Genomic DNA, 144179 nt, shown 5'->3' with positions numbered 1-144179 from the left:
AAAGAAAAGCAAATACAGTATATTAACAGTTCAGTAAAAGAATAATGGGAAAGAAAGAAGTGGCAGTAAAGAGAAAAATGCAGCTATACATATCAGTATTGGTCAATACATTAACATATGGAATGGAAAGTTTACCACTTCAAGATAAACATCTGAGTAAAATACAGGCTAGTGGAATGAAATACCTGAGAAGAGCTGTTAATAAGACTAGGAGAGATAAAGTGAGGAATGAAAGAATAAAAAGAGAAGTGGAACGGGAGTCGCTAGAGAAGATAATTGAAAAGAGACAGCTAAAGTGCTGGGGACATGTATTCAGAATGAATGAAGAAAAAAGGTAAGACAAATTCTAGAAGTAAAGGTGCAAGGTAGGAGTGGTAAAGGAAGACCAAGGATAATGTTTGAAGACAGAATGGAAAAGATTGGAAAGAGAAAGGAATAAGACAATAAATATGATGGAGAGAATGATGGGAAACAGACAGGAATTGAGGAGATGGATCGAGGCAACCAACCCTACGCTATGATGGCAGAAGGGGACTAGAGGAAGTAAGTAAGTAAGTTTCCTGAAAATCATCTCTGGTTTGGTCTGTATAGAAAATAAGTTTCAAGCGAGTATTAGCTTTATAGTCGAAATGTCAGAATTAAGACGCTTTTCAGGCTCTGAAAAGCATATTGATACAACATTTTTCTGAAAATCATCTCTGGCTAGGTCTGTATAGAAAATGATATTCAAGCTAGCATTGAACGCGAATTTCTCGAAAAATCATATTTTGATCCTATAGTCGAAATGTCAGAATTAAAACGCTTTTCAGGCTCTGAAAACCATACTGATACAACATTTTTCTGATTTAAGATCAGAGGAACATAGATTAATATATGTGCAAAAAAGAAATGAGACTAAATTAACTGTAGAGGAGGCAAAGCGAAAATCATGGGAGATGTTTGGAAATGATGTTGAACAAAGTTTTGTAGAACATAGAAAGCTGTTCTGGAATATGGTTAAAAGCCTGAAAGGAAAATGGGGAAAAGCAGCAAGAGCTATAAGAAATAAGGAAAATGTACTAGTCATAGGAATGGAGAATGTGACGGAGGAATGGAAAAAAATACTACGAAGAAAAGTTCAAGGATAGGACAAATGAGCAAGAACAAGATGAGGAGCAGGAACAGGAACAGGAGGAGGATGAGAGAATAAGAAACAGAGAAGAGGAGGAGCATGTAGAAGAAGATATGATGATAACAGAGATGAAGTGAGAGAAGCAATTAAACGGATACGAGTTGGGAAAGCAGCAGGATGGGATGGAATACCACCAGAATTTATAAAATATGGTGGACCAAGAATGGCTGAAATACTACTGAATATATTAAGGGAAGTATGGAGAACTAAGACTATACCAGAAGAGTGGAAAAAGATCATAATTGTGCCAGTACACAAGAAAGGGAATGATAATTATAGAGCAATATGTGGTATATAAGATGTATACGAATATATTGGAAAGGAGGCTGAGAAAAATCATGGAGGGAAAACTTGAAGAAGAACAAGCTGGATTTAGACCTGGGAGACCGTCTCCAGATCACATTTTTATATTAAGAACAATGATGGGGAAAATGCTGGACAAAAATAAAAGAATATACTTAGCATTTCTAGACTTGAAAGCCGCATTTGACTCGGTACCTAGAAAATATCTATGGGAGGCATTAGAAAGTAAATAAGTACCTTACTTATTAAAGGAATAAGAAGTGTATATAAGGTTGTAAAAGGAATAGTAAGAATAGAAGGAAACGAGTCTAAGGAACTTCAAATATAAAAATCAATTAAAAGGGAGATAGTCTCAGTCCATTACTTTTCATTAATGTAATGGATGAAATAACTAAAATTTGCAAAAGAAGAACCCCAAGAGTAAAAATAGGATATTGGAATATGAGAGTAATACAACTGCAAGTATTGCTATATGTTGATGATATAGTCTTAATTGCTAGCAGTGAAGAGAATTTACAGAGGAGCGTAATAGAATGGGGAGAAGAACTGGAAGAAAAGGGATGAAGATTAATATTCAGAAAAGTAAAGTTATGGAGGTGGCAAAAGGAGAAAAAGATCATGAAACAGCAATTAGATATGAAAACGAGAACTTGGAAAAAGTAGATGAATATGAATATTTAGGAACCATCATAACAAGTGATGGTAGGTGTGATGAAGAAATCCTAAATAGGAAAAGAAAAGCAAATACAGTATATTAACAGTTCAGTAAAAGAATAATGGGAAAGAAAGAAGTGGCAGTAAAGAGAAAAATGCAGCTATACATATCAGTATTGGTCAATACATTAACATATGGAATGGAAAGTTTACCACTTCAAGATAAACATCTGAGTAAAATACAGGCTAGTGGAATGAAATACCTGAGAAGAGCTGTTAATAAGACTAGGAGAGATAAAGTGAGGAATGAAAGAATAAAAAGAGAAGTGGAACGGGAGTCGCTAGAGAAGATAATTGAAAAGAGACAGCTAAAGTGCTGGGGACATGTATTCAGAATGAATGAAGAAAAAAGGTAAGACAAATTCTAGAAGTAAAGGTGCAAGGTAGGAGTGGTAAAGGAAGACCAAGGATAATGTTTGAAGACAGAATGGAAAAGATTGGAAAGAGAAAGGAATAAGACAATAAATATGATGGAGAGAATGATGGGAAACAGACAGGAATTGAGGAGATGGATCGAGGCAACCAACCCTACGCTATGATGGCAGAAGGGGACTAGAGGAAGTAAGTAAGTAAGTTTCCTGAAAATCATCTCTGGTTTGGTCTGTATAGAAAATAAGTTTCAAGCGAGTATTAGCTTTATAGTCGAAATGTCAGAATTAAGACGCTTTTCAGGCTCTGAAAAGCATATTGATACAACATTTTTCTGAAAATCATCTCTGGCTAGGTCTGTATAGAAAATGATATTCAAGCTAGCATTGAACGCGAATTTCTCGAAAAATCATATTTTGATCCTATAGTCGAAATGTCAGAATTAAAACGCTTTTCAGGCTCTGAAAACCATACTGATACAACATTTTTCTGATTTAAGATCAGAGGAACATAGATTAATATATGTGCAAAAAAGAAATGAGACTAAATTAACTGTAGAGGAGGCAAAGCGAAAATCATGGGAGATGTTTGGAAATGATGTTGAACAAAGTTTTGTAGAACATAGAAAGCAGTTCTGGAATATGGTTAAAAGCCTGAAAGGAAAATGGGGAAAAGCAGCAAGAGCTATAAGAAATAAGGAAAATGTACTAGTCATAGGAATGGAGAATGTGACGGAGGAATGGAAAAAAATACTACGAAGAAAAGTTCAAGGATAGGACAAATGAGCAAGAACAAGATGAGGAGCAGGAACAGGAACAGGAGGAGGATGAGAGAATAAGAAACAGAGAAGAGGAGGAGCATGTAGAAGAAGATATGATGATAACAGAGATGAAGTGAGAGAAGCAATTAAACGGATACGAGTTGGGAAAGCAGCAGGATGGGATGGAATACCACCAGAATTTATAAAATATGGTGGACCAAGAATGGCTGAAATACTACTGAATATATTAAGGGAAGTATGGAGAACTAAGACTGTACCAGAAGAGTGGAAAAAGATCATAATTGTGCCAGTACACAAGAAAGGGAATGATAATTATAGAGCAATATGTGGTATATAAGATGTATACGAATATATTGGAAAGGAGGCTGAGAAAAATCATGGAGGGAAAACTTGAAGAAGAACAAGCTGGATTTAGACCTGGGAGACCGTCTCCAGATCACATTTTTATATTAAGAACAATGATGGGGAAAATGCTGGACAAAAATAAAAGAATATACTTAGCATTTCTAGACTTGAAAGCCGCATTTGACTCGGTACCTAGAAAATATCTATGGGAGGCATTAGAAAGTAAATAAGTACCTTACTTATTAAAGGAATAAGAAGTGTATATAAGGTTGTAAAAGGAATAGTAAGAATAGAAGGAAACGAGTCTAAGGAACTTCAAATATAAAAATCAATTAAAAGGGAGATAGTCTCAGTCCATTACTTTTCATTAATGTAATGGATGAAATAACTAAAATTTGCAAAAGAAGAACCCCAAGAGTAAAAATAGGATATTGGAATATGAGAGTAATACAACTGCAAGTACTGCTATATGTTGATGATATAGTCTTAATTGCTAGCAGTGAAGAGAATTTACAGAGGAGCGTAATAGAATGGGGAGAAGAACTGGAAGAAAAGGGATGAAGATTAATATTCAGAAAAGTAAAGTTATGGAGGTGGCAAAAGGAGAAAAAGATCATGAAACAGCAATTAGATATGAAAACGAGAACTTGGAAAAAGTAGATGAATATGAATATTTAGGAACCATCATAACATTTGATGGTAGGTGTGATGAAGAAATCCTAAATAGGAAAAGAAAAGCAAATACAGTATATTAACAGTTCAGTAAAAGAATAATGGGAAAGAAAGAAGTGGCAGTAAAGAGAAAAATGCAGCTATACATATCAGTATTGGTCAATACATTAACATATGGAATGGAAAGTTTACCACTTCAAGATAAACATCTGAGTAAAATACAGGCTAGTGGAATGAAATACCTGAGAAGAGCTGTTAATAAGACTAGGAGAGATAAAGTGAGGAATGAAAGAATAAAAAGAGAAGTGGAACGGGAGTCGCTAGAGAAGATAATTGAAAAGAGACAGCTAAAGTGCTGGGGACATGTATTCAGAATGAATGAAGACAAAAAGGTAAGACAAATTCTAGAAGTAAAGGTGCAAGGTAGGAGAGGTAAAGGAAGACCAAGGATAATGTTTGAAGACAGAATGGAAAAGATTGGAAAGAGAAAGGAATAAGACAATAAATATGATGGAGAGAATGATGGGAAACAGACAGGAATTGAGGAGATGGATCGAGGCAACCAACCCTACGCTATGATGGCAGAAGGGGACTAGAGGAAGTAAGTAAGTAAGTTTCCTGAAAATCATCTCTGGTTTGGTCTGTATAGAAAATAAGTTTCAAGCGAGTATTAGCTTTATAGTCGAAATGTCAGAATTAAGACGCTTTTCAGGCTCTGAAAAGCATATTGATACAACATTTTTCTGAAAATCATCTCTGGCTAGGTCTGTATAGAAAATGATATTCAAGCTAGCATTGAACGCGAATTTCTCGAAAAATCATATTTTGATCCTATAGTCGAAATGTCAGAATTAAAACGCTTTTCAGGCTCTGAAAACCATACTGATACAACATTTTTCTGATTTAAGATCAGAGGAACATAGATTAATATATGTGCAAAAAAGAAATGAGACTAAATTAACTGTAGAGGAGGCAAAGCGAAAATCATGGGAGATGTTTGGAAATGATGTTGAACAAAGTTTTGTAGAACATAGAAAGCAGTTCTGGAATATGGTTAAAAGCCTGAAAGGAAAATGGGGAAAAGCAGCAAGAGCTATAAGAAATAAGGAAAATGTACTAGTCATAGGAATGGAGAATGTGACGGAGAAATGGAAAAAAATACTACGAAGAAAAGTTCAAGGATAGGACAAATGAGCAAGAACAAGATGAGGAGCAGGAACAGGAACAGGAGGAGGATGAGAGAATAAGAAACAGAGAAGAGGAGGAGCATGTAGAAGAAGATATCGTCACGTATCTCTCATTTTCATTTTCGAGTTACGTGTAGCTAGGCAGCCTGACAGGAAGTATAGGAAAGTGTTAACTTCAGCACCAGCTCAGCGAAAAGCTGGGGATACAGCTTAAGTTTGCGCCCGCTCAATTCCACAATAGAATCGGGATTATTGAAAAATCACACGGCACTTTGCAACAGATTCTCAAGAGATTTGTCTCGAGCTCACACTGTAACTGGAGCGATTACTTGCAACCTGCTATTTTTTCCTGTAATATTAGCAGGAATGAGAATTTGAAGAGTTCACCATTTTTCCTACTTCACGGCTTTGAACCCCGGACTCCGGCGGAAGCGGCTCTCCACGCAACACCGTGCGACCACCCGTCCAACGAGACGAAGATACGCATTCTGGAAAAAGCACGTTTATCAGCCGCCGAATGCCTACAGAAACGATTCAAGGAGACGAAGAAATACTACGACAAACGGCATAAGTCTGTGAACTTCAATCAAGGGGACCAGGTCTTGATATTTGATCCTACAAACCGCATCGGCGGGGCGCGATGTTTCAGTAATATTTTCCGCGGACCTGCTACAATTTTAGAAAAAATAAATCCCAACACATACAAGGTGGAATTCACGAACAAGCGGGGTAAAACCGTCATCGATGAAATTGCTGTCCAACGCTTGAAGATTTATCACCCACCTTCAGATGGAGATGGCGACGAAGATCTGCCCATAACGGAAGAAGAGGAGCAAATCGAGGATTAAAAACAATGCATGTACGCGCGTTATCTAGTCATACAGGTTTTACAACATCCTTTTCACTTAAAGATAAAATACGAGTAACTTTTCTATACCTTTTCATTTGTTAATAAATTTTATGTGTGAATAATCAATTGTTACTAACCAAACGGTTGTCACTAAGTGAAATATTCAGTCATGCACACTAAATTACATCGTCAGATGAAAGCAACATTGACTTTCAACAACACCGATATATTTTCTGTAATGCGCATGGACACTAGGAGTTTATTTAGTAACTACACAATACCATAATAGTAGATTTTAATGCGCCTTTTGATTATCCTTTCTCCAGTTACCCAGGGATCCCAATTAACTGGTGAAAGTACCTTTCGTTATCGACGAAATGGCATAAGATTTAGGTCTCCAGAAGACTTTAGTTATATTTTTCAAACAAATGTGCTAAGCACATATAAATAATGAAATGTGAACATAAGATGTTCCACTGTAATTTTAGTGTTAGAGAATTTTCATGGCTGAACAACACATTCACATATTTATAGCGTCGATTTTTTTTTATTTCCAGATCATCGGATTTACATCTTCCCAACCTTTTTTTCCTTTTACCCGCCTCTAATAATAAATTTTATAGTGCAAAAACAGAATAGGATTACTTATATTTAAGAACCGAATAGGAAACGCACAGCTACGGTATCCTTTGAAATATATATATATAGAGCTCGTAGCACGCCTAATTAACGATAATTTAGTGTCCTAAGTGGTCAAGAATGGATTGCAACCATCCTACTATGAATAGTTTGGAAGTACTTATAGTATTATATATTATTTTCCCGTCAGTTCAGGCGTTATCATTTTCGGAAATATTTTTCGCAGCGTTTCAGTATCCGTATGAACTTTGCATAAGGTATTAATAATAGCGATCTTTGCCATATGTTTTCTTAATACGATTATTTTATTGTGTTCTCGTTTCCCGTGCTCCAAGCCTGTAAAAGAAAGTTTGAAATACAAGATTAAAATAGTACTGAATGACCCAGATAACGATTTCATTTCATACGGAATCATTGTTATGATCAAGTTGCATAGAACTCGAACAAGATACATTCACAAATGTGTAGTCACGTTTGTTACATAACGACACGCGCTTGGATCTTTGGCGCATGTATGTTGCGCATCCACTATTTCTTTCTGTCCAGAGCGCCGCGATGAATCCGAGCTGCAAATAAAGAATCCCCCCCTTCCCTTCCCTTCCTTTTCCACTCCAGATTTCCAGTGAAGCTTCGTCCCATACCGGCGACTCACATTTCTTGCAAGTTAATTTCCTCCATTCCCTTTTACCGGCGTCAGTTAATTCCAGCAAACTCTGACGGCTGCGATTCAGCGTTCCCATACACCCAGTAACCTTGGACAGTTCCGGCCGAAGGTGAAAATTGATACAATGACAGGATTGCAATATGACAATGCACAATGGCTAACTCCGCTCCTTTTCCAAGGAACTGACTATGAGCAGAACAATACATCTCTTGTTACCTTTTCCTGACTTCGCATAATCTGTTGCCTAGCGGCGACTGTATTGCTCTCGCAGCCGGACAAGATCGAACCATGTTCCAGCATGCTTAGCTTTTAGAATTTCCCCACCCCAGAATATTTACGAGAATTATCCTGACGCCACAATTTCTTGCAATTCAAGCCATCACTCGCATCGAAGCTGCGGTCGAAATTTTACTTACTAGTTGGCGATTAAAATTCATCATCATTTCCAACGAACTGTTTCAGTACTCATAATGATGTCTGGCCTGTTCCAATGCCTTCGTGCGTAAATTAAAAATTCGTAGAATTATACTCAAAAGTCCACAGGCAGATTTTGGTTCATATTACATTTACAAATTCAAATGACATTATTAAGAGACGACGTAACTGTAAATTTAATCAATTTCTTAAACCGTCGTGTGTTTTATTACCTTTGGCTAATTGCAACGCACATCACGACGCATATTGCGACAGTACGCGAATTGATACCGGGGGTTGACCGTGTCCCAATGACTCTCGAGTCAGGGGCGTACCGTCCGGACCGTTGTGGATTCCCCACAACAGCCCGTTTTGGCTTAATTAGCCTTGATTGAAATTTTTGATTGATTTTTTTTGTTTGTTTCATTTTTTCCACGCCTACATCTCTTGGTCATATCAAATGCAATTTACACCTAGCAACCGCATCAATTTTGCAAATTTACTGATGAGTCTCATTCTCCTTTGTTTCAGACACGAAGCGAGGATGCCTTACTTCGGTTGGATTATATTCCTTCTATCCCTCACCATTCCTCCAACCTTGCCCTTGACGACATCAGATGAGCGCGATTCGATTTTTATTCAATCACTTGGCTTGCACTATGAAAAACAAAGTCTACTGATCCATACTCACCGCAACATATATACCACGCTTAATGTGCATCTAGATGTGAACATTGACATCAAAGACCCCGCCGACTGCCCTCATGGGTCTCAAATTGCCGCTCAAGCCCACGCAAAAATTGACACTTATTTACTTGAAATTTCCAATTATTTTCCTTGCCGTTTTGTAGTCGGTGACACGAGACCCCATTGTAGTTTAACTCCAAACATTTCAACTGACGCTCAGCCTAGGAATAAACGTTCCTTAATCCTAAATTTACTGAACCTATTTAGCGCGGGTATGTCAATTTATAATACTTTCTCTATACATCACCTTCAGTCCTCGGTACAAACACTCGCCGAAAATCAACATGAGATCTCTGCAGAACTCACACGTATGAAACAAGATGAACTGCGTACCTTTGGTATAGTTAACAACATTTTATTGATCCTTAAACGTTCAATTTTGGATTTGCAGAAAAATTTAATGGCCAGGTTCTGCGATTTGTACACAGCGGAGCGTCATATTTTGTCCCTTCTCCAAACAGCTGGAATTTTTGAGCGTGTAGATTTTCTCATAGCCGAAATAGCAACGAATAAACTATCATATCATATGATATCTCCCCATTGGCTGCGCACTTTTATAAATTTACATCCTGATTTCAAAAACACTCTGTATACGACAGACGTTGGTTTGTTCTACACTTTGTCCAACGTATATCTTATTAATTACGATATGACTTCACGTTCCTTCCATTTATTAATGGAAACTCCTTATCTATCATTAAATTCAATTTCTCCAGTGTTCAGAGCAATCAATCTTGGCACCCTTCGACAGGACAAATGGTCACGAGTTAAAGTACCCGAACTGACTTATACAATCCAGCATAACGGCTCTCCTCGTGTAGTGGAAATTGTGGACAGTAGTTGTCAGTTCATTTCATTTTTATATATATGTAGACACGCCGAATTGTCAATCCAGGAAAACGTTATTTGTCTTCAGAATTTGGTTTACCATAACTCTACAACTTCCTGTGCTATGGAAATAAAATCTCATACTGGCCCCGAGCTACAACGACTTCGAACACGGAATGGTGTTCTCATCTCTGGTAAAGGACAATTTAAACTGTCTCAAATTCTTCATGGCAATGTCAATAGTCAAACCACGGTGTCTGTATTGGAAGGAAATTCTGTGTTTTTGCATTACAATGACTTCGATCAACTTATTTTTGCTGATGAAATCATTCACACTCGCCAATCGCTAGACACGACAGTCAAAATGACAGATGTTAATCTACCTTTTAATTTGTCTCTCAATTTTTCTGACATCATCCTTCCGGATTGGACAGACATGAACTTAGCTTTACTGAAATTAAATCAATCTTTGACCACAGAAATCCCGTTACATGAGATAGTTTTCTCAAAATACTCAATCGCCATATTCCTTCTGGTCGTCTGGAATTTTGCACTTACCGGCTATGCCTTATATCATTATTACAAGAAGTGTCGTTCTTCAACTAGTACATAAGAATTTAACTTTCACTTATTACGTCACTGCAATTACCCTTCCGACAACCACATTTCTAACAATCACGGCTATATTCCAAATTTTGTTCCGATTCGCATATCTATTTTGCTTTCCCAAACCTCTGTAGATTTACGGACAATCATTGCAATTTTGTTAGCCTTCTATCAATATTCTCACCACGTGTACACTCCCGTAATGGTAAAATAATGTCTCACATCGTGAACCTTCACATCTTTAGCATATCAGTTATTTAAAAATTGATTTACATTCTTTATTGCCTTTTATTATTAGTTATTATATTTTATTTGACATTAGGCCCCATTTTTAGTGATATTGTACCTTTATTTGAATGGCATACTCTGGGTTATTGTGATTTTAAAGAATGTATTTTGAAACCTTTCCCTGTTCCTTTTTAATTGGCCACCTCATTCCTATCCTCACCTAATAATGTCTCGTATCTCCATGACGTCTACATCGCATAGCAGAGATTACCTGAGACGCCTTCAACATTGGAATTCTACGCGCCGGTGATGGAAAAAAATACTACGAAGAAAAGTTCAAGGATAGGACAAATGAGCAAGAACAAGATGAGGAGCAGGAACAGGAACAGGAGGAGGATGAGAGAATAAGAAACAGAGAAGAGGAGGAGCATGTAGAAGAAGATATGATGATAACAGAGATGAAGTGAGAGAAGCAATTAAACGGATACGAGTTGGGAAAGCAGCAGGATGGGATGGAATACCACCAGAATTTATAAAATATGGTGGACCAAGAATGGCTGAAATACTACTGAATATATTAAGGGAAGTATGGAGAACTAAGACTATACCAGAAGAGTGGAAAAAGATCATAATTGTGCCAGTACACAAGAAAGGGAATGATAATTATAGAGCAATATGTGGTATATAAGATGTATACGAATATATTGGAAAGGAGGCTGAGAAAAATCATGGAGGGAAAACTTGAAGAAGAACAAGCTGGATTTAGACCTGGGAGACCGTCTCCAGATCACATTTTTATATTAAGAACAATGATGGGGAAAATGCTGGACAAAAATAAAAGAATATACTTAGCATTTCTAGACTTGAAAGCCGCATTTGACTCGGTACCTAGAAAATATCTATGGGAGGCATTAGAAAGTAAATAAGTACCTTACTTATTAAAGGAATAAGAAGTGTATATAAGGTTGTAAAAGGAATAGTAAGAATAGAAGGAAACGAGTCTAAGGAACTTCAAATATAAAAATCAATTAAAAGGGAGATAGTCTCAGTCCATTACTTTTCATTAATGTAATGGATGAAATAACTAAAATTTGCAAAAGAAGAACCCCAAGAGTAAAAATAGGATATTGGAATATGAGAGTAATACAACTGCAAGTATTGCTATATGTTGATGATATAGTCTTAATTGCTAGCAGTGAAGAGAATTTACAGAGGAGCGTAATAGAATGGGGAGAAGAACTGGAAGAAAAGGGATGAAGATTAATATTCAGAAAAGTAAAGTTATGGAGGTGGCAAAAGGAGAAAAAGATCATGAAACAGCAATTAGATATGAAAACGAGAACTTGGAAAAAGTAGATGAATATGAATATTTAGGAACCATCATAACAAGTGATGGTAGGTGTGATGAAGAAATCCTAAATAGGAAAAGAAAAGCAAATACAGTATATTAACAGTTCAGTAAAAGAATAATGGGAAAGAAAGAAGTGGCAGTAAAGAGAAAAATGCAGCTATACATATCAGTATTGGTCAATACATTAACATATGGAATGGAAAGTTTACCACTTCAAGATAAACATCTGAGTAAAATACAGGCTAGTGGAATGAAATACCTGAGAAGAGCTGTTAATAAGACTAGGAGAGATAAAGTGAGGAATGAAAGAATAAAAAGAGAAGTGGAACGGGAGTCGCTAGAGAAGATAATTGAAAAGAGACAGCTAAAGTGCTGGGGACATGTATTCAGAATGAATGAAGAAAAAAGGTAAGACAAATTCTAGAAGTAAAGGTGCAAGGTAGGAGTGGTAAAGGAAGACCAAGGATAATGTTTGAAGACAGAATGGAAAAGATTGGAAAGAGAAAGGAATAAGACAATAAATATGATGGAGAGAATGATGGGAAACAGACAGGAATTGAGGAGATGGATCGAGGCAACCAACCCTAGGCTATGATGGCAGAAGGGGACTAGAGGAAGTAAGTAAGTAAGTTTCCTGAAAATCATCTCTGGTTTGGTCTGTATAGAAAATAAGTTTCAAGCGAGTATTAGCTTTATAGTCGAAATGTCAGAATTAAAACGCTTTTCAGGTTCTGAAAAGCATAATAATACCACATTTTTCTGAAAATCATCTCTGGTTTGATTTGCATAGAAAATGAGTTTAATACGAATTTTAGCAATGAACACGAATTTCTCGGTAAGTCAAGTTTTGATCCTATAGTCGAAATGTCAGAATTGAGACGCTTTTCAGGCTCTGAAAAGCATATTGATACAACATTTTTCTGAAAATCATCTCTGGCTAGGTCTGTATAGAAAATGATATTCAAGCTAGTATTAGCATTGACGGCGAATTTCTCGAAAAATCATATTTTGATCCTATAGTCGAAATGTCAGAATTAAAACGCTTTTCAGGCTCTGAAAATCATACTGATACAACATTTTTCTGAATTAAGTTCAGAGGAACATAGGTTAATATATGTGCAAAAAAGAAATGAGACTAAATTAACTGTAGAGGAGGCAAAGCGACAATCATGGGAGAAGTTTGGAAATGATATTGAACAAAGTTTTGTAGAACATAGAAAGCAGTTCTGGAATATGGTTAAAAGCCTGAGAGGAAAATGGGGAAAATCAGCAAGAGCTATAAAAAATAAGGAAAATGTACTAGTAATAGGAATGGAGAATGTGACGGAGGAATGGAAAAAAATACTACGAAGAAAAGTTCAAGGATAGGACAAATGAGCAAGAACAAGATGAGGAGCAGGAACAGGAACAGGAGGAGGATGAGAGAATAAGAAACAGAGAAGAGGAGGAGCATGTAGAAGAAGATATGATGATAACAGAGATGAAGTGAGAGAAGCAATTAAACGGATACGAGTTGGGAAAGCAGCAGGATGGGATGGAATACCACCAGAATTTATAAAATATGGTGGACCAAGAATGGCTGAAATACTACTGAATATATTAAGGGAAGTATGGAGAACTAAGACTATACCAGAAGAGTGGAAAAAGATCATAATTGTGCCAGTACACAAGAAAGGGAATGATAATTATAGAGCAATATGTGGTATATAAGATGTATACGAATATATTGGAAAGGAGGCTGAGAAAAATCATGGAGGGAAAACTTGAAGAAGAACAAGCTGGATTTAGACCTGGGAGACCGTCTCCAGATCACATTTTTATATTAAGAACAATGATGGGGAAAATGCTGGACAAAAATAAAAGAATATACTTAGCATTTCTAGACTTGAAAGCCGCATTTGACTCGGTACCTAGAAAATATCTATGGGAGGCATTAGAAAGTAAATAAGTACCTTACTTATTAAAGGAATAAGAAGTGTATATAAGGTTGTAAAAGGAATAGTAAGAATAGAAGGAAACGAGTCTAAGGAACTTCAAATATAAAAATCAATTAAAAGGGAGATAGTCTCAGTCCATTACTTTTCATTAATGTAATGGATGAAATAACTAAAATTTGCAAAAGAAGAACCCCAAGAGTAAAAATAGGATATTGGAATATGAGAGTAATACAACTGCAAGTATTGCTATATGTTGATGATATAGTCTTAATTGCTAGCAGTGAAGAGAATTTACAGAGGAGCGTAATAGAATGGGGAGAAGAACTGGAAGAAAAGGGATGAAGATTAATATTCAGAAAAGTAAATTTATGCAGGTGGCAAAAGGAGAAAAAGATATTGAAATAGCAATTAGGTATGGAAGCGAGAATTTTGAAGAAGTAGATTAATATGAATATTTAGGAACCATCATAACAAGTGATGGTAGGTGTGATGAAGAAATCCTAAATAGGAAAAGAAAAGCAAATACAGTATATTAACAGTTCAGTAAAAGAATAATGAAAAAGAAAGAAGTGGCAGTTAAGAGAAAAATGCATCTATACAAATCAGTATTTGTCCCTACGTTAACATATGGAATGGAAAGTTTACCACTTGAAAAAAAACATCTAAGTAAAATTCAGGCTAGTGGAATGAAATACCTGAGAAGAGCTGTTAATAAGACTAGGAGAGATAAAGTGAGGAATGAAAGAATAAGAAGAGAAATGGAACAGGAGTCGCTAGAGAAAATAATTGAAAGAGACAGCTAAAGTGTATTCAGAATGAATGAAGACAAAAACGTAAAGCAAATTCTAAAATTAAATTTGTAAGGTAGGAGAGGTAAAGGAAGACCAAGGATAATGTTTGAAGATAGAATGGAAAAGATTGGAAGAGAAAGGAATAAGACAATAAATATGATGAAGAGAATGATGGGAAACAGACAGGAATGGAGGTGATGGATCGAGGCAACCAACCCTACGCTATGATGGCAGAAAAGGACTAGAGGAAGTAAGTAAGTAAGTTTCCTGAAAATCATCTCTGCTTTGGTCTGTATAGAAAATAAGTTTCAAGCGAGTATTAGCTTTATAGTCGAAATGTCAGAATTAAAACGCTTTTCATGTTCTGAAAAGCATAATAATACCACATTTTTCTGAAAATCATCTCTGGTTTGATTTGCATAGAAAATGAGTTTAATACGAAAATTAGCAATGAACACGAATTTCTCGGTAAGACAAGTTTTGATCGAAATGTCAGAATTAAAACGCTTTTCAGGTTCTGAAAGGTATATTGATACAACATTTTTCTGAAAATCGACTTTGGCTTGGTCTGTATAGAAAGTGAGTCACATGTGAGTATTAGCATTGAACGCGAATTTCTCGAAAAATCTAGTTTCCATCTTATAGTCGATATATAATAATTAAAACTCTTTTCAGGCTCTGAAAAGCATAATAATATAACATTTTAAATAAAATCATCTTTGGCTTGGTCTGTATAGAAAATTAGTCTTAAGTGAGTATCAGCATTGAACGCGAATTTCTCGAAAAATCAAGTTTTGATCCTTTAGTCCAAAGGTCATAATTAAAAAGCTTTTCAGTGTCTGGAAAGCATAATAATTCATCATTTTAAAGATAATCATCTCTGGCTTGGTTAGTAGAGAAAATGAGTTTCAAACGAAAATTAGCATTTAACGCGAATTTCTCGAAAAATCAAGTTTTGATCCTATAGTCAAAAGCTTAATAACTCAACATGTTGATGAAAATCATCTCTGGCTAGGTCTGTTGAGAAAATGAGTCTCAAGTCAGTATTAGCATTGAACGCGAAATTCTAAAAAAATTAAGTTTTGATGTCATGTGAAGGGTATAATAAATCAACATTTTCATGAAAATCATCTCTGGTTTGGTCTGTAGAGAAAATGAGTTTCAAACTAAAATTAGCAATTAACGCGAATTACTCGATAAATCAAGTTTTAATCCTGTGCTCGAAATGTAATAATTAAAACGCTTTTCACGCTCTGAAAAGCATAATAAATTAACTTTTTAAAGAAATTCATCTCTGGGTTGGTCTGTAGAGAAAATGAGTCTCAAGTGAGTATTAGCATTGAACGCGGATTTCCCGAAAAATCACGTATGCATCCTATAATAAAATTGTCATAACTAAAAGGTTTTTCAGACTGTGAAATGTATTATAATTCAACATTTTGATGAAAATCATCTCTGGCTAGGCCTGTAGAGAAAATGTGTCTCAAATGAGTATTAGCATTAAACTCAAATTTCTCGAAAAGTCAAGTTTTGATTCTATAGTGGAAATGTCATAATTAAAACGTTTTTCATGCTCTTAAGTGCATAATAATTTAACATTTTAATGTAAATCATCTTTGGATAGGTCTGTAGAGAAAATGAGTTTCAATCGAGTACTAGCTTTGAACGCGTATTTCTCGAAAAATGAAGTATTCATCCTATAGTCCAAATGTCATAATTAAAACGTTTTTCAGTCTTTCAAAGGTATAATAATTCAACATTTTCATGAACATCCTCTCTGGCTAGGTCTGTAGAGAAAATAAGTTTCATACGAAAAATAGCAATTAAAGCAAATTACTCGAGAAATCAAGTTCTGATACTGTGAGCGAAATGTAATAATTAGAACACTTTTCAGGCTCTGAAAAGCATAATAATTCAACATTTTAAAGAAAATCATCTCTGGGTTGGTCTGTAGAGAAAGTGAGTCTCAAGTGAGTATTAGCATTGAACGCGAATTTCCCGAAAAATCAAGATTTGATCCTATATTCGAAATGTCAGAATTAAAACGCTTTTCAGGCTCTCAAAATCTTAATAATTCAACATTTTAATGAAAATCATCTCTGGCTTGGTCTGTATAGAAATTAAGTCTCAAGTGAGTATTAGCATTTAATGTGAATTTCTCGAAAAATCAAGTTTTGATCCTATAAGATAAATGTAATAATTAAAACGCTTTTCAGGATGTGAAGAGCATAATAATTCAACATTTTAAAGAAAATCTTCTCTGGTTTGGTCTTTAAAGAAAATTAGTTTCAAGCGAGTATGAACATTGTGTGCGAATTTCTTGAAAAATCAAGTTTTTATCCTATAGTCGAAATGTCAGAATTAAAACGCTTTTCAGGCAATGAAAAGGATAATCCCTAAAAATAAAAATCAGCCTGGTCATTGAGCTAATCCCCCACACCCGACTAAAACTAGCGGATTCAGAGAAATAAAGGTAGCCTCGGAAAGGATGGATTTAGTAGAAGACGACAAACAAGGAGTTGGAACAATATTAAAACAATTAATGGAAAGGAAGTGGAGATTGTAGGAGAAATGGAAAAGTATAAACTAGCAGTACTAGGACTAAGTGAAGTAAGGAAGAAAGGCAGTGGTATAATTTGCCTTGAAAGACGTTATGTGCTGAGATATGTTGAAACAGGTAGAGGAAGAAGAGCTAAGGAGGGAGTTGGAACAATAGTTAATGAGCAAATGGAAGAAATTGTGTAATCATGGGAACCAATGAATTCAAGGATTATAGTAGTTAGACTGAAAATCGAAGAAAGAATAAAAATAATACAAGATTATGCCCCGACAAATGATCAGGACATATTGGAGAATGAAGTTTTCTATACTCAATTACAAAGAGTAGTGAATAAAGACAATGTAGAGAATAGGAAGGTAATATTGATGGGATATGTTAATGGTAGAACTGGAAACAATAGGATAAAGTCACATGGTTGTATGGGACCATATGGAGTGGAAAGTGTGATAAATGAAAATGGACAAAGATTAATAGAATTCTGTGTAGAGAAACAATTGCTACAAGGAACCTCCTTTTTCCAGCATAAGAAAATTCATAAAATCACTTATGAAGCTGATGGAAGGGAGGCGAAGAGTATAATAAACTACATAATTTACACAAGAGCACTTCGATATGCCTTTATGGATGTAAAGGTAATTCGAGGTGCTGAATTGAGTACTGACCACAGACTGCTAATAGCTATAACAAGATTTAAGAGGAATAATAGAGAAAGAGATAGGAAGTTTGAAAAGATACAAAGGAAGCAGCTGGATAAGGAAGAGAAGAGAAAACAGTATAAGGAACAAGTAGATGAAAAATTGAATGAATTGGAAATAAGAGGAATGGAAATTGACAGTACGTGGGAAAAATTTAAGGAAGTGATACTGTATTCGGCAATAGAAGTATGTGGCAAAGTTAGGGTGAATACAAAAAGGAAAATAACTAATTGGTGGACGGATGAAGTAAAGAGAAAAGTGAAAGAGAAAAAGAAAGCATGGAAGAATTACCTAGAATTAATAAAATTTGCAAAAGACGAACCCCAAGAGTTCAAATGGGATATTAGAATATGAGAGTAATACAACTACAAGTACTGCTATATGCTGATGATATAGTCTTAATTGCTAGCAGTGAAGAGAATTTACAGAGGAGCGTAATAGAATGGGGAGAAGAACTTGCCAAAAAAGGGATGAAGATTAATATTAAGAAAAGTAAAGTTATGCAGGTGGCAAAAGGAGAAAAAATCATGAAATAGCAATTAGATATGGAAACGAGAACTTGGTAGAAGTAGTTGGATATGAATATTTAGGAACCATCATAACAAGTGATGGTAGGTGTGATGAAGAAATCCTAAATAGGAAAAGAAAAGCAAATACAGTATATTATCAGTTCAGTAAAAGAATAATGGGAAAGAGAGAAGTGGCAGTAAAGAGAAAAATGAAGCTATACAAATTAGTATTGGTCCCTACATTAACATATGGAATGGAAAGTTTACCACTTCAAAATAAACATCTGAGTCAAATTGAGGCTAGTGGAATGAAATACCCGAGAAGAGCTGTTAATAAGACTAGGAGAGATAAAGTGAGGAATGAACACAAATTTCTCGGTAAATATAGTTTTGATCCTATAGTCGAAATGTCAGAATTAAAACGCTTTTCAGGTTCTGAAAGCTATATTGATACAACATTTTTCTGAAAATCATCTCTGGCTAGGTCTGTATAGAAAATAAGAATCAAGCGAGTATTAGCATTGAACGAGAATTTCTCGAAAATTCAAGTTTTGATCCTATAGTCGAAATTTCAGAATTAAAACGCTATTCTGGCTCTGAAATGCATAATAATACAACATTTTTCTGAAAATCATCGCGAGTTTCTCAAAAATCAAGATTTGATCCTCATGTCGCAATGTCAGAAATAAAACGCTTTTCAGCCTCTGAAAAGCGCGATAATATTACATTTTTCTGAAAATTATCTCTGGTTTAGTTTGTATAGAAAAGGAGTTTAAAAGAATGTTAGCTTTGACCTCGAATTTATCGAAAAATCAAGTTTTGATCCTGTTGTTGAAATGTCAGAATTTAAACGACGTTCTGGCTCTGAATTGCATAATAATTCAACATTTTAAAGAAAATCATGTCTGCCTTCTTCTGTATAGAATATGAGTTTCAAACGAAAATTAGCATTAAAGGCGATTTTTTCTAAAAATCAAGTTTTGATCCTATAGTCGATATATAATAATTAATACTCTTTTCAGGCTCTGAAAAGCATAATATATCAACATTTTAAAGAGAATGATCTCTGGCTTGGTCTGTATAGAAAATTAGTCTTAAGTGAGTATTAGCATTGAACGCGAATTTCTAAGAAAATTAATTTTTGATCCTATAGTGGAAATGTCATAATTAAAACGTTTTTCAGGCTGTGAAAAGTATATTAATACAACATTTTAAAGAAAATCATCTCTGGATTGGTCTGTAGAGAAATAGAGTCTCAAGTGAGTATTAGCATTGAACGCGAATTTCCCGAAAAATCAAGATTTGATCCTCAATTCGAAATGTCAGAACTTAAACGCTTTTCAAGCTCAGAAAGTTTAATAACTCAATATCTTGATGAAAATCATCTCTGGCTAGGCCTGTAGAGAAAATGAGTCTCAAGTAAGTATTAGCATTGAACACGAATTTCTCGAAAAATAACTTTTTGATCCTATATTCGAAATGTCAGAATTAAAACGCTTTTCATGCTCTTAAAATGCATAATAATTCAACATTTTAATGAATATCATCTCTGGCTACGTCTGTAGAGAAAATGAGTTTCAAACGAGTACTAGAATTGAACGGGTATTTGTCGAAAAATCAAGTATACATCCTATAATAAAAATGTCATAACTAAAAGGTTTTTCAGACTGTGAAAGTATTATAATTCATCATTTTCATGAAAATCATCTCTGGCTTGGTCTGTAGAGAAAAAGAGTCTCAAACGAAAATTAGCATTTAACGCGAATTTCTCGAAAAATCGAGTCTTGATCCTATAGTCGAAATTTCAGAATTTAAACGCTTTTCAAGCTCTGAAGAGCATAATAACTCAACATCTTGATGAAAATCATCTCTGGCTAGGTCTGAAGAGAAAATGAGTCTCAAGTGAGTATTAGCATTGAACGCGAATTTCTAAGAAAATTAATTTTTGATCCTATAGTGGAAATGTCATAATTAAAACGTATTTGAGGCTGTGAAGAGTATAATAATTCAACATTTTAAAGAAAATCATCTCTGGGTTGGTTCTTAGAGAAAATGAGTCTCAAGTGATTATTAGCATTGAACGCCAATTTCCCGAAAAATCAAGATTTGATCCTATATTCGAAATGTCAGAACTTAAACGCTTTTGAAGCTCTGAAAGTTTAATAACTCAACATCTTAATGAAAATCATCTCTGGCTAGGCCTGTAGTGAAATTAAGTCTCAAGTGAGTATTAGCATTGAACACGAATTTCACGAAAAATTAAGTTTTGATCCTATATTCGAAATGTCAGAATTAAAACGCTCTTCAGGCTCTTAAAATGCATAATAATTCAACATTTTAATAAAAATCATCTCTGGTTACGTCTGTAGAGAAAATGAGTTTCAATCGAGTACTAGAATTGAACGGGTATTTGTCGAAGAATCGAGTATACATCCTATAATAAAAATGTCATAACAAAAAGGTTTTTCAGACTGTGAAAGTATTATAATTCATCATTTTCATGAAAATCATCTCTGGCTTGGTCTGTAGAGAAAATGAGTCTCAAACGAGTATTAGCATTTGACGCGAATTTCTCGAAAAATCAAGTTTTGATCCAATAGTCGAAATTTCAGAATTTAAACGCTTTTCAAGCTCAGAAGAGCATAATAACTCAACATCTTGATGAAAATCATCTATGGCTAGGTCTGAAGAGAAAATAAGTCTCAAGTGAGTAATAGCATTGAACACGAATTTCACGAAAAAGTAAGTTTTGATCCTATATTCGAAATGTCAGAATTAAAACGCTTTTCAGGCTCTAAAAATGCATAATAATTCAACATTTTAATGAAAATCATCTCTGGCTAAGTCTGTAGAGAAAATGAGTTTCAAACGAAAAATAGCAAATAACGCGATTTACTCGGGAAATCAAGTTTTGATACTGTGGGCGAAATTTAATAATTAAAACGCTTTTAAGGATGTGAAGAGCATAATAATTCAACATTTTAAAGAAAATCATCTCTGGTTTCGTCTGTTAAGAAAATTAGTTTGAAGCGAGTACGAACATTGAGCGCGAATTTCTCGAAAAATCAAGATTTGATCCTCGTGTCGAAATGTCAGAAATAAAACGCTTTTCAGCCTCTGAAAAGCGCGATAATATTACGTTTTTCTGAAAATTATCTCTGGTTTAGTTTGTATCGAAAAATCAAGTTTTGATCCTGTTGTTGAAATGTCAGAATTTAAACGACGTTCTGGCTCTGAAATGCATTATAATTCAACATTTTAAAGAAAATCATCTCTGCCTTCTTCTGTATAGAATATGAGTTTCAAACGAAAATTAGCATTAAAGGCGATTTTTTCTAAAAATCAAGTTTTGATCCTATAGTCAATATATAATAATTAATACTCTTTTCAGGCTCTGAAAAGCATAATATATCAACATTTTAAAGAGAATGATCTCTGGCTTGGTCTGTATAGAAAATTAGTCTTAAGTGAGTATTAGCATTGAACGCGAATTTCTAAGAAAATTAATTTTTGATCTTATAGTGGAAATGTCATAATTAAAACGTTTTTCAGGCTGTGAAAAATATAATAATTCAACATTTTAAAGAAAATCATCTCTGGATTGGTCTGTAGAGAAATAGTCTCAAATGGGTATTAGCATTGAACGCGAATTTCCCGAAAAATCAAGATTTTATCCTATATTCGAAATGTCAAAACTTAAACGTTTTCAAGCTCAGAAAGTTTAATAACTCAACATCTTGATGAAAATCATCTCTGGCTAGGCCTGTAGAGAAAATGAGTCTCAAGTATGTATTAGCATTGAACACGAATTTCTCGAAAAATCACGTTTTGAAGCTATATTCGAAATGTCGGAATTAAAACGCTTTTCATGCTCTTAAAATGCATAATAATTCAACATTTTAATGAAAATCATCTCTGGCTACGTCTGTAGAGAAAATGAGTTTCAAACGAATAATAGAATTGAACGGGTATTTGTCGAAGAATCAAGTGTACATCCTATAATAAAAATGTCATAACTAAAAGGTTTTTCAGTCTTTGAAATGTATAATTATTCAACATTTTCATGAGCTTCATCTCTGGCTTGGCCTGTAGAGAAAATGAGTTTCATACGAAAAATAGCAAATAACGCGAATTACAAGAGAAATCAAGTTTTGATAAAGTGGGCGAAATGTCATAATTAAAACACTTTTCAGGCTCTGAAAAGCATAATAATTCAACATTTTAAAGAAATTCATCTCTCGGTAGGTCTGTAGAGAAAGTGTGTCTCAAGTTAGTATTAGCATTGAACGCGAATTTCCCGAAAAATCAAGTTTTGATCCTGTATTCGAAATGTCAGAATAAAAACGCTTCTCAGGCTCTCAAAAGCTTAAAAATTGAACATTTTAATGAAAATCTTCTCTGGCTAGGTCTGTAGAGAAAATGATATTCAAGCTAGTATTAGCATTGAACGTGAATTTCTCGAAAAATCAAATTTTGATCCTATTGTCGAAATGTCAGAATTAATAAGCTTTTCAAGATCTGAAAGGCATAATAATGCATCATTTTTCTGGAAATCATCTGTTATTTGGTCTGTATAGAAAATAAGAATCAAGCGAGTATTAGCATTGAACGAGAATTTCCCGAAAAATGAAGTTTTGATCGTATAGTCGAAATTTCAGAATTAAAACGCTATTCGGGCTCTGAAAAGCATAATAATTCAACATTTTTCTGAAAATTATCTCTGGTTTAGTTTGTATAGAAAAGGAGTTTAAAAGGAATGTTAGCTTTGACCTCGAATTTATCGAAAAATCAAGTTTTGATCCTGTTGTTGAAATGTCAGAATTTAAACGACGTTCTGGCTCTGAAATGCATAGTAATTCAACATTTTAAAGAAAATCATCTCTGCCTTCTTCTGTATAAAATATGAGTTTCAAACGAAAATTAGCATTAAAGGCGATTTTTTCTAAAAATCAAGTTTTGATCCTATAGTCGATATATAATAATTAAAACCCTTTTCAGACTCTGAAAAGCATAATATATCAACATTTTAAAGAGAATGATTTTTTTCTTGGTCTGTATAGAAAATGAGTCTCAAGTGAGTATTAGCATTGAACGCGAATTTCTCAAAAATTCAAGATTAGATCCTATAGTCGATATATAATAATTAAAACTCTTTTCAGGCTCTGAAAAGCATAATGCATCAACATTTTAAAGAGAATGATCTCTGGCTTGGTCTGTATAGAAAATTAGTCTTACGTGAGTATTAGCATTGAACGCGAATTTCTAAGAAAATTAATTTTTGATCCTATAGTGGAAATGTCATAATTAAAACTTTTTTCAGGCTGTGAAAAGTATATTAATTCAACATTTTAAAGAAAATCATCTCTGGATTGGTCTGTAGAGAAAATGAGTTTCAAACGAAAATTAGCTTTTAACGTGAATTTCTCGAAAAATCAATTTTGATCCTATAAGTTAAATATTATAATTAAAACGCTTTTCAGGATGTGAAGAGCATAATAATTCAACATTTTAAAGAAAATCATCTCTGGTTTCGTCTGTTAAGAAAATTAGTTTGAAGCGAGTACGAACATTGAGCGCGAATTTCTCGAAAAATTAAGTTTTGATCCTATGGTCGAAATGTCAGAATTAAAACGCTTTTCAGGCTCTGAAAAGGATAATCCCTGAAAATAAAAATCAGCCTGGTCGTTGGGCTAATCCTTCACACTAGACTAAAACTATCGGATTGAGAGAAATAAAGGTAGCCTCCGAAAGGATGGATTTAGTAGAAGACTACAAGCAACGAGTTGGAACTTGGAATATTAAAACAATTAATGGAAACGAAGTTGAGATTGTAGGAGAAATGAAAAAATATAAACTAGCAGTACTAGGACTAAGTGAAGTAAGAAAGAAAGGCAGTGGTATAATGTGCCTTGAAAGAGGATATGTGGAGTAGGTAGAGGAAGAAGAGCTAAGGAGGAAGTTGGAATAATAGCTAATGAGCAAATGGAAGAAAGGGTAGAATCATGGGAATCAGTGAATTTAAGGATAATAGTTGTTAGACTGAAAATCGAAGAAAGGATAACAATAATACAAGTTTATGCCCCGACAAATGATCAGGACATATTGGAGAAAGACGTTTTCTATACTCAATTACAAGGAGTAGTGAATAAGGAGAATGAATAGAATAGGAATGTAATATTGATGGGAGATCTTAATGGTAGAACTGGAAACAATAGGATAAGGTCACATGGAGGGGAAAGTGTGATAAATGAAAATGGACAAAGATTAATAGAATTCTGTGTAGAGAACCAATTGCTACAAGGGAACACCTTTTTCCAGCATAAGAAAATTCATAAATTCACTTATGAAGCTGAGGGAAGGGAGGCAAAGAGTATAATAGACTACATAATTTACACAAGAGCACATCGATATGCCTTTATGGATGTAAAGGTAATTCGAGGTGCTGAATTGAGTACTGACCACAGACTGCTAATAGCTATAACAAGATGTAAGAGGAAAAAAAGAGAAAGAGATAGGAAGTTAGAAAAGATACAAGTAAAGCAGCTGGCTAAGGAAGAGAAGAGAAAACAGTATAAGGAACTAGTAGAAGAAAAATTGAATGAATTGGAAATAAGAGGAATGGAAATTGACAGGATGTGGGAAAAATTTAAGGAAGTGATACTGCATGCAGCAATGGAAGTATGTGGCAAAGATTGGGTGAATACAAAAAGGAAAAGAACTAATTGGTGGACTGATGAAGTAAAGAGCAAAGTGTAAGAGAAAAAGAAAGAATGGAAGAATTACCTTGAATTAAGATCAGAGGAACATAGGTTAATATATGTGCAAAAAAGAAATGAGAGGAGGCAAAGCGAAAATCATGGGAGAAGTTTGGAAATGATATTGAACAAAGTATTGTAGAACATAGAAAGCAGTTCTGGAATATGGTTAAAAGCCAGAAAGGAAAATGGGGAAAAGCAGCAAGAGCTATAAGAAATATGGAAAATTTACTAGTCATAGGAAGGGAGAATGTGATGGAGGAATGGAGAAAATACTATAAAGAAACTTTCAAGAATAGGACAAATGAGCAAGAACAAGATGAGGAGCAGGAACAGGAACAGGAAGAGAATGAGAGAATAAGAAACAGAGAAGAGGAGGAGCATGTAGAATATGATATGATGATAACAGAGAATGAAGTGAGAGAAGCAATTAAGCGGATACGAATTGGGAAATCAGCAGCATGGTATGGAATAGCACCAGAATTTATAAAATATGGAGGACCAAGAATGGCTGAAATACTACTGAATATATTAAGGGAAATATGGAGAACAAAGAATATACCAGAAGAGTGGAACAGGAACATAATTGTGCCATTACACAAGAAAGGCAGTAATGAGGAATGTGATAATTATAGAGCAATATGTGGTATATAAGATGTATACGAATATATTGGAAAGGAGGCTGAGAAAAATCATGGAGGGAAAACTTGAAGAGGAACAAGCTGGATTTAGATCTGGGAGCTTAGGAAAATGCTGGACAAATTAAAAATTATATATTTAGCATTTCTAGACTTGAAAGCGGCATTTGACTCGGTACCTAGAAAATATCTATGGGAGGTATTAGAAAGTAAGGAAGTACCTAAGGAACTTATTAAAGCAATAAGAAGTGTATGTAAGGATGTAAAAGGAATGGTAAGAATAGAAGGAAACGAGTCTAAGGAACTTCAAATAGAAAAAAGAATTAAACAGCGAGATAATCTCAGTCTTTTACTTTTCATTAACGTAATGGATGAAATAACTGAAATTTGCAAAAGAAGAACCCCAAGAGTACAAATGGGATATTTTAATATGAGAGTAATACAACTGCAAATAACTGCTATATGCTGATGATATAGTCTTAATTGCTAGCAGTGAAGAGAATTTACAGAGGAGCGTAATAGAATGGGGAGAAGAAATTGTGAGAAAAGGGATGAAGATTAATATTAAGAAAAGTAAAGTTATGCAGGTGGCAAAAGGAGAAAAAGATAATGAAATAGCAATTAGATATGGAAACGAGAAATTGGAAAAAGTAGATGAATATGAATATTGAGGAACCATCATAACAAGAGATGGTAGGTGTGATGAAGAAATCCTAAATAGGAAAAGAAAAGCAAATACAGTATATTATCAGTTCAGTAAAACAATAATGGGAAAGAAAGAAGTGGCAGTAAAGACAAAAATGAAGCTATACAAATCAGTATTGGTCTCTACATTAACATATGGAATGGAAAGATTACCACTTCAAAATAAACATCTGAGTAAAATTCAGGCTAGTGGAATGAAATACCTGAGAAGAGCTGTTAATAAGACTAGGAGAGATAAAGTGAGGAATGAAAGAATAAGAAGAGAAGTGGAACAGGAGTCGCTAGAGAAAATAATTGAAAAGAGACAGCTAAATTGTATTCAGAATGAATGAAGACAAAACGTAAAGCAAATTCTAAAAGTAAAGGTGCAAGGTAGGAGAGCTAAAGGAAGACCAAGGATAATGTTTGAAGACAGAATGGAAAAGATTGGAAGAGAAAGGAATAAGACAATAAATATGACGAAGAGAATGATGGGAAACAGACAGGAATGGAGGAGATGGATCGAGGAAACCAACCCTACGCTATGATGGCAGAAAAGGACTAGAGGAAGTAAGTAAGTCTCCCGAAAATCATTTCTGGTTTGGTTTGTATAGAAATAAAGTTTCAAGCGAGTATTAGCTTTATAGTCGAAATGTCAGAATTAAAACGCTTTTCATGTTCTGAAAAGCATAATAATACCACATTTTTCTGAAAATCATCTCTGGTTTGATTTGCATAGAAAATGAGTTTAATACGAATATTAGTAATGAACACGAATTTCTCGGTAAGTCAATTTCTGATCCTATAGTCGAAATGTCAGAATTAAAACGCTTTTCAGGTTCTGAAAGGTATATTGATACAACATTTTTCTGAAAATCATCTCTGGCTAGGTCTGTATAGAAAATGATATTAAAGCTAGTATTAGCATTGATATCGAATTTCTCGAAAAATCAAATTTTGTGCCTGGACCACAATATTGATAGCCTGGAATGTGTAGTTCAAATGGCAGCTTGTTTATAATGTCATTAACAAGGCCCAGACCCTCAGAAATATTCCAAAATTTGGGGGGTAGAGTATTAATTATTTTTATGAGATATCCAATCCCCTTAGTGTCATTCACTATAAAATTAGACAATTTGGTGCTTATCATGTCCATAATTCCAACCTTTTCATTGTAAAAATTGTTGTTGCCAGCATTTTCCTCCCCAGCTATCACCAATAACCTATCTACAAGTTTCCTGACATCATCAACCCACACAAATTCTTTAGGCAGGGTGTTGTATTGTTTGATTCCACTGCCAGTCTTGATTTGTGACCATATGGGCTTGATTAAATTATTGTATTTTGCCCCACTGCTAGATTTAACCCTTTTTTGTGTGGGATCATTGTTCTGGTATAGAGCATCTGATTTTATTAATATTTCTTTGTAATCCTCATAATCTTGATCTGTATAGCTGCCAGGCCTTTTCCTAGTCATCAGTTCCCATAATCCAGGTGTGCCGGGGTACTTAACAAAAGCACCTTTTTCTCCAAGTCGAGATTCTGAATATACAATTATATCATCTCCCATAAATGTTACTCTGAAATTGCCAATTCTATGTATGATGCTGCCATCAAGCTCTGTGTCAGCATATAAGCCAAAAACCTCATCTTTATTGTCTTTAGGTGTGGTTAAATATTTTTGAGCAAGAAGACCCAATTCAATAGGATCCTGACTAGCCTCAATTCTTCTAGGAGCAATAGGACTAGGTGTATGAATACTTGAAAGTGGGGTGAATGGATAATCTAATATGTTCCTTGCAGCTACAGGTACAAGCTCTGTGAGCAAATTTTGATTCTGCTCTGTAACAGTTTTGATATTCTTACCTAAATTATTAATAGCATCAATTACAGGCTGTTCTGTTTGTTTGTGTTTTTCATAAATTCCTCGGTTCTCTGATTTCCATCCCTTAAATCTTTTTACAAGATAATTTCTTAATTTAAGATCATCAATTATTGGCCTTTTCATGGTTATTTATATATGTTTCAATGTCTAGAAAATTGTTGATTTTATTTCTGTATTTGCCACTATTGGGTGTTCTTGTCATATCAATTGTGACAAACCCATAACTGTCCTGGCTCCAGCACTTGCTGCAAAACTTGGAAAAATCATTGTAGCTCAAGTCCCCACCTACATATTCATCATGTATGTATTTGAGGTTGGTATGGTCTTGATGAAACACACAAATAAAATTGCTATTGTCTCGGATCAGTTGCTTGGGTATTTTTGAAAAAGTCTGTGCCAGGTAGAAGCAATCAATATTTTTATGCCGGCCCTATGTAAAGAAATTTCTAACCTTGTTTTGATTATCCAATATAATGTCATCAAACACAACAACAGAATTATCGAGACATTCATGAAGTGGCTTAACATCTGGTTCAAAAGTGGCAATATCCAATCCATCATATAGCTTCATCAGCTGCTGATATTTTAATTGTTCCAAGCTCTTAGAAAAAACATACAAGTGCCTGTTTTTCCAGTCTAACCAGTTGGGTGCCAATAAAAAATTATCAACCATTAGTGTAGTTTTACCACAAGCAGATGGCCCAACAATAAGACACCTAATATTATCAGGTAGCAATTTTCCATTTCTCTTATTCTGCTGTTCAGGTTCTGGCAGCCTTTTTATAACATCCCAGGTGCTCATATTATTATTTTGTTTGCATTGATCCAGCTGTGTTCTGGAAGTCCTAGCCATTTGACAAGTAACTTGTTGCCTTTTCTGCGGATGATTTTTTCTATGAGATATGTGTCAGGCTGTTTAGTTTTGCTGAGCTCTTGTTCATAGAACCTGCCTTTGAGAATTTCTCCTCGGTGATCCTTTATTATATAAGTGTTAAGGGTCCCGGGTTTAACTTGAACCACTGTAAATAATTCACTGCTCCAGTTTCTTGTAAAGCCTCTCTTGAATAAGTGCTTATATTTGCTGATTCTTACTTGATCACCCACCTTGTATTTGGCCTTTCTTGTTGTTGGCTGATATTTAGGATAATAAACAGTGCTGATCAATTTTTGCTCATCAGATGAAGTTACTTCAGAGGGTTTCATGTTGATTGTGGAATGGACCGAGTTGTTATATTTTTGTAGAAGTTCTGGAAGAATATTAACCCATTTATAATTACCTTGGAGGGTAAATTGTTTATACATAAGATTTTTTAAGGTTCTGTTGAATCTCTCTACAATTGAGGCTTTGAGATCACTGTAACTCGAGTAATGTTTCATTGCCTGGCTTTTAATAAATTGTTGAAACACTGAATTATAAAATTCTTTGCCATTATCTGTTTGCAAATAGCGCGGGGATCTTCCACTCTGATTGATAATTGTTCTAAAAGCTTCTGTAACACATGCCCCAGTCTTGGATTTGAGTGGCACAGCCCAGGCAAATTTTGAAAATGTGTCTATTACAGTGAGTAGATACTTGTAGCCCTTGTTGATTTTGTCTAAGTTTTTCAACTGCCCACTTGCCATTTCAATCAAGTCCCCCTGCCATAAATCATCTATGCTTTTTGTGACTACTGGGAGTCTCTTAAAATTATGTCGGGCCTGTCTGTGTAATTCATCAACAATAATTTTTCTAGACATAATATGTAAACAAGAATATTGCAACTATGGGGTGTTCAGCAGCTGAAACTGCAGGATTTTCTAAATATAATTTGTCCCCTATCTGTATTTTAAATTCCAAAGAGCCATCATCTTCAGTATAGGCTGTTTCTAATGTATTGGGGTCTGTAAAATCCTCTAATTCTACACGGGTGATTTTCACTTTGTTATCAGCATTTGTTATTGATAAGGTGGGGTAGTGGTGTGCCTGTGGTTGAAGCCAATATTTGATCTTGATTGGTCTCAATGTGCCCCCAACAAAAAATTGGTAATAAAATTGTGCAGGGGACAGCATATATATTTTGCCACCTGGTGTAAATGGAGAATCATATTCTTTGTTGGGGATGCTGTACAATTCAAGAATTACTGAATGTTTTGGATTCTCGATTATGCCTGTTATTTCCTTTTCTGCTGTGAGCAATCTGCTTGTTACAGATTCAAGGTGCTCATTGATGGTTCTAACAACATCATCATGGCCCGGCTTGATTTTTATGTCCACAGCAAGTCTCTTGTATTGTTGCACAATTTCTTGTAGCTGGGTGGCAAAAACAGACAGGGCATTTGCTTGATTGGATTCCATGGTTCCTAGCTGTTGCTTGATATTAGCTACAATTTGTTGCAAATTTTCAACAATTGCCAATTTTGAATTTTGAGCTGTAAGATCATGGACCTGTCTTCTGATATCCTCAAATAGGGCATGTAATTCATTAATATGTTGATTTGTTGGTAGAGCGGCCACTGTCTGAGTGAGATGTTTGATCTCTGCCTGGATATTCTTGATATCTTCTGATTTCAATATCCTATTCACTGCCCTCTTAATATTTTTAAGTTCCTGTGATGTAGGAAGATTTGATACTGTATTTTGCAAAAATTCAAGTGCCAATTTCACATTGTGTAATTCAGAAGCATCAGCCACATTTTGCATAGCATTTTGGAGCAGGGCTATATCTGCCTGAGAGGGTGTTGATTGTTGTAAAATTTCAAGTTTTGTTTGGATATCATCTATCAAGTGATGAAAATGAGACAGTTCAGATTCAGTATTGAGGTTTTCAAGCTTTGTGATTTGTTGCTGGACACTGACAAGGGTATCTACAATCCCAGGCAATCGGGATTCTAGTACATTTGCCAAATCACTTTGCACTGCTGCTATTGTACCTTCAAGATGGGTTATGGAACTTTGAATTTTTCCAAAATCTTCATATGTTTCAAGTTGCAGCTTAATATTTGCCACACTCCGAGTTATTGCATTCAAAGCATCAGAAGATGGCAAATTGTTCATAAAATTTTCAAGTGTCTCAATTTTTTCTTTAACCTCGGCTATGGCATTGTTCAGAGGGTCCAGATTAGGTATTTGGAGTGATTGAATCTGTTCTTTTAGAGTGGAAATCACTAGATCAAAATCTTCTTGTGATTTTATGCTTTTGACAATTGTTTGGAGTTGTGTCTGGACATTATTTATTTGCTCTTCCAATTGTTGTTTCAATTGCTCAGAATTGGTGGCCTGGGTCTTAAATTTGGCTTGAAGAGCTGCAACAGCTTCTTCCAAACTTTGAAAATTATCCAATGTGGCCAAATCAGTATATTTCTGAAGCAACAATTTGAGTTCAGAATCAATTTTAAGAAGAGGGTCCATGCATTGTGATTGCAAATTTGTAATTTCTAATTGAAGACTGGCATTGAGTGTAGTTTGTAAAGCTTGTAAATCACTTCTTAATTTCTTGACTCTGACATCAAGCATCAGAATCTCATCACTGTGATCTTCATGTCTTGTATGGCCAAAAATATCATTAGGCATTTTGTTTAGTAGTTATTTATTATAGAGTATCTGATTCTTAATTCTATAAAAAAAAGGTATAAGCTTGTCATAGGATCCAGGGACTTCAATATATAAGCAGTCACCAGCAGAAACAGTATAAACAGTGCCAGAAATCATGTTTGAGTGCTTAATTCTGTAAATATTTCTCCCTACTGAAATTTTGACATCACCCTCAGGGGTTGTAATAAATTGCAATTGCCCACCTACAGGTAATTGGTAATGATTTAAATTATTGTTAAATATGTACAATGTTTTGCCTGTTTCATCATCAACATCTGTAAATATGCTGTTCAGATGAATAATTAAGAAACCACTCAGTTTAGACTGCATATCAGAAGAGGGTTGTGGTGTTGGCAGCTCCATAATAGCCCGTTTTTTGAACCCAAATAAGTTCATAGGCATGTTTATTTATTTCAAATCATGCTCTGTGCTTGTGCATTGTTTGCCATTTTTCAAATCACAATGACCCCATGGCAAAGTATGTATGCCACATGATAAAATGCATCTCTTATCATCATGTGGGTCCAGAGCCACTTTTCTTACAATATTGCTAGTCAATAAGTGATCCACACTCTGAATTCTGGATTCTGATGTTTTGATTAAATTCTGGGATTTGATGCAATTTTCATAATCTTCAAATTCAAGCTCTTTGTCAACAGTCACTCTGCCAATGCCCTTGGCTTTTTTGACAACAGCACTACATGTTTTAAAACTGTACATCTTGGCCCTTAACCCAGCAAATGCCACAATAACATCACCAAGTGTCTCATCTTTTAACTTGCCAGGCACCTTTTTGTTGTGGTGGTGTTGAATCTCTTTATGTTCACTGGTATCAAAATATTTAAACAATTCAGGCTGTGCCATATCTTGATAAACATTTTCTGTTTTAATATCAAGAACAAAACTATCCGTGTCCATGTACATCAATTTTACACGATCCTTATAAAAAGGTTTCAACACATCATAATACAATGTTAACATATGTGATTTGGCCAATTCCAATATTGCAGCCCCTACATAAATAGGTTTATCAAACTTAATCTTTGTTTTTTTCATGTTGAAAAGTGCCATATTTTCATCATAAATTCTTCTATAATTGAAATTAGGCTTTGCAACCAATTTTTTGCTCAGGCTGGGGTCAGTAATTATTTTAACATCGGTATGTTTTCTGACATTTTCAATAGTTTTGCCATACACAGAATTAACCATCAATTTAAACAAAGATTTATCAAATTGGCTCTTTGCAGATGTTCGAAGCTCCGTGTTTGTATTAATATATGGTTTCAACCATTCTGAGTGCCTGAACCTCAAAACTTTGCCAATTTTGGTCACTTGAACACCATGTTTCATCAGGAACTGGGGGTTTTTGTAATATATGACATAGCCTTGTTTTGGATCCAGTGTCATCATGAGCTTCTTCTGTTTAGAGCCAGGTGAGCACTGAACCTCAGGAATTGGGGGCAGATTAGAAAATTTGTTATGTAAATGATCTGGAATTATCAGATCAACCTCTAAGAAGAGGCCATATTCACGGTCATCATAGTTCTGAAGATCCTCAATATTGAAATCTTCAACCCATTCAAGCCCTGCATATGGCAGTTTTTGCATCATAGCGTGACCATAGAGGCTGTTGGCATCTACATACACTATATAATTTGATGGCCGTGCTGGATCATAATCAGGCATATATTTGTTATTTGCTCTGGCATATCTCTGAGAACATTGCACCGTGCCTCCTCTTATACCTTCCTCCATAAACAGATACATATCTTGATCTTGGATCAGATCCAATGGCATTTTAGTATTTAAAAACATTGCATCCCATGCTAGGCCCGGGGCACTGTAAAAATACACTGGGTCCAGTTTATAATTTTGCATAGAAGATTTTCTGAATGCCTGCATTATATCAGCTAAGAGGGTCACATCAAGTTTCAAATATGCCATGTGATAATCACCAAATGTCTGGCATTTTAAATTGTTCCACATTAATTGGGCATGGTGATAATCATCATCAGTGATTCCAGATCCTCTGATTTTGCTGTAAAACTCTTCTTGTGGTGGCAGGGAACACTCATCAAATTTAGAAAAATCTGTAACATAATCATATGGATATACACCCTTCCGCCTAATTAATTTCAGGTCCTGATTTGGAAACAATGCACGTGTGATTTTGAATTGATCATCAGATAATTGAGTGGCCAGTGTAGCCAGGCTAGCAGATAAAATTCTGTAAGAATCAAGAAATCTTATGTGAATAGGAGCTCCATTAACTTTAATTATTTTGCTAATGGATATATATTTCTCATCATTTTCAGCTAAAATATTTAAATTCTGCTTGTCAAACCCCTCATATCTGATCAGATGATGGAAATCATAATTGGATGCTCCATGGCAAAATATGGGGACAAATTTTGGTCTCTTGATCTTAATATTACAGCTATTACATAGGGCCATTAAGAATTTACCATCTGTATGAGAATGGTGTTTCACCTTGATTTTTGTATCTGAAAATTCAGAATCACATACCGGGCATTTTTCTGCATTGTTGAAATCTTCAATCTGTTTCTCTGTTAAAGGCAACATGGGTTTTGATTTTAATAAGATGTTAGATGCTATGTCACGGCACTCATTTTCTATTCTATGTGCAAATATTTTGATGGCATCTGCTTTACTAACAACACCATTCTGTACAATCACATAATAAAAGCTGGAAGGTTCATGTAGCTGGTATGGTGTAATTGAAGATTCTTCAGGATCTGGGCTACAAAATGCAAGAGGTTTGAGATTTGATTCAAAATCACAGACAATATATACTGGGTGTTCCAACAAGGCTTCAAACTTTTTGAATTTGCAATTTTCACTTGGATTAGGCATCACCATATGAACAGGTTTATGGTTGCCACAATATTTCAGATGCTCAATTAACTTGTTTTTTGCAATTTCTGAACTCTCTTCACGAACCCCCTTCACCATTTTTTGACCATAAAATACAGTTAAGCATCTTCTGCACAACTTAAATATTATATTAGATTTGTCTAGTTGTGTTCTCACTAAAGCTTCAAGATTATGTATCAGAGTATAATGATATTTGCCATCCCCTTCAATTAAGAGCAAATCAATCGGAATAGCAGAATCATCATCAATTGTACTGATTCTGAGAGGTTCTATCAGGCAATTGCCACGGCCAGTGGAACAAATAAATACATTAATAGATAATTGTTTGCCATTGATATTCCTGGCCCTTTTTTCAAATTTATCAATATTCTGAACAGACATTGGATATTCTAAACCCTCCATTGCATCGTCAAAATCATGTTCATGTTGTTTGTAATAATTTATTCTCTGAGGATTCCTTGAAACTGGATACAAAGCAGCTAATATACACCACAAAAAGCATTTCTGGTCGGTATTTTTTATATTAACCACGGCTCTTCTGTTTTTAATATTATCAGGTAATGGCAGATATGTAGAACCTTGTAATGGGCTGAATTCAGAAATATTAACATATAACCTGTGTGGAGAGCCGCATAGGCTCCATCCAGACTCTTTTGCTGCAAATTCAGAGTGTTTAATGTTCAATTGATCTATCAACCTGCTTATTATTGTGTCTGAATTTGCATTTGAATATACCGGTACAGTTGCTGTTATGTGGGGCTGTATAAATTTTGTGCCATTTGGTTTCTTATATTCTGTATACAATTTGAGGGACAGCTTATAAGGGCCATTTTGTGCATTTAGAATTGCCTGCACATCAGGTTTTTTACTGTTCAAAAAATTCTTAATGCCACATCTTGGCTCTGATACAAACCGATAATCCCTAAGTTGGGCATTTAAACTGCTATGGATAGGTGCATAGCATAGCTGCTTTGCAGGTCCAGCATTAACAGGTGCTTCATGCTTCCTTTTCAGACCAGATGTGGATGGTTGTGGGGGCAATATTGATGACTGTGCAGAACAAGTATTTTTATGTGTATATGTGAAGTATTGCATGTTATATTTTCTATTGCATTTGGGGCATATTTTTGTGGGAGTTCTGTATTTGTCTGGGTAACAAATCTTTTGGTGCTTGGCCCAATTGGGGCTGGATATATTCTTATTGCATTGATTACAATATTTTTGACTTGGCATTTTTGTTGTTGTTTATTATATACAATTTCCTGGGATTCAAATCAAAATTCTATGCTGGATAAAAATATCAGTTGGGTTCAGCACTGTGCTTTGTGTGTGTGTGTATATGTGTGTGTGTGTGTGTTAATATTTTTGGCTTTGGTATTTATATAAAATTTCTTGGGGTTCAAATCAAAACTCTATACTGGATAAAAAATATCAGTTGGGTTCAGTGCAGACAAAAAAACTGCATAGCTCTATGTTAATTAGTTCTTGAGATATTGTATTTATTAACCACTTTGGCAGGAATAGAACTGCCCGGGCGGGGAGTATTAATCCCACAGCTCCGCGGGGCGGGAATCTGAGGAACTTCCCCGAGTATTGATCCGGGCAGTGGAACTGGCCGTGCCGCAGCTCCTCGGTGCGGGAATTTGAGGAACTGCCCCGAGTATTGATCCGGGCAGTGGAACTGGCCGTGCCGCAGCTCCTCGGTGCGGGAATTTGAGGAACTGCCCCGAGTATTGATCCGGGCAGTGGAACTGGCCGTGCCACAGGCCCTTTTTCCCCCCTTTCCCCCTTTTTGCCAAAAATTTGGCTTTTATGGTATCAATGTATATTGTTTCTATGACCTTACTTGGGTTATTCCGCTAAATTATATGCTTCAATTCTCCTATACTTTGGTGGAGCCTGTTCAGGTTCTGCCCCCCCACTTGTGGGTTCCACTGCCGATCCAGCAATGGTGAAGAATCTGCACTGTGCCCTGGCTTATATAGATTTACAGAGCCAATACGAGCCCTGCTTATTTAAACCAATCAGAAAACACCACATCATCACATTATGTCATAACTATTTAATCAATTAATATTGCACAACATGATGCAATAGAAGTGTGCCGGGAAGTAAATATGTATGGATGTGGGTGGGTGGGGATGTGGGTAGGGGTGGATGTGGGTGGGTAGGGGTGGGGGTGGGTGGGGGTAGGGGTGGGTGTGGGTGGGGGTAGGGGTGGGTGGGGGTGCATCTTGGCTTAGTTTTAAGTACTGTGTTCAAAATAAAAATATAATAGCTGGTAGCTGTATCCAAGCCCTATTATAATTTTTGTTTCTCTATTCTGTCACTAATTTTGATCCTAGAATAATTATATTTATGGGGGTGACTCTGCATGGCCCCCAGAGCAACATACTGAAATTTTGAAAAAATCGATTATTTTATTTTTGCAATTTTCACTAATTTTGATCCTAGGCCAATTATATTTATGGGGGTGACTCTGCATGGCCCCCAGAGCAACATACTCAAATTTTGAAAAAATCTATAATTTTTTGAATTTTGATTATCTCTGGAACCATGAATGCTAGAGACATGGGGTTTGTTGCTTTGGCCTGGGCATGTCAAGATGCAACTTTTTGATCTCTATAAATTTTTCAAAATATCTTGTTGTTCTCTAGATCTTAAATAACTTGCCTATTTTTCAAGATAGGAGCATAGGAGTTGTTTATTTGAAATCTAGAGGCTGTTTAGAAGTTTTGTTAAAAAATCGATAATTTTTTTAATTTGAGATTTTTTCAAAAACTATCAGTACTAGAGACTTGAAATTTTGTAGGCATATTCTAGGCATGATTCTCTACATTTTTTGTCTCTATAATTTACCTGATATATGCAATATTTAAGCTGTAAATGCCTAATTTTTATAAATAGAATTTTCTGAAAAGTGCAATATTAACAAAATTGTTAATATTTTGAAATCTATACCTGCTAGGGCACTATATCAGTCACTATACTTTAAGATATGATAAGATATAAAAAAAACATATTTTTGACAGGATTATGGACAACAATCTCACAGAAGTGCCTTTTGTAAGTATAGGCACATCAATCTGAGGGGGGTCATACTTTCTCATGGAATCCATGAGGGCTTTTTTACAAAAATCTTGGATTAGAGGGGGTACTACACTTGAGCAAAAAGCTCATATAGGCATGTTGAGCTAGGTTTAAGTGTAGACAATTCTGCTTGAGGGGGGTTCATACTTTCTACACTTGTAAGTGGTGCTTATAATACAGTCAATACCACTACTTAAAAGTAAAGGTTCAAGGTAGTAGAGCTAAAGGAAGACCAATGATAATTTTGAAGACAGAATGGAAAAGATTGGAAGAGAAAGGAATAAGACAATAAATATGATGAAGAGAATGATGGGAAACAGACAGGAATGGAGGAGATGGATCGAGGCAACCAACCCTACGCTATGGTGGCAGAAAAGGACTAGAAGAAGTAAGTAAGTAAGTTTCCTGAAAATCATCTCTGGTTTGGTCTGTATAGAAATAAAGTTTCAAGCCAGTATTAGCTTTATAGTCGAAATGTCAGAATTAAAACGCTTTTCAGGTTCTGAAAAGCATAATAATACCACATTTTTTCTGAAAATCATCTCTGGTTTGATTTGCATAGAAAATGAGATTAATACGAATATTAGTAATGGACACGAATTTTTCGGTAAGTCAAGTTTTGATCCTATAGACGAAATGTCAGAATTAAAATGCTTTTCAGGTTCTGAAAAGTATATTGATACAACATTTTTCTGAAAATCATCTCTGGCTAGGTCTGTATAGAAAATGATATTCAAGCTAGTATTAGCATTGAACACGTATTTCTCGAAAAATCAAATTTTGATCCTATAGTCGAAATGTCAGAATTAATAAGCTTTTCAAGCTCTGAAAGGCATAATAATGCAACATTTCTCTGAAAATCATCTGTGGATTGGTCTGTATAGAAAATAAGAATCAAGCGAGTATTGGCATTGAACGAGAATTTCTCGAAAAATCAAGTTTTGATCCTATAATCGAAATTTCAGTATTAAAACGATATTCGGGCTCTGAAGAGCATAATAATACAACATGTTTCTGAAAATCATCCCTGGTTTGGTTTGTGTAGAAAATGAGTTTCAATTAAGTATTTGCATTCAACGCGAGTTTATCAAAAATCAAGATTTGATCCTCATGTCGAAATGTCAGAATTAAAACGCTTTTCAGGTTCTGAAAAGCATAATAATACCACATTTTTCTGAAAATCATCTGTGGTTTGATTTTCATAGAAAATGAGTTTAATACGAATATTAGTAATGAACACTAATTTCTCGGTAAGTAAAGTTTTGATCGTATAGTCGAAATGTCAGAATTAAAATGCTTTTCAGGTTCTGAAAGGTATATTGATACAACATTTTTCTGACAATCATCTCTGGCTAGGTCTGTATAGAAAATGATATTCAAGCTAGTATTAGCATTGAACACGAATTTCTCGAAAAATCAAATTTTGATCCTATAGTCGAAATGTCAGAATTAATAAGCTTTTCAAGCTCTGAAAGGCATAATAATGCAACATTTCTCTGAAAATCATCTGTGGTTTGGTCTGTATAGAAAATAAGAATCAAGCGAGTATTAGCATTGAACGAGAATTTCTCGAAAAATCAAGTTTTGATCCTATAATCGAAATTTCAGAATTAAAACGCTATTCGGACTCTGAAAAGCATAATAATACAACATGTTTCTGAAAATCATCCCTGGTTTGGTTTGTGTAGAAAATGAGTTTCAATTAAGTGTTTGCATTCAACGCGAGTTTATCAAAAATCAAGATTTGATCCTCATGTCGAAATGTCAGAATTAAAACGCTTTTCAGTCTCTGAAAAGAGTGATAATACTACAATTTTCTGAAAATTATCTCTGGTTTAGTTTGTATAGAAAAGGAGTTTGAAAGGAATGTTAGCTTTGAACTCGAACATATCGAAAAATCAAGTTTTCATCCTGTAGACGAAATGTCAGAATTTGAACGATGTTCAGGCTCTGAAAAGCATAATAATTTAACATTTTATAGAAAATCATCTCTGGGTTGGTCTGTAGAGAAAATGAGTCTCAAGCGAGTACGAACATTGAGCGCGAATTTCTCGAAAAAATAATTTTTTATCCTATAGTCGAAATGTCAGAATTAAAACGCTTTTCAGGCTCTGAAAAGGATAATCCCTGAAAATAAAAACAGCCTGGTCGTTGGGCTAATCCTTCACACTAGACTAAAACTAGCGGATTCAGAGAAATAAAGGTAGCCTCGTAAATTTAGTAGAAGACGAAAAGCAAGGAGTTGGAACTTGGAATATTAAAACAATTAATGGAAACGAAGTGGAGATTGTATTAGAAATGAAAAAGTATAAACTAGCAGTACTAGGACTAAGTGAAGTAAGAAAGAAAGGCAGTGGTATAATGTGCCTTGAAAGAGGATATGTGCTTGGATATGTTGGAGTAGGTAGAGGAAGAAGAGCTAAGGAGGAAGTTGGAATAATAGCTAATGAGCAATTGGAAGAAAGGGTGGAATCATGGGAATCAGTGAATTCAAGGATAATAGTTGTTAGACTGAAAATCGAAGAAAGGATAACACTAATACAAGTTTATGCCCCGACAAATGATCAAGACATATTGGAGAAAGAAGTTTTCTACAATCAATTACAAGGAGTAGTGAATAAAGAGAATGAAGAGAATAGGAAGGTAATATTGATGGGAGATCTTAATGGTAGAACTGGAAACATAGGATAAGATCACATGGTTGAATGGGACCATATGGAGGGGAAAGTGTGATAAATGAAAATGGAGAAAGATTAATAGAATTCTGTGTAGAGAACCAATTGCTACAAGGAAACACCTTTTTCCAGCATAAGAAAATTCATAAATTCACTTATGAAGCTGTAGCAAAGAGTATAATAGACTACATAATTTACACAAGAGCACATCGATATGCCTTTATGGATGTAAAGGTAATTCGAGGTGCTGAATTGAGTACTGACCACAGACTGCTAATAGCTATAACAAGATTTAAGAGGAAAAAAAGAGAAAGAGATAGGAAGTTTGAAAAGATACAAGTAAAGCAGCCGGCTAAGGAAGAGAAGAGAAAACAGCATAAGGAACTAGTAGAAGAAAAATTGAATGAATTGGAAATAAGAGGAATGGAAATTGACAGGATGTGGGAAAAATTTAAGGAAGTGATACTGTATGCAGCAATGGAAGTATGTGGCAAAGTTTGGGTGAATACAAAAAGGAAAATAACTAATTGGTGGACGGATGAAGTAAAGAGGAAAGTGTAAGAGAAAAAGAAAGCATGGAAGAATTACCTAGAATTAAGATCAGAGGAACATAGGTTAATATATGTGCAAAAAAGAAATGAGAGGAGGCAAAGCGAAAATCATGGGAGAAGTTTGGAAATGATATTGAACAAAGTATTGTAGAACATAGAAAGCAGTTCTGGAATATAGTTAAAAGCCTGAAAGGAAAATGGGGAAATGCAGCAAGAGCTATAAGAAATATGGAAAATGTACTAGTCATAGGAATGGAGAATGTGACGGAGGAATGGAAAAAAATACTACGAAGAAAAGTTCAAGGATAGGACAAATGAGCAAGAACAAGATGAGGAGCAGGAACAGGAACAGGAGGAGGATGAGAGAATAAGAAACAGAGAAGAGGAGGAGCATGTAGAAGAAGATATGATGATAACAGAGATGAAGTGAGAGAAGCAATTAAACGGATACGAGTTGGGAAAGCAGCAGGATGGGATGGAATACCACCAGAATTTATAAAATATGGTGGACCAAGAATGGCTGAAATACTACTGAATATATTAAGGGAAGTATGGAGAACTAAGACTATACCAGAAGAGTGGAAAAAGATCATAATTGTGCCAGTACACAAGAAAGGGAATGATAATTATAGAGCAATATGTGGTATATAAGATGTATACGAATATATTGGAAAGGAGGCTGAGAAAAATCATGGAGGGAAAACTTGAAGAAGAACAAGCTGGATTTAGACCTGGGAGACCGTCTCCAGATCACATTTTTATATTAGGAACAATGATGGGGAAAATGCTGGACAAAAATAAAATAATATACTTAGCATTTCTAGACTTGAAAGCCGCATTTGACTCGGTACCTAGAAAATATCTATGGGAGGCATTAGAAAGTAAATAAGTACCTTACTTATTAAAGGAATAAGAAGTGCATATAAGGTTGTAAAAGGAATAGTAAGAATAGAAGGAAACGAGTCTAAGGAACTTCAAATATAAAAATCAATTAAAAGGGAGATAGTCTCAGTCCTTTACTTTTCATTAATGTAATGGATGAAATAACTAAAATTTGCAAAAGAAGAACCCCAAGAGTAAAAATAGGATATTGGAATATGAGAGTAATACAACTGCAAGTATTGCTATATGTTGATGATATAGTCTTAATTGCTAGCAGTGAAGAGAATTTACAGAGGAGCGTAATAGAATGGGGAGAAGAACTGGAAGAAAAGGGATGAAGATTAATATTCAGAAAAGTAAAGTTATGGAGGTGGCAAAAGGAGAAAAAGATCATGAAACAGCAATTAGATATGAAAACGAGAACTTGGAAAAAGTAGATGAATATGAATATTTAGGAACCATCATAACAAGTGATGGTAGGTGTGATGAAGAAATCCTAAATAGGAAAAGAAAAGCAAATACAGTATATTAACAGTTCAGTAAAAGAATAATGGGAAAGAAAGAAGTGGCAGTAAAGAGAAAAATGAAGCTATACATATCAGTATTGGTCAATACATTAACATATGGAATGGAAAGTTTACCACTTCAAGATAAACATCTGAGTAAAATACAGGCTAGTGGAATGAAATACCTGAGAAGAGCTGTTAATAAGACTAGGAGAGATAAAGTGAGGAATGAAAGAATAAAAAGAGAAGTGGAACGGGAATCGCTAGAGAAGATAATTGAAAAGAGACAGCTAAAGTGCTGGGGACATGTATTCAGAATGAATGAAGACAAAAAGGTAAGACAAATTCTAGAAGTAAAGGTGCAAGGTAGGAGTGGTAAAGGAAGACCAAGGATAATGTTTGAAGACAGAATGGAAAAGATTGGAAAGAGAAAGGAATAAGACAATAAATATGATGGAGAGAATGATGGGAAACAGACAGGAATTGAGGAGATGGATCGAGGCAACCAACCCTAGGCTATGATGGCAGAAGGGGACTAGAGGAAGTAAGTAAGTAAGTTTCCTGAAAATCATCTCTGGTTTGGTCTGTATAGAAAATAAGTTTCAAGCGAGTATTAGCTTTATAGTCGAAATGTCAGAATTAAAACGCTTTTCAGGTTCTGATAAGCATAATAATACCACATTTTTCTGAAAATCATCTCTGGTTTGATTTGCATAGAAAATGAGTTTAATACGAATTTTAGCAATGAACACGAATTTCTCGGTAAGTCAAGTTTTGATCCTATAGTCGAAATGTCAGAATTGAGACGCTTTTCAGGCTCTGAAAAGCATATTGATACAACATTTTTCTGAAAATCATCTCTGGCTAGGTCTGTATAGAAAATGATATTCAAGCTAGTATTAGCATTGACGGCGAATTTCTCGAAAAATCATATTTTGATCCTATAGTCGAAATGTAAGAATTAAAACGCTTTTCAGGCTCTGAAAACCATACTGATACAACATTTTTCTGAATTAAGTTCAGAGGAACATAGATTAATATATGTGCAAAAAAGAAATGAGACTAAATTAACTGTAGAGGAGGCAAAGCGAAAATCATGGGAGATGTTTGGAAATGATGTTGAACAAAGTTTTGTAGAACATAGAAAGCAGTTCTGGAATATGGTTAAAAGCCTGAGAGGAAAATGGGGAAAATCAGCAAGAGCTATAAAAAATAAGGAAAATGTACTAGTAATAGGAATGGAGAATGTGACGGAGGAATGGAAAAAAATACTACGAAGAAAAGTTCAAGGATAGGACAAATGAGCAAGAACAAGATGAGGAGCAGGAACAGGAACAGGAGGAGGATGAGAGAATAAGAAACAGAGAAGAGGAGGAGCATGTAGAAGAAGATATGATGATAACAGAAATGAAGTGAGAGAAGCAATTAAACGGATACGAATTGGGAAAGCAGCAGGATGGGATGGAATAGCACCAGAATTTATAAGATATGGAGGACCAAGAATGGCTGAAATACTACTGAATATATTAAGGGAAGTATGGAGAACTAAGACTATACCAGAAGAGTGGAAAAGGAACATAATTGTGCCATTACACAAGAAAGGGACTGATAATTATAGAGCAATATGTGGTATATAAGATGTATACGAATATATTGGAAAGGAGGCTGAGAAAAATCATGGAGGGAAAACTTGAAGAAGAACAAGCTGGATTCAGTCCTGGGAGACAGTCGCAAGATCACATTTTTATATTAAGAACAATGATGGGGAAAATGCTGGACAAAAATAAAAGAATATACTTAGCATTTCTAGACTTGAAAGCCGCATTTGACTCGGTACCTAGAAAATATCTATGGGAGGCATTAGAAAGTAAATAAGTACCTTATTTATTAAAGGAATAAGAAGTGTATATAAGGTTGTAAAAGGAATAGTAAGAATAGAAGGAAACGAGTCTAAGGAACTTCAAATATAAAAATCAATTAAAAGGGACATAGTCTCAGTCCATTACTTTTCATTAATGTAATGGATGAAATAACTAAAATTTGCAAAAGAAGAACCCCAAGAGTAAAAATAGGATATTGGAATATGAGAGTAATACAACTGCAATAACTGCTATATGCTGATGATATAGTCTTAATTGCTAGCAGTGAAGAGAATTTACAGAGGAGCGTAATAGAATGGGGAGAAGAACTGGAAGAAAAGGGATGATGATTAATATTCAAAAAAGTAAAGTTATGCAGGTGGCAAAAGGAGAAAAAGATAATGAAATATCAATTAGGTATGGAAGCGAGAATTTTGAAGAAGTAGATGAATATGAATATTTAGGAACCATCATAACAAGTGATGGTAGGTGTGATGAAGAAATCCTAAATAGGAAAAGAAAAGCAAATACAGTATATTAACAGTTCAGTAAAAGAATAATGAAAAAGAAAGAAGTGGCAGTTAAGAGAAAAATGCATCTATACAAATCAGTATTTGTCCCTACGTTAACATATGGAATGGAAAGTTTACCACTTGAAAATAAACATCTAAGTAAAATTCAGGCTAGAGGAATGAAATACCTGAGAAGAGCTGTTAATAAGACTAGGAGAGATAAAGTGAGGAATGAAAGAATAAGAAGAGAAATGGAACAGGAGTCGCTAGAGAAAATAATTGAAAGAGACAGCTAAAGTGTATTCAGAATGAATGAAGACAAAAACGTAAAGCAAATTCTAGAAGTAAAGGTGTAAGGTAGGAGAGGTAAAGGAAGACCAAGGATAATGTTTGAAGATAGAATGGAAAAGATTGGAAGAGAAAGGAATAAGACAATAAATATGATGAAGAGAATGATGGGAAACAGACAGGAATGGAGGAGATGGATCGAGGCAACCAACCCTACGCTATGATGGCAGAAAAGGACTAGAGGAAGTAAGTAAGTAAGTTTCCTGAAAATCATCTCTGGTTTGGTCTGTATAGAAAATAAGTTTCAAGCGAGTATTAGCTTTATAGTCGAAATGTCAGAATTAAAACGCTTTTCATGTTCTGAAAAGCATAATAATACCACATTTTTCTGAAAATCATCTCTGGTTTGATTTGCATAGAAAATGAGTTTAATACGAAAATTAGCAATGAACACGAATTTCTCGGTAAGACAAGTTTTGATCGAAATGTCAGAATTAAAACGCTTTTCAGGTTCTGAAAGGTATATTGATACAACATTTTTCTGAAAATCGACTCTGGCTTGGTCTGTACAGAAAATGGGTCTCATGTGAGTATTAGCATTGAACGCGAATTTCTCGAAAAATCTAGTTTCCATCTTATAGTCGATATATAATAATTAAAACTCTTTTCAGGCTCTGACAAGCATACTAATAACACATTTTAAATAAAATCATCTTTGGCTTGGTCTGTATAGAAAATTAGTCTTAAGTGAGTATCAGCATTGAACGCGAATTTCTCGAAAAATCAAGTTTTGATCCTTTAGTCCAAATGTCATAATTAAAAAGCTTTTCAAGCTCTGAAAAGCTTAATAACTCAACATGTTGATGAAAATCATCTCTGGCTAGGTCTGTTGAGAAAATGAGTCTCAAGTCAGTATTAGCATTGAACGCGAATTTCTAAAAACATTAAGTTTTGATGTCATGTGAAAAGTATAATAAATCAACATTTTCATGAAAATCATCTCTGGTTTGGTCTGTAGAGAAAATGAGTTTCAAACTAAAATTAGCAATTAACGCGAATTTCTCGATAAATCAAGTTTTAATCCTGTGCTCGAAATGTAATAATTAAAACGCTTTTCACGCTCTGAAAAGCATAATAAATTAACTTTTTAAAGAAAATCATCTCTGGGTTGGTCTGTAGAGAAAATGAGTCTCAAGTGAGTATTAGCATTGAACGCGGATTTCCCGAAGAATCAAGTATGCATCCTATAATAAAATTGTCATAACTAAAAGGTTTTTCAGACTGTGAAATGTATTATAATTCAACATTTTGATGAAAATCATCTCTGGCTAGGCCTGTAGAGAAAATGTGTCTCAAGTGAGTATTAGCATTAAACTCAAATTTCTCGAAAAGTCAAGTTTTGATTCTATAGTGGAAATGTCATAATTAAAACGTTTTTCATGCTCTTAAGTGCATAATAATTTAACATTTTAATGTAAATCACCTTTGGATAGGTCTGTAGAGAAAATGAGTTTCAATCGAGTACTAGCTTTGAACGCGTATTTCTCGAAAAATGAAGTATTCATCCTATAGTCCAAATGTCATAATTAAAACGTTTTTCAGTCTTTCAAAGGTATAATAATTCTACATTTTCATGAACATCCTCTCTGGCTAGGTCTGTAGAGAAAATAAGTTTCATACGAAAAATAGCAATTAAAGCAAATTACTCGAGAAATCAAGTTCTGATACTGTGAGCGAAATGTAATAATTAGAACACTTTTCAGGCTCTGAAAAGCATAATAATTCAACATTTTAAAGAAAATCATCTCTGGGTTAGTCTGTAGAGAAAGTGAGTCTCAAGTGAGTATTAGCATTGAACGCGAATTTCCCGAAAAATCAAGATTTGATCCTATATTCGAAATGTCAGAATTAAAACGCTTTTCAGGCTCTCAAAATCTTAATAATTCAACATTATAATGAAAATCATCTCTGGCTTGGTCTGTATAGAAATTAAGTCTCAAGTGAGTATTAGCATTTAATGCGAATTTCTCGAAAAATCAAGTTTTGATCCTATAAGATAAATGTAATAATTAAAACGCTTTTCAGGATTTGAAGAGCATAATAATTCAACATTTTAAAGAAAATCTTCTCTGGTTTGGTCTTTCAAGAAAATTGGTTTCTAGCGAGTATGAACATTGTGTGCGAATTTCTTGAAAAATCAAGTTTTTATCCTATAGTCGAAATGTCAGAATTAAAACGCTTTTCAGGCAATGAAAAGGATAATCCCTAAAAATAAAAATCAGCCTGGTCATTGAGCTAATCCCCCACACCCGACTAAAACTAGCGGATTCAGAGAAATAAAGGTAGCCTCGGAAAGGATGGATTTAGTAGAAGACTACAAGCAAGGAGTTGGAACAATATTAAAACAATTAATGGAAAGGAAGTGGAGATTGTAGGAGAAATGGAAAAGTATAAACTAGCAGTACTAGGACTAAGTGAAGTAAGGAAGAAAGGCAGTGGTATAATGTGCCTTGAAAGAGGATATGTGCTGAGATATGTTGGCGTAGGTAGAGGAAGAAAAGCTAAGGAGGAAGTTGAAATAATAGTTAATAGTTATCATGGGAACCAGAGAATTCAAGGATAATAGTAGTTAGACTGAAAATCGAAGAAAGAATAACAATAATACAAGTTTATGCCCCGACTAATGATCAGGACATATTGGAGAAAGAAGTTTTCTATACTCAATTACAAAGAGTAGTGAATAAAGAAAATGAAGAGATTATTAAGGTAATATTTATGGGAGATCTTAATTGTAGAACTGGAAACAATAGGATAAGGTCACATGGTTGAATAAGACCATATGGAGGGGAAAGTGTGATAAATGAAAATGGACAAAGATTAATAGAATTCTGTGTAGAGAACCAATTGCTACAAGGAAACTCCTTTTTCCAGCATACGAAAATTCATAAAATCACTTATGAAGCTGATGGAAGGGAGGCGAAGAGTATAATAGACTACATAATTTACACAAGAGCACTTCGATATGCCTTTATGGATGTAAAGGTAATTCGAGGTGCTGAATTGAGTACTGACCACAGACTGCTAATAGCTATAACAAGATTTAAGAGGAATAATAGAGAAAGAGATAGGAAGTTTGAAAAGATACAAAGAAAGCAGCTGGAAAAGGAAGAGAAGAGAAAACAGTATAAGGAACAAATAGATGAAAAATTGAATGAATTGGAAATAAGAGGAATGGAAATTGACAGTACGTGGGAAAAATTTAAGGAAGTGATACTGTATGCGGCAATAGAAGTATGTGGCAAAGTTAGGGTGAATACAAAAAGGAAAATAACTAATTGGTGGACGGATGAAGTAAAGAGAAAAGTGAAAGAGAAAAAGAAAGCATGGAAGAATTACCTACAATTAATAAAATTTGCAAAAGAAGAACCCCAAGAGTTCAAATGGGATATTAGAATATGAGAGTAATACAACTACAAGTACTGCTATATGCTGATGATATAGTCTTAATTGCTAGCAGTGAAGAGAATTTACAGAGGAGCGTAATAGAATGGGGAGAAGAACTTGCCAAAAAAGGGATGAAGATTAATATTAAGAAAAGTAAAGTTATGCAGGTGGCAAAAGGAGAAAAAATCATGAAATAGCAATTAGATTTGGAAACGAGAACTTGGTAGAAGTAGATGGATATGAATATGGTAGGTGTGATGAAGAAATCTTAAATAGGAAAAGAAAAGCAAATACAGTATATTATCAGTTCAGTAAAAGAATAATGGGAAAGAAAGAAGTGGCAGTAAAGAGAAAAATGAAGCTATACAAATTAGTATTGGTCCCTACATTAACATATGGAATGGAAAGATTACCACTTCAAAATAAACATCTGAGTCAAATTGAGGCTAGTGGAATGAAATACCCGAGAAGAGCTGTTAATAAGACTAGGAGAGATAAAGTGAGGAATGAACACAAATTTCTCGGTAAATATAGTTTTGATCCTATAGTCGAAATGTCAGAATTAAAACGCTTTTCAGGTTCTGAAAGGTATATTGATACAACATTTTTCTGAAAATCATCTCTGGCTAGGTCTGTATAGAAAATAAGAATCAAGCGAGTATTAGCATTGAACGAGAATTTCTCGAAAAATCAAGTTTTGATCCTATAGTCGAAATTTCAGAATTAAAACGCTATTCTGGCTCTGAAATGCATAATAATACAACATTTTTCTGAAAATCATCGCGAGTTTCTCAAAAATGAAGATTTGATCCTCATGTCGCAATGTCAGAAATAAAACGCTTTTCAGCCTCTGAAAAGCGCGATAATATTACATTTTTCTGAAAATTATCTCTGGTTTAGTTTGTATAGAAAAGGAGTTTAAACGAATGTTAGCTTTGACCTCGAATTTATCGAAAAATCAAGTTTTGATCCTGTTGTTGAAATGTCAGAATTTAAACGACGTTCTGGCTCTGAATTGCATAATAATTCAACATTTTAAAGAAAATCATCTCTGCCTTCTTCTGTATAGAATATGAGTTTCAAACGAAAATTAGCATTAAAGGCGATTTTTTCTAAAAATCAAGTTTTGATCCTATAGTCGATATATAATAATTAATACTCTTTTCAGGCTCTGAAAAGCATAATATATCAACATTTTAAGGAGAATGATCTCTGGCTTGGTCTGTATAGAAAATTAGTCTTAAGTGAGTATTAGCATTGAACGCGAATTTCTAAGAAAATTAATTTTTGATCCTATAGTGGAAATGTCATAATTAAAACGTTTTTCAGGCTGTGAAAAGTATATTAATTCAACATTTTAAAGAAAATCATCTCTGGATTGGTCTGTAGAGAAATAGAGTCTCAAGTGAGTATTAGCATTGAACGCGAATTTCCCGAAAAATCAAGATTTGATCCTCAATTCGAAATGTCAGAACTTAAACGCTTTTCAAGCTCAGAAAGTTTAATAACTCAATATCTTGATGAAAATCATCTCTGGCTAGGCCTGTAGAGAAAATGAGTCTCAAGTAAGTATTAGCATTGAACTCGAATTTCTCGAAAAATTACTTTTTGATCCTATATTCGAAATGTCAGAATTAAAACGCTTTTCATGCTCTTAAAATGCATAATAATTCAACATTTTAATGAAAATCATCTCTGGCTACGTCTGTAGAGAAAATGAGTTTCAAACGAGTACTAGAATTGAACGGGTATTTGTCGAAAAATCAAGTATACATCCTATAATAAAAATGTCATAACTAAAAGGTTTTTCAGACTGTGAAAGTATTATAATTCATCATTTTCATGAAAATCATCTCTGGCTTGGTCTGTAGAGAAAAAGAGTCTCAAACGAAAATTAGCATTTAACGCGAATTTCTCGAAAAATCAAGTCTTGATCCTATAGTCGAAATTTCAGAATTTAAACGCTTTTCAAGCTCTGAAGAGCATAATAACTCAACATCTTGATGAAAATCATCTCTGGCTAGGTCTGAAGAGAAAATGAGTCTCAAGTGAGTATTAGCATTGAACACGAATTTCACGAAAAAGTAAGTTTTGATCCTATATTCGAAATGTCAGAATTAAAACGCTTTTTAGGCTCTAAAAATGCATAATAATTCAACATTTTGATGAAAATCATCTCTGGCTAAGTCTGTAGAGAAAATGAGTTTCAAACGAAAAATAGCAAATAACGCGATTTACTCGAGAAATCAAGTTTTGATACTGTGGGCGAAATTTAATAATTAAAACGCTTTTAAGGATGTGAAGAGCATAATAATTCAACATTTTAAAGAAAATCATCTCTGGTTTCGTCTGTTAAGAAAATTAGTTTGAAGCGGGTACGAACATTGAGCGCGAATTTCTCGAAAAATCAAGATTTGATCCTCGTGTCGAAATGTCAGAAATAAAACGCTTTTCAGCCTCTGAAAAGCGCGATAATATTACGTTTTTCTGAAAATTATCTCTGGTTTAGTTTGTATCGAAAAATCAAGTTTTGATCCTGTTGTTGAAATGTCAGAATTTAAACGACGTTCTGGCTCTGAAATGCATAATAATTCAACATTTTAAAGAAAATCATCTCTGCCTTCTTCTGTATAGAATATGAGTTTCAAACGAAAATTAGCATTAAAGGCGATTTTTTCTAAAAATCAAGTTTTGATCCTAAAGTCAATATATAATAATTAATACTCTTTTCAGGCTCTGAAAAGCATAATATATCTACATTTTAAAGAGAATGATCTCTGGCTTGGTCTAAATAGAAAATTAGTCTTAAGTGAGTATTAGCATTGAACGCGAATTTCTAAGAAAATTAATTTTTGATCTTATAGTGGAAATGTCATAATTAAAACGTTTTTCAGGCTGTGAAAAATATAATAATTCAACATTTTAAAGAAAATCATCTCTGGATTGGTCTGTAGAGAAATAGTCTCAAAGGGGTATTAGCATTGAACGCGAATTTCCCGAAAAATCAAGATTTTATCCTATATTCGAAATGTCAAAACTGAAACGCTTTTCAAGCTAAGAAAGTTTAATAACTCAACATCTTAATGAAAATCATCTCTGGCTAGGCCTGTAGAGAAAATGAGTCTCAAGTATGTATTAGCATTGAACACGAATTTCTCGAAAAATCACGTTTTGAAGCTATATTCGAAATGTCAGAATTTAAACGCTTTTCATGCTCTTAAAATGCATAATAATTCAACATTTTAATGAAAATCATCTCTGGCTACGTCTGTAGAGAAAATGAGTTTCAAACGAGTAATAGAATTGAACGGGTATTTGTCGAAGAATCAAGTATACATCCAATAATAAAAATGTCATAACTAAAAGGTTTTTCAGTCTTTGAAATGTATAATTATTCAACATTTTCATGAGCTTCATCTCTGGCTTGGCCTGTAGAGAAAATGAGTTTCATACGAAAAATAGCAAATAACGCGAATTACAAGAGAAATCAAGTTTTGATAAAGTGGGCGAAATGTCATAATTAAAACACTTTTCAGGCTCTGAAAAGAATAATAATTCAACATTTTAAAGAAATTCATCTCTCGGTAGGTCTGTAGAGAAAGTGTGTCTCAAGTTAGTATTAGCATTGAACGCGAATTTCCCGAAAAATCAAGTTTTGATCCTGTATTCGAAATGTCAGAATAAAAACCCTTCTCAGGCTCTCAAAAGCTTAAAAATTGAACATTTTAATGAAAATCTTCTCTGGCTAGGTCTGTAGAGAAAATGATATTCAAGCTAGTATTAGCATTGAACGTGAATTTCTCGAAAAATCAAATTTTCATCCTATAGTCGAAATGTCAAATTAATAAGCTTTTCAAGATCTGAAAGGCATAATAATGCATCATTCTTCTGGAAATCATCTGTTATTTGGTCTGTATAGAAAATAAGAATCAAGCGAGTATTAGCATTGAACGAGAATTTCCCGAAAAATCAAGTTTTGATCGTATAGTCGAAATTTCAGAATTAAAACTCTTTTCAGGCTCTGAAAAGCATAATACATCAACATTTTAAAGAGAATGATCTCTGGTTTGGTCTGTATAGAAAATTAGTCTTAAGTGAGTATTAGCATTGAACGCGAATTTCTAAGAAAATTAATTTTTGATCCTATAGTGGAAATGTCATAATTAAAACTTTTTTCAGGCTGTGAAAAGTATATTAATTCAACATTTTAAAGAAAATCATCTCTGGATTGGTCTGTAGAGAAAATGAGTTTCAAACGAAAATTAGCTTTTAACGTGAATCTCGAAAAATCAATTTTGATCCTATAAGTTAAATATTATAATTAAAACGCTTTTCAGGATGTGAAGAGCATAATAATTCAACATTTTAAAGAAAATCATCTCTGGTTTCGTCTGTTAAGAAAATTAGTTTGAAGCGAGTACGAACATTGAGCGCGAATTTCTCGAAAAATTAAGTTTTGATCCTATGGTCGAAATGTCAGAATTTTAAAGCTTTTCAGGCTCTGAAAAGGATAATCCCTGAAAATAAAAATCAGCCTGGTCGTTGGGCTAATCCTTCACACTAGACTAAAACTATCGGATTGAGAGAAATAAAGGTAGCCTCGGAAAGGATGGATTTAGTAGAAGACGACAAGCAAGGAGTTGGAACTTGGAATATTAAAACAATTAATGGAAACGAAGTGGAGATTGTAGGAGAAATGAAAAAATATAAACTAGCAGAACTAGGACTAAGTGAAGTAAGAAAGAAAGGCAGTGGTATAATGTGCCTTGAAAGAGGATATGTGGAGTAGGTAGAGGAAGAAGAGCTAAGGAGGAAGTTGGAATAATAGCTAATGAGCAAATGGAAGAAAGGGTGGAATCATGGGAATCAGTGAATTTAAGGATAATAGTTGTTAGACTGAAAATCGAAGAAAGGATAACAATAATACAAGTTTATGCCCCGACAAATGATCAGGACATATTGGAGAAAGACGTTTTCTATACTCAATTACAAGGAGTAGTGAATAAGGAGAATGAATAGAATAGGAAGGTAATATTGATGGGAGATCTTAATGGTAGAACTGGAAACAATAGGATAAGGTCACATGGAGGGGAAAGTGTGATAAATGAAAATGGACAAAGATTAATAGAATTCTGTGTAGAGAACCAATTGCTACAAGGGAACACCTTTTTCCAGCATAAGAAAATTCATAAATTCACTTATGAAGCTGACGGAAGGGAGGCAAAGAGTATAATAGACTACATAATTTACACAAGAGCACATCGATATGCCTTTATGGATGTAAAGGTAATTCGAGGTGCTGAATTGAGTACTGACCACAGACTGCTAATAGCTATAACAAGATTTAAGAGGAAAAAAAGAGAAAGAGATAGGAAGTTTGAAAAGATACAAGTAAAGCAGCTGGCTAAGGAAGAGAAGAGAAAACAGTATAAGGAACTAGTAGAAGAAAAATTGAATGAATTGGAAATAAGAGGAATGGAAATTGACAGGATGTGGGAAAAATTTAAGGAAGTGATACTGCATGCAGCAATGGAAGTATGTGGCAAAGATTGGGTGAATACAAAAAGGAAAAGAACTAATTGGTGGACTGATGAAGTAAAGAGCAAAGTGTAAGAGAAAAAGAAAGCATGGAAGAATTACCTTGAATTAAGATCAGAGGAACATAGGTTAATATATGTGCAAAAAAGAAATGAGAGGAGGCAAAGCGAAAATCATGGGAGAAGTTTGGAAATGATATTGAACAAAGTATTGTAGAACATAGAAAGCAGTTCTGGAATATGGTTAAAAGCCAGAAAGGAAAATGGGGAAAAGCAGCAAGAGCTATAAGAAATATGGAAAATTTACTAGTCATAGGAAGGGAGAATGTGATGGAGGAATGGAGAAAATACTATAAAGAAACTTTCAAGAATAGGACAAATGAGCAAGAACAAGATGAGGAGCAGGAACAGGAACAGGAAGAGAATGAGAGAATAAGAAACAGAGAAGAGGAGGAGCATGTAGAATATGATATGATGATAACAGAGAATGAAGTGAGAGAAGCAATTAAACGGATACGAATTGGGAAATCAGCAGCATGGTATGGAATAGCACCAGAATTTATAAAATATGGAGGACCAAGAATGGCTGAAATACTACTGAATATATTAAGGGAAATATGGAGAACTAAGAATATACCAGAAGAGTGGAACAGGAACATAATTGTGCCATTACACAAGAAAGGCAGTAATGAGGAATGTGATAATTATAGAGCAATATGTGGTATATAAGATGTATACGAATATATAGGAAAGGAGGCTGAAAAAAATCATGGAGGGAAAACTTGAAGAGGAACAAGCTGGATTTAGATCTGGGAGCTTAGGAAAATGCTGGACAAATTAAAAATTATATATTTAGCATTTCTAGACTTGAAAGCGGCATTTGACTCGGTACCTAGAAAATATCTATGGGAGGCATTAGAAAGTAAGGAAGTACCTAAGGAACTTATTAAAGCAATAAGAAGTGTATGTAAGGATGTAAAAGGAAAGGTAAGAATAGAAGGAAACGAGTCTAAGGAACTTCAAATAGAAAAAAGAATTAAACAGCGAGATAATCTCAGTCTTTTACTTTTCATTAACGTAATGGATGAAATAACTGAAATTTGCAAAAGAAGAACCCCAAGAGTACAAATGGGATATTTTAATATGAGAGTAATACAACTGCAATAACTGCTATATGCTGATGATATAGTCTTAATGGTTAGCAGTGAAGAGAATTTACAGAGGAGCGTAATAGAATGGGGAGAAGAAATTGTGAAAAAAGGGATGAAGATTAATATTAAGAAAAGTAAAGTTATGCAGGTGGCAAAAGGAGAAAAAGATAATGAAATAGCAATTAGATATGGAAACGAGAAATTGGAAAAAGTAGATGAATATGAATATTGAGGAACCATCATAACAAGAGATGGTAGGTGTGATGAAGAAATCCTAAATAGGAAAAGAAAAGCAAATACAGTATATTAACAGTTCAGTAAAACAATAATGGGAAAGAAAGAAGTGGCAGTAAAGACAAAAATGAAGCTATACAAATCAGTATTGGTCTCTACATTAACATATGGAATGGAAAGATTACCACTTCAAAATAAACATCTGAGTAAAATTCAGGCTAGTGGAATGAAATACCTGAGAAGAGCTGTTAATAAGACTAGGAGAGATAAAGTGAGGAATGAAAGAATAAGAAGAGAAGTGGAACAGGAGTCGCTAGAGAAAATAATTGAAAAGAGACAGCTAAAGTGTATTCAGAATGAATGAAGACAAAACGTAAAGCAAATTCTAAAAGTAAAGGTGCAAGGTAGGAGAGCTAAAGGAAGACCAAGGATAATGTTTGAAGACAGAATGGAAAAGATTGGAAGAGAAAGGAATAAGACAATAAATATGACGAAGAGAATGATGGGAAACAGACAGGAATGGAGGAGATGGATCGAGGCAACCAACCCTACGCTATGATGGCAGAAAAGGACTAGAGGAAGTAAGTAAGTAAGTCTCCCGAAAATCATTTCTGGTTTGGTTTGTATAGAAATAAAGTTTCAAGCAAGTATTAGCTTTATAGTCGAAATGTCAGAATTAAAACGCTTTTCATGTTCTGAAAAGCATAATAATACCACATTTTTCTGAAAATCATCTCTGGTTTGATTTGCATAGAAAATGAGTTTAATACGAATATTAGTAATGAACACGAATTTCTCGGTAAGTCAATTTCTGATCCTATAGTCGAAATGTCAGAATTAAAACGCTTTTCAGGTTCTGAAAGGTATATTGATACAACATTTTTCTGAAAATCATCTCTGGCTAGGTCTGTATAGAAAATGATATTAAAGCTAGTATTAGCATTGATATCGAATTTCTCGAAAAATCAAATTTTGCTCCTATAGTCGAAATGTCAAATTAATAAGCTTTTCAAGATCTGAAAGGCATAATAATGCATCATTTTTCTGGAAATCATCTGTTATTTGGTCTGTATAGAAAATAAGAATCAAGCGAGTATTAGCATTGAACGAGAATTTCCCGAAAAATCAAGTTTTGATCGTATAGTCGAAATTTCAGAATTAAAACGCTATTCGGGCTCTGAAAAGCATAATAATTCAACATTTTTCTGAAAATTATCTCTGGTTTAGTTTGTATAGAAAAGGAGTTTAAAAGGAATGTTAGGTTTGACATCGAATTTATCGAAAATTCAAGTTTTGATCCTGTTGTTGAAATGTCAGAATTTTAACGACGTTCTGGCTCTGAAATCCATAGTAATTCAACATTTTAAAGAAAATCGTCTCTGCCTTCTTCTGTATAAAATATGATTTTCAAACGAAAATTAGCATTAAAGGCGATTTTTTCTAAAAATCAAGTTTTGATCCTATAGTCGATATATAATAATTAAAACCCTTTTCAGACTCTGAAAAGCATAATATATCAACATTTTAAAGTGAATGATTTTTTTCTTGGTCTGTATAGAAAATGAGTCTCAAGTGAGTATTAGAATTGAACGCGAATTTCTCAAAATTTCAAGATTAGATCCTATAGTCGATATATAATAATTAAAACTCTTTTCAGGCTCTGAAAAGCATAATACATCAACATTTTAAAGAGAATGATCTCTGGCTTGGTCTGTATAGAGAATTAGTCTTAAGTGAGTATTAGCATTGAACGCGAATTTCTAAGAAAATTAATTTTTGATCCTATAGTGGAAATGTCATAATTAAAACTTTTTTCATTCTGTGAAAAATATATTAATTCAACATTTTAAAGGAAATCATCTCTGGATTGGTCTGTAGAGAAAATGAGTTTCAAACGAAAATTAGCTTTTAACGTGAATTTCTTGAAAAATCAATTTTGATCCTATAAGTTAAATATTATAATTAAAACGCTTTTCAGGATGTGAAGAGCATAATAATTCAACATTTTAAAGAAAATGATCTCTGGTTTCGTCTGTTAAGAAAATTAGTTTGAAGCGAGTACGAACATTGAGCGCGAATTTCTCGAAAAATTAAGTTTTGATCCTACGGTCGAAATGTCAGAATTTAAAAGCTTTTCAGGCTCTGAAAAGGATAATCCATGAAAATAAAAATCAGCCTGGTCGTTGGGCTAATCCTTCACACTAGACTAAAACTAGCGGATTGAGAGAAATAAAGGTAGCCTCGGAAAGGATGGATTTAGTAGAAGACGACAAGCAAGGAGTTGGAACTTGGAATATTAAAACAATTAATGGAAATGAAGTTGAGATTGTAGGAGAAATGAAAAAATATAAACTAGCAGTACTAGGACTAAGTGAAGTAAGAAAGAAAGGCAGTGGTATAATGTGCCTTGAAAGAGGATATGTGGAGTAGGTAGAGGAAGAAGAGCTAAGGAGGAATTTGGAATAATAGCTAATGAGCAAATGGAAGAAAGGGTGGAATCATGGGAATCAGTGAATTTAAGGATAATAGTTGTTAGACTGAAAATCGAAGAAAGGATAACAATAATACAAGTTTATGCCCCGACAAATGATCAGGACATATTGGAGAAAGACGTTTTCTATACTCAATTACAAGGAGTAGTGAATAAGGAGAATGAATAGAATAGGAAGGTAATATTGATGGGAGATCTTAATGGTAGAACTGGAAACAATAGGATAAGGTCACATGGAGGGGAAAGTGTGATAAATGAAAATGGACAAAGATTAATAGAATTCTGTGTAGAGAACCAATTGCTACAAGGGAACACCTTTTTCCAGCATAAGAAAATTCATAAATTCACTTATGAAGCTGAGGGAAGGGAGGCAAAGAGTATAATAGACTACATAATTTACACAAGAGCACATCGATATGCCTTTATGGATGTAAAGGTAATTCGAGGTGCTGAATTGAGTACTGACCACAGACTGCTAATAGCTATAACAAGATTTAAGAGGAAAAAAAGAGAAAGAGATAGGAAGTTTGAAAAGATACAAGTAAAGCAGCCGGCTAAGGAAGAGAAGAGAAAACAGTATAAGGAACTAGTAGAAGAAAAATTGAATGAATTGGAAATAAGAGGAATGGAAATTGACAGGATGTGGGAAAAATTTAAGGAAGTGATACTGCATGCAGCAATGGAAGTATGTGGCAAAGATTGGGTGAATACAAAAAGGAAAAGAACTAATTGGTGGACTGATGAAGTAAAGAGCAAAGTGTAAGAGAAAAAGAAAGCATGGAAGAATTACCTTGAATTAAGATCAGAGGAACATAGGTTAATATATGTGCAAAAAAGAAATGAGAGGAGGCAAAGCGAAAATCATGGGAGAAGTTTGGAAATGATATTGAACAAAGTATTGTAGAACATAGAAAGCAGTTCTGGAATATGGTTAAAAGCCAGAAAGGAAAATGGGGAAAAGCAGCAAGAGCTATAAGAAATATGGAAAATTTACTAGTCATAGGAAGGGAGAATGTGATGGAGGAATGGAGAAAATACTATAAAGAAACTTTCAAGAATAGGACAAATGAGCAAGAACAAGATGAGGAGCAGGAACAGGAACAGGAAGAGAATGAGAGAATAAGAAACAGAGAAGAGGAGGAGCATGTAGAATATGATATGATGATAACAGAGAATGAAGTGAGAGAAGCAATTAAACGGATACGAATTGGGAAATCAGCAGCATGGTATGGAATAGCACCAGAATTTATAAAATATGGAGGACCAAGAATGGCTGAAATACTACTGAATATATTAAGGGAAATATGGAGAACTAAGAATATACCAGAAGAGTGGAACAGGAACATAATTGTGCCATTACACAAGAAAGGCAGTAATGAGGAATGTGATAATTATAGAGCAATATATGGTATATAAGATGTATACGAATATATAGGAAAGGAGGCTGAAAAAAATCATGGAGGGAAAACTTGAAGAGGAACAAGCTGGATTTAGATCTGGGAGCATAGGAAAATGCTGGACAAATTAAAAATTATATATTTAGCATTTCTAGACTTGAAAGCGGCATTTGACTCGGTACCTAGAAAATATCTATGGGAGGCATTAGAAAGTAAGGAAGTACCTAAGGAACTTATTAAAGCAATAAGAAGTGTATGTAAGGATGTAAAAGGAATGGTAAGAATAGAAGGAAACGAGTCTAAGGAACTTCAAATAGAAAAAAGAATTAAACAGCGAGATAATCTCAGTCTTTTACTTTTCATTAACGTAATGGATGAAATAACTGAAATTTGCAAAAGAAGAACCCCAAGAGTACAAATGGGATATTTTAATATGAGAGTAATACAACTGCAATAACTGCTATATGCTGATGATATAGTCTTAATTGCTAGCAGTGAAGAGAATTTACTGAGGAGCGTAATAGAATGGGGAGAAGAAATTGTGAGAAAAGGGATGAAGATTAATATTAAGAAAAGTAAAGTTATGCAGGTGGCAAAAGGAGAAAAAGATAATGAAATAGCAATTAGATATGGAAACGAGAAATTGGAAAAAGTAGATGAATATGAATATTAAGGAACCATCATAACAAGAGATGGTAGGTGTGATGAAGAAATCCTAAATAGGAAAAGAAAAGCAAATACAGTATATTATCAGTTCAGTAAAACAATAATGGGAAAGAAAGAAGTGGTAGTAAAGACAAAAATGAAGCTATACAAATCAGTATTGGTCTCTACATTAACATATGGAATGGAAAGATTACCACTTCAAGATAAACATCTGAATAAAATTCAGGCTAGTGGAATGAAATACCTGAGAAGAGCTGTTAATAAGACTAGGAGAGATAAAGTGAGGAATGAAAGAATAAGAAGAGAAGTGGAACAGGAGTCGCTAGAGAAAATAATTGAAAAGAAACAGCTAAAGTGTATTCAGAATGAATGAAGACAAAACGTAAAGCAAATTCTAAAATTAAAGGTGCAAGGTAGGAGAGCTAAAGGAAGACCAAGGATAATGTTTGAAGACAGAATGGAAAAGATTGGAAGAGAAAGGAATAAGACAATAAATATGACGAAGAGAATGATGGGAAACAGACAGGAATGGAGGAGATGGATCGAGGCAACCAACCCTACGCTATGATGGCAGAAAAGGACTAGAGGAAGTAAGTAAGTAAGTCTCCCGAAAATCATTTCTGGTTTGGTTTGTATAGAAATAAAGTTTAAAACGAGTATTAGTTTTATAGTCGAAATGTCAGAATTAAAACGCTTTTCATGTTCTGAAAAGCATAATAATACCACATTTTTCTGAAAATCATCTCTGGTTTGATTTGCATACAAAATGAGTTTAAAACGAATATTAGCAATGAACACGACTTTCTCGGTAAGTCATGTTTTGATCCTATAGTCGAAATGTCAGAATAAAGACGCTTTTCAGGTTCTGAAAGGTATATTGATACATTTTTCTGAAAATCATCTCTGGCTAGGTCTGTATAGAAAATGATATTCAAGCTAGTATTAGCATTGAACACGAATTTCTCGAAAAATCAAATTTTGATCCTATAGTCGAATTGTCAGAATTAATAACCTTTTCATGCTCTGAAAGGCATAATAATGCAACATTTTTTTGAAAATCATCTGTGCTTTGGTCTGTATAGAAAATAAGAATCAAGCGAGTGTTAGCATTCAACACGAGTTTCTCAAAAATCAAGATTTGATCCTCATGCCGAAATGTCAGAATGAAAACGCTTTTCAGCCTCTGAAAAGAGCGATAACACTACATTTTTCCGAAAATTATCTCTGGTTTAGTTTGTATAGAAAAGAAGTTTAAAAGGAATGTTAGCTTTGAACCCGAATTTATCGAAAAATCAAGTTTTGATCCTGTAGACGAAATGTCAGAATTTAAACGATGTTCAGGCTCTGAAAAGAATAATAATTCAACATTTTAAAGAAAATCATCAATGGCTTCTTCATAGAATATGAGTTTCAAACTAAAATTAGCATTAAAGGCGAATTTTTCTAAAAATTAAGTTTTTATCCTCTAAACATAATGAAATAATTAAAACGCTTCTCAGGCACTGCAATGCATAATAATTCAACATTTTAAAGCAAATCGTCTCTGGGTTGGTCTGTAGAAAAAATGAGTTTCAAAGGAAAATTATCATTGAATGTGAATTTCTCATGTCTCATGCCTTGATCAATTAGCGGAATGTGTTAATTAATGCGCTTTTCAGGCTCAGAAGAGACATTTTGAAGAGAATGATCTTTGGCTTGGTCTGTATAAAAAATGAGTCTCAAGTAAGTATTAGTATTGAACGCGAATTTCTCGAAAAATTAAGTTTTGAATCTATTGTCGATATATTAATAATTAAAATTCTTTTCAGGCTCTGAAAAGCATAATAATATAACATTTTAAAGAAAATCATCTTTGGTCTGTATAGAAAATTAGTCTTAAGTGAGTATTGAACGCGAATTTCTCGAAAAATCAAGTTTGGATACTTTAGTAGAAATGTCATAATTAAAAAGCTTTTCAGCGTCTGGAAAGCATAATAATTCATCATTTTAAAGAAAATCATCTCTGGCTTGGTCTGTAGAGAAAGTGAGTCTTGAGTGAGTATTAGCATTGAACGCGAATTTCCCGAAAAATCAAATTTTGATACTGTCGGCGAAATGTAATAATTAAAACACTTTTCAGGCTCTGAAAAGCATATTAATTCATCATTTTAAAGAAAATTATCTCTGGCTTGGTCTGTAGAGAAAATGAGTTTCATACGAAAAATAGCAATTAACGCGAATTTCCCGAGAAATCAAGTTTTGATACTGTGGGCGAAATGTAATAATTAAAACACTATGCAGGCTCTGAAAAGCATAATAATTCATCATTTTAAAGAAAATCATCTCTGGCTTGGTCTGTAGAGAAAATGAGTTTCATACGAAAAATAGTAATTAACGCGAATTTCCCGAAAAATCAAGTTTTGATCCTATATTCGAAATGTCAGAATTAAAACGCTTTTCAGGCTCTCAAAAGCTTAATAATTTAACATTTTAATGAAAATCATCTCTGGCTAGGTCTGTAGAGAAAATGAGATCCAAACGAAAATTAGTATTTAACGCGAATTTCTCGAAAAATCAAGTTTTGATCCAACAGGCGAAATGTAATAATTAAAGCGCATTTTAGTCTCTGAAAAGCATTAAACATTTCAATGAAAATCATCTCTGGGTTGATCTGGATAGAAATTGAGTCTCAAGTGAGTATTAGCATTAGTCGCTAGGGAAAATAATTGGAATGAGACCGCTAAAGTGGAGGGGACATGTTTTCAGATTGAATGAAGTCAAAAAGGTAAAGCAAATTCTAAAAGTAAAGGTGCAAGTAAGGAGATTAAAAGGAAGACCAAGGATAAAGTTTGAAGACAGAATGGAAAAGATTGGAAGAGAAAGGAATAAGACAATAAATATGATGAAGAGAATGATGGGAACCAGACAGGAATGGAAGAGATGGTTAGAGGCAACCAACCCTACGCTATGATGGCAGAAAAGGCATAGAGGAAGTAAGTAAGCAGGTCTCCTGAAAATCATCTCTGGTTTGGTCTGTATAGAAAATAAGTTTAAAAAGAGTATTAGCTTTATAGTCGAAATGTCAGAATTAAAACGCTTTTCATGTTCTGAAAAGCATAATAATACCACATTTTTCTGAAAATCATCTCTGGTTTGATTTTCATAGAAAATGAGTTTAAAACGAATATTAGCAATGAACACGAATTTCTCGGTAAGTCAAGTTTCGATCCTATAGTCGAAATGTCAGAATTAATAAGCTTTTCATGCTCTGAAAGGCATAATAATGCAACGTTTTCCTGAAAATCATCTGTGGTTTGGTCTGTATAGAAAATAAGAATCAAGCGAGTGTTAGCATTCAGCGCGAGTTTCTCAAAAATCAAGATTTGATCCTCATGACGAAATGTCAGAATTAAAACGCTTTTCAGAATCTGAAAAGCGTGATAACACTACATTTTTCTGAAAATTATCTCTGGTTTAGTTTGTATAGAAAAGGAGTTTAAAAGGAATGTTAGCTTTGAACTCGAATTTATCGAAAAATCAAGTTTTGATCCTGTAGGCGAAATGTCAGAATTTAAACGATGTTCAGGCTCTGAAAAGAATAATTATTCAACATTTTAAAGAAAATCATCACTGGCTTTTTCAGCGTAGAATATGAGTTTCAAACTAAAATTAGAATTAAAGGCGAATTTTTCTAAAAATCAAGTTTTTATCCTCTAAACATAATGAAATAATTTATACGCTTTTCAGGCACTGCAATGCATAATAATTCAACATTTTAAAGCAAATCGTCTCTTGGTTGGTCTGTAGAGAAAATGAGTTTCAAAGGAAAATTAGCATTGAATGTGAATTTCTCGAAAAATCATGCCTTGATCAATTAGCGGAACGTAATAATTAAAACGCTTTTCAGGCTCTGAAGAGAATAATAATTCAACATTTTAAAAAGAATGACCTCTGGCTTGGTCTGTATGAAAAATGAGTCTCAAGTGAGTATTAGTATTGAACGCGAATTTCTCGAAAAATCAACTTTTGATACTGTGGGCGAAATGTAATAATTAAAACACTTTTCAGGCTCTGAAAAGCATAATAATTTAACATTTTAAAGAAAATCATCTTTGGCTTGGTCTGTAGAGAAAGTGAGTCACGAGTGAGTATTAGCATTGAACGCGAATTTCCCGAAAAATCAAATTTTGATCCTACATTCGAAATGTCACAATTAAAACGCTTTTCAGGCTCTCAAAAGCTAAATAATTCAACATTTTGATGAAAATCAACTCTGGCTAGGTCTGTAGAGAAAATGAGTTTCAAACGAGTACTACCTTTAAACAGGTATTTGTCGAAGAATCAAGTAATCATCCTATAATAAAAATGTCATAATTAAAACGTTTTTCAGGCTGTGAAAAGAATATTAATTCAACACTTTCATGAACATCATCTCTGGCTTGGTCTGTAGAGAAAATGAGTTTCATACGAAAAACAGCAATTAACGCGAATTATCCAGAGAAATCAAGTTTTTATGCTGTGGGCGAAATGTAATATTTAAAACACTTTTCAGGCTCTAAAAAGCATAATAATTCAACATTTTAATGAAAATAATCTCTGGCTTGGTCTGTAGAGAAAGAGAGTCTCGAGTGAGCATTGAACCCGAATCACCCGAAAAATCAAGTTTTGATCCTATATTCGAAATGTCAGAATTAAAACGCTTTTCAGGCACTCAAAAGCTTAATAATTCAACATTTTAATGAAAATCATCTCTGGCTAGGTATGTAGAGAAAATGAGTTTCAAACGAGTACTAGCTTTAAACGGGTATTTGTCGAAAAATCAAGTATTTTTCCTATAATAAAAATTTCATAATTAAAACGTTTTTCAGGCTGTGAAAAGCATATTAATTCAACATTTTCATGAAAATCATCTCTGGCTTGGTCTGTAGAGAAAATGAGTTTCAAACGAAAATTAGCATTTAACGCGAATTTCTCGAAAAATCAAGTTTTGATCCTGCAGCCGAAATGTAATAATTAAAGCGCATTTTTGTCTCTGAAAACCATAACAATTCAACATTTCAAAGAAAATCATCTCTGGCTTGGTCTGGATAGAAATTGAGTCTCAAGGGAGTATTAGCATTAGTCGCTAGAGAGGGGGGGGGGGACATGTATTCAGAATGAATGAAGACAAACAGGTAAAGCAAATTCTAAAAGTAAAGGTGCAAGTTAGCAGAGGTAAAGGAAGAGAAAAAGAAAGCTTGGAAGAATTACCTAGAATTAAGATCAGAGGAACATAGGTTAATATATGTGCAAAAAAGAAATGAGAGGAGGCAAAGCGAAAATCTTGTGAGAAGTTTGGAAAAGATATTGAACAATGTATTGTAGAACATAGAAAGCAGTTCTGGAATATGGTTAAAAGCCTGAAAGGAAAATGGGGAAAAGCAGCAAGAGCTATAAGAAATATGGAAAATGTACTAGTCATAGGAAGGGAGAATGTGATGGAGGAATGGAGAAAATACTATAAAGAAACGTTCAAGGATAGAACAAATGAGCAAGAACAAGATGAGGAGCAGGAACAGGAATAGGAAGAGGATGAGAGAATAAGAAACAGAGAAGAGGAGGAGCATGTAGAATATGATATGATGATAACAGAGAATGAAATGAGAAAAGCAATTAAACGGATACGAATTGGGAAAGCAGCAGCATGGGAAGGACTACCACCAGAATTTATAAAATATGGTGCACCAAGAATGGCTGAAATACTACTGAATATATTAAGGAAAATATGGAGAACTAAGATTATACCAGAAGAGTGGAAAAGGAACATAATTGTGCCATTAAACAAGAAAGGGAGTAATGAGGAATATGATAATTATAGAGCAATATGTGGTATGTAAGATGTATACGAATATATTGGAAAGGAGGCTGAGAAAAATCATGGAGGGAAAACTTGAAGAGGAACAAGCTGGTTTTAGATCTGGGAGCTGGGGAAAATGCTGGACGAATTAAAAGAATATACTTAGCATTTCTAGACTTGAAAGCGGCATTTGACTCGGTACCTAGAAAATATCTATGGGAGGCATTAGAATGTAAGGAAGTACCTAAGGAACTTATTAAAGCAATAAGAAGTGTATGTAAGGATGTAAAAGGAATAGTAAGAATAGAAGGAAACGAGTCTAAGGAACTTCAAATAGAAAAAGGAATTAAACAGGGAGATAATCTCAGTCTTGTACTTTTCATTAATGTAATGGGTGAAATAACTAAAATTTGCAAAAGAAGAACCCCAAGAGTACAAATGGGATATTGGAATATGAGAGTAATACAACTGCAAGTACTGCTATATGCTGATGATATAGTCTTAATTGCTAGCAGTGAAGAGAATTTACAGAGGAGCGTAATAGAATGGGGAGAAGAACTTGCGAGAAAAGGGATGAAGATTAATATTAAGAAAAGTAAAGTTATGCAGGTGGCAAAAGGAGAAAAAGAACATGAAATAGCAATTAGATATGGAAACGAGAAATTGGAAAAAGTAGATGAATATGAATATTTAGGAGCAATCATATCAAGTGATGGTAGGTGTGATGAAGAAATCCTAAATAGGAAAAGAAAAGCAAATACAGTATATTATCAGTTCAGTAAAACAATAATGGGAAAGAAAGAAGTGGCAGTAAAGACAAAAATGAAGCTATACAAATCAGTATTGGTCCCTACATTAACATATGGAATGGAAAGTTTACCACTTCAAAATGAACATCTGAGTAAAATTCAGGCTAGTGGAATGAAATACCTGAGAAGAGCTGTTAATAAGACTAGGAGAGATAAAGTGAGGAATGAAAGAATAAGAAGAGAAGTGGAACAGGAGTCGTTAGAGAAAATAATTGAAAACAGACAGCTAAAGTGGTGGGGACATGTTGTAATATTCACGTACTCGAGATTTCATCCGTGAATATTACACGTACCATTGAGTACGATTATAGAGTTCATTTGTGAAATAAACTCTCCAACCCAATAGACGGTAGCTCCACGTCGTCTGCTTCGTGTCTCGGTCTATTGGCCATAACAAAAAATTACTCTCTCCTTTTCTCTCCCCCCTTTTTTTTCTTCCCCGTCGATTCCGATCGGGAACACAGCAGTTCGCATTCAGACTCCACGTAGTGCCTTATGAGCCCAGCAGCAGCGGCACGGGAAAGCTCGCCTTGAACTTTTACCTCCTTCGGAAACCTATTGAGACCACGAAAATGGAACACGTTTAGCAGCAGCTGCAATTACGGTCTCAAGTGGAAATACTTAACTGCAGTTTTTGGTACCAGAACAGTTGAGTGTACTTGGTTTACGACTAGAGCTAGGAAGGAATACATATAAGGTAAATTGGACTTTACTATCGAATATTCCCGTTGTCTGCTTGCTTGTGGAACTGTTCTTTTTTTTTAAATTTTTGCACACGTGATCGACGTATGTTATCCCTCCTTTCAGTTTTTAGACTTGTTCCGTTGTTGCAATAACGAGTACTGTGAATTTGAGTGACTGCACGATTATTACTCCTAATTTTCGTCGTAACGAAAACTTACAAAATGCCTTCTAGTGTGAAGTGTTCGTTTTGAGCACGCTGCCCGTACCAAGCGACGGTAGTAGTAAAAAAAGGGCTTACTTAAATGCAACCACTTCTCTTTTATTTTGGTTGAGCGCGTGTTAAGTGACAGAGGAACCATTTGGATAGTTATTAGTGTTGTTGAAGAGCTACTGGGAGTTTATCCTGAATTGCGTTAACTACGTCCCCTTTTTTGGTAACCCGTACAACACACCCCGCATTTTCCGGTTTCAATCCAGTACCACCAAATAAAACACACCGTAGCATCAACGGCCATTCAATAAAAATTGTATTACAAAAAAAAAGGGAGAAAGAAAAAATAATTGTAGTCTATTACTGATAAGACAGGTTACCATTCTTAATGCTGTTGATATTTGTATATTTATAATGCAATTGTTACGATCGTAATTACTCCTTGGGAACAGAAATTAAATAGATTGTTAAAAGGAAGTTGAATTGTACTTGTTTGATTAGAAGTTTTTACCCCAGTTTTCTCTGAACAATCTTTTGCTCTGCTTGACTAGATTATCGCGTAATAAGCCAGGATATGTCTTGCTCCTGGTAACCTCCTTTCTTTGTTTTTTCTTTAACAGGACTAAATCTTAGAAACGCCGCATTTAACTTTATTAGCGACTTGTGAGAAAGGTGTGAGTCATTAAATTGATACGCAACTGTTCTGTTGCGGAGTATTGTCCAATTGCTTACGCTAGAGTGTTCTGGGTCTTGAATTTAAGAATATCATTGTCCCTATCTATATATGCGTATTTTTTTTTTTTTTTGATACAAGAAATAATATTCTAATTTCTTGCAGCATTATTGACAAAATAAAGTGAACGGAATCATTTGATTTCGACCGTTCCATGGAATTCCAAAGTATACTGGAACCTGACGTGACCTTTCTGTGACTTGTCTTGTGTTTGAGAATATAGGCCCAACAGAAACGTCGCGTCAGATTGTGTTTGTGACCCTTGTGTGGGTGTAGGCGTTGACAATTGTAATTTACCGCGCGCTTCCAGTATAGTTTTACCATCAATTCGGGCAAGTCAGCGTCCTCCCCAACACAAGCGTTACAAAGTTCTGGAAGCAGAGCAGGTTAAATTTTTTCCACCTACATTATATTACCATTGACGTACCTGGAAACCCCCCTTTTTTCCCCCCTCTTTTGGAAGGAGTGATTGTGATTCACCCGTGTGGGTTCCCGATTCCTTAAAATGACTTTTGATGTGCAACCTCCCTACGGACAATCACCACTACCACCCCCTTCCCCTTCCGTTTTGGATTTTCTTCAAGGGGTAATCCTCCCTCAAAATGCGTCACCTATAAGGGAGACTATACGTTACAAGCGTTACAATGTATTCAGAATGAATGAAGACAAAAAGGTAAAGCAAATTCTAAAAGTAAAGGTGCAAGGTAGGAGAGGTAAAGGAAGACCAAGGATAATGTTTGAAGACAGAATGGAAAAGATTGGAAGAGAAAGGAATAAGACAATAAATATGATGAAGAGAATGATGGGAAACAGACAGGAATGGAGGAGATGGATCGAGGCAACCAACCCTACGCTATGATGGCAGAAAAGGACTAGAGGAAGTAAGTATGTAAGTCTCCTGAAAATCATCTCTAGTTTGGTCTGTATAGAGTATAGAGTATATAATTGAGTATAGAAAACTTCTTTCTCCAATATGTCCTGATCATTTGTCGGGGCATAAACTTGTATTATTGTTATCCTTTCTTCGATTTTCAGTCTAACAACTATTATCCTTGAATTCACTGGTTCCCATGATTCCACCCTTTCTTCCATTTGCTCATTAGCTATTATTCCAACTTCCTCCTTAGCTCTTCTTCCTCTACCTACTCCAACATATCCCAGCACATATCCTCTTTCAAGGCACATTATATCACTGCCTTTCTTTCTTACTTCACTTAGTCCTAGTACTGCTAGTTTATAATTTTCCATTTCACCTACAATCTCCTCTTCGTTTCCATTAATTGTTTTAATATTCCAAGTTCCAACTCCTTGCTTGTCGTCTTCTACTAAATCCATCCTTTCTGAATCCGCTAGTTTTAATCTAGTGTGAAGGATTAGCCCAACGACCAGGCTGATTTTTATTTTCAGGGATTATTCTTTTCAGAGCCTGAAAAGCGTTTTAACTCTGACATTTCGACTATAGGATCAAAACTTAATTTTTCGAAAAATTCGCACTCAATGTTCATACTCGCTTGAAACTAATTTTCTTAACAGACGAAACCAGAGATGATTTTCTTTAAAATGTTGAATTGTTATGCTACTCACATCCTGAAAAGCGTTTTAATTATTACATTTAACTTATAGGATCAAAACCTGATTATTCGAGAAATTCGCGTTAGAAGCTAATTTTCGTTTGAAACTCATTTTCTCAATCTCCTCCATTCCTGTCTGTTTCCCATCATTCTCTTCATCATATTTATTGTCTTATTCATACATGTCCCCACCACTTTAGCTGTCTCTTTTCAATTATTTTCTCTAGCGACTAATGCTAATACTCACTTGAGACTCAATTTCTATCCAGACCAAGCCAGAGATGATTTTCTTTAAAATGTTGAATTGTTATGCTTTTCAGAGACTAAAATGCGATTTAATTATTACATTTCGCCTGTAGGATCAAAACTAGATTTTTCGAGAAATTCGCTTTAAATGCTAATTTTCGTTTGAAACTCATTTTCTCTACAGACCAAGCCAGAGATGATTTTCATGAAAATGTTGAATTAATATGCTTTTCACAGCCTGAAAAACGTTTTAATTATGAAATTTTTATTATAATTAGAATACATGATTCTTCGAGAAATACCCGTTTAAAGCTAGTACTCGTTTGAAACTCATTTTCTCTACAGACCTAGACAGTGATGATTTTCATTAAAATGTTGAATTATTAAGCTTTTGAGAGCCTGAAAAGCGTTTTAATTCTGACATTTCGAATATAGGATCAAAACTTGATTTTTCGGGAAATTCACGTTCAATGCTAACACTCACTTGATACTCATTTTCTCTACAGACCAACCTAGAGATGATTTTCGTCATGATGTTGAGTTATTAAGCTTTCAGAACTTGAAAAGCATTTAAGTTGTAGTATCAAGAAAATTCTAGTATTATCACGCTTTTCAGTCTCAGTTTTAATTCTGACATTTCGACATGAGGATCAAATCTTGATTTTTGATAAACTCGCGTTGAATGCAAACACTTAATTGAAACTCATTTTCTACACAAACCAAACCAGGGATGATTTTCAGAAAGATGTTGTATTATTATGCTTTTCAGGCCCCAATAGAATTTTAATTCTGAAATTTCGACTATAGGATCAAAATTTGATTTTTCGTGAAATTCTCGTTCAATGCTAATAACTAACTAACTAACTAACTCTCTAGCCTTCTTAAACCCGAAGGTTCGTGGCTGCAGCAACACAGGCCTTCCATCTGTCCCTATCTTGAGCAAGATCTATATACTCTTTTCCATCCCTACCGATTTCCCTTAGGTCCATCTCAACGTTGTCCCTCCATCTTCGTCTTGGCCTTCCTACTGGTCTCTTACCATCAGGTTTCCCAACAAGAATCCTGTAAACTCCTCTTTCTTCTCCCATTCGTGCCACATGGCCTGTCCACCTAAGTCTTCTTGATTTAATCATTCTAATAATATCTGGACATGAATACAAATTATGTAGTTCTAAATTATGTAACCTTCTCCACTCGCCTGTCTCCTCATCCCTTTTAGGTCCAAAGATTTTCCTAAGGATCTTATTTTCATATACTCTCAATTTATGTTCCTCTTTCAATGTAAGGGACCAAGTTTCACATCCATATAATACTACAGGCAAAATTACTGTTTTGTATATTTTAACTTTTAGTTTCTTAGATATTAAACGAGAAGATAAAAGTTTATGAAGAGAGAAGTAACATGCATTTCCTGAATTAAGTCTACTTTTTATTTCCTCTTTAATATAATTTTCATTTGTTAATATTACTCCTAAGTATTTGAATTTGGAAACTGTTTCAAACGAGTTGTTATCAATAATTAGATTTTGATTATTACCTAACACTTGGTTTCGGCCTGTAAGCATATATTTAGTTTTCTCTTTGTTAAGTTCCAAACTTATCTCTTTAGCAGTTTTGAAAAATATTTTAGCATTATTCTTAATTGTATTCACATCATCCCCCAGTAAGTCTACATCATCTGCATATGCTAACAACTGAGTCACACCATTTAATTTTAGACCTTCTTTAGTTTCTTTTACCTTCCTAACAGCATATTCTAAGGCAAAATTAAAGAGCAATGGAGATAATGCATCTCCTTGTTTTAACCCATCATGAATTGTAAATTTGTCAGACATATTAATACCCACACGAATTTTACTTTCTGTTTCACAGGTGCATATTTTTATCATACTAACAAGCTTCTTAGGTATTCCAAACTCTACTAATATATTATATAATTTATCTCTTTTGACTGAATCATATGCTTTTTTGAAATCAATGAATAGCTGATGGACATTTTGATTATATTCCCACTTTTTTTCAAGTGTCTGTCTGATGTGAAAAATTTGATCTGTAGTTGATCTGTAGCGTTTAAATCCACATTGATAATCACCTATAATTTTATTAGCATATGGGGTTAGTCTTGTTAAAAGAATGTTAGATAATATTTTATATGTTGCTGAGAGTAGAGAAATTCCACGGTAATTATTGCAGTTCATTTTATCATCTTTTTTAAACACAGGAACAATTATGGATTCTTTCCACTGTTGAGGGATTTCTTCTTTATTCCATATTAAACAAATTAGTTTATGAATTTGACAAATTAATGAATTTCCACCATATTTAATTAACTCAGCTGGTATTAAATCAATGCCAGGTGCTTTGTTATTCTTTTGCCTTTTAATAGCATCTTTAACTTCAGTCAAGTTAGGTTCTGTAACTAAAAGTTCTGATGTGTGGACTTCATTCACTTCTGATTTATCTCCTACATGGACATTTAAAAGGTCATTAAAGTAGTTCTTCCATCTATTTAGAATATCGCTTGGGTCAGCAAGAAAATCACCGTCTTTATCTTTTATCAAGTTTACTTTAGGTTGCCACCCCTTTCTAAACTCATTTACACCTTTATATAAATCTCTGATATTTTTATTTTTGCTGTTTGTTTCAATTTCGTTAATTTTGCTTTTCAAATAATCTCTTTTTTTACTTCTAAACGTGTGGTTAACTTCTCGCTTTATTCTATTATAATTGTTTAGATTTGTATCATCAGAGTTATTTAACCACATAAGTCTAGCCTGATTTCTTATTTCTATTAGATTATGACATTCATTATCAAACCATGGCTTACTTTTTCTCGGTTTATGGTATCCTATAATTTCTTTAGCTGCTGATTCTATTGCATTACGTATGTGCTCCCAATTCTTATTTACGTCTGTTTCATTTATATTTTCATCATCATTTAAATCCTGCAAAACCTCAAATCTATTTGACAGTTTAATTTGGTAATCTTTCTTAATTCCTTCATCAGTAAACTTTCCTGTATCAAATTTTAGAACTTTTAGATTTTGTTGCTTATGATTTATCACTGAGAGTCTTTCTCTTAATTTAGCAATTACTAAATAATGGTCACTGGCACAGTCAGCACCTCTATGTGTACGAACGTCAATTATACTAGTATGCCTTCTCTTATCAATGAGAATATGATCTATCTGATTATGAGTTTTACCATCTGGAGAAGACCAGGTATATTTATGGATATCTTTATGTTTAAAAGTGGTACTTTTCACAATTAAATTCTTTGAGGTTGCAAAAGTAATCAATCTTATACCATTATCATTACTTAATTCATGAAGACTTTCTTTACCAATCGTGGGTTTAAATGTCTCTTCTTTGCCGATCTGTGCATTACAGTCACCTAACAGAATTTTCATATCATACTGAGAAAATTTATCAAAGACCTGTTCTAACTCTGTATAAAAATCATCTTTAGTATTATCATCTTTATCTTCCGTTGGTGCATGTATGTTTATTAAAATAATTTTACACCATCTACCCTGTAAAACTGCATACGATATCCTATCATTAATAAATTCTACTGTTTAAAGAGCCGAGATAATTCTATTATTTATGAAAAAGCCTGTTCCAAAATTATGATTTTCAATACCACCATAGAAAAAAGTATAATTTTTAGTTTTACAATTCCCTTCTCCAGGCCACCTAACTTCCTGGACAGCTACTACATCTTATTTATACTTAACTATCTCATTAACTGTACACTGAAATGCCCCAGGCCGGTAAAGGCTCAGAACATTCCAGGTGCCTAATTTAATATCCTTATTCCTAACGTAGATCTTATCCTTAGTCCAGGCACCTCCCAAAGTAGTCCCCACCCGGAGATCCGAACGAGGGACTATTTTACCTCCGGAATATTTTACCTTGGGAACATCCATGGCCTTATATTGCTGATTCTTGACATGGCTTTTTTACAGTGCAGAGTTGTCAGCTCTACGCCTAACCCCCAATATGAATGGAGGAACTACTACAGAAGACGAACACAAACATATCACAACTATAACACAATATAAACACAAACACACCACAACTACTACACAAGACAGACACAAACAAATTAGACAGCACAACTACTACGCAAGACAAAACAAACATACTAGACAGCACAACTACTACACAAACATACTGGACAGCACAACTACAACACAAGACATATACATACACACCACCGATATGTCCTAAATGTCTACCTATACGTTTATAATATACTCATTCATTACTATATTGATTGAAACTTACTTCCTACATGTGCATGAAAAGGATGTTGTGATGCAAAATCCAATATCAAAATGGGTGCACAAAGCCTCCTTCATCTACCGGATTTCAATTTTGTATCTCCTTGCACCTATTTATAGACTCTGCAATGCATTCGATGTGTGCCAGGATTCAACTTTCGACGCTTACATAATTTTTATACCTCATTTTACCTACGAACTACTGTGTAACTGACATCTTGTAAATAAATATGTTTTACTCTTTTACTTCTGCAGTCTATAAAGGTAATACTCGCTTGATTCTTATTTTCTATACAGACCAAACCACACATGATTTTCAGAAAAATGTTGTATCAATATACCTTTCAGAACCTGAAAAGCGTTTTATTTCTGACATTTCGACTATAGGATCAAAACTTGACTTACCGAGAAATTCGTGTTCATTACTAATATTCGTATTAAACGCATTTTCTATGCAAATCAAACCAGAGATGATTTTCAGAAAAATGTGGTATTATTATGCTTTTCAGAACCTGAAAAGCGATTTCATTCTGACTTTTCGACTATAAAGCTAATACTCGCTTGAAACTTATTTTCTATACAGACCAAACCAGAGATGATTTTCAGGAGACTTACTTACTTACTTAATCTAGTCCTTTTCTGCCATCATAGCGTAGGGTTCGTTGCCTCGATCCATCTCCTCCATTCCTGTTTGTTTCCCATCATTCTCTTCATCATATTTATTGTCTTATTCCTTTCTCTTCCAATCTTTTCCATTCTGTCTTCAAACATTATTCTTGGTCTTCCTTTACCTCTCCTACCTTGCACCTTTACTTTTAGAATTTGCTTTACCTTTTTGTCTTCATTCATTCTGAATACATTGTAACGGTTGTAACGTATAGTCTCCCTTATAGGTGACGCATTTTGAAGGAGGATTACCCCTTGAAGAAAATCCAAAACGGAAGGGGAAGGGGGTGGTAGTGGTGATTGTCCGTAGGGAGGTTGCACATCAAAAGTCATTTTAAGGAATCGGGAACCCACACGGGTGAATCACAATCACTCCTTCCAAAAGAGGGGGGGAAAAAAGGGGGGGTTTCCAGGTACGTCAATGGTAATATAATGTAGGTGGAAAAAATTTAACCTGCTCTGCTTCCAGAACTTTGTAACGCTTGTGTTGGGGAGGACGCTGACTTGCCCGAATTGATGGTAAAACTATACTGGAAGCGCGCGGTAAATTACAATTGTCAACGCCTACACCCACACAAGGGTCACAAACACAATCTGACGCGACGTTTCTGTTGGGCCTATATTCTCAAACACAAGACAAGTCACAGAAAGGTCACGTCAGGTTCCAGTATACTTTGGAATCCAATGGAACGGTCGAAATCAAATGATTCCGTTCACTTTATTTTGTCAATAATGCTGCAAGAAATGAGAATATTATTGCTTGTATCAAAAAAAACAAAAAAAAAAAAAACGCATATATAGATAGGGACAATGATATGCTAAAATTCAAGACCCAGAACACTCTAGCGTAAGCAATTGGACAATACTCCGCAACAGAACAGTTGCGTATCAATTTAATGACTCACACCTTTCTCACAAGTCGCTAATAAAGTTAAATGCGGCGTTTCTAAGATTTAGTCCTGTTAAAGAAAAAACAAAGAAAGGAGCAAGACATATCCTGGCTTATTACGCGATAATCTAGTCAAGCAGAGCAAAAGATTGTTCAGAGATAACTGGGGTAAAAACTTCTAATCATCAAGTACAATTCAACTTCTTTTAACAATCTATTTAATTTCTGTTCTCAATAACTATTATAAAAGGCCCATTAGGACTCTGGTTAACAATTCAGTCTCCCAAGGAGTAATTACGATCGTAACAATTGCATTATAAATATACAAATATCAACAGCATTAAGAATGGTAACCTGTCTTATCAGTAATAGACTACAATTATTTTTTCTTTCTCCCTTTTTTTTTGTAATACAATTTTTATTGAATGGCCGTTGATGCTACGGTGTGTTTTATTTGGTGGTACTGGATTGAAACCGGAAAATGCGGGGTGTGTTGTACGGGTTACCAAAAAAGGGGACGTAGTTAATGCAATTCAGGATAAACTCCCAGTAGCTCTTCAACAACACTAATAACTATCCAAATGGTTCCTCTGTCACTTAACACGCGCTCAACCAAAATAAAAGAGAAGTGGTTGCATTTAAGTAAGCCCTTTTTTTACTACTACCGTCGCTTGGTACGGGCAGCGTGCTCAAAACGAACACTTCACACTAGAAGGTATTTTGTAAGTTTTCGTTACGACGAAAATTAGGAGTAATAATCGTGCAGTCACTCAAATTCACAGTACTCGTTATTGCAACAACGGAACAAGTCTAAAAACTGAAAGGAGGGATAACATACGTCGATCACGTGTGCAAAAATTTAAAAAAAAAGAACAGTTCCACAAGCAAGCAGACAACGGGAATATTCGATAGTAAAGTCCAATTTACCTTATATGTATTCCTTCCTAGCTCTAGTCGTAAACCAAGTACACTCAACTGTTCTGGTACCAAAAACTGCAGTTAAGTATTTCCACTTGAGACCGTAATTGCAGCTGCTGCTAAACGTGTTCCATTTTCGTGGTCTCAATAGGTTTCCGAAGGAGGTAAAAGTTCAAGGCGAGCTTTCCCGTGCCGCTGCTGCTGGGCTGATAAGGCAGTACGTGGAGTCTGAATGTGAACTGCTGTGTTCCCGATCGGAATCGACGGGGAAGAAAAAAAGGGGGCGGAGAGAAAAGGAGAGAGTAGTTTTGTGTTATGGCCAATAGACGGAGACACGAAGCAGACGACGTGGAGCTACCGTCTATTCGGTTGGAGAGTTTATTTCACAAATGAACTCTATAATCGTACTCAATGGTACGTGTAATATTCACGGATGAAATCTCGAGTACGTGAATATTACAACATGTCCCCACCACTTTAGCTGTCTCTTTTCAATTATTTTCTCTAGCGACTCCTGTTCCACTTCTCTTCTTATTCTTTCATTCCTCACTTTATCTCTCCTAGTCTTATTAACAGCTCTTCTCAGGTATTTCATTCCACTAGCCTGAATTCTACTCAGATGTTTATTTTGAAGTGGTAAACTTTCCATTCCATATGTTAATGTAGGGACCAATACTGATTTGTATAGCTTCATTTTTGTCTTTACTGCCACTTCTTTCTTTCCCATTATTGTTTTACTGAACTGATAATATACTGTATTTGCTTTTCTTTTCCTATTTAGGATTTCTTCATCACACCTACCATCACTTGATATGATTGCTCCTAAATATTCATATTCATCTACTTTTTCCAAGTTCTCAATTCCATATCTAATTCCTATTTCATGTTCTTTTTCTCCTTTTGCCACCTGCATAACTTTACTTTTCTTAATATTAATCTTCGTCCCTTTTCTCGCAATTTCTTCTCCCCATTCTATTACGCTCCTCTGTAAATTCTCTTCACTGCTAGCAATTAAGACTATATCATTAGCATATAGCAGCACTTGCAGTTGTATTACTCTCATATTCCAATATCCCATTTGTACTCTTGGGGTTCTTCTTTTGCAAATTTTAGTTATTTCATCCATTACATTAATGAAAAGTACAATACTGAGATTATCTCCCTGTTTAATTCCTTTTTCTATTTGAAGTTCCTTAGACTCGTTTCCTTCTATTCTTACTATTCCTTTTACATCCTTACATACACTTCTTATTGCTTTAATAAGTTCCTTAGGTACTTCCTTACTTTCTAATGCCTCCCATAGATATTTTCTAGGTACCGAGTCAAATGCCGCTTTCAAGTCTAGAAATGCTAAGTATATTCTTTTAATTCGTCCAGCATTTTCCCCAGCTCCCAGATCTAAATCCAGCTTGTTCCTCTTCAAGTTTTCCCTCCATGATTTTTCTCAGCCTCCTTTCCAATATATTCGTATACATCTTACATACCACATATTGCTCTATAATTATCACATTCCTCATTACTCCCTTTCTTGTGTAATGGCACAATTATGTTCCTTTTCCACTCTTCTGGTATATTCTTAGTTCTCCATATTTCCCTTAATATATTCAGTAGAATTTCAGCCATTCTTGGTCCTCCATATTTTATAAATTCTGGTGCTAGTCCTTCCCATGCTGCTGCTTTCCCAATTCGTATCCGTTTAATTGCTTCTCTCACTTCATTCTCTGTTATCATCATATCATCTTCTACATGCTCCTCGTCTTCTCTGTTTCTTATTCTCTCATCCTCTTCCTATTCCAGTTCCTGCTCCTCATCTTGTTCTTGCTCATTTGTCCTATCCTTGAACTTTTCTTTATAGTATTTTCTCCATTCCTCCATCACATTCTCCCTTCCTATGACTAGTACATTTTCCATATTTCTTATAGCTCTTGCTGCTTTTCCCCATTTTCCTTTCAGGCTTTTAACCATATTCCAGAACTGCTTTCTATGTTCTACAATACTTTGTTCAATATCATTTCCAAACTTCTCACATGATTTTCGCTTTGCCTCCTCTCATTTCTTTTTTGCACATATATTAACCTATGTTCCTCTGAACTTAATTCTAGGTAATTCTACCAAACTTTCTTTTTCTCTTACACTTTCCTCTTTACTTCATCCGTCCAACAATTAGTTCTTTTCCTTTTTGTATTCACCCAAACTTTGCCACATACTTCCATTGCTGCATACAGTATCACTTCCTTAAATTTTTCCCACATACTGTCAATTTCCATTCCTCTTATTTCCAATTCATTCAATTTTTCTTCTACTAGTTACTTATACTCTTTTCTCTTCTCTTCCTTAGCCAGCTGCTTCACTTGTATCTTTTCAAACTTCCTATCTCTTTCTCTATTATTCCTCTTAAATCTTGTTATAGCTATTAGCAGTCTGTGGTCAGTACTCAATTCAGCACCTCGAATTACCTTTACATCCATAAAGGCATATCGAAGTGCTCTTGTGTAAATTATGTAGTCTATTATACTCTTTGCCTCCCTTCCTTCAGCTTCATAAGTGAATTTATGAATTTTCTTGTGCTGAAAAAAGGAGTTTCCTTGTAGCAATTGTTTCTCTACACAGAATTCTATTAATCTTTGTCCATTTTCATTCATCACACTTTCCCCTCCATATGGTAACATTCAACCATGTGACCTTATCCTATTGTTTCCAGTTCTACCATTAAGATCTACCTTCCTATTCTCTTCATTCTCTTTATTCACTACTCCTTGTAATTGAGTATAGAAAACTTCTTTCTCCAATATGTCCCGATCATTTGTCAGGGCATAAACTTGTATTATTGTTATCCTTTCTTTGATTTTCAGTCTAACAACTATTATCCTTGAATTCACTGGTTCCCATGATTCCACCCTTTCTTCCATTTGCTCATTAGCTATTATTCCAACATCCTCCTTAGCTCTTCTTCCTCTACCTACTCCAACATATCCCAGCATATATCCTCTTTCAAGGCACATTATACCACTGCCTTTCTTTCTTACTTCACTTAGTCCTAGTACTGCTAGTGTATAATTTTCCTTTTCTCCTACAATCTCCACTTCGTTTCCATCAATTGTTTTAATATTCCAAGTTCCAACTCCTTGCTTGTCGTCTTCTACTAAATCCATCCTTTGCGAGGCTACCTTTATTTCTCTGAATCCACAAGTTTTAGTCTAGTGTGAAGGATAAGACCAACGATCAGGTTGATTTTTATTTTCAGGGATTATCCTTTTCAGAGCCTGAAAAGTGTTTTAATTCTGACATTTCGACTATAGGATCAAATCTTAATTTTTCGAAAAATTCGCGCTCATTGTTGATACTCGCTTGAAACAAATTTTCTTAACAGATGAAACCAGAGATGATTTTCTTTAAAATGTTGAATTGTTATGCTCTTCACATCCTGAAAAGCGTTTTAATTATTACATTTAACTTATAGGATCAAAACTTGATTATTCGAGAAATTCGCGTTAAAAGCTAATTTTCGTTTGAAACTCATTTTCTCTATAGACCAAGCCAGAGATGATTTTCATGAAAATGTGGAACTATTATACTTTGGCAGCCTGAAAAGCGTTTTAATTCTGACATTTGGAATATAGGATCAAATCTTGATTTTTCGGGAAATTGGCGTTCAATGCCAATACTCACTTGAGACTCATTTTCTCTACAGACCAACCCAGAGAATTTTCTATAAAATGTTAAATTATTATGCTTCTCAGAGCCTGAAAAGTGTTTTAATTATTACATTTTGCCCACAGGATGAAAACTTGATTTATCGAGTTATTCGCGTTAATTGCTAATTTTCGTTTGAAACTCATTTTCTCTACAGACCAAGCCAGAGATGATCTTCTTGAAAATGTTGAATTATTATACATTTCACAGCCTGGAAAACTTTTTAATTATGACATTTCCACTACAGGGTCAAAACTTAATTTTTTTAGAAATTCGTGTTCAATACTAATACTCACTTGAGACTCATTTTCTCAACAGTCCTATAAGTCAAGTTTTTATCCTCTAAGCAAAATGTAATAATTAAAACGCTTTTCAGGCTCTGAAGAAAATAATAATTCAACATTTTAAAGAAAATCATCTCTGGGTTGGTCTGTTTAGAAAATGAGTCTCAAGTGAGTATTGAAGTATTGAACTTGAACTTGAATTTCTCGCCAGAACAAGTTTTGATCCTATAAGCTAAATGTAATAATTAAAACGCTTTTCAGGATCTGAAATGCATAATAATTCAACATTGTTCTGAAAATCTACTTTGGTTTGATTTGCATAGAAAATGAGTTTAATACGAATATTAGCAATGAACACGAATTTCTCGGTAAGTCAAGTTTTGATCCTATAGTCGAAATGTCAGATTTAAAACGTTTTCAAGCTCTGAAAGGCATAATAATGCAACAAAAAAGGTAAAGAGTTCCCCTGTGCATAGCACAACGCCATGAAGGCGTATAGGGAGTGTGGGGGTAACGCTTCACACTTTCTTGATCCGGTCGTGAATAGGAGTGATGTGATCAGCATCACGCCCCTGACCGCCAGGTACCCATGTTATTTGACGCTGGGTGGGCGACTGGGCCGCTTCCATCGTTAGAAAAGTTCCCGGATTAGAACCGGCCGGGGATCGAACCCGAGACCTTTGGCATGGTAGTCAGACGCGCTACCGACTGAGCCACCGCGGCCACCATAATAATGCAACATTTTTCTGAAAATCATCTGTGGTTAGGTCTGTATAGGTAACAAGATTCAAGAGAGTATTAGCATTGAAAGAGAATTTCTCGAGAAATCAAGTTTTGATTTTGCAGACGAAATGTCAGTATTTAAACGATGTTCAGGCTCTGAAAAGCAAAATAATTCAACATTTTAAAGAAAATCAACTCTGGCTTCTTCTGTATAGAGTATGAGTTTCAAACGAAAATTAGCATTAAATTCGAATTTTTCTAAAATTCAAGTTTTTATCCTCTAAACAAAATGTAATAATTAAAACGTTTTAAGGAACTGCAATGCATAATAATTCAACATTTTAAAGCAAATCGTCTCTTGGTTGGTCTGTAGAGAAAATGAGCTTCAAACGAAAATTAGCATTGAACGTGAATTTCTCGAAAAATCATGCCTTTGATCAATTAGCGGAATGTCAGAACTTAAACGCTTTACAAGCTCTGAAAGCTTAATAACTCAACATCTTGATGAAAATCATCTCTGGCTAGGTCTGTAGAGAAAATTAGTCTGAAGTGAGTATTAGCATTGAACTCGAATTTCTCGAAAAATTATGTTTTGATTATATAGTCGTAAAAGTCAGAATTAAAACGTATTTCATGCTCTTAAATGCATAATAATTCAACATTTTAATGAAAATCATCTCTGGCTAGGTATGTAGAGAAAATGAGTTTCAAACGAGTACTAGCTTTAAACGGGTATTTGTCGAAGAATCAAGTATTTTTCCTATAATAAAAATTTCATAATTAAAACGTTTTTCAGGCTGTGAAAAGCATATTAATTCAACATTTTCATGAAAATCATCTCTGGCTTGGTCTGTAGAGAAAATGAGTTTCAAACGAAAATTAGCATTTAACGCGAATTTCTCGAAAAATCAAGTTTTGATCCTGCAACCGAAATGTAATAATTAAAGCGCATTTTTGTCTCTGAAAACCATAACAATTCAACATTTCAAAGAAAATCATCTCTGGCTTGGTCTGGATAGAAATTGAGTCTCAAGGGAGTATTAGCATTAGTCGCTAGAGAGGGGGGGGACATGTATTCAGAATGAATGAAGACAAACAGGTAAAGCAAATTCTAAAAGTAAAGGTGCAAGTTAGCAGAGGTAAAGGAAGAGAAAAAGAAAGCTTGGAAGAATTACCTAGAATTAAGATCAGAGGAACATAGGTTAATATATGTGCAAAAAAGAAATGAGAGGAGGCAAAGCGAAAATCTTGTGAGAAGTTTGGAAAAGATATTGAACAATGTATTGTAGAACATAGAAAGCAGTTCTGGAATATGGTTAAAAGCCTGAAAGGAAAATGGGGAAAAGCAGCAAGAGCTATAAGAAATATGGAAAATGTACTAGTCATAGGAAGGGAGAATGTGATGGAGGAATGGAGAAAATACTATAAAGAAACGTTCAAGGATAGAACAAATGAGCAAGAACAAGATGAGGAGCAGGAACAGGAATAGGAAGAGGATGAGAGAATAAGAAACAGAGAAGAGGAGGAGCATGTAGAAATGATATGATGATAACAGAGAATGAAATGAGAAAAGCAATTAAACGGATACGAATTGGGAAAGCAGCAGCATGGGAAGGACTACCACCAGAATTTATAAAATATGGTGCACCAAGAATGGCTGAAATACTACTGAATATATTAAGGAAAATATGGAGAACTAAGATTATACCAGAAGAGTGGAAAAGGAACATAATTGTGCCATTAAACAAGAAAGGGAGTAATGAGGAATATGATAATTATAGAGCAATATGTGGTATGTAAGATGTATACGAATATATTGGAAAGGAGGCTGAGAAAAATCATGGAGGGAAAACTTGAAGAGGAACAAGCTGGTTTTAGATCTGGGAGCTGGGGAAAATGCTGGACGAATTAAAAGAATATACTTAGCATTTCTAGACTTGAAAGCGGCATTTGACTCGGTACCTAGAAAATATCTATGGGAGGCATTAGAATGTAAGGAAGTACCTAAGGAACTTATTAAAGCAATAAGAAGTGTATGTAAGGATGTAAAAGGAATAGTAAGAATAGAAGGAAACGAGTCTAAGGAACTTCAAATAGAAAAAGGAATTAAACAGGGAGATAATCTCAGTCTTGTACTTTTCATTAATGTAATGGGTGAAATAACTAAAATTTGCAAAAGAAGAACCCCAAGAGTACAAATGGGATATTGGAATATGAGAGTAATACAACTGCAAGTACTGCTATATGCTGATGATATAGTCTTAATTGCTAGCAGTGAAGAGAATTTACAGAGGAGCGTAATAGAATGGGGAGAAGAACTTGCGAGAAAAGGGATGAAGATTAATATTAAGAAAAGTAAAGTTATGCAGGTGGCAAAAGGAGAAAAAGATAATGAAATAGCAATTAGATATGGAAACGAGAAATTGGAAAAAGTAGATGAATATGAATATTTAGGAACCATCATAACAAGTGATGGTAGGTGTGATGAAGAAATCCTAAATAGGAAAAGAAAAGCAAATACTGTATATTATCAGTTCAGTAAAACAATAATGGGAAAGAAAGAAGTGGCAGTAAAGACAAAATTGAAGCTATACAAATCAGTATTGGTCCCTACATTAACATATGGAATGGAAAGTTTACCACTTCAAAATGAACATCTGAGTAAAATTCAGGCTAGTGGAATGAAATACCTGAGAAGAGCTGTTAATAAGACTAGGAGAGATAAAGTGAGGAATGAAAGAATAAGAAGAGAAGTGGAACAGGAGTCGTTAGAGAAAATAATTGAAAACAGACAGCTAAAGTGGTGGGGACATGTTGTAATATTCACGTACTCGAGATTTCATCCGTGAATATTACACGTACCATTGAGTACGATTATAGAGTTCATTTGTGAAATAAACTCTCCAACCCAATAGACGGTAGCTCCACGTCGTCTGCTTCGTGTCTCGGTCTATTGGCCATAACAAAAAATTACTCTCTCCTTTTCTCTCCCCCCTTTTTTTTCTTCCCCGTCGATTCCGATCGGAAACACAGCAGTTCGCATTCAGACTCCACGTAGTGCCTTATGAGCCCAGCAGCAGCGGCACGGGAAAGCTCGCCTTGAACTTTTACCTCCTTCGGAAACCTATTGAGACCACGAAAATGGAACACGTTTAGCAGCAGCTGCAATTACGGTCTCAAGTGGAAATACTTAACTGCAGTTTTTGGTACCAGAACAGTTGAGTGTACTTGGTTTACGACTAGAGCTAGGAAGGAATACATATAAGGTAAATTGGACTTTACTATCGAATATTCCCGTTGTCTGCTTGCTTGTGGAACTGTTCTTTTTTTTTAAATTTTTGCACACGTGATCGACGTATGTTATCCCTCCTTTCAGTTTTTAGACTTGTTCCGTTGTTGCAATAACGAGTACTGTGAATTTGAGTGACTGCACGATTATTACTCCTAATTTTCGTCGTAACGAAAACTTACAAAATACCTTCTAGTGTGAAGTGTTCGTTTTGAGCACGCTGCCCGTACCAAGCGACGGTAGTAGTAAAAAAAGGGCTTACTTAAATGCAACCACTTCTCTTTTATTTTGGTTGAGCGCGTGTTAAGTGACAGAGGAACCATTTGGATAGTTATTAGTGTTGTTGAAGAGCTACTGGGAGTTTATCCTGAATTGCGTTAACTACGTCCCCTTTTTTGGTAACCCGTACAACACACCCCGCATTTTCCGGTTTCAATCCAGTACCACCAAATAAAACACACCGTAGCATCAACGGCCATTCAATAAAAATTGTATTACAAAAAAAAAGGGAGAAAGAAAAAATAATTGTAGTCTATTACTGATAAGACAGGTTACCATTCTTAATGCTGTTGATATTTGTATATTTATAATGCAATTGTTACGATCGTAATTACTCCTTGGGAGACTGAATTGTTAACCAGAGTCCTAATGGGCCTTTTATAATAGTTATTGAGAACAGAAATTAAATAGATTGTTAAAAGGAAGTTGAATTGTACTTGTTTGATTAGAAGTTTTTACCCCAGTTATCTCTGAACAATCTTTTGCTCTGCTTGACTAGATTATCGCGTAATAAGCCAGGATATGTCTTGCTCCTTTCTTTGTTTTTTCTTTAACAGGACTAAATCTTAGAAACGCCGCATTTAACTTTATTAGCGACTTGTGAGAAAGGTGTGAGTCATTAAATTGATACGCAACTGTTCTGTTGCGGAGTATTGTCCAATTGCTTACGCTAGAGTGTTCTGGGTCTTGAATTTAAGAATATCATTGTCCCTATCTATATATGCGTATTTTTTTTTTTTTTTTGATACAAGAAATAATATTCTAATTTCTTGCAGCATTATTGACAAAATAAAGTGAACGGAATCATTTGATTTCGACCGTTCCATGGAATTCCAAAGTATACTGGAACCTGACGTGACCTTTCTGTGACTTGTCTTGTGTTTGAGAATATAGGCCCAACAGAAACGTCGCGTCAGATTGTGTTTGTGACCCTTGTGTGGGTGTAGGCGTTGACAATTGTAATTTACCGCGCGCTTCCAGTATAGTTTTACCATCAATTCGGGCAAGTCAGCGTCCTCCCCAACACAAGCGTTACAAAGTTCTGGAAGCAGAGCAGGTTAAATTTTTTCCACCTACATTATATTACCATTGACGTACCTGGAAACCCCCCTTTTTTCCCCCCTCTTTTGGAAGGAGTGATTGTGATTCACCCGTGTGGGTTCCCGATTCCTTAAAATGACTTTTGATGTGCAACCTCCCTACGGACAATCACCACTACCACCCCCTTCCCCTTCCGTTTTGGATTTTCTTCAAGGGGTAATCCTCCCTCAAAATGCGTCACCTATAAGGGAGACTATACGTTACAAGCGTTACAATGTATTCAGAATGAATGAAGACAAAAAGGTAAAGCAAATTCTAAAAGTAAAGGTGCAAGGTAGGAGAGGTAAAGGAAGACCAAGGATAATGTTTGAAGACAGAATGGAAAAGATTGGAAGAGAAAGGAATAAGACAATAAATATGATGAAGAGAATGATGGGAAACAGACAGGAATGGAGGAGATGGATCGAGGCAACCAACCCTACGCTATGATGGCAGAAAAGGACTAGAGGAAGTAAGTATGTAAGTCTCCTGAAAATCATCTCTAGTTTGGTCTGTATAGAGTATAGAGTATATAATTGAGTATAGAAAACTTCTTTCTCCAATATGTCCTGATCATTTGTCGGGGCATAAACTTGTATTATTGTTATCCTTTCTTCGATTTTCAGTCTAACAACTATTATCCTTGAATTCACTGGTTCCCATGATTCCACCCTTTCTTCCATTTGCTCATTAGCTATTATTCCAACTTCCTCCTTAGCTCTTCTTCCTCTACCTACTCCAACATATCCCAGCACATATCCTCTTTCAAGGCACATTATATCACTGCCTTTCTTTCTTACTTCACTTAGTCCTAGTACTGCTAGTTTATAATTTTCCATTTCACCTACAATCTCCTCTTCGTTTCCATTAATTGTTTTAATATTCCAAGTTCCAACTCCTTGCTTGTCGTCTTCTACTAAATCCATCCTTTCTGAATCCGCTAGTTTTAATCTAGTGTGAAGGATTAGCCCAACGACCAGGCTGATTTTTATTTTCAGGGATTATTCTTTTCAGAGCCTGAAAAGCGTTTTAACTCTGACATTTCGACTATAGGATCAAAACTTAATTTTTCGAAAAATTCGCACTCAATGTTCATACTCGCTTGAAACTAATTTTCTTAACAGACGAAACCAGAGATGATTTTCTTTAAAATGTTGAATTGTTATGCTACTCACATCCTGAAAAGCGTTTTAATTATTACATTTAACTTATAGGATCAAAACCTGATTATTCGAGAAATTCGCGTTAGAAGCTAATTTTCGTTTGAAACTCATTTTCTCAATCTCCTCCATTCCTGTCTGTTTCCCATCATTCTCTTCATCATATTTATTGTCTTATTCATACATGTCCCCACCACTTTAGCTGTCTCTTTTCAATTATTTTCTCTAGCGACTAATGCTAATACTCACTTGAGACTCAATTTCTATCCAGACCAAGCCAGAGATGATTTTCTTTAAAATGTTGAATTGTTATGCTTTTCAGAGACTAAAATGCGATTTAATTATTACATTTCGCCTGTAGGATCAAAACTAGATTTTTCGAGAAATTCGCTTTAAATGCTAATTTTCGTTTGAAACTCATTTTCTCTACAGACCAAGCCAGAGATGATTTTCATGAAAATGTTGAATTAATATGCTTTTCACAGCCTGAAAAACGTTTTAATTATGAAATTTTTATTATAATTAGAATACATGATTCTTCGAGAAATACCCGTTTAAAGCTAGTACTCGTTTGAAACTCATTTTCTCTACAGACCTAGACAGTGATGATTTTCATTAAAATGTTGAATTATTAAGCTTTTGAGAGCCTGAAAAGCGTTTTAATTCTGACATTTCGAATATAGGATCAAAACTTGATTTTTCGGGAAATTCACGTTCAATGCTAACACTCACTTGATACTCATTTTCTCTACAGACCAACCTAGAGATGATTTTCGTCATGATGTTGAGTTATTAAGCTTTCAGAACTTGAAAAGCATTTAAGTTGTAGTATCAAGAAAATTCTAGTATTATCACGCTTTTCAGTCTCAGTTTTAATTCTGACATTTCGACATGAGGATCAAATCTTGATTTTTGATAAACTCGCGTTGAATGCAAACACTTAATTGAAACTCATTTTCTACACAAACCAAACCAGGGATGATTTTCAGAAAGATGTTGTATTATTATGCTTTTCAGGCCCCAATAGAATTTTAATTCTGAAATTTCGACTATAGGATCAAAATTTGATTTTTCGTGAAATTCTCGTTCAATGCTAATAACTAACTAACTAACTAACTCTCTAGCCTTCTTAAACCCGAAGGTTCGTGGCTGCAGCAACACAGGCCTTCCATCTGTCCCTATCTTGAGCAAGATCTATATACTCTTTTCCATCCCTACCGATTTCCCTTAGGTCCATCTCAACGTTGTCCCTCCATCTTCGTCTTGGCCTTCCTACTGGTCTCTTACCATCAGGTTTCCCAACAAGAATCCTGTAAACTCCTCTTTCTTCTCCCATTCGTGCCACATGGCCTGTCCACCTAAGTCTTCTTGATTTAATCATTCTAATAATATCTGGACATGAATACAAATTATGTAGTTCTAAATTATGTAACCTTCTCCACTCGCCTGTCTCCTCATCCCTTTTAGGTCCAAAGATTTTCCTAAGGATCTTATTTTCATATACTCTCAATTTATGTTCCTCTTTCAATGTAAGGGACCAAGTTTCACATCCATATAATACTACAGGCAAAATTACTGTTTTGTATATTTTAACTTTTAGTTTCTTAGATATTAAACGAGAAGATAAAAGTTTATGAAGAGAGAAGTAACATGCATTTCCTGAATTAAGCCTACTTTTTATTTCCTCTTTAATATAATTTTCATTTGTTAATATTACTCCTAAGTATTTGAATTTGGAAACTGTTTCAAACGAGTTGTTATCAATAATTAGATTTTGATTATTACCTAACACTTGGTTTCGGCCTGTAAGCATATATTTAGTTTTCTCTTTGTTAAGTTCCAAACTTATCTCTTTAGCAGTTTTGAAAAATATTTTAGCATTATTCTTAATTGTATTCACATCATCCCCCAGTAAGTCTACATCATCTGCATATGCTAACAACTGAGTCACACCATTTAATTTTAGACCTTCTTTAGTTTCTTTTACCTTCCTAACAGCATATTCTAAGGCAAAATTAAAGAGCAATGGAGATAATGCATCTCCTTGTTTTAACCCATCATGAATTGTAAATTTGTCAGACATATTAATACCCACACGAATTTTACTTTCTGTTTCACAGGTGCATATTTTTATCATACTAACAAGCTTCTTAGGTATTCCAAACTCTACTAATATATTATATAATTTATCTCTTTTGACTGAATCATATGCTTTTTTGAAATCAATGAATAGCTGATGGACATTTTGATTATATTCCCACTTTTTTTCAAGTGTCTGTCTGATGTGAAAAATTTGATCTGTAGTTGATCTGTAGCGTTTAAATCCACATTGATAATCACCTATAATTTTATTAGCATATGGGGTTAGTCTTGTTAAAAGAATGTTAGATAATATTTTATATGTTGCTGAGAGTAGAGAAATTCCACGGTAATTATTGCAGTTCATTTTATCATCTTTTTTAAACACAGGAACAATTATGGATTCTTTCCACTGTTGAGGGATTTCTTCTTTATTCCATATTAAACAAATTAATTTATGAATTTGACAAATTAATGAATTTCCACCATATTTAATTAACTCAGCTGGTATTAAATCAATGCCAGGTGCTTTGTTATTCTTTTGCCTTTTAATAGCATCTTTAACTTCAGTCAAGTTAGGTTCTGTAACTAAAAGTTCTGATGTGTGGACTTCATTCACTTCTGATTTATCTCCTACATGGACATTTAAAAGGTCATTAAAGTAGTTCTTCCATCTATTTAGAATATCGCTTGGGTCAGCAAGAAAATCACCGTCTTTATCTTTTATCAAGTTTACTTTAGGTTGCCACCCCTTTCTAAACTCATTTACACCTTTATATAAATCTCTGATATTTTTATTTTTGCTGTTTGTTTCAATTTCGTTAATTTTGCTTTTCAAATAATCTCTTTTTTTACTTCTAAACGTGCGGTTAACTTCTCGCTTTATTCTATTATAATTGTTTAGATTTGTATCATCAGAGTTATTTAACCACATAAGTCTAGCCTGATTTCTTATTTCTATTAGATTATGACATTCATTATCAAACCATGGCTTACTTTTTCTCGGTTTATGGTATCCTATAATTTCTTTAGATGCTGATTCTATTGCATTACGTATGTGCTCCCAATTCTTATTTACGTCTGTTTCATTTATATTTTCATCATCATTTAAATCCTGCAAAACCTCAAATCTATTTGACAGTTTAATTTGGTAATCTTTCTTAATTCCTTCATCAGTAAACTTCCCTGTATCAAATTTTAGAACTTTTAGATTTTGTTGCTTATGATTTATCACTGAGAGTCTTTCTCTTAATTTAGCAATTACTAAATAATGGTCACTGGCACAGTCAGCACCTCTATGTGTACGAACGTCAATTATACTAGTATGCCTTCTCTTATCAATGAGAATATGATCTATCTGATTATGAGTTTTACCATCTGGAGAAGACCAGGTATATTTATGGATATCTTTATGTTTAAAAGTGGTACTTTTCACAATTAAATTCTTTGAGGTTGCAAAAGTAATCAATCTTATACCATTATCATTACTTAATTCATGAAGACTTTCTTTACCAATCGTGGGTTTAAATGTCTCTTCTTTGCCGATCTGTGCATTACAGTCACCTAACAGAATTTTCATATCATACTGAGAAAATTTATCAAAGACCTGTTCTAACTCTGTATAAAAATCATCTTTAGTATTATCATCTTTATCTTCCGTTGGTGCATGTATGTTTATTAAAATAATTTTACACCATCTACCCTGTAAAACTGCATACGATATCCTATCATTAATAAATTCTACTGTTTAAAGAGCCGAGATAATTCTATTATTTATGAAAAAGCCTGTTCCAAAATTATGATTTTCAATACCACCATAGAAAAAAGTATAATTTTTAGTTTTACAATTCCCTTCTCCTGGCCACCTAACTTCCTGGACAGCTACTACATCTTATTTATACTTAACTATCTCATTAACTGTACACTGAAATGCCCCAGGCCGGTAAAGGCTCAGAACATTCCAGGTGCCTAATTTAATATCCTTATTCCTAACGTAGATCTTATCCTTAGTCCAGGCACCTCCCAAAGTAGTCCCCACCCGGAGATCCGAACGAGGGACTATTTTACCTCCGGAATATTTTACCTTGGGAACATCCATGGCCTTATATTGCTGATTCTTGACATGGCTTTTTTACAGTGCAGAGTTGTCAGCTCTACGCCTAACCCCCAATATGAATGGAGGAACTACTACAGAAGACGAACACAAACATATCACAACTATAACACAATATAAACACAAACACACCACAACTACTACACAAGACAGACACAAACAAATTAGACAGCACAACTACTACGCAAGACAAAACAAACATACTAGACAGCACAACTACTACACAAACATACTGGACAGCACAACTACAACACAAGACATATACATACACACCACCGATATGTCCTAAATGTCTACCTATACGTTTATAATATACTCATTCATTACTATATTGATTGAAACTTACTTCCTACATGTGCATGAAAAGGATGTTGTGATGCAAAATCCAATATCAAAATGGGTGCACAAAGCCTCCTTCATCTACCGGATTTCAATTTTGTATCTCCTTGCACCTATTTATAGACTCTGCAATGCATTCGATGTGTGCCAGGATTCAACTTTCGACGCTTACATAATTTTTATACCTCATTTTACCTACGAACTACTGTGTAACTGACATCTTGTAAATAAATATGTTTTACTCTTTTACTTCTGCAGTCTATAAAGGTAATACTCGCTTGATTCTTATTTTCTATACAGACCAAACCACACATGATTTTCAGAAAAATGTTGTATCAATATACCTTTCAGAACCTGAAAAGCGTTTTATTTCTGACATTTCGACTATAGGATCAAAACTTGACTTACCGAGAAATTCGTGTTCATTACTAATATTCGTATTAAACGCATTTTCTATGCAAATCAAACCAGAGATGATTTTCAGAAAAATGTGGTATTATTATGCTTTTCAGAACCTGAAAAGCGATTTCATTCTGACTTTTCGACTATAAAGCTAATACTCGCTTGAAACTTATTTTCTATACAGACCAAACCAGAGATGATTTTCAGGAGACTTACTTACTTACTTAATCTAGTCCTTTTCTGCCATCATAGCGTAGGGTTGGTTGCCTCGATCCATCTCCTCCATTCCTGTTTGTTTCCCATCATTCTCTTCATCATATTTATTGTCTTATTCCTTTCTCTTCCAATCTTTTCCATTCTGTCTTCAAACATTATTCTTGGTCTTCCTTTACCTCTCCTACCTTGCACCTTTACTTTTAGAATTTGCTTTACCTTTTTGTCTTCATTCATTCTGAATACATTGTAACGCTTGTAACGTATAGTCTCCCTTATAGGTGACGCATTTTGAAGGAGGATTACCCCTTGAAGAAAATCCAAAACGGAAGGGGAAGGGGGTGGTAGTGGTGATTGTCCGTAGGGAGGTTGCACATCAAAAGTCATTTTAAGGAATCGGGAACCCACACGGGTGAATCACAATCACTCCTTCCAAAAGAGGGGGGGAAAAAAGGGGGGGTTTCCAGGTACGTCAATGGTAATATAATGTAGGTGGAAAAAATTTAACCTGCTCTGCTTCCAGAACTTTGTAACGCTTGTGTTGGGGAGGACGCTGACTTGCCCGAATTGATGGTAAAACTATACTGGAAGCGCGCGGTAAATTACAATTGTCAACGCCTACACCCACACAAGGGTCACAAACACAATCTGACGCGACGTTTCTGTTGGGCTTATATTCTCAAACACAAGACAAGTCACAGAAAGGTCACGTCAGGTTCCAGTATACTTTGGAATCCAATGGAACGGTCGAAATCAAATGATTCCGTTCACTTTATTTTGTCAATAATGCTGCAAGAAATTAGAATATTATTGCTTGTATCAAAAAAAAAAAACCAAAAAAACGCATATATAGATAGGGACAATGATATGCTAAAATTCAAGACCCAGAACACTCTAGCGTAAGCAATTGGACAATACTCCGCAACAGAACAGTTGCGTATCAATTTAATGACTCACACCTTTCTCACAAGTCGCTAATAAAGTTAAATGCGGCGTTTCTAAGATTTAGTCCTGTTAAAGAAAAAACAAAGAAAGGAGCAAGACATATCCTGGCTTATTACGCGATAATCTAGTCAAGCAGAGCAAAAGATTGTTCAGAGATAACTGGGGTAAAAACTTCTAATCATCAAGTACAATTCAACTTCTTTTAACAATCTATTTAATTTCTGTTCTCAATAACTATTATAAAAGGCCCATTAGGACTCTGGTTAACAATTCAGTCTCCCAAGGAGTAATTACGATCGTAACAATTGCATTATAAATATACAAATATCAACAGCATTAAGAATGGTAACCTGTCTTATCAGTAATAGACTACAATTATTTTTTCTTTCTCCCTTTTTTTTTGTAATACAATTTTTATTGAATGGCCGTTGATGCTACGGTGTGTTTTATTTGGTGGTACTGGATTGAAACCGGAAAATGCGGGGTGTGCTGTACGGGTTACCAAAAAAGGGGACGTAGTTAATGCAATTCAGGATAAACTCCCAGTAGCTCTTCAACAACACTAATAACTATCCAAATGGTTCTTCTGTCACTTAACACGCGCTCAACCAAAATAAAAGAGAAGTGGTTGCATTTAAATAAGCCCTTTTTTTACTACTACCGTCGCTTGGTACGGGCAGCGTGCTCAAAACGAACACTTCACACTAGAAGGTATTTTGTAAGTTTTCGTTACGACGAAAATTAGGAGTAATAATCGTGCAGTCACTCAAATTCAGAGTACTCGTTATTGCAACAACGGAACAAGTCTAAAAACTGAAAGGAGGGATAACATACGTCGATCACGTGTGCAAAAATTTAAAAAAAAAGAACAGTTCCACAACCAAGCAGACAACGGGAATATTCGATAGTAAAGTCCAATTTACCTTATATGTATTCCTTCCTAGCTCTAGTCGTAAACCAAGTACACTCAACTGTTCTGGTACCAAAAACTGCAGTTAAGTATTTCCACTTGAGACCGTAATTGCAGCTGCTGCTAAACGTGTTCCATTTTCGTGGTCTCAATAGGTTTCCGAAGGAGGTAAAAGTTCAAGGCGAGCTTTCCCGTGCCGCTGCTGCTGGGCTGATAAGGCAGTACGTGGAGTCTGAATGTGAACTGCTGTGTTCCCGATCGGAATCGACGGGGAAGAAAAAAAGGGGGCGGAGAGAAAAGGAGAGAGTAGTTTTGTGTTATGGCCAATAGACGGAGACACGAAGCAGACGACGTGGAGCTACCGTCTATTCGGTTGGAGAGTTTATTTAACAAATGAACTCTATAATCGTACTCAATGGTACGTGTAATATTCACGGATGAAATCTCGAGTACGTGAATATTACAACATGTCCCCACCACTTTAGCTGTCTCTTTTCAATTATTTTCTCTAGCGACTCCTGTTCCACTTCTCTTCTTATTCTTTCATTCCTCACTTTATCTCTCCTAGTCTTATTAACAGCTCTTCTCAGGTATTTCATTCCACTAGCCTGAATTTTACTCAGATGTTTATTTTGAAGTGGTAAACTTTCCATTCCATATGTTAATGTAGGGACCAATACTGATTTGTATAGCTTCATTTTTGTCTTTACTGCCACTTCTTTCTTTCCCATTATTGTTTTACTGAACTGATAATATACTGTATTTGCTTTTCTTTTCCTATTTAGGATTTCTTCATCACACCTACCATCACTTGATATGATTGCTCCTAAATATTCATATTCATCTACTTTTTCCAAGTTCTCAATTCCATATCTAATTCCTATTTCATGTTCTTTTTCTCCTTTTGCCACCTGCATAACTTTACTTTTCTTAATATTAATCTTCGTCCCTTTTCTCGCAATTTCTTCTCCCCATTCTATTACGCTCCTCTGTAAATTCTCTTCACTGCTAGCAATTAAGACTATATCATTAGCATATAGCAGCACTTGCAGTTGTATTACTCTCATATTCCAATATCCCATTTGTACTCTTGGGGTTCTTCTTTTGCAAATTTTAGTTATTTCATCCATTACATTAATGAAAAGTACAATACTGAGATTATCTCCCTGTTTAATTCCTTTTTCTATTTGAAGTTCCTTAGACTCGTTTCCTTCTATTCTTACTATTCCTTTTACATCCTTACATACACTTCTTATTGCTTTAATAAGTTCCTTAGGTACTTCCTTACTTTCTAATGCCTCCCATAGATATTTTCTAGGTACCGAGTCAAATGCCGCTTTCAAGTCTAGAAATGCTAAGTATATTCTTTTAATTCGTCCAGCATTTTCCCCAGCTCCCAGATCTAAATCCAGCTTGTTCCTCTTCAAGTTTTCCCTCCATGATTTTTCTCAGCCTCCTTTCCAATATATTCGTATACATCTTACATACCACATATTGCTCTATAATTATCACATTCCTCATTACTCCCTTTCTTGTGTAATGGCACAATTATGTTCCTTTTCCACTCTTCTGGTATATTCTTAGTTCTCCATATTTCCCTTAATATATTCAGTAGAATTTCAGCCATTCTTGGTCCTCCATATTTTATAAATTCTGGTGCTAGTCCTTCCCATGCTGCTGCTTTCCCAATTCGTATCCGTTTAATTGCTTCTCTCACTTCATTCTCTGTTATCATCATATCATCTTCTACATGCTCCTCGTCTTCTCTGTTTCTTATTCTCTCATCCTCTTCCTATTCCAGTTCCTGCTCCTCATCTTGTTCTTGCTCATTTGTCCTATCCTTGAACTTTTCTTTATAGTATTTTCTCCATTCCTCCATCACATTCTCCCTTCCTATGACTAGTACATTTTCCATATTTCTTATAGCTCTTGCTGCTTTTCCCCATTTTCCTTTCAGGCTTTTAACCATATTCCAGAACTGCTTTCTATGTTCTACAATACTTTGTTCAATATCATTTCCAAACTTCTCACATGATTTTCGCTTTGCCTCCTCTCATTTCTTTTTTGCACATATATTAACCTATGTTCCTCTGAACTTAATTCTAGGTAATTCTACCAAACTTTCTTTTTCTCTTACACTTTCCTCTTTACTTCATCCGTCCAACAATTAGTTCTTTTCCTTTTTGTATTCACCCAAACTTTGCCACATACTTCCATTGCTGCATACAGTATCACTTCCTTAAATTTTTCCCACATACTGTCAATTTCCATTCCTCTTATTTCCAATTCATTCAATTTTTCTTCTACTAGTTACTTATACTCTTTTCTCTTCTCTTCCTTAGCCAGCTGCTTCACTTGTATCTTTTCAAACTTCCTATCTCTTTCTCTATTATTCCTCTTAAATCTTGTTATAGCTATTAGCAGTCTGTGGTCAGTACTCAATTCAGCACCTCGAATTACCTTTACATCCATAAAGGCATATCGAAGTGCTCTTGTGTAAATTATGTAGTCTATTATACTCTTTGCCTCCCTTCCTTCAGCTTCATAAGTGAATTTATGAATTTTCTTGTGCTGAAAAAAGGAGTTTCCTTGTAGCAATTGTTTCTCTGCACAGAATTCTATTAATCTTTGTCCATTTTCATTCATCACACTTTCCCCTCCATATGGTAACATTCAACCATGTGACCTTATCCTATTGTTTCCAGTTCTACCATTAAGATCTACCTTCCTATTCTCTTCATTCTCTTTATTCACTACTCCTTGTAATTGAGTATAGAAAACTTCTTTCTCCAATATGTCCCGATCATTTGTCAGGGCATAAACTTGTATTATTGTTATCCTTTCTTTGATTTTCAGTCTAACAACTATTATCCTTGAATTCACTGGTTCCCATGATTCCACCCTTTCTTCCATTTGCTCATTAGCTATTATTCCAACATCCTCCTTAGCTCTTCTTCCTCTACCTACTCCAACATATCCCAGCACATATCCTCTTTCAAGGCACATTATACCACTGCCTTTCTTTCTTACTTCACTTAGTCCTAGTACTGCTAGTGTATAATTTTCCTTTTCTCCTACAATCTCCACTTCGTTTCCATCAATTGTTTTAATATTCCAAGTTCCAACTCCTTGCTTGTCGTCTTCTACTAAATCCATCCTTTGCGAGGCTACCTTTATTTCTCTGAATCCACAAGTTTTAGTCTAGTGTGAAGGATAAGACCAACGACCAGGTTGATTTTTATTTTCAGGGATTATCCTTTTCAGAGCCTGAAAAGTGTTTTAATTCTGACATTTCGACTATAGGATCAAATCTTAATTTTTCGAAAAATTCGCGCTCATTGTTGATACTCGCTTGAAACAAATTTTCTTAACAGACGAAACCAGAGATGATTTTCTTTAAAATGTTGAATTGTTATGCTCTTCACATCCTGAAAAGCGTTTTAATTATTACATTTAACTTATAGGATCAAAACTTGATTATTCGAGAAATTCGCGTTAAAAGCTAATTTTCGTTTGAAACTCATTTTCTCTATAGACCAAGCCAGAGATGATTTTCATGAAAATGTGGAACTATTATACTTTGGCAGCCTGAAAAGCGTTTTAATTCTGACATTTGGAATATAGGATCAAATCTTGATTTTTCGGGAAATTGGCGTTCAATGCCAATACTCACTTGAGACTCATTTTCTCTACAGACCAACCCAGAGAATTTTCTATAAAATGTTAAATTATTATGCTTCTCAGAGCCTGAAAAGTGTTTTAATTATTACATTTTGCCCACAGGATGAAAACTTGATTTATCGAGTTATTCGCGTTAATTGCTAATTTTCGTTTGAAACTCATTTTCTCTACAGACCAAGCCAGAGATGATCTTCTTGAAAATGTTGAATTATTATACATTTCACAGCCTGGAAAACTTTTTAATTATGACATTTCCACTACAGGGTCAAAACTTAATTTTTTTAGAAATTCGTGTTCAATACTAATACTCACTTGAGACTCATTTTCTCAACAGTCCTATAAGTCAAGTTTTTATCCTCTAAGCAAAATGTAATAATTAAAACGCTTTTCAGGCTCTGAAGAAAATAATAATTCAACATTTTAAAGAAAATCATCTCTGGGTTGGTCTGTTTAGAAAATGAGTCTCAAGTGAGTATTGAAGTATTGAACTTGAACTTGAATTTCTCGCCAGAACAAGTTTTGATCCTATAAGCTAAATGTAATAATTAAAACGCTTTTCAGGATCTGAAATGCATAATAATTCAACATTGTTCTGAAAATCTACTTTGGTTTGATTTGCATAGAAAATGAGTTTAATACGAATATTAGCAATGAACACGAATTTCTCGGTAAGTCAAGTTTTGATCCTATAGTCGAAATGTCAGATTTAAAACGTTTTCAAGCTCTGAAAGGCATAATAATGCAACAAAAAAGGTAAAGAGTTCCCCTGTGCATAGCACAACGCCATGAAGGCGTATAGGGAGTGTGGGGGTAACGCTTCACACTTTCTTGATCCGGTCGTGAATAGGAGTGATGTGATCAGCATCACGCCCCTGACCGCCAGGTACCCATGTTATTTGACGCTGGGTGGGCGACTGGGCCGCTTCCATCGTTAGAAAAGTTCCCGGATTAGAACCGGCCGGGGATCGAACCCGAGACCTTTGGCATGGTAGTCAGACGCGCTACCGACTGAGCCACCGCGGCCACCATAATAATGCAACATTTTTCTGAAAATCATCTGTGGTTAGGTCTGTATAGGTAACAAGATTCAAGAGAGTATTAGCATTGAAAGAGAATTTCTCGAGAAATCAAGTTTTGATTTTGCAGACGAAATGTCAGTATTTAAACGATGTTCAGGCTCTGAAAAGCAAAATAATTCAACATTTTAAAGAAAATCAACTCTGGCTTCTTCTGTATAGAGTATGAGTTTCAAACGAAAATTAGCATTAAATTCGAATTTTTCTAAAATTCAAGTTTTTATCCTCTAAACAAAATGTAATAATTAAAACGTTTTAAGGAACTGCAATGCATAATAATTCAACATTTTAAAGCAAATCGTCTCTTGGTTGGTCTGTAGAGAAAATGAGCTTCAAACGAAAATTAGCATTGAACGTGAATTTCTCGAAAAATCATGCCTTTGATCAATTAGCGGAATGTCAGAACTTAAACGCTTTACAAGCTCTGAAAGCTTAATAACTCAACATCTTGATGAAAATCATCTCTGGCTAGGTCTGTAAAGAAAATTAGTCTGAAGTGAGTATTAGCATTGAACTCGAATTTCTCGAAAAATTATGTTTTGATTATATAGTCGTAAAAGTCAGAATTAAAACGTATTTCATGCTCTTAAATGCATAATAATTTAACATTTTAAGGGAAATCATCTTTGGATAGGTCAGAAGAGAAAATGAGTTTCAAACGAGTACTATCTTTGAACGCGTTTCTTCGAAAAATGAAGTATTCATCCTATAGTCCAAATGTCATAATTAAAACATTTTTAAGTCTTTGAGAGGTATAATAATTCAACATTTACAGGAACATCTTTTCTGGCTTGGTCTGTAGAGAAAATGAGTTTCATACGAAAAAAGCAAATAACGCGAATTACTCGAGAAATCAAGTTTTGATACTGTGGGCGAAATGTAATAAAACACTTTTCGGGCTCTGAAAAGCATAATCATTCAAGATTTTAAAGAAAATCAACTCTGGGTTGGTCTGTAGAGAAAGTGAGTCTCAAGTGACTATTAACATTTAACGCGAATTTCCCGAAAAATCAAGTTTTGATCCTATATTCGAAATGTCAGAATTAAAACGCTTTTCGATCTCTCAAAAGCTTAATTATTCATCATTTTTATTAAAATCATCTCTGGCTAGGTCTGTAGAGAAAATGAGTTTCAAACGAGTACTAGCTTTGAAGGGTATAATAAAAATGTCATAATTAAAACGTTTTTCAGGCTGTGAAAAGTGTAATAATTCAACATTTTCATGAAAATGAGTTTCAAAAGAAAATTAGCATTTAACGCGAATTTCTCGAAAAATCAAGTTTTGATCCTCCAGACGAAATGTAATAATTAAATTTCATTTTAGTCTCTGAAATGCATAAGAATTCATCATTTTAAAGAAAATCATCTCTGGTTTCTTCTGTTAAGAAAAAAAGTTTCAAGCGAGTATGAAGATTGAGCGCGAATTTGTCGAAAAATTAAGTTTTGATCCTATAGTCGAAATGTCAGAATTAAAACCCTTTTCAGGCTTTGAAAAGGATAATCCCTGAAAATAAAAATCAGCCTGGTCGTTGGGCTAATCCTTCACACTAGACTAAAACTAGCGGATTCAGAGAAATAAAGGTAGCCTCGGAAAGGATGGATTTAGTAGAAGACGACAAGCAAGGAGATGGAACTTGGAATATTAAAACAATTGATGGAAACGAAGTGGAGATTGTAGGAGAAATGGAAAATTATAAACTAGCAGTACTAGGACTAAGTGAAGTAAGAAAGAAAGGCAGTGGTATAATGTGCCTTGAAAGAGGATATGTACTGGGATATGTTGCAGTAGGTAGAGGAAGAAGAGCTAAGGAGGATGTTGGAATAATAGCTAATGAGCAAATGGAAGAAAGGGTGGAATCATGGGAACCAGTGAATTCAAGGATAATAGTTGTTAGACTGAAAATCGAAGAAAGGATAACAATAATACAAGTTTATGCCCCGACAAATGATCAGGACATATTGGAGAAAGAAGTTTTCTATACTCAATTACAAAGAGTAGTGAATAAAGAGAATGAAGAGAATAGGAAGCTAATATTTATGGGAGATCTTAAAGGTAGAACTGGAAACAATATTATAAGGTCACATGGTTGAATGGGACCATGTGGAGGGGAAGGGTGATAAATGAAAATGGACAAAGATTAATAGAATTCTGTGTAGAGAACCAATTGCAACAAGGAAACTCTTTTTTCCAGCATAAGAAAATTCATAAAATCACTTATGAAGCTGAGGGAAGGCAGGCAGAGAGTATAATAGACTACATAATTTACACAAGAGAACTTCGATATGCGTTTATGGATGTAATGGTAATTCGAGGTGCTGAATTGAGTACTGACCACAGACTGCTAATAGCTATAAAAAGATTTAAGAGGAATAATAGAGAAAGAGATAGGAAGTTTGAAAAGATACAAGTAAAGCAGCTGGATAAGGAAGAGAAGAGAAAACATTATAAGGTACTAGTAGAAGAAAAATTGAATGAATTGGAAATAAGAGTAATGGAAATTGACAGTATGTGGGAAAAATTGGGATGGAATAGCACCAGAATTTTCAAAAAATATAGAGGACCAAGAATGGCTAAAATACTACTGAATATATTAAGGGAAGTATCGAGAACTAAGACTATACCAGAAGTGTGGAAAAGGAACATAATTGTGCCAGTACACAAGAATGGGATTAAAAAGGAATATGATAATTATAGAACAATATGTTGTAATAAGATGTATCCGAATATGTTGGAAAGGAGGCTGAGAAAAATCATGGAGGAAAAACTGGATTTAGACCAGGGAACTGGGGAAAATGCTGGGTAAAAATTACTCGAAAAATCATGCCTTTGATCAATTAGCGGAATGTAATAATTAAAACGCTTTTCAGGCTCTGAAAAGCATAATAATATAACATTTTAAAGAAAATCATCTTCGGCTTAGAAAATTAGTCTTAAGTGAGTATTAGCATTGAACGCGAATTTCTCGAAAAATCAAGTTTTGATTTCTTTAGTCCAAATGTCATAATTAAAAAGCTTTTCAATCTCTGAAAAGCTTAATAACTCAACATCTCGATGAAAATCATCTCTGCCTAGGTCTGTTGATAAAATGAGTCTCAAGTGAGTATTAGCATTGAACGCGAATTTCTCGAAAAATCACGTTTTGATCCTAAAGTCGAAATGGCAGAATCAAAACGTTTTTCAGGCTGTGAAAAGTATAATAATGCAACATTTTCATAAAAATCATCTCTGGCTTTGTCTGTTGAGAAAATGAGTCTCAAGTGAGTATTAGCATTGAAGGCGAATTTCCCGAAAATTCAAGATTTTATCCTTAATTCGAAATGTCAGAACTTAAACGCTTTACAAGCTCTGAAAGCTTAATAACTCAACATCTTGATGAATATCATCTCTGGCTAGGTCTGTTGATAAAATGAGTCTGAAGTGAGTAATAGCATTGAACTCGAATTTCTCGAAAAATTATGTTTTGATTCAAAAGTCGAAATGTCAGAATTTAAACTTTTTTCATGCTCTTAAATGCATAATAATTTAACATTTTAACGTAAATCATCTCTGGATAGGTCCGTAGAGAAAATGAGTTTCAAACGAGTACTAGCTTTGAACGCGTAATTCTCGAAAAATGGAGAGTATTCATTCAATAGTCCAAATGTCAAAATTAAAACGTTTTTTAATCTTTGAAAGGTATAATAATTCAACATTTTCATGAACATCATCTCTGGCTTGGTCTGTAGAGATAATGAGTTTCATACGGAAAAGTGCTATTAACGCGAATTACTCGAGAAATCAAGTTTTGATACTGTGGGCGAGATGTAATAATTAAAACAATTTTCAGTCTCGGAAAGGCATAATAATTCAACATTTTAAAGAAAATCATCTCTGGGTTGGTCTGTAGATATAATGAGTCTCAAGTGAGTATTAGCATTGAACGCGAATTTCCCGAAAAATCAAGTTTTGATCCCATATTCGAAATGTCAGAATTAAAACGTTTTTCAGGCTCTCAAAGGCTTAATAATTCAACATTTTAGTGAAAATCATCTCTGGCTAGGCCTGTAGAGAAAATGAGTTTCAAACGAGTACTTGTCGAAGAATCAAGTATTCACCCTATAATAAAAATGTCATATATATAACGCTTTTCATACACTGCAATGCATAATAATTCAACATTTTAAAGAGAATGATCTCTGGCTTGGTCTGTATAGAAAAAATGAGTCTCAAGGCATTGAACGCGAATTTCTCGAAAAATCACGTTTTGATCCTAAAGTCGAAATGTAAGAATTAAAACGCTTTTCAGGCTTTGAAAAATATAATAATTCAACATTTTCATGAAAATCATCTCTGGCTTGGTAAGTAGAGAAAATAAGTCTCAAGTGAGTATTAGCCTTGAACTCGAATTACATTTCCCTTCTCCTGGCCACCTAACTTCCTGGACAGCTACTACATCTTATTTATACTTAACTATCTCATTAACTGTACACTGAAATGCCCCAGGCCGGTAAAGGCTCAGAACATTCCAGGTGCCTAATTTAATATCCTTATTCATAACGTAGATCTTATCCTTAGTCCAGGGACCTCCTTTGGGAGATCCGAACGGGGGACTATTTTACCTCCGGAATATTTTACCTTGGGAACATCCATGGCCTTATATTTCTGATTCTTGACATGGTTTTTTACAGTGCAGAGTTGTTAGCTCTACGCCTAACCCCCAATATGAATGGAGGAACTACTACAGAAGACGAACACAAACACATTAGACAGCACAACTACTACACAAGACACACACAAACATATCACAACTATAACACAATATAAACACAAACACACCACAACTACTACACAAGACAGACACAAACAAATTAGACAGCACAACTACTACGCAAGACAAAACAAACATACTAGACAGCACAACTACTACACAAACATACTGGACAGCACAACTACAACACAAGACATATACATACACACCACCGATATGTCCTAAATGTCTACCTATACGTTTATAATATACTCATTCATTACTATATTGATTGAAACTTACTTCCTACATGTGCATGAAAAGGATGTTGTGATGCAAAATCCAATATCAAAATGGGTGCACAAAGCCTCCTTCATCTACCGGATTTCAATTTTGTATCTCCTTGCACCTATTTATAGACTCTGCAATGCATTCGATGTGTGCCAGGATTCAACTTTCGACGCTTACATAATTTTTATACCTCATTTTACCTACGAACTACTGTGTAACTGACATCTTGTAAATAAATATGTTTTACTCTTTTACTTCTGCAGTCTATAAAGGTAATACTCGCTTGATTCTTATTTTCTATACAGACCAAACCACACATGATTTTCAGAAAAATGTTGTATCAATATACCTTTCAGAACCTGAAAAGCGTTTTATTTCTGACATTTCGACTATAGGATCAAAACTTGACTTACCGAGAAATTCGTGTTCATTACTAATATTCGTATTAAACGCATTTTCTATGCAAATCAAACCAGAGATGATTTTCAGAAAAATGTGGTATTATTATGCTTTTCAGAACCTGAAAAGCGTTTTCATTCTGACATTTCGACTATAAAGCTAATACTCGCTTGAAACTTATTTTCTATACAGACCAAACCAGAGATGATTTTCAGGAGACTTACTTACTTACTTCCTCTAGTCCTTTTCTGCCATCATAGCGTAGGGTTCGTTGCCTCGATCTATCTCCTCCATTCCTGTTTGTTTCCCATCATTCTCTTCATCATATTTATTGTCTTATTCCTTTCTCTTCCAATCTTTTCTATTCTGTCTTCAAACATTATCCTTGGTCTTCCTTTACCTCTCCTACCTTGCACCTTTACTTTTAGAATTTGCTTTACCTTTTTGTCTTCAATCATTCTGAATACATTGTAACGCTTGTAACGTATAGTCTCCCTTATAGGTGACGCATTTTGAAGGAGGATTACCCCTTGAAGAAAATCCAAAACGGAAGGGGAAGGGGGTGGTAGTGGTGATTGTCCGTAGGGAGGTTGCACATCAAAAGTCATTTTAAGGAATCGGGAACCCACATGGGTGAATCACAATCACTCCTTCCAAAAGAGGGGGGAAAAAAAGGGGGGGTTTCCAGGTACGTCAATGGTAATATAATGTAGGTGGAAAAAATTTAACCTGCTCTGCTTCCAGAACTTTGTAACGCTTGTGTTGGGGAGGACGCTGACTTGCCCGAATTGATGGTAAAACTATACTGGAAGCGCGCGGTAAATTACAATTGTCAACGCCTACACCCACACAAGGGTCACAAACACAATCTGACGCGACGTTTCTGTTGGGCCTATATTCTCAAACACAAGACAAGTCACAGAAAGGTCACGTCAGGTTCCAGTATACTTTGGAATTCCATGGAACGGTCGAAATCAAATGATTCCGTTCACTTTATTTTGTCAATAATGCTGCAAGAAATTAGAATATTATTTCTTGTATCAAAAAAAAAAAATAAATACGCATATATAGATAGGGACAATGATATTCTTAAATTCAAGACCCAGAACACTCTAGCGTAAGCAATTGGACAATACTCCGCAACAGAACAGTTGCGTATCAATTTAATGACTCACACCTTTCTCACAAGTCGCTAATAAAGTTAAATGCGGCGTTTCTAAGATTTAGTCCTGTTAAAGAAAAAACAAAGAAAGGAGCAAGACATATCCTGGCTTATTACGCGATAATCTAGTCAAGCAGAGCAAAAGATTGTTCAGAGATAACTGGGGTAAAAACTTCTAATCAAACAAGTACAATTCAACTTCCTTTTAACAATCTATTTAATTTCTGTTCTCAATAACTATTATAAAAGGCCCATTAGGACTCTGGTTAACAATTCAGTCTCCCAAGGAGTAATTACGATCGTAACAATTGCATTATAAATATACAAATATCAACAGCATTAAGAATGATAACCTGTCTTATCAGTAATAGACTACAATTATTTTTTCTTTCTCCCTTTTTTTTTGTAATACAATTTTTATTGAATGGCCGTTGATGCTACGGTGTGTTTTATTTGGTGGTACTGGATTGAAACCGGAAAATGCGGGGTGTGTTGTACGGGTTACCAAAAAAGGGGACGTAGTTAATGCAATTCAGGATAAACTCCCAGTAGCTCTTCAACAACACTAATAACTATCCAAATGGTTCTTCTGTCACTTAACACGCGCTCAACCAAAATAAAAGAGAAGTGGTTGCATTTAAGTAAGCCCTTTTTTTACTACTACCGTCGCTTGGTACGGGCAGCGTGCTCAAAACGAACACTTCACACTAGAAGGCATTTTGTAAGTTTTCGTTACGACGAAAATTAGGAGTAATAATCGTGCAGTCACTCAAATTCACAGTACTCGTTATTGCAACAACGGAACAAGTCTAAAAACTGAAAGGAGGGATAACATACGTCGATCACGTGTGCAAAAATTTAAAAAAAAAGAACAGTTCCACAAGCAAGCAGACAACGGGAATATTCGATAGTAAAGTCCAATTTACCTTATATGTATTCCTTCCTAGCTCTAGTCGTAAACCAAGTACACTCAACTGTTCTGGTACCAAAAACTGCAGTTAAGTATTTCCACTTGAGACCGTAATTGCAGCTGCTGCTAAACGTGTTCCATTTTCGTGGTCTCAATAGGTTTCCGAAGGAGGTAAAAGTTCAAGGCGAGCTTTCCCGTGCCGCTGCTGCTGGGCTGATAAGGCAGTACGTGGAGTCTGAATGTGAACTGCTGTGTTCCCGATCGGAATCGACGGGGAAGAAAAAAAGGGGGCGGAGAGAAAAGGAGAGAGTAGTTTTGTGTTATGGCCAATAGACGGAGACACGAAGCAGACGACGTGGAGCTACCGTCTATTGGGTTGGAGAGTTTATTTAACAAATGAACTCTATAATCGTACTCAATGGTACGTGTAATATTCACGGATGAAATCTCGAGTACGTGAATATTACAACATGTCCCCACCACTTTAGCTGTCTCTTTTCAATTATTTTCTCTAGCGACTCCTGTTCCACTTCTCTTCTTATTCTTTCATTCCTCACTTTATCTCTCCTAGTCTTATTAACAGCTCTTCTCAGGTATTTCATTCCACTAGCCTGAATTCTACTCAGATGTTTATTTTGAAGTGGTAAACTTTCCATTCCATATGTTAATGTAGGGACCAATACTGATTTGTATAGCTTCATTTTTGTCTTTACTGCCACTTCTTTCTTTCCCATTATTGTTTTACTGAACTGATAATATACTGTATTTGCTATTCTTTTCCTATTTAGGATTTCTTCATCATACCTACCATCACTTGTTATGATGGTTCCTAAATATTCATATTCATCTACTTTTTCCAAGTTCTCGTTTCCATATCTAATTGCTATTTCATGATCTTTTTCTCCTTTTGCCACCTGCATAACTTTACTTTTCTTAATATTAATCTTCATCCCTTTTCTCGCAAGTTCTTCTCCCCATTCTATTACGCTCCTCTGTAAATTCTCTTCACTGCTAGCAATTAAGACTATATCATCAGCATATAGCAGTACTTGCAGTTGTATTACTCTCATATTCCAATATCCCATTTGTACTCTTGGGGTTCTTCTTTTGCAAATTTTAGTTATTTCATCCATTACATTAATGAAAAGTACAATACTGTGATTATCTCCCTGTTTAATTCCTTTTTCTATTTGAAGTTCCTTAGACTCGTTTCCTTCTATTCTTACTATTCCCTTTACATCCTTACATACACTTCTAATTGCTTTAATAAGTTCCTTAGGTACTTCCTTACTTTCTAATGCCTCCCATAGATATTTTCTAGGTACCGAGTCAAATGCCGCTTTCAAGTCTAGAAATGCTAAGTATATTCTTTTAATTTGTCCAGCATTTTCCCCAGCTCCCAGATCTAAATCCAGCTTGTTCCTCTTCAAGTTTTCCCTCCATGATTTTTCTCAGCCTCCTTTCCAATATATTCGTATACATCTTACATACCACATATTGCTCTATAATCATCACATTCCTCATTACTCCCTCTCTTGTGTAATAGCACAATTATGTTCCTTTTCCACTCTTCTGGTATATTCTTAGTTCTCCATATTTCCCTTAATATATTCAGTAGTATTTCAGCCATTCTTGGTCCTCCATATTTTATAAATTCTGGTGCTAGTCCTTCCCATGCTGCTGCTTTCCCAATTCGTATCCGTTTAATTGCTTGTCTCACTTCATTCTCTGTTATCATCATATCATCTTCTACATGCTCCTCCTCTTCTCTGTTTCTTATTCTCTCATCCTCTTCCTATTCCTGTTCCTGCTCCTCATCTTGTTCTTGCTCATTTGTCCTATCCTTGAACGTTTCTTTATAGTATTTTCTCCATTCCTCCATCACATTCCTCCATTTTCCTTTCAGGCTTTTAACCATATTCCAGAACTGCTTTCTATGTTCTACAATACTTTGTTCAATATCATTTCCAAACTTCTCACATGATTTTCGATTTGCCTACTCTCATTTCTTTTTTGCACATATATTAACCTATGTTCCTCTGAACTTAATTCTAGGTAATTCTTCCAGCTTTCCTTTATTCTTACACTTTCCTCTTCACTTCATCCGTCCAACAATTAGTTCTTTTCCTTTTTGTATTCACCCAACCTTTGCCACATACTTCCATTGCTGCATACAGTATCTCTTCCTTAAATTTTTCCCACATACTTTCAATTTCCATTCCTCTTCTTTCCAATTCATTCAATTTTTCTTCTACTAGTTCCTTATACTCTTTTCTCTTCTCTTCCTTAGCCAGCTGCTTTACTTGTATCTTTTCAAACTTCCTATCTCTTTCTCTATTATTCCTCTTAAATCTTGTTATAGCTATTAGCAGTCTGTGGTCAGTACTCAATTCAGCACCTCGAATTACCTTTACATCCATAAAGGCATATCGAAGTGCTCTTGTGTAAATTATGTAGTCTATTGAACTCTTTACCTCCCTTCCTTCAGCTTCATAAGTGAATTTATGAATTTTCTTGTGCTGGAAAAAGAGTTTCCTTGTAGCAATTGGTTCTCTACACAGAATTCTATTAATCTTTGTCCATTTTCATTTATCACACTTTCCCCTCCATATGGTCCCATTCAACGATGTGACCTTATCCTATTGTTTCCAGTTCTACCATTGAGATCTACCATCAATATTACCTTCCTATTCTCTTCATTCCCTTTATTCACTACTCCTTGTAATTGAGTATAGAAAACTTCTTTCTCCAATATGTCCTGATCATTTGTCGGGGCATAAACTTGTATTATTGTTATCCTTTCTTCGATTTTGAGTCTAACAACTATTATCCTTGAAATCACTGGTTCCCATGATTCCACCCTTTCTTCCATTTGCTCATTAGCTATTATTCCAACTTCCTCCTTAGCTCTTCTTCCTCTACCTACTCCAACATATCCCAGCACATATCCTCTTTCTAGGCACATTATACCACTGCCTTTCTTTCTTACTTCACTTAGTCCTAGTACTGCTAGATTATAATTTTCCATTTCTCCTACAATCCCCACTTCGTTTCCATTAATTGTTTTAATATTCCAAGTTCCAACTCCTTGCTTGTCGTCTTCTACTAAATCCATCCTTTCCGAGGCTACCTTTATTTCTCTGAATCCGCTAGTTTTAGTCTAGTGTGAAGGATTAGCCCAACGACCAGGCTGATTTTTATTTTCAGGGATTATCCTTTTCAGAGCCTGAAAAGCGTTTTAATTCTGACATTTCGACTATAGGATCAAAACTTAATTTTTCGAAAAATTCGGGCTCAATGTTCATACTCGCTTGAAACAAATTTTCTTAACAGACGAAACCAGAGATGATTTTCTTTAAAATGTTGAATTGTTATGCTCTTCACATCCTGAAAAGCGTTTTAATTATTACATTTAACTTATAGGACCAAAACTTGATTATTCGAGAAATTCGCGTTAAAAGCTAATTTTCGTTTGAAACTCATTTTCTCTACACAGCAAGCCAGAGATGATTTTCATGAAAATGTGGAATTATTATACTCTTGACAGCCTGAAAAACGTTTTAATTATGGCATTTTTATTATAGCATACATACTTGATTCTTCGACAAATACACGTTCAAAATTAGTACTCGTTTGAAACTCATTTTCTCTACAGATCTAGCCAGAGAAAAACTTGATTTATCGAGTTATTCACGTTAATTGCTAATTTTCGTTCGAAACTCATTTTCTCTACAGACCAAGCCAGAGATGATCTTCATGAAATAGTTGTATTATTATACATTTCACAGCCTGAAAAACGTTTTAATTATGACATTTCCGCTATAGGGTCCAAACTTAATTTTTTTAGAAATTCGCGTTCAATGCTAATACTCACTTGAGACTCATTTTCTCAAGAGACCTAAAAATCAAGTTTTTATCCTCTAAGCAAAATGTAAAAATTAAAACGCTTTTCAGGCTCTGAAGGAAATAATAATTCAACATTTTAAAGAAAATCATCTGTGGGTTGGTCTGTTTAGAAAATGAGTCTCAAGTGAGTATTAGCATTGAACTCGAATTTCTCGCAAAAACAAGTTTTGATCCTTTAAGCTAAATGTAATAATTAAAACGCTTTTCAGGATCTGAAATGCATAATAATTCAACATTTTTCTGAAAATCAACTTTGGTTTGATTTGCATAGAAAATGAGTTTCATACGAATATTAGCAATGAACACGAATTTCTCGGTAAGTCAAGTTTTGATCCTATAGTCGAAATGTCAGATTTAAAAGGTTTTTCAAGCTCTGAAAGGCATAATAATGCAACAAAAAAGGTAAGGAGTTCCCCTGTGCATAACACAACGCCATGAAGGGGTATAGGGGGTGTGGGAATAACGCTCCACACTTTCTTGATCCGGTCGTGAATAGTAGTGAAGTGATCAGCATCACGCCCCTGACCGCCTTTACTCCCCAGGGTTTCCCCCAGGTACCCATGTTATTCGACGCTGGGTGGGCGCCTGGGCCGCTTCCATCGTTAGAAAAGTTCCCGGATTAGAACCGGCCGGGGATCGAACCCGAGACCTCTAGCATGGTAGTCAGACGCACTACCGACTGAGCCACCGCGGCCACCATAATAGTGCAACATTTTTCTGAAAATCATCTGTGGTTAGGTAACAAGATTCAAGCGAGTATTAGCATTGAACGAGAATTTCTCGAGAAATCAAGTTTTGATCCTGCAGACGAAATGTCAGTATTTAAACGATGTTCAGGCTCTGAAAAGCAAAATAATTCTACATTTTAAAGAAAATCAACTCTGGCTTCTTCTGTATAGAGTATGAGTTTCAAACGAAAATTAGCATTAAATTCGAATTTTTCTAAAATTCAAGTTTTTATCCTCTAAACAAAATGTAATAATTAAAACGCTTTTAAGGAACTGCAATGCATAATAATTCAACATTTTAAAGCAAATCGTTTCTGGGTTGGTCTGTAGAGAAAATGAGCTTCAAACGAAAATTAGCATTGAACGTGAATTTCTCGAAAAATCATGCCTTTGATCAATTAGCGGAATGTCAGAACTTAAACGCTTTACAAGCTCTGAAAGCTTAATAACTCAACATCTTGATGTAAATCGTCTCTGGCTAGGTCTGTAGAGAAAATGAGTCTGAAGTGAGTATTAGCATTTAACTCGAATTTCTCGAAAATTTATGTTTTGATTCTAAAGTCGAAATGTCAGAATTAAAACGTATTTCATGCTCTTAAATGCATAATAATTTAACATTTTAAGGTAAATCATCTTTGGATAGGTCCGTAGAGAAAATGAGTTTCAAACGAGTACTAGCTTTGAACGCGTATTTCTCGAAAAATGGAGTATTCATTCTATAGTCCAAATGTCATAATTAAAACGTTTTTTAGTCTTTGAGAGGTATAATAATTCAACATTTTCATGAACATCATCTCTGGCTAGGTCTGTAGAGAAAATGAGTCACAAGTGAGTATTAGCATTGAACGCGAATTTCTCGAGAAATCACGTTTTGATCCTATAGTCGAAATGTCAGAATGAAAACGCGATTCAGGCTTTGAAAAGTATAATAATTCAACATTTTCATGAAAATCATCTCTGGCTTGGTGTGTAGAGAAAATGAGTCTCAAGTGAGTATTAGCATTGAACGAGAATTTCCCGAAAAATTAAGATTTGATCCTAAATTCGAAATGTCAGAACTTAAACGCTTTTCAAGCTCTGAAAGCTTAATAATTCAACATTTTAATTAAAATTATCTCTGGCTAGGTCTGTTGATAAAATGAGTCACAAGTGAGTATTAGCATTGAACGCGAATTTCTCGAGAAATCACGTTTTGATCCTATAGTCGAAATGTAAGAATTAAAACTCTTTTCAGGCTCTGAAAAGCAAATAATATAACATTTTGAAGAAAATCATCTCTGGCTAGGTCTGTTGATAAAATGAGTCACAAGTGAGTATTAGCATTGAACGCGAATTTCTCGAGAAATCACGTTTTGATCCTATAGTCGAAATGTCAGAATGAAAACGTGATTCAGGCTTTGAAAAGTATAATAATTCAACATTTTCATGAAAATCATGTCTGGCTTGGTGTGTAGAGAAAATGAGTCTCAAGTGAGTATTAGCATTGAACGAGAATTTCCCGAAAAATTAAGATTTGATCCTAAATTCGAAATGTCAGAACTTAAACGCTTTTCAAGCTCTGAAAGCTTAATAATTCAACATTTTAATTAAAATCATCTCTGGCTAGGTCTGTTGATAAAATGAGTCACAAGTGAGTATTAGCATTGAACGCGAATTTCTCGAGAAATCACGTTTTGATTCTATAGTCGAAATGTCAGAATTAAAACGCTTTTCAGGCTCTGAAGAGAATAATAATTCAATATTTTAAAGAGAATGATCTCTGGCTTGGTCTGTATAGAAAATCAGTCTCAAGTGAGTATTAGCATTGAACGAGAATATCCAGAAAAATCAAGATTTGATCCTATAGTCGAAATGTTAACATTAAAACGTTTTTCATGCTCTTAAATGCATATTAATTTAACATTTTAACGTAAATCATCTCTGGATAGGTCTGTAGAGAAAATGAGTTTCAAACGAGTACTAGCTTTGAACGCGTATCTTCGAAAAAAATGAAGTATTCTTCCTATAGTCCAAACGTCATAATTAAAACGTTTTTCAGGAACTAGTAGCAATTAAACGGATACGAATTGGGAAAGCAGCAGCATGGGAAGGACTAGCACCAGAATTTATAAAATATGGAGGACCAAGAATGGCTGAAATACTACTGAATATATTAAGGGAAATATGGAGAACTAAGAATATACCAGAAGAGTGGAAAAGGAACATAATTGTGCCATTACACAAGAAAGGGAGTAATGAGGAATGTGATAATTATAGAGCAATATGTGGTATGTAAGATGTATACGAATATATTGGAAAGGAGGCTGAGAAAAATCATGGAGGGAAAACTTGAAGAGGAACAAGCTGGATTTAGATCTGGGAGCTGGGGAAAATGCTGGACAAATTAAAAGAATATACTTAGCATTTCTAGACTTGAAAGCAGCATTTGACTCGGTACCTAGAAAATATCTATGGGAGGCATTAGAAAGTAAGGAAGTACCTAAGGAACTTATTAAAGCAATAAGAAGTGTATGTAAGGATGTAAAAGGAATAGTAAGAATAGAAGGAAATGAGTCTAAGGAACTTCAAATAGAAAAAGGAATTAAACAGGGAGATAATCTCAGTCTTGTACTTTTCATTAATGTAATGGATGAAATAACTAAAATTTGCAAAAGAAGAACCCCAAGAGTACAAATGGGGTATTGGAATATGAGAGTAATACAACTGCAAGTACTGCTATATGCTAATGATATAGTCTTAATTGCTAGCAGTGAAGAGAATTTACAGAGGAGCGTAATAGAATGGGGAGAAGAACTTGCGAGAAAAGGGACGAAGATTAATATTAAGAAAAGTAAAGTTATGCAGGTGGCAAAAGGAGAAAAAGAACATGAAATAGGAATTAGATATGGAAATGAGAACTTGGAAAAAGTAGATGAATATGAATATTTAGGAACAATCATATCAAGTGATGGTAGGTGTGATGAAGAAATCCTAAATAGGAAAAGAAAAGCAAATACAGTATATTATCAGTTCAGTAAAACAATAATGGGAAAGAAAGAAGTGGCAGTAAAGACAAAAATGAAGCTATACAAATCAGTATTGGTCCCTACATTAACATATGGAATGGAAAGTTTACCACTTCAAAATAAATATCTGAGTAAAATTCAGGCTAGTGGAATGAAATACCTGAGAAGAGCTGTTAATAAAACTAGGAGAGATAAAGTGAGGAATGAAAGAATAAGAAGAGAAGTGGAACAGGAGTCGCTAGAGAAAATAATTGAAAAGAGACAGCTAAAGTGGTGGGGACATGTTGTAATATTCACGTACTCGAGATTTCATCCGTGAATATTACACGTACCATTGAGTACGATTATAGAGTTGATTTGTTAAATAAACTCTCCAACCCAATAGACGGTAGTTCCACGTCGTCTGCTTCGTGTCTCCGTCTATTGGCCATAACAAAAAACTACTCTCTCCTTTTCTCTCCGCCCCCTTTTTTTCTTCCCCGTCGATTCCGATCGGGAACACAGCAGTTCACATTCAGACTCCACGTACTGCCTTATCAGCCCAGCAGCAGCGGCACGGGAAAGCTCGTCTTGAACTTTTACCTCCTTCGGAAACCTATTGAGACCACGAAAATGGAACCCGTTTAGCAGCAGCTGCAATTACGGTCTGAAGTGGAAATACTTAACTGCAGTTTTTGGTACCAGAACAGTTGAGTGTACTTGGTTTACGACTAGAGCTAGGAAGGAATACGTATAAGGTAAATTGGACTTTACTATCGAATATTCCCGTTGTCTGCTTGCTTGTGGAACTGTTCTTTTTTTTAAATTTTTGCACACGTGATCGACGTATGTTATCCCTCCTTTCAGTTTTTAGACTTGTTCCGTTGTTGCAATAACGAGTACTGTGAATTTGAGTGACTGCACGATTATTACTCCTAATTTTCGTCGTAACGAAAACTTACAAAATACCTTCTAGTGTGAAGTGTTCGTTTTGAGCACGCTGCCCGTACCAAGCGACGGTAGTAGTAAAAAAGGGCTTACTTAAATGCAACCACTTCTCTTTTATTTTGGTTGAGCGCGTGTTAAGTGACAGAGGAACCATTTGGATAGTTATTAGTGTTGTTGAAGAGCTACTGGGAGTTTATCCTGAATTGCGTTAACTACGTCCCCTTTTTGGTAACCCGTACAACACACCCCGCATTTTCCGGTTTCAATCCAGTACCACCAAATAAAACACACCGTAGCATCAACGGCCATTCAATAAAAATTGTATTACAAAAAAAAGAGAGAAAGGAAAATAATTGTAGTCTATTACTGATAAGACAGGTTACCATTCTTAATGCTGTTGATATTTGTATATTTATAATGCACTTGTTACGATCGTAATTACTCCTTGGGAGACTGAATTGTTAACCAGAGTCCTAATGGGCCTTTTATAATAGTTATTGAGAACAGAAATTAAATAGATTGTTAAAAGGAAGTTGAATTGTACTTGTTTGATTAGAAGTTTTTACCCCAGTTATCTCTGAACAATCTTTTGCTCTGCTTGACTAGATTATCGCGTAATAAGCCAGGATATGTCTTGCTCCTTTCTTTGTTTTTTCTTTAACAGGACTAAATCTTAGAAACGCCGCATTTAACTTTATTAGCGACTTGTGAGAAAGGTGTGAGTCATTAAATTGATACGCAACTGTTCTGTTGCGGAGTATTGTCCAATTGCTTACGCTAGAGTGTTCTGGGTCTTGAATTTTAGCATATCATTGTCCCTATCTATATATGCGTTTTTTTTGTTGTTTTTTTTGATACAAGCAATGATATTCTCATTTCTTGCAGCATTATTGACAAAATAAAGTGAACGGAATCATTTGATTTCGACCGTTCCATTGGATTCCAAAGTATACTGGAACCTGACGTGACCTTTCTGTGACTTGTCTTGTGTTTGAGAATATAGGCCCAACAGAAACGTCGTGTCAGATTGTGTTTGTGACCCTTGTGTGGGTGTAGGCGTTGACAATTGTAATTTCCAGTATAGTTTTACCATCAATTCGGGCAAGTCAGCGTCCTCCCCAACACAAGCGTTACAAAGTTCTGGAAGCAGAGCAGGTTAAATTTTTTCCACCTACATTATATTACCATTGACGTACCTGGAAACCCCCCCTTTTTTTCCCCCCTCTTTTGGAAGGAGTGATTGTGATTCACCCATGTGGGTTCCCGATTCCTTAAAATGACTTTTGATGTGCAACCTCCCTACGGACAATCACCACTACCACCCCCTTCCCCTTCCGTTTTGGATTTTCTTCAAGGGGTAATCCTCCTTCAAAATGCGTCACCTATAAGGGAGACTATACGTTACAAGCGTTACAATGTATTCAGAATGAATGAAGACAAAAAGGTAAAGCAAATTCTAAAAGTAAAGGTGCAAGGTAGGAGAGGTAAAGGAAGACCAAGAATAATGTTTGAAGACAGAATGGAAAAGATTGGAAGAGAAAGGAATAAGACAATAAATATGATGAAGAGAATGATGGGAAACAGACAGGAATGGAGGAGATGGATCGAGGCAACCAACCCTACGCTATGATGGCAGAAAAGGACTAGATTAAGTAAGTAAGTAAGTCTCCTGAAAATCATCTCTGGTTTGGTCTGTATAGAAAATAAGTTTCAAGCGAGTATTAGCTTTATAGTCGAAAAGTCAGAATGAAAACGCTTTTCAGGTTCTGAAAAGCATAATAATACCACATTTTTCTGAAAATCATCTCTGGTTTGATTTGCATAGAAAATGCGTTTAATACGAATATTAGTAATGAACACGAATTTCTCGGTAAGTCAAGTTTTGATCCTATAGTCGAAATGTCAGAAATAAAACGCTTTTCAGGTTCTGAAAGGTATATTGATACAACATTTTTCTGAAAATCATCTGTGGTTTGGTCTGTATAGAAAATAAGAATCAAGCGAGTATTACCTTTATAGACTGCAGAAGTAAAAGAGTAAAACATATTTATTTGTGGTGTGTTTGTGTTTATATTGTGTTATAGTTGTGATATGTTTGTGTTCGTCTTCTGTAGTAGTTCCTCCATTCATATTGGGGGTTAGGCGTAGAGCTGACAACTCTGCACTGTAAAAAGCCATGTCAAGAATCACCAATATAAGGCCATGGATGTTCCCAAGGTAAAATATTCCGGAGGTAAAATAGTTGCCCGTTCGGATCTCCGGGTGGGGACTACTTTGGGAGGTCCCTGGACTTAGGATAAGATCTACGTTAGGAAAAAGGATATTAAATTAGGCACTTGGAATGTTCTGAGCCTTTAACGGCCTGGGGCATTTCAGTGTACAGTTAATGAGATAGTTAAGTTTAAATTAGATGTAGTAGCTGTCCAGGAAGTTAGGTGGCCAGGAGAAGGGAATTGTAATTCGAGTTCAATGCTAATACTCACTTGAGAGTCATTTTCTCTACAGAATTAACCAGAGATGATTTTCATCAAGATGTTGAGTTATTAAGCTTTCAGAGCTTGTAAAGCGTTTAAGTTCTGACATTTCGAATATAGGATCAAATTTTGATTTTTCGGGAAATTCGCCTTCAATGCTAATACTCACCTGAGACTCATTTTATCAACAGACCTAGCCAGAGATGATTTTCATCAAGATGTTGAGTTATTATGCATTGCAGTGTATGAAAAGCGTTATATATATGACATTTTTATTATAGGGTGAATACTTGATTCTTCGACAAGTACTCGTTTGAAACTCATTTTCTCTACAGGCCTAGCCAGAGATGATTTTCATTAAAATGTTGAATTATTAAGCTTTTGAGAGCCTGAAAAGCGTTTTAATTCTGACATTTCGAATATGGGATCAAAACTTGATTTTTCGGGAAATTCGAGTTCAATGCTAATACTCACTTGAGACTCATTTTCTCAACAGACCAACCCAGAGATGATTTTCTTTAAAATGTTGAATTATTATGCTTTTCAGAGACTGAAAAGTGTTTTATTTTATTACATTTCGCCCACAGTATCAAAACTTGATTTCTCGAGTAATTCGCGTTAATAGCTCTTTTCCGTATGAAACTCATTTTCTCTAGAAACCAAGCCAGAGATGATGTTCATGAAAATGTTGAATTATTATACCTTTCAAATATTAAGAAACGTTTTAATTATGACACTTGGACTATAGAATGAATACTCAATTTCTCGAGAAATACGCGTTCAAAGCTAGTACTCGTTTGAAACTCATTTTCTCTACGGACCTATCCAGAGATGATTTACGTTAAAATGTTAAATTATTATGCATTTAAGAGCATGAAAAACGTTTAAATTCTGACATTTCGACTTTTGAATCAAAACATAATTTTTCGAGAAATTCGAGTTCAATGCAACTCACTTCAGACTCATTTTCTCTAGAGACCTAGCCAGAGATGATTTTCATCAAGATGTTGAGTTATTAAGCTTTCATAGCTTGTAAAGCTTTTAAGTTCTGACATTTCGAATTAAGGATAAAATTTTGATTTTTCGGGAAATTCGCCTTCAATGCTAATACTCACCTGAGACTCATTTTATCAACAGACCTAGCCAGAGATGATTTTCATCAAGATGTTGAGTTATTAAGCTTTTCAGAGCTTGAAAAGCTTTTTAATTATGACATTTGGACTAAAGAATCAAAACTTGATTTTTCAAGAAATGCGCGTTCAATGCTAATACTCACTTCAGCCTCATGTTCTATACATACCAAGCCAGCGATCATTCTCTTTAAAATGTTGAATTATTATTTTCTTGAGAGCCTGAAAAGCGTTTTAATTATTACATTCCGCTAATTGATCAAAAGCATGATTTTTCGAGTAATTTTTACCCAGCATTTTCCCCAGCTCCCTGGTCTAAATCCAGTTTTTCCTCCATGATTTTTCTCAGCCTCCTTTCCAATATATTCGTATACATCTTATTACAACATATTGTTCTATAATTATCATATTCCTTTTTAATCCCATTCTTGTGTACTGGCACAATTACGTTCCTTTTCCACACTTCTGGTATAGTCTTAGTTCTCGATACTTCCCTTTATATATTCAGTAGTATTTTAGCCATTCTTTGTCCTCTATATTTTTTGTAAATTCTGGTGCTATTCCATCCCAATTTTTCCCACATACTGTCAATTTCCATTACTCTTATTTCCAATTCATTCAATTTTTCTTCTACTAGTTCCTTATAATGTTTTCTCTTCTCTTCCTTATCCAGCTGCTTTACTTGTATCTTTTCAAACTTCCTATCTCTTTCTCTATTATTCCTCTTAAATCTTTTTATAGCTATTAGCAGTCTGTGGTCAGTACTCAATTCAGCACCTCGAATTACCATTACATCCATAAACGCATATCGAAGTTCTCTTGTGTAAATTATGTAGTCTATAGAGTAGAGTAGAGTACTCTGCCTCCCTTCCCTCAGCTTCATAAGTGATTTTATGAATTTTCTTATGCTGGAAAAAAGAGTTTCCTTGTAGCAATTGGTTCTCTACACAGAATTCTATTAATCTTTGTCCATTTTCATTTATCACATCTTCCCCTCCACATGGTCCCATTCAACCATGTGTCCTTATCCTATTGTTTCCAGTTCTACCTTTAAGATCTCCCATAAATATTAGCTTCCTATTCTCTTCATTCTCTTTATTCACTACTCTTTGTAATTGTATAGAAAACTTCTTTCTCCAATATGTCCTGATCATTTGTCGGGGCATAAACTTGTATTATTGTTATCCTTTCTTCGATTTTCAGTCTAACAACTATTATCCTTGATATCACTGGTTTCCATGATTCCACCCTTTCTTCCATTTGCTCATTAGCTATTATTCCAACTTCCTCCTTAGCTCTTCTTCCACTACCTACTCCAACATATCCCAGCACATTTCCTCTTTCAAGACACATTATACCACTGCCTTTCTTTCTTACTCCACTTAGTCCTAGTACTGCTAGTTTATAATTTTTCATTTCTCCTACAATCTCCACTTCGTTTCCATTAATTGTTTTAATATTCCAAGTTCCAACTAATTGCTTCTCGTTTTCTACTAAATCCATCCTTTCCGAGGCTACCTTTATTTCTCTGAATCCGCTAGTTTTAGTCTAGCGTGAAGGATTAGCCCAACGATCAGGCTGATTTTTATTTTCAGGGATTATCCTTTTCAGAGCCTGAAAAGGGTTTTAATTCTGAGATTTCGACTATAGGATCAAAACTTAATTTTTCGACAAATTCGCGCTCAATGTTCATACTTGCTTGAAAGTTATTTTCTCAACAGAAGAAACCAGAGATGATTTTCTTTAAAATGATGAATTCTTATGATTTTCAGAGACTAAAAAAATATTTAATTATTACATTTCGTCTGTAGGATCAAAACTTGATTTTTCGAGAAATTCGTGTTAAATGCTAATTTTCTTTTGAAACTCATTTTCATGAAAATGTTGAATTATTACACTTTTCACAGCCTGAAAAACGTTCTAATTATGACATTTTTATTATAGGATGAATACTTGATTCTTCGACAAATACCCTTCAAAGCTAGTACTCGTTTGAAACTAATTTTCTCTACAGACCTAGCAAGAGATGATTTTAATTAAAATGTTGAATTATTATGCTTTTCAGATACCGAAAAGTGTTTTAATTATTACATTTCGCCCACAGTATCAAAACTTGATTTATCGAGTAATTCGCGTTATTTGCTATTTTTTGTATGAAAATCATTTCTTCTACAGACCAAGCCAGGAATGATGTTCATGAAAATGTTGAATTATTATACCTCTCAAAGACTGAAAAACGTTTTAATTATGACATTTGGACTATAGGATGAATACTTCATTTTTCGAAGATACGCGTTCAAAGATAGTACTCCTTTGAAACTCATTTTCTCTTCTGACCTATCCAGAGATGATTTACGTTAAAATGTTAAATTAATATGCATTTAAGATCGTGAAAATCGTTTTAATTCTGACATTTCGACTATATAATCAAAACATAATTTTTCGAGAAATTCGAGTTCAATGCTAATACTCACTTGAGACTCATTTTCTCTACAGACCAAGCCAGAGATGATGTTCAGGAAAATGTTGAATTATTATACCTTTCAAAGACAGAAAAACGTTTTAATTATGACATTTGGACTATAGGATGAATACTTCATTTTTCGAAGATACGCGTTCAAAGCTAGTACTCGTTTGAAACTCATTTTCTCTACGGACCTATCCAGAGATGATTTACGTGAAAATGTTAAATTAATATGCATTTAAGAGCATGAAAAACGTTTTAATGCTAACATTTCGACTATAGGATCAAATCTTGATTTTTTGGGAAATTCTCGTTCAATGCTAATACTCATTTGAGACGCATTTTCTCTACAGACCAAGCCAGAGATGATTTTCATCAAGATGTAGAGTTATTAAGCTTTCAGAGCTTGAAAAGCGTTTAAGTTCTGACATTTCGAATTAAGGATCAAATCTTAATTTTTCGGGAAATTCACGTTCAATGCTAATACTCACTTGAGACTCATTTTCTCTACACACCAAGCCAGCGATCATTCTCTTTAAAATGTTGAATTATTATTTTCTTCAGAGCCTGAAAAGCGTTTTAATTATTACATTCCGCTAATTGATTAAAGGCATGATTTTTCGAGTAATTTTTACCCATCATTTTCCCCAGCTCCCTGGTCTAAATCCAGTTTTTCCTCCTTGATTTTTCTCAGCCTCCTTTCCAATATATTCGGATACATCTTATTACAACATATTGTTCTATAATTATCATATTCCTTTTTAATCCCATTCTTGTGTACTGGTACAATTACGTTCCTTTTCCACACTTCTGCTATAGTCTTAGTTCTCGATACTTCCCTTTATATATTCAGTAGTATTTTAGCCATTCTTGGTCCTCTATATTTTTTGAAAATTCTGGTGCTATTCTATCCCAATTTTTCCCACATACTGTCAATTTCCATTACTCTTATTTCCAATTCATTCAATTTTTCTTCTACTAGTTCCTTATACTCTTTTCTCTTCTCTTCCTTAGCCAGCTGCTTTACTTGTATCTTTTCAAACTTCCTATCTCTTTCTCTATTATTCCTCTTAAAACTTTTTTTAGCTATTAGCAGTCTGTGGTCAGTACTCAATTCAGCACCTCGAATTACCATTACATCCATAAACGCATATCGAAGTTCTCTTGTGTAAATTATGTAGTCTATTATACTCTTTGCCTCCCTTCCCTCAGCTTCATAAGTGATTTTATGAATTTTCTTATGCTGGAAAAAAGAGTTTCCTTGTAGCAATTGGTTTTCTACACAGAATTCTATTAATCTTTGTCCATTTTCATTTATCACACCTTCCCCTCCACATGGTCCCATTCAACCATGTGACCTTATCCTATTATTTCCAGTTCTACCTTTAAGATCTCCCATAAATATTAGCTTCCTATTCTCTTCATTCTCTTTATTCACTACTCTTTGTAATTGTATAGAAAATTTCTTTCTCCAATATGTCCTGATCATTTGTCGGGGCATAAACTTGTATTATTGTTATCCTTTCTTCGATTTTCAGTCTAGCAACTATTATCCTTGATATCACTGGTTCCCATGATTCCACCCTTTCTTCCATTTGCTCATTAGCTATTATTCCAACTTCCTCCTTAGCTCCTCTTCCACTACCTACTCCAACATATCCCAGCACATTTCCTCTTTCAATGCACATTATACCACTGCCTTTCTTTCTTACTCCACTTAGTCCTAGTACTGCTAGTTTATTATTTTCCATTTCTCCTACAATCTCCACTTCGTTTCCATTAATTGTTTTAATATTCCAAGTTCCAACTTCTTGCTTGTCGTCTTCTACTAAATCCATCCTTTCCGAGGCTACCTTTATTTCTCTGAATCCGCTAGTTTTAGTCTAGTGTGAAGGATTAGCCCAACGATCAGGCTGATTTTTATTTTCAGGGATTATCCTTTTCAGAGCCTGAAAAGAGTTTTAATTCTGACATTTCGACTATAGGATCAAAACTTAATTTTTCGACAAATTCGCGCTCAATGTTCATACTTGCTTGAAACTTATTTTCTCAACAGAAGAAACCAGAGATTATTTTCTTTAAAATGATAAATTCTTATGATTTTCAGAGACTAAAATGAAATTTAATTTTTACATTTCGTCTGTAGGATCAAAACTTGATTTTTCGAGAAATTCGTGTTAAATGATAATTTTCTTTTGAAACTCATTTTCATGAAAATGTTGAATTATTACACTTTTCACAGCCTGAAAAACGTTTTAATTATGACATTTTTATTATAGGATGAATACTTGATTCTTCGACAAATACCCTTCAAAGCTAGTACTCGTTTGAATCTCATTTTCTCTACAGACCTAGCCAGAGATGATTTTAATTAAAATGTTGAATTATTAAGCTTTTGAGAGCCTGAGAAGCGTTTTAATTCTGACATTTCGAATATAGGATCAAAACTTGATTTTTCGGGAAATTCGCGTTAAATGTTAATACTCACTTGAGACTCACTTTCTCTACAGACGCGTATTTCTCGAAAAATGTAGTATTCATTCTATAGTCCAAATATCCATAATTAAAACGTTTTTTAGTCTTTGAAAGGTATAATAAATCAACATTTTCATGAACATCATCTCTTGGTTGGTCTGTAGAGAAAGAGAGTCTCAAGTGAGTATTAGCATAGAACGCGAATTTCCCGAAAAATCAAGTTTTGATCCCATATTCGAAATGTCAGAATTAAAACGCTACTGTATGCAGCAATGGAAGTATGTGGCAAACCTATTCCATTAAATATGATGTTTAAAAAATCCAATTTGTATATCATGACAAAAAATTCAAATTTGTGAAATATTCTGAATTCATATTCATAACAGTTATTTTTGACTGACAAAATGAAAAACAAATATTTTAAATCATATGTGTTCTTCCTGACAAGAAAGATATGATACTTTCAAATTTATAATTAAATTTATTGAAATTATGTACATTTGCATTGGCATCAAGGATTATATACAAAGGTCAACTCAACTCTGAATTAAGGAAGAAAGGCAGTGGTATAATGTGTCTTGAAAGAGGATATGTGCTGAGATATGTTGGAGCAGGTAGATAAAGAGGAGCTAAGGAGGGAGTTGTAATAATAGTTAATGAGCAAATGGAAGAAATTGTGGAATCATGGGAACCAATTAATTCAAGATAATAGTAGTTATACTGAAAATCGAAGAAAGAATAACAATAATAAAAGTTTATGCCCCGACAAATGATCAGGACATATTGGAGAAAGAAGTTTTCTATACTCAATTACAAAGAGTAGTGAATAAAGAGAATGTAGAGAATAGGAAGGTAATATTGATGGGAGATGTTAATGGTAGAACTGGAAACAATAGGATAAAGTCACATGGTTGTATGGGACCATATGGAGGGGAAAGTGTGATAAATGAAAATTGAAAAAGATTAATAGAATTCTGTGTAGAGAACCAATTGCTACAAGGAAACTCCTTTTTCCAGCATAAGAAAATTCATAAAATCACTTATGAAGGTGAGGGAAGGGAGGCAAAGAGTATAATAAACTACATAATTTACACAAGAGCACTTCGATATGCCTTTATGGATGTAAAGGTAATTCGAGGTGCTGAATTGAGTACTGACCACAGACTGCTAATAACTATAACAAGATTTAAGAGGAATAATAGAGAAAGAGATAGGAAGTTTGAAAAGATACAAGTAAAGCAGCTGGCTAAGGAAGAGAAGAGAAAAGAGTATAAGGAACTTGTAGAAGAAAAATCGAATGAATTGGAAATAAGAGAAATGGAAATTGACAGTATGTGGGAAAAACTTAAGGAAGTGATACTGTATGCAGCAATGGAAGTATGTGGCAAACCTATTCCATTAAATATGATGTTTAAAAAATCCAATTTGTATATCATGACAAAAATTTCAAATTTGTGAAATATTATGAATATAACAGTTATTTTTGACTGACAAAATGAAAAACAAATATTTTAAATCGTATGTGTTCTTTCTGACAAGAAAGATATGATACTTTCAAATTTATAATTAAATTTATTGAAATTATGTACATTTGCATTGGCATCAAGGTTTATATACAAAGGTCAACACTTTAAAATTGTTCAATGTATAATATGATGTCATACTTGATATTTTGTATCAACATTCAAAAAATGGTAATTGTAATCATTAGATAAGTATATTGTGATATACATAGTAAAATAGCAGTAACAGAGCAAATATGTACATTTACTACACAAATATTCAAGCTGTTAAGCACTTATGGACTAAAGTATAAAACAAAAACAATTGAAGATAACTCATACTAAAAAATCTGGCTTGAACTAGTTGCTCTAATACTAGTTGTCTGGACTTTGGGTAATCTGAGGATTGATGGGAGATAAGTAAAAATGTAGCAATTGGTGAAGGTTTGATATCGTTAAAAATCTGGATATTTTGAGAGATTATACTTGATTAGTTAATCTTTAATAGTTTGTTTAAACTATACAGAGACATTTTATTGATAACAGAAGCTTGAAAATGCTTTTATAATGGAATAATCTGTAAAACGAAAAAGGAAAGATTTGGAACTGGTGTAAAGTGCCTAGTTTAATAATTGGAAGCAGGAAATTATTATCTGCTCGCATCTGCATTATCTAAAATGAAATGTTATGAGAAATAAGACTAAGTGAGTGAAATATTTTCTGCATTTTGGATGTGAATAAGCCAAATGTGAAGTTTTGAAAATTGAAGGAAGTCATCTTGTAGACCTGATTGAGGAATTTGACATGTTGAGTGTGATCAGATGTAGAACTGATAGATGCCAAAATATTTAGAGAAGGACTTGCTCTGCCTCGCAAGGAGACAGTAAAGAAGTGTTTTCTTCATATAAATAACATTATATGTTATAAATGTTCTTTCAAATAATTGCATGATTTGATGCTCTTGTAACTCTTGTTATTTCTAGTTATTTTATCGATGTAATAATTATAAAAATATTTATTTTATATTATATAAGCACTATTTTTATATGTAAGCTGGTATTCCTTTTCAACATATATCCGTAGCTACCTACTGACCTAAACATTGTTTTGAATTTTTGACAGTTATATACATAAAATGATGTGCCAATCAAGACTTCATAGATAACCGAGGTCATTTATCAAAGTGAATGATTAGTTGAGAGATAGATTGTACTGAATTGTCTTCATGATATTTAGTCACACTTTCTTCTCTTTTCATTACGTTCCATCGACATAAGAGAATGAAGTGAGGGAAGCAATTAAACGGATACGAATTGAGAAAGCAGCAGGACGGGATGAAATAGCACCAGAATTTATAAAATATGGAGGACCAAGAATGGCTGAAATACTACTGAATATATTAAGGGAAGTATGGAGAACTAAGACTATACCAGAAGAGTGGAAAAGGCACATAATTGTGCCAGTACACAAGAAAGGGAGTAATTAGGAATGTGATAATTATAGAGCAATATGTGTTGTATATAAGATGTATACGAATATATTGGAAAGGAGGCTGAGAAAAATCATGGAGGGAAAACATGAAGAGGAAAAAGCTGGATTTAGACCTGGGAGACAGACTCAAGATCACATTTTTATATTAAGAACAATGATGGGGAAAATGCTGGACAAAAATAAAAGAATATACTTAACATTTCTAGACTTGAAAGCGGCATTTGACTCGGTACCTAGAAAATATTTATGGGAGGCATTACCTAAGGAAGTACCTAAGGAACTTATTAAAGCAATAAGAAGTGTATATAAGGTTGTAAAAGGAATAGTAAGAATGGAAGGAAACGAGTTTAAGGAACTTCAAATAGAAAAAGGAATTATACAGGGAGATAGTGTCAGTCCTTTAGTTTTCATTAATGTAATGGATGAAATAACTAAAATTTGCAAAAGAAGAAACCCAAGAGTACAAATAGGATATTGGAATATGAGAGTAATACAACTGCAAGTACTGCTATATGCTGATGATATAGTCTTAATTGCTAGCAGTGAAGAGAATTTACAGAGGAGAGTAATAGAATGGGGAGAAGAAATTGCGAGAAAAGGTATGAAGATTAATATTAAGAAAAGTAAAGTTATGCAGGTGGCAAAAGGAGAAAAAGATCATGAAATAGCAATTAGATATGGAAACGAGAACTTGGAAGAAGTAGATGAATATGAATATTTAGGAACCATCATAACAAGTGATGGTAGGTGTGATGAAGAAATCCTAAATAGGAAAAGCAAAGCAAATACAGTATATTATCAGTTCAGTAAAACAATAATGTGAAAGAAAGAAGTGGCAGTAAAGACAAAAATGCAGCTATACAAATCAGTATTGGTCCCTACATTAACATATGGAATGGAAAGTTTACCACTTCAAGCTAAACATCTGAGTAAAATTCAGGCTAGTGGAATGAAATACCAGAGAAGAGCTGTTAATAAGACTAGGAGAGATAAAGTGAGGAAAGAAAGAATAAGAAGAGAAGTGGAACATGAGTCGCTAGAGAAAATAATTGATAAGAGACAGCTAAAGTGGTGGGGACATGTATTCAGAATGAATGAAGACAAAAACGTAAAGCAAATTCTAGAAGTAAAGATGGAAGGTAGGAGAGGTAAAGGAAGACCAAGGATAATGATTGAAGACAGAATGGAAAAGATTGGAAGAGAAAGGAATAAGACAATAAATATGATGAAGATAAAGATGGGAAACAGACAGGAATGGAGGAGATTAATCGAGGCAACCAACCCTACGCTATGATGGCAGAAGGGGACTAGAGGAAGTAAGTAAGTAAGTTTCCTGAAAATCATCTCTGGTTTGGTCTGTATAGAAAATAAGATACAATGTTGCATTAGCATTCAACGAGAATTTCTCGAAAAATCAAGTTTTGATCTTATAGTAGAAATTTCAGAATCAAAATGCTATTCAGGCTCTGAGAAGCATAATAATACAACATTTTTCTGAAAATCATCTCTGGTTTGGTGTGTGTAGAAAATGAGTTTCAAACTAGTGTTAGTATTCACCGCGAGTTTCTCAAAAAATCAATTTTGATGCTAATGTCGAAATGTCAGAATTTTCAGGCTCTTAAAAGCGTGATAATACAACATTTTTCCGAAAATTATCTTTGGTTTACTTTATATAGAAAATTAGTTTAAAAGGAATGTTAGCTTTGAACACGAATTTCTCGAAAAATAAAGTTTTGATCCTGTAGACGAAATGCCAGCATTTAAACGATGTTCAGGCTCTGAAAAGCATAATAATAAAACATTTTAAAGAAAATCATCTCTGGCTTCTTCTGTATAGAATATGAGTTTCAAACGAAAATTAGCATTGAACGTGACTTTATCGAAAAATCATGCCTTGATCAATTGGCGAAATGTAGTAATTAATACGTTTTTCAGGCTCTGAAAAGCATAATAAATCTTCATTTTAAATATGATCATCTCTGGTTTGGTCAGTAGAGAAAATGAGTATCAAACGAAAATTAGCATTTAACGAGAATTTCTCGAAAAATCAAGTTTTGATCCTGTAGGCGAGATGAATTAATTAAAACGCTTCTCAGGCTCTGAAATGCATAATGATTCAACACTTTAAAAAAATCGTCTCTTTGTTGGTCTGTAGAGTAAATGAGTTTCAAACGTGTACTAGCATTGAACGCGTATTTGTCGAAAAATCAAGTATTCATCCCATAGTCCAAATGTCATAATTAAAACGCTTTTCAAGCTGTGAAAAGCTTAATAACTTAAAACCTTGATGAAAATCATCTCTGTCTAGGTCTGTAGAGAAAATGAGTGTTAAGTGAGTATTAGCATTGAATGCTAATTTAGCCAAAAATTAAGATTTGATCCTACAGTCGAAATGTCAGAATTAAAACGCTTTTTATGCTCTAAATGCATAATAATTCAACATTTAAATGTTAATCATCTCTGGATAGGTCTGTAGAGAAAATGAGTTTCAAACGAGTACTAGCTTTGAACTCGTATTTCTCGAAAAATGAAGTATTAATCCTATAGTACAAATATCATTATTAAAACGTTTTTCAGAATTTGAAAGGTATAATATTTCAATATTTTCATGAACACCATTTCTAGCTTGGTCTGTAGAAGAAATGAGTTTCAAACGAAAATTAGCATTAAACGCGAATTACACCAGAAATCAAATTTTGATCCTGTGGGCGAAATGTAATAATTAAAACGCTTCTCAGGCTCTGAAAAGCATAATAATTCAACATTTTAAAGGAAAGTATCTCTGGGTTGGTCTGTAGAGAAAATGAGTCTCAAGTTAGTATTAGCATTGAACGCGAGTTTCCCGAAAAATCAAGTTTTGATCCTATATTCGAAATGTAATAATTAAAACGTTTTTCAGGCACTGAGAAGCTTAATAATTCAACATTTTAATGAAAATCTTTTCTGGCTAGGTCTGTAAAGAAAATGAGTTTCAATCGAAAATTAGCATTTAACGCGAATTTCTCGAAGAATCAAGTTTTGATCCTACAGGCGAAATGTAATAATTAAAGCGCATTTTAGGCTCTGAAAAGCATAACAATTCAAAATTTTAAAGAAAATCATCCCTGGCTTGGTCTGAAAAGAAAATGAGTTTCAAGCGAGTATGAACATTGAGCGCCAATTTCTCGAAAAATCAAGTTTTGATCCTATAGGCTAAATGTAATAATTAAAAGGGTTTTCAGGATCGGAAAAGCTTAACAATTCAACATTTTAATGAAAATCTTTTCTGACTAGGTCTGTAGAGAAAATGAGTTTCAAACGAAAATTAGCATTTAACGCGAATTTCTCGAAGAATCAAGATTTGATCCTGCAGGCGAAATGTAATAATTAAAGCGAATTTTATGCTCTGAAAAGCATAACAATTCAACATTTTAAAGAAAATCATCTATGGCTTGTGCTGTATAGAAATTGAGTCTCAGGTGTGTGTTAGCATTTACCGCGAAATTCTCGAAAAATCAAGTTTTGATCCAATAGACTAAATGTAATAATTAAAACGCTTTTCAGGATCTGAAAAGCATAATAATTCAAGATTTTAAAGAAAATCATCCCTGGCTTGGTCTGTATAGAAAATGAGTTTCAAGCGAGTATGAACATTGACCCGAATTTCTCGAAAAATCAAGTTTTGATCCTATAGTCGAAAAGTCAGAATGAAAACGCTTTTAAGGCTCTGAAAGAGATAATCCCTGAAAATAAAAATCAGCCTGGTCGTTGGGCTAATCCCCCACACCAGACTAAAACTAGCGGATTCAGAGGTAGCCTCGGAAAGGAAGGATTTAGTAGAAGACGACAAGCAAGGAAATGAAATATTCGAATTGGAACTTGTAATATTAAAACAATTAATGGAAAAGAAGTGGAGATTGTAGGAGAAATGGAAAAGTATAAACTAGCAGTACTAGGACTAAGTGAAGTAAGGAAGAAAGGCAGTGGTATAATGTGTCTTGAAAGAGGATATGTGCTGAGATATGTTGGAGCAGGTAGATAAAGAAGAGCTAAGGAGGGAGTTGTAATAATAGTTAATGTGCAAATGGAAGAAATTGTGGAATCATGGGAACCAATGAATTCAAGATAATAGTAGTTATACTGAAAATCGAAGAAAGAATAACAATAATACAAGTTTATGCCCCGACAAATGATCAGGACATATTGGAGAGAGAAGTTTTCTATACTCAATTACAAAGAGTAGTGAATAAAGAGAATGTAGAGAATAGGAAGGTAATATTGATGGGAGATGTTAATGGTAGAACTACAAACAATAGGATAAAGTCACATGGTTGTATGGGACCATATGGAGGGGAAAGTGTGATAAATGAAAATTGACAAAGATTAATAGAATTCTGTGTAGAGAACCAATTGCTACAAGGAAACTCCTTTTTCCAGAATAAGAAAATTCATAAAATCACTTATGAAGCTGAAGGAAGGGAGGTAAAGAGTTCAATAGACTACATAATTTACACAAGAGCACTTCGATATGCCTTTATGGATGTAAAGGTAATTCGAGGTGCTGAATTGAGTACTGACCACAGACTGCTAATAACTATAACAAGATTTAAGAGGAATAATAGAGAAAGAGATAGGAAGTTTGAAAAGATACAAGTAAAGCAGCTGGCTAAGGAAGAGAAGAGAAAAGAGTATAAGGAACTAGTAGAAGAAAAATCGAATGAATTGGAAATAAGAGAAATGGAAATTGACAGTATGTGGGAAAAATTTAAGGAAGTGATACTGTATGCAGCAATGGAAGTATGTGGCAAACCTATTCCATTAAATATGATGTTTAAAAAATCCAATTTGTATATCATGACAAAAATTTCAAATTTGTGAAATATTATGAATATAACAGTTATTTTTGACTGACAAAATGAAAAACAAATATTTTAAATCGTATGTGTTCTTTCTGACAAGAAAGATATGATACTTTCAAATTTATAATTAAATTTATTGAAATTATGTACATTTGCATTTTCATCAAGGTTTATATACAAAGGTCAACTCTTTAAAATTGTTCAATGTCATACTTGATATTTTGTATCAACATTCAAAAAATGGTAATTGTAATCATTAGATAAGTATATTGTGATATACATAGTAAAATAGCAGTAACAGAGCAAATATGTACATTTACTACTCAAATATTCAAGCTGTTAAGCACTTATGGACTAAAGTATAAAACAAAAACAATTGAAGATAACTCATACTAAAAAATCTGGCTTGAACTAGTTGCTCTAATACTAGTTGCCTGGACTTTGGGTAATCTGAGGATTGATGGGAGATAAGTAAAAATGTAGCAATTGGTGAAGGTTTGATATCGTTAAAAATCTGGATATTTTGAGAGATTATACTTGATTAGTTAATCTTTAATAGTTTGTTTAAACTATACAGAGACATTTTATTGATAACAGAAGCTTGAAAATGCTTTAATAATGGAATAATCTGTAAAACGAAAAAGGAAAGATTTGGAACTGGTGTAAAGTGCCTAGTTTAATAATTGGAAGCAGGAAATTATTATCTGCTCGCATCTGCATTATCTAAAATGAAATGTTATGAGAAATAAGACTAAGTGAGTGAAATATTTTCTGCATTTTGGATGTGAATAAGCCAAATGTGAAGTTTTGAAAATTGAAATAAGTCATCTTGTAGACCTGATTGAGGAATTTGACATGTTGAGTGTGATCAGATGTAGAACTGATAGATGCCAAAATATTTAGAGAAGGACTTGCTCTGCCTCGCAAGGAGACAGTAAAGAAGTGTTTTCTTCATATAAATAACATTATATGTTATAAATGTTCTTTCAAATAATTGCATGATTTGATGCTCTTGTAACTCTTGTTATTTCTAGTTATTTTATCGATGTAATAATTATAAAAATATTTATTTTATATTATATAAGCACTATTTTGATATGTAAGCTGGTATTCCTTTTCAACATATATCCGTAGCTACCTACTGAGCTATAACATTGTTTTGAATTTTTGACAGTTATATACATAAAATGATGTGCCAATCAAGACTTCATAGATAACCGAGGACATTTATCAAAGTGAATCATTAGTTGAGAGATAGATTGTACTGAATTGTCTTCTTGATATTTAGTCACACTTTCTTCTCTTTTCATTACGTTCCATCGACATAAGAGAATGAAGTGAGGGAAGCAATTAAACGGATACGAATTGGGAAAGCAGCAGGACGGGATGAAATAGCACCAGAATTTATAAAATATGGAGGACCAATAATGGCTGAAATACTACTGAATATATTAAGGGAAGTATGGAGAACTAAGACTATACCAGAAGAGTGGAAAAAGATCATAATTGTGCCAGTACACAAGAAAGGGAATGATAATTATAGAGCAATATGTGGTATATAAGATGTATACGAATATATTGGAAAGGAGGCTGAGAAAAATCATGGAGGGAAAACTTGAAGAAGAACAAGCTGGATTTAGACCTGGGAGACCGTCTCCAGATCACATTTTTATATTAAGAACAATGATGGGGAAAATGCTGGACAAAAATAAAAGAATATACTTAGCATTTCTAGACTTGAAAGCCGCATTTGACTCGGTACCTAGAAAATATCTATGGGAGGCATTAGAAAGTAAATAAGTACCTTACTTATTAAAGGAATAAGAAGTGTATATAAGGTTGTAAAAGGAATAGTAAGAATGGAAGGAAACGAGTTTAAGGAACTTCAAATAGAAAAAGGAATTATACAGGGAGATAGTGTCAGTCCTTTAGTTTTCATTAATGTAATGGATGAAATAACTAAAATTTGCAAAAGAAGAAACCCAAGAGTACAAATAGGATATTGGAATATGAGAGTAATACAACTGCAAGTACTGCTATATGCTGATGATATAGTCTTAATTGCTAGCAGTGAAGAGAATTTACAGAGGAGAGTAATAGAATGGGGAGAAGAAATTGCGAGAAAAGGTATGAAGATTAATATTAAGAAAAGTAAAGTTATGCAGGTGGCAAAAGGAGAAAAAGATCATGAAATAGCAATTAGATATGGAAACGAGAACTTGGAAGAAGTAGATGAATATGAATATTTAGGAACCATCATAACAAGTGATGGTAGGTGTGATGAAGAAATCCTAAATAGGAAAAGCAAAGCAAATACAGTATATTATCAGTTCAGTAAAACAATAATGTGAAAGAAAGAAGTGGCAGTAAAGACAAAAATGCAGCTATACAAATCAGTATTGGTCCCTACATTAACATATGGAATGGAAAGTTTACCACTTCAAGCTAAACATCTGAGTAAAATTCAGGCTAGTGGAATGAAATACCAGAGAAGAGCTGTTAATAAGACTAGGAGAGATAAAGTGAGGAAAGAAAGAATAAGAAGAGAAGTGGAACATGAGTCGCTAGAGAAAATAATTGATAAGAGACAGCTAAAGTGGTGGGGACATGTATTCAGAATGAATGAAGACAAAAACGTAAAGCAAATTCTAGAAGTAAAGATGGAAGGTAGGAGAGGTAAAGGAAGACCAAGGATAATGATTGAAGACAGAATGGAAAAGATTGGAAGAGAAAGGAATAAGACAATAAATATGATGAAGATAAAGATGGGAAACAGACAGGAATGGAGGAGATTAATCGAGGCAACCAACCCTACGCTATGATGGCAGAAGGGGACTAGAGGAAGTAAGTAAGTAAGTTTCCTGAAAATCATCTCTGGTTTGGTCTGTATAGAAAATAAGATACAATGTTGCATTAGCATTCAACGAGAATTTCTCGAAAAATCAAGTTTTGATCTTATAGTAGAAATTTCAGAATCAAAATGCTATTCAGGCTCTGAGAAGCATAATAATACAACATTTTTCTGAAAATCATCTCTGGTTTGGTGTGTGTAGAAAATGAGTTTCAAACTAGTGTTAGTATTCACCGCGAGTTTCTCAAAAAATCAATTTTGATGCTAATGTCGAAATGTCAGAATTTTCAGGCTCTTAAAAGCGTGATAATACAACATTTTTCCGAAAATTATCTTTGGTTTACTTTATATAGAAAATTAGTTTAAAAGGAATGTTAGCTTTGAACACGAATTTCTCGAAAAATAAAGTTTTGATCCTGTAGACGAAATGCCAGCATTTAAACGATGTTCAGGCTCTGAAAAGCATAATAATAAAACATTTTAAAGAAAATCATCTCTGGCTTCTTCTGTATAGAATATGAGTTTCAAACGAAAATTAGCATTGAACGTGACTTTATCGAAAAATCATGCCTTGATCAATTGGCGAAATGTAGTAATTAATACGTTTTTCAGGCTCTGAAAAGCATAATAAATCTTCATTTTAAATATGATCATCTCTGGTTTGGTCAGTAGAGAAAATGAGTATCAAACGAAAATTAGCATTTAACGAGAATTTCTCGAAAAATCAAGTTTTGATCCTGTAGGCGAGATGAATTAATTAAAACGCTTCTCAGGCTCTGAAATGCATAATGATTCAACACTTTAAAAAAATCGTCTCTTTGTTGGTCTGTAGAGTAAATGAGTTTCAAACGTGTACTAGCATTGAACGCGTATTTGTCGAAAAATCAAGTATTCATCCCATAGTCCAAATGTCATAATTAAAACGCTTTTCAAGCTGTGAAAAGCTTAATAACTTAAAACCTTGATGAAAATCATCTCTGTCTAGGTCTGTAGAGAAAATGAGTGTTAAGTGAGTATTAGCATTGAATGCTAATTTCGCCAAAAATTAAGATTTGATCCTACAGTCGAAATGTCAGAATTAAAACGCTTTTTATGCTCTAAATGCATAATAATTCAACATTTAAATGTTAATCATCTCTGGATAGGTCTGTAGAGAAAATGAGTTTCAAACGAGTACTAGCTTTGAACTCGTATTACTCGAAAAATGAAGTATTAATCCTATAGTACAAATGTCATTATTAAAACGTTTTTCAGAATTTGAAAGGTATAATAATTCAATATTTTCATGAACACCATTTCTAGCTTGGTCTGTAGAAAAAATGAGTTTCAAACGAAAATTAGCATTTAACGCGAATTACACCAGAAATCAAATTTTGATCCTGTGGGCGAAATGTAATAATTAAAACGCTTCTCAGGTTCTGAAAAGCTTAATAATTCAACATTTTAAAGGAAAGTATCTCTGGGTTGGTCTGTAGAGAAAATGAGTCTCAAGTGAGTATTAGCATTGAACGCGAGTTTCCCGAAAAATCAAGTTTTGATCCTATATTCGAAATGTAATAATTTAAGCGCATTTTAGGCTCTGAAAAGCATAACAATTCAAGATTTTAAAGAAAATCATCCCTGGCTTGGTCTGCATAGAAAATGAGTTTCAAGCGAGTATGAACATTGAGCGCCAATTTCTCGAAAAATCAAGTTTTGATGCTATAGGCTAAATGTAATAATTAAAACGGTTTTCAGGATCTGAAAAGCTTAACAATTCAACATTTTAATGAAAATCTTTTCTGGCTAGGTCTGTAGAGAAAATGAGTTTCAAACGAAAATTAGCATTTAACGCGAATTTCTCGAAGAATCAAGTTTTGATCCTGCAGGCGAAATGTAATAATTAAAGCGAATTTTATGCTCTGAAAAGCATAACAATTCAACATTTTAAATAAAATCATCTCTGGCTTGTGCTGTATAGAAATTGAGTCTCAGGTGTGTGTTAGCATTTACCGCGAATTTCTCGAAAAATCAAGTTTTAATCCAATAGACTAAATGTAATAATTAAAACGCTTTTCAGGATCTGAAAAGCATAATAATTCAAGATTTTAAAGAAAATCGTCCCTGGCTTGTTCTGTATAGAAAATGAGTTTCAAGCGAGTATGAACATTGAGCCCGAATTTCTCGAAAAATCAAGTTTTGATCCTATAGTCGAAAAGTCAGAATGAAAACGCTTTTAAGGCTCTGAAAGAGATAATCCCTGAAAATAAAAATCAGCCTGGTCGTTGGGCTAATCCCCACTCCAGACTAAAACTAGCGGATTCAGAGGTAGCCTCGGAAAGGAAGGATTTAGTAGAAGACGACAAGCAAGGAAATGAAATATTCGAATTGGAACTTGTAATATTAAAACAATTAATGGAAAAGAAGTGGAGATTGTAGGAGAAATGGAAAAGTATAAACTAGCAGTACTAGGACTAAGTGAAGTAAGGAAGAAAGGCAGTGGTATAATGTGTCTTGAAAGAGGATATGTGCTGAGATATGTTGGAGCAGGTAGATAAAGAAGAGCTAAGGAGGGAGTTGTAATAATAGTTAATGAGCAAATGGAAGAAATTGTGGAATCATGGGAACCAATGAATTCAAGATAATAGTAGTTATACTGAAAATCGAAGAAAGAATAACAATAATACAAGTTTATGCCCCGACAAATGATCAGGACATATTGGAGAAAGAAGTTTTCTATACTCAATTACAAAGAGTAGTGAATAAAGAGAATGTAGAGAATAGGAAGGTAATATTGATGGGAGATGTTAATGGTAGAACTGGAAACAATAGGATAAAGTCACATGGTTGTATGGGACCATATGGAGGGGAAAGTGTGATAAATGAAAATTGACAAAGATTAATAGAATTCTGTGTAGAGAACCAATTGCTACAAGGAAACTCCTTTTTCCAGCATAAGAAAATTCATAAAATCACTTATGAAGCTGAGGGAAGGGAGGCAAAGAGTATAATAAACTACATAATTTACACAAGAGCACTTCGATATGCCTTTATGGATGTAAAGGTAATTCGAGGTGCTGAATTGAGTACTGACCACAGACTGCTAATAGCTATAACAAGATTTAAAAGGAATAATAGAGAAAGAGATAGGAAGTTTGAAAAGATACAAGAAAAGCAGCTGGCTAAGGAAGAGAAGAGAAAAGAGTATAAGGAACTAGTAGAAGAAAAATTGAATGAATTGGAAATAAGAGAAATGGAAATTGACAGTATGTGGGAAAAATTTAAGGAAGTGATACTGTATGCAGCAATGGAAGTATGTGGCAAACCTATTCCATTAAATATGATGTTTAAAAAATCCAATTTGTATATCATGACAAAAATTTCAAATTTGTGAAATATTCTGAATTCATATTCATAACAGTTATTTTTGACTGACAAAATGAAAAACAAATATTTTAAATCATACGAGTTCTTTCTGACAAGAAAGTTATGATACTTTCAAATTTATAATTAAATTTATTGAAAATATGTACATTTGCATTGGCATCAAGGTTTATATACAAAGGTCAACTCTTTAAAATTGTTCACTGTATAATATGATGTCATACTTGATATTTTGTATCAACATTCAAAAGATGGTAATTGTAATCATTAGATAAGTATATTGTGATATACATAGTAAAATAGCAGTAACAGAGCAAATATGTACATTTACTACACAAATATTCAAGCTGTTAAGCAATTATGGACTAAAGTATAAAACAAAAACAATTGAAGATAACTCATACTAAAAAATCTGGCTTGAACTAGTTGCTCTAATACTAGTTGTCTGGACTTTGGGTAATCTGAGGATGGATGGGAGATAAGTAAAAATGTAGCAATTGGTGAAGGTTTGATATCGTTAAAAATCTGGATATTTTGAGAGATTATACTTGATTAGTTAATCTTTAATAGTTTGTTTAAACTATACAGAGACATTTTATTGATAACAGAAGCTTGAAAATGCTTTTATAATGGAATAATCTGTAAAACGAAAAAGAAAAGATTTGGAACTGGTGTAAAGTGCCTAGTTTAATAATTGGAAGCAGGAAATTATTATCTGCTCGCATCTGCATTATCTAAAATGAAATGTTATGAGAAATAAGACTAAGTGAGTGAAATATTTTCTGCATTTTGGATGTGAATAAGCCAAATGTGAAGTTTTGAAAATTGAAGGAAGTCATCTTGTAGACCTGATTGAGGAATTTGACATGTTGAGTGTGATCAGATGTAGAACTCATAGATGCCAAAATATTTAGAGAAGGACTTGCTCTGCCTCGCAAGGAGACAGTAAAGAAGTGTTTTCTTCATATAAATAACATTATATGTTATAAATGTTCTTTCAAATAATTGCATGATTTGATGCTCTTGTAACTCTTGTTATTTCTAGTTATTTTATCGATGTAATAATTATAAAAATATTTATTTTATATTATATAAGCACTATTTTTATATGTAAGCTGGTATTCCTTTTCAACATATATCCGTAGCTACCTACTGAGCTATAACATTGTTTTGAATTTTTGACAGTTATATACATAAAATGATGTGCCAATCAAGACTTCATAGATAACCGAGGACAATTATCAAAGTGAATGATTAGTTGAGAGATAGATTGTACTGAATTGTCTTCTTGATATTTAGTCACACTTTCTTCTCTTTTCATTACGTTCCATCGACATAAGAGAATGAAGTAAGGGAAGCAATTAAACGGATACGAATTGGGAAAGCAGCAGGACGGGATGAAATAGCACCAGAATATATAAAATATGGAGGACCAAGAATGGCTGAAATACTACTGAATATATTAAGGGAAGTATGGAGAACTAAGACTATACCAGAAGAGTGGAAAAGGCACATAATTGTGCCAGTACACAAGAAAGGGAGTAATTAGGAATGTGATAATTATAGAGCAATATGTGTTGTATATAAGATGTATACGAATATATTGGAAAGGAGGCTGAGAAAAATCATGGAGGGAAAACATGAAGAGGAAAATCTGGATTTAGACCTGGGAGACAGACTCAAGATCACATTTTTATATTAAGAACAATGATGGGGAAAATGCTGGACAAAAATAAAAGAATATACTTAGCACTTCTAGACTTGAAAGCGGCATTTGACTCGGTACCTAGAAAATATTTATGGGAGGCATTACCTAAGGAAGTACCTAAGGAACTTATTAAAGCAATAAGAAGTGTATATAAGGTTGTAAAAGGAATAGTAAGAATAGAAGTAAACGAGTCTAAGGAACTTCAAATAGAAAAAGGAATTAAACAGGGAGATAGTGTCAGTCCTTTAGTTTTCATTAATGTAATGGATGAAATAACTAAAATTTGCAAAAGAAGAACCCCAAGAGTACAAATAGGATATTGGAATACGAGAGTAATACAACTGCAAGTACTGCTATATGCTGATGATATAGTCTTAATTGCTAGCAGTGAAGAAAATTTACAGAGGAGAGTAATAGAATGGGGAGAAGAAATTGCGAGAAAAGGGATGAAGATTAATATTAAGAAAAGTAAAGTTATGCAGGTGGCAAAAGGAGAAAAAGATCATGAAATAGCAATTAGATATGGAAACGAGAACTTGGAAGAAGTAGATGAATATGAATATTTAGGAGACATCATAACAAGTGATGGTAGGTGTGATGAAGAAATCCTAAATAGGAAAAGAAAAGCAAATACAGTATATTATCAGTTCAGTAAAACAATAATGTGAAAGAAAGAAGTGGCAGTAAAGACAAAAATGCAGCTATACAAATCAGTATTGGTCCCTACATTAACATATGGAATGGAAAGTATACCACTTCAAGCTAAACATCTGAGTAAAATTCAGGCTTTTGGAATGAAATACCTGAGAAGAGCTGTTAATAAGACTAGGAGAGATAAAGTGAGGAAAGAAAGAATAAGATGAGAAGTGGAACAGGAGTAGCTAGAGAAAATAATTGATAAGAGACAGCTAAAGTGGTGGGGACATGTATTCAGAATGAATGAAGACAAAAAGGTAAAGCAAATTCTAGAAGTAAAGATGTAAGGTAGGAGAGGTAAAGGAAGACCAAGGATAATGATTGAAGACAGAATGGAAAAGATTGGAAGAGAAAGGAATAAGACAATAAATATGATGAAGATAATGATGGGAAACAGACAGGAATGGAGGAGATTAATCGAGGCAACCAACCCTTCGCGATGATGGCAGAAGGGGACTATAGGAAGTAAGTAAGTAAGTTTCCTGAAAATCATCTCTGGTTTGGTCTGTATAGAAAATAAGTTTCAAGCGAGTATTAGCTTTATAGTCAAAATGTCAGAAATAAAACGCTTTTCAGGTTCTGAAAAGCATAATAATACAACATTTTTCTGAAAATCATCTCTGGTTTGGTCTGTATAGAAAATAAGATACAAGGTTGTATTAGCATTCAACGAGAATTTCTCGAAAAATCAAGTTTTGATCTTATAGTCGAAATTTCAGAATTAAAATGCTATTCAGGCTCTGAGAAACATAATAATACAACATTTTTCTGAAATTCATCTCTGGTTTGGTGTATGTAGAAAATGAGTTTCAAACTAGTGTTAGTATTCACCGCGAGTTTCTCTAAATATCAATTTTGATACTAATGTCGAAATGTCAGAATTTTCACGCTCTTAAAAGCGTGATAATACAACATTTTTCCGAAAATTATCTCTGGTTTACTTTATATAGAAAATAAGTTTAAAAGGAATGTTAGCTTTGAACACGAATTTCTCGAAAATAAAGTTTTGATCCTGTAGACGAAATGCCAGAATTTAAACGATTTTCAGGCTCTGAGAAGCATAATAATAAAACATTTTTCTGAAAATCATCTCTGGTTTGGTGTATGTAGAAAATGAGTTTCAAACTAGTGTTAGTATTCACCGCGAGTTTCTCTAAATATCAATTTTGATACTAATGTCGAAATGTCAGAATTTTCACGCTCTTAAAAGCGTGATAATACAACATTTTTCCGAAAATTATCTCTGGTTTACTTTATATAGAAAATAAGTTAAAAAGGAATGTTAGCTTTGAACACGAATTTCTCGAAAATAAAGTTTTGATCCTGTAGACGAAATGCCAGAATTTAAACGATTTTCAGGCTCTGAAAAGCATAATAATAAAACATTTTAAAGAAAATCATCTCTGGCTTCTTCTGTATAGAATATGAGTTTCAAACGAAAATTAGCATTAAATGAGAAATTTTCTAAAAATCAAGTTATTATCTTCTAAGCAAAATGTAATAATTAAAACGCTTTTCAAGCTCTAAAATGCATAACAATTCAACATTTTTAAGAAAATCGTCTCTGGGTTGGTCTGTAGAGAAAATGAGTTTCAAACGAAATTTAGCATTGAAAGTGAATTTATCGAAAAATCATTCCTTGATCAATTGGCGAAATGTAATAATTAATACGCTTTTCAGGCTCTGAAAAGCATAATAATTCTTCATTTTAAATATGATCATCTCTGGCTTGGTCAGTAGAGAAAATGAGTATCAAACGAAAATTAGCATTTAACGAGAATTTCTCGAAAAATCAAGTTTTGATGCTGTAGGCGAGATGAATTAATTAAAACGCTTCTCAGGCTCTGAAACGCATAATGATTCAACACTTTAAAAAAATCGTCTCTGTGTTGGTCCGTAGAGTAAATGAGTTTCAAACGTGTACTAGCATTGAACGCGTATTTGTCGAAAAATCAAGTATTTATCCCATAGTCCAAATGTCATAATTAAAACGCTTTTCAAGCTCCGAAAAGCTTAATAACTTAAAACCTTGATGAAAATCATCTCTGGCTAGGTCTGTAGAGAAAATGAGTGTTAAGTGAGTATTAGCATTGAATGCTAATTTCGCCAAAAATTAAGATTTGATCCTACAGTCGAAATGTCAGAATTAAAACGCTTTTTATGCTCTAAATGCATAATAATTCAACATTTAAATGTTAATCATCTCTGGATAGGTCTGTAGAGAAAATGAGTTTCAAACTAGTACTAGCTTTGAACTCGTATTTCTCGAAAAATGAAGTATTAATCCTATAGTACAAATGTCATTATTAAAACGTTTTTCAGAATTTGAAAGGTATAATATTTCAATATTTTCATGAACACCATTTCTAGCTTGGTCTGTAGAAAAAATGAGTTTCAAACGAAAATTAGCATTTAACGCGAATTACACCAGAAATCAAATTTTGATCCTGTGGGCGAAATGTAATAATTAAAACGCTTCTCAGGCTCTGAAAAGCATAATAATTCAACATTTTAAAGGAAAGTATCTCTGGGTTGGTCTGTAGAGAAAATGAGTCTCAAGTTAGTATTAGCATTGAACGCGAGTTTCCCGAAAAATCAAGTTTTGATCCTATATTCGAAATGTAATAATTAAAACGTTTTTCAGGCACTGAGATGCTTAATAATTCAACATTTTAATGAAAATCTTTTCTGGCTAGGTCTGTAAAGAAAATGAGTTTCAATCGAAAATTAGCATTTAACGCGAATTTCTCGAAGAATCAAGTTTTGATCCTACAGGCGAAATGTAATAATTAAAGCGCATTTTAGGCTCTGAAAAGCATAACAATTCAAGAAAATCATCCCTGGCTTGGTCTGAAAAGAAAATGAGTTTCAAGCGAGTATGAACATTGAGCGCCAATTTCTCGAAAAATCAAGTTTTGATCCTATAGGCTAAATGTAATAATTAAAACGGTTTTCAGGATCGGAAAAGCTTAACAATTCAACATTTTAATGAAAATATTTTCTGACTAGGTCTGTAGAGAAAATGAGTTTCAAACGAAAATTAGCATTTAACGCGAATTTCTCGAAGAATCAAGTTTTGATCCTGCAGGCGAAATGTAATAATTAAAGCGAATTTTATGCTCTGAAAAGCATAACAATTCAACATTTTAAAGAAAATCATCTATGGCTTGTGCTGTATAGAAATTGAGTCTCAGGTGTGTGTTAGCATTTACCGCGAATTTCTCGAAAAATCAAGTTTTGATCCAATAGACTAAATGTAATAAAGCGTTTTGCTTTTCAGGATCTGAAAAGCATAATAATTCAAGATTTTAAAGAAAATCATCCCTGGCTTGGTCTGTATAGAAAATGAGTTTCAAGCGAGTATGAACATTGACCCGAATTTCTCGAAAAATCAAGTTTTGATCCTATAGTCGAAAAGTCAGAATGAAAACGCTTTTAAGGCTCCGAAAGAGATAATCCCTGAAAATAAAAATCAGCCTGGTCGTTGGGCTAATCCCCCACACCAGACTAAAACTAGCGGATTCAGAGGTAGCCTCGGAAAGGAAGGATTTAGTAGAAGACGACAAGCAAGGAAATGAAATATTCGAATTGGAACTTGTAATATTAAAACAATTAATGGAAAAGAAGTGGAGATTGTAGGAGAAATGGAAAAGTATAAACTAGCAGTACTAGGACTAAGTGAAGTAAGGAAGAAAGGCAGTGGTATAATGTGTCTTGAAAGAGGATATGTGCTGAGATATGTTGGAGCAGGTAGATAAAGAAGAGCTAAGGAGGGAGTTGTAATAATAGTTAATGTGCAAATGGAAGAAATTGTGGAATCATGGGAACCAATGAATTCAAGATAATAGTAGTTATACTGAAAATCGAAGAAAGAATAACAATAATACAAGTTTATGCCCCGACAAATGATCAGGACATATTGGAGAGAGAAGTTTTCTATACTCAATTACAAAGAGTAGTGAATAA

The sequence above is a fragment of the Lepisma saccharinum genome, chromosome 11 (genome assembly GCF_977018435.1).
Source record: "Lepisma saccharinum chromosome 11, izLepSacc3.1, whole genome shotgun sequence".
NCBI lineage: Eukaryota > Metazoa > Arthropoda > Insecta > Zygentoma > Lepismatidae > Lepisma > Lepisma saccharinum.
The sequence above is the reverse complement of the archived record's forward strand: the minus strand, read 5'-3'. Positions refer to the sequence as shown.